The sequence below is a fragment of the Ictidomys tridecemlineatus genome, chromosome 5, assembly GCF_052094955.1.
Source record: "Ictidomys tridecemlineatus isolate mIctTri1 chromosome 5, mIctTri1.hap1, whole genome shotgun sequence".
NCBI classification, from domain to species: domain Eukaryota; kingdom Metazoa; phylum Chordata; class Mammalia; order Rodentia; family Sciuridae; genus Ictidomys; species Ictidomys tridecemlineatus.
In genome coordinates, this window is record NC_135481.1 from 144,802,559 (window position 1) to 144,945,374 (window position 142,816).

Here is a 142,816-nt window from a genome sequence, read left to right on the forward strand (position 1 = left end):
ATGATGCACATTGAGGGGAACTTTCAGACACAGGCTTATATTTTAAAGCAGTCTCCAGTCCTAAAACTGCCTTTAAGCCAGTTTGGTTACTGTCACTTTTTTCAAAACATCTTTGTGGGGGATGCCTATGGACCCTTTGAGTCTTCTTTAGAAAGAATTTTCTCCCGCATTATGCCAGCTAAATCCAAGAACATAAGGTTCTGTGTTGTTTTGTTTGCGAGACTAGGGATAGAACCCAGATTTTGCACAAGTTAGGCAAGGGCTCTATCACTGAGCTGCACTCTGGGCCCCAAGGACTTTTAAAAAACCTGAGCCCCATGCTGGACCAGGAAGGGTGTCTCTGCTTTGCTTCCAAAGAGCAGCTGCCCCTGAAGATTCAGCCCCAGGCACACCCAGCAACACTAGGTCAGTGCTAAGGCCAGACGTGAGAAGAGATTGTCACCAAACACCTGCAGCCATCTGAGCTGTTCCCAAGCTTGGCTTAGGGTGCCTTGTCTTGGAGTAAAACGAATGACCTATTTGGCTGCCCTCTGCTTTCCCTCTGTCTCTCAGAAACACGCAGAATGTTCTCCAAGACTCCTGGAGGTAAATGAAAAGGTCTTCTCATTTACATCTGCCACCCACCGGCACTCAGTCAATATCAGCACATACCTTTGGACATTGCCCAGGTAAGTTCCATTTGATCTAGTGACCGAAAGGTGAATTGTAGGTTACACTTAATTACACTTGCCAGCCAAGAGTAAGTCAGTAGCGAACGTTCCCACTTCACTCTGAAATACCATGAAACCCCTTAAGGGAGTCCACTGATTATACTATAGAGGTTTGTATGAACCAACTAGGGTAAATAATTAGACTGTATTTTTAATTAATATCGCAGTGCCTTCTAGCGCAACGATATTTAAGATTATGATGGGATTGGAGGTAAATCGAGAAACGTCTTACTCTTGATGAAGCCAGAAAGAACAAAGAAAGTTTTGTGAGATTAACAAAAATACCATGAGATTTTGGTAATCTATATCAAAAGTTTCAAGTGTTTTAAGGAAGTTTTCAATTTAGCAAATGCTCTGTTTGCCAAAGTGAATATTGGTCTTTAATACCAAAAATAAATCCAGAGAAAATGAAAGACAGGTACTATGCATTTTGAGTTGGCACAGCTGCAAAACTTTTTTTAATCATGTGAACTTTATGGGAATAATAACAATTAACACAGATTTCACATTGGGCACCAATTCAATTTTTGTTTCATGAAGCTTGATAAAAATATAGGTTTATGAAAAAAAGCCAGTTCAATTACACATGAACTTTTCATTATTTTTAACACATTTTACTTATTTTTAATTGATGGAAGTGTTACGTATTTTCTCAACAAAGAGTTTTTCACACTTCTTTAATTCAAACCAGCTTGCTTTTTGCAATTCAAATAGGCAGATTATTATTTGGCTTAACTGGAAATCAAATAAAATAATGGTAAAATATATTAAATAGATCACAATGCATTCATTATTTCCCAAAGAAATTTATTACTTTCAAAATACAGTATTTTTTTTTGTTTTAAACCTAGCTAATCCTCACAACTCCCTAGTAACAAAGATGCCAATGATCTATAAATAATATTCTACAAACAATATTTTCTCATGAGAAACCAAAGGTTTAAAAAGTTCTGTCATTTGCCTTAAGCCACATAAGCAAGGAAAAGATTGGAATTGGAATCATAACACAGGTATTCTGTCCATTTGCAATATCTTCTGTAAGCTTAAGACAATAAACAAATTGAACAAGGATTTTGCCTTTTTATTTTTTCATGTTTGTTTGTGTGTGTTTCTCTTTTCCTCATGTACCATTGCTATGGTAGGCACATATTAATAGCTCAATGAATAAAATTAATAAATCATTTGTATTCATTTTCTATTAAACACAGCTCTCTGCAATCTGTGCTTTTATACATTTATGGTCCAAGCAACACTTGATATGCATTATGATGATCCCTGAGACAGGGCAAGATAATAAAGTGTCACCTGAAGCATCGTAGAAAAATAAAATCGTGTTCATGTAAACCCTGAGCTGTAGCTTAGAATCTTCAATTGCTGAATGGGAATTGACCAGCTCTGACTGTATGTCTTACAGACAGCTCAATTATTACCACATCCCCAATTAAATTCAATTTCTCATCTATCCAACATTTCTCTTCACTGTCCAAGCTTCTCAACTAGAAACTTAAAGAGTCCCTTTTAAATCTTTTTTAGACATTCCACTTCCTTGGGGTGGCAGAGTATCCATTCTACTGCTCACAGCTCTCAGGTCCATCCTTTCTTCCCATCTTCACTGCTTTAATTCTAACTCTTGCTTTCTCTTCCCCAGAAGATTTTAACAGCCTTGTTATAGGTTGCCTTTGGCCTCATCTGTCACCATTGCAGTCTTCCTTCAGGTTGCTCAAAGTTACTTTTCTGAAACCAAAATCATTCATGTTCTTAATGCAGCTTCCTCCACCCTAACGAAGCACTTTCCACCATGAGATTCATGGAACCCTGTGTACACAGTGAAAACAGAAAGACAAAATAGGCTTAAGGTAACTTCTTGGAAATTTACAATGCAGAATAGCATACGAAAGGCTCTGAGAAGGCCTACAGGAAAGAGTCAATAGAACTGGCCTTTTCCAGTGTTCCCCACATTTTATTTGACTTCAAACCCTTTCCATTGAGCACTACCTTGCTAATCACATTAGACCAATCACATCATGTTTATTGCTGTTTCCAAGGTAATAATATGCTCTTGGTTTATTAAGTTAGATATTAAGTTCCTTCAAAATAATGTGTTTTTCCCAACTTATCAATTTGAGGAACTCCTATGAAAAACTTTAAGACTCAGCTCCAAAGCTTATACAAATCGCTCCTTGATGCTTGCTCGGCTGCAGATCTTATGATCATTTTTCTGATTTTGCAGCCTACCTTTCCTACAAGACTAATACCCAGCAGGTGCAGGGAGAAGCACTCAACAAATATTGATAGAATGTATATTTCACTGTATTCTAATTCAAAACCCCAAAAGCAGTCATTGTCAATGCACATGCTTATAATATTTCTCCAGAGAGATATAAATGATTAAAAAAACAAAACAAAACACGCACAACCTGTTTCTTCACTGTAGTTGAAAGAAAAAGATTTCCAAACACAGATTGAATGAGTCTGTTTTTCATTACTATACAAAAATACCAGTTGCAGGCTAGTTTATAAAGAAGATAAGTTTATTTTGGTTCATGCAGATACAAGGTACAGGGGCCACTTCTGGTGATGACTTTCTTGCTGGTAGAGTCCTGAGGTAGTGCAGGGCATCCCAAAGATTATGTTTGTTCTGTGTGTCTTTCTGGTGTCTTTCCCTCTTCCTATAAAGCCACCAGGATTGAAGCATAAGGGTTCCACCCTAGTGAATTTATCTAATCTTAATTGCTTTCCAAAGGGTCCACATGTAAACATCACCCTCATATGAAACCATATGCAAAACATAGCAGAGATATATATGTGTCCCCATTGTATTTCAAGAGACTGGCCTGGCTGTTTTGATATTCCTCCCCATCCACAGCTTCTTCTGTACCTCATGCATCTATATCTCACGAGGAGAAGAGAGCCTTCATTTCCAAAATCAGAGACTTTTTGGCCAGTTATCAGTGGAAAGCCATTGTATGTGCCAGGAAGGGTTCTGGACATCAGGCAATGACTGCCATCTTTATCAAGAGACATAATGATAGCCCCGAGAGGTGTAGGAACTTCCTTACTATGGAAGAGTATAACCAGATCCACTGAAAAACAGTCTTTAACTGCATAAACCTCCAAAGAAGTTAATTTTCCAAGAGTTGCATGAAATATTTTTAACAGTGAGGCAGATCTGTAAATGGTTCTGCCATTTTCCAGCTGGGCAAGATATTTCACCTCTTCACACCTCCTTTTCCTTGTCTGTAGGATGAGGATAGATGAGGCAGCATTTGAAAACATTTAACACCTTGCTTGGCACATGGCAGGCAATCAATAAAAGGATATTGCATGTGATTCTGCTTCCTCCTGAATTTCACAGTTTATAAAAATAAAAAGAGGCACCACTTACATAAAACTAATAACCAACTCAAAAATATGTTATTAAGTATATTTTGGACAGATCTATTTGTCTCTGCCATTCTCTGCACTAAATTAAAATTAAAACGCTCCCTTTTTTAAAAAAAACCTTCCTCATTCAGCAGAACAGCATTCAGAATTATGTAAATGAGCCATGCATTTTAATGCTGACTCGATTTACTGCCCAAAGTTTAGTAATTTGAGACCTCAATATCATTAAGGTAAGATCCAGATAGAATGCATGCACCCCGTGCACAGTTCCGTCATAGGAGAGTTAGAGATGCCATGGAGTTCAGCAGAATGCAGGCATTTCTTTCGCAAGATTGGGACCTTTCAAATTATCCTCCTGTTATTTTGTAAGGAAGGAAAATGCAGGAGGCAATTTAAACAGGTCAGGCAGGGAACTATCCACTGCTTCCTCTGGGAACTGGACCAAGTCCTACACAAAGAAGGCCTGGGCCACGACGGGGTAAGGGCACCGGCTGGTACGCACACGATTCCCTCCAGCATTGGAATTAATGAGGCCATTGGTTCACATCTTTGCCCTTCCAGAGATTGTCACGATCCATTTGCATGATGATTATGGAAAAAATTAAAACACTATTCCCAAAGATCAAGTTAATAAAGGCCTCTGAGATGTCCAACTTCCCAAAGGAGAGGGCTATATTTTTCTTCAGAAAGGGTGAAAACATTTGAGATGGCGTTTAGTTCAATAAAGCAGTGGTGAATTCCTCCCTCCCTCCATCCAGCATTTTTTATTTGCAGTGTATTACATCTCAATTAAACCCTTGAGAATCTCTCTCCTTTAAGAGTCAATAATGAATTTAATGCAAATTCAAGGGGGAAATAAAAGAACAAGGGGAGACCAAAAAATTTCAGGATGAAGCGGAGAAATAAGTTATCTGTAGAATACACTTGTGGCTGAAAGGCTCTGTGCTCCTCCCTCTCTGCCCAGTGACAGATTCTATATTTTCTAGATTCAAACTAAGCATCGTTTCTCCTTTGGTATTTCAAGCGAACCCAAGAGACAGATGCCACTGCAAGATCCCTCTCTTCTTTGAAGGAACAGAGCTAATCTAGGATCCCATTGAAGGCAGCTGCAATTTCTCCTCTAGTTCCCACTTTATTCCCCTTGCCCCTTTCTTTTGCACACAGATTCTGTGTTCTCCATCTTGTGACACCTGAACCCCCTGCTACCAGGAAAAGCACTTACCCACTCTGGCAGTTGGTTTGGAGGAATGGATCTTTGAACAGGTTACACCACCCGCCTTTCCCCATCCCCCGGGGCTATCATGGTCAAAAGCCCAGTCCATCAAGAGGGGGAAAGTCCTGCAGATGAGATCTGCATTCCACAGATTTCTCTTCATAATTCTGCCACAAAACAAAAGACCAACACAGGAGATTATAGGGCTCCTACATTTATTAAGGATTTTTACTTTTTTCTGGTAGCAAGTTTTTAAAGAATAAGCAGAAATAAGTTATATTCCATGTATGCATAAGATGTCAAAATACATTCTACTGTCATGTACAACTAAAAAATACAAATAAAAAAATTTTTTTAAAAAGAATAGGTATTAAGAATTGTAATGTAAAAATAAATAAATAAAATTGAATTTTAAAAAAAGAAGAGGCAGAAGAAAAATACTTAAATCAACCAATATTTTATACCACAACTAACTTTCCCTGTAACTTTTTTCAGTTTCACTGTTTCATCCCTTACCTAATTTTAAGGAATCCCACATGATGTAAAGAATAGTCCTTTAATTATTTGTGCTGCCTCAGTTTCTCCATGTTTTTCCCAATAATAGTCCAAAGGCCCTCTGGTCTCCCTTTATCTCTCTCTCACACACACAATAAAATAAAATAGAATAACCCAACCATTTAAAAATCCCTTATAAGCTTATGTTAACACACAAAGAAATTGCGAAATGCTATTTTCTTTTTTTTATGATTGGCTTAAAGAAGAAACTTCTTAAGAAGACCAAAAATATAGTTGTGGTGATATCTCATAGTTTGTCCATTATGTCTTTCCAATGAGTAAAGTAACTTTTTTTGAAATTACAATGCCCGCTGCACAATAATGACCATAATAAATTGAGTCTGCAAACACTACTGAGCATGGACATTGAGCCACATCCTATGCTGCATGCCAGCATAGCAAAGTCACCACAAACCACTGGCTCAGTCATGCCCTGTACCCAGGGCTCAGCTGAAGGAGAGCTGCACACCCTGATGCCGGCTATTCCCACCTGAGGGAAGGATAGCCTTTCTATAATCCATCTGCCCCAGGTAGCAGCTTCCTGCTAAGCATATTTGACACATGAGTCTGAGGACACAGGGACATACACAGATTATAATGCAATGGAATATCAATTTGGTGAAGAATGCCATAAACACCCTGAAGAGTGCTATTTTTGAGATAAAAGGCAAACAGGTGGTCATCACTTCCCCCTTTATAGCTTCTTTATCTAGTTGACTTTGAGGTGGCTTCTTTCTAAACAGGACAATTTGTTTCCTCTACCATCTCCATTTCTACCTCATTGATTTCAGCCAGAATCGTCATAGTTGTGCATTACTTAAACAACAGGGATTCCTTCTGAGAACTGCGTTGCTAGTGGTTTTGTTGTTGTGTGAACACCATAGCATGCACTCAAGCAAATCCAGATGAGCTATGTGGAGCACTCCAGGTGGCCTCTTGATGCAGTCAAGATATGAGATGAATAATTTGCCAAAATACATTCTACTGTCATGTATAACTAAAAAGAACAAATTAAAAAATATAATAAGAGATGAGGTGAACATGACAGGGCTGAGGCCGTTGCTGCCTCACACAGCAGACTGCTTAGGGTAAATTTCTTATTTTCACTAAGTAGGAGTATCCTCTAATAATAAAAAGTATAGCATAGTCAGTGCATAAACTAGGAACATAATCATTTCATATCAATATCAAGTATTATGTACTATACTTAATTGCATGTACTATCCTTTTATATGATTAGCAATATAAGAGGTTAGTCTACACCAGCAGCACCACCAATATGTGAGTTGTGTATTGAACTATGACATTATTATGGCTATCACACCATTAGGCCATAGGAATCTTTCAGGTCCTTCATAAATTCCTGAAACCCCTCTTGTATATATAGTCCACCATGGACCCAAATACTCTGCACTGCATTCCTGTGCTTGGCCCCCACAGTTATAGGAGGTAAACAATATGAAGGGACCATTGGAAATGCTGTGTGGGTGACACATTCAGCTGGTAGGTTCCTGTCCCCTCCCTTCTCATGCCTACTATGGGCCATGTGTAAAAACAATGCAGTGTACAGCACCCTCTACCCCATGAAGCAGGAGTCCTAAGCCCCTTTTTCCAGTAAAGGAAAATGAGCTCGGAGAAGTGACCACATCCAATTGTAGACCATCCAGTAGCAAAAAACTGACTCCAGAATCTTATGTCATTCAGTAAAGAGAAGTTAGCAGGAGGAAAGAAATTAGGAGCTAGAGCAGGAGCCCTGTGGTATTCTCCAGTGTCTAACACAGTGCTTGGCCCATGGGGGATCCTCAAGAAATATTTGTCAAACTGAACTCAGGAAGGAAGGCTGAAGAGCAAACACATCCTGAGGAAATCCAAGAGCTGCCCAGTGGGCCTCTGCAGGGAGGCCTTGCTGGCTCTGCCCTGGTACCCAGCCTGCTCCTATGCCCTGGTCCCCCTGCTCTCCCTGCCCTGTATTATCCTACTAGACTCTGAAGGTCGAAGGCTTCTCTTTCCAAATCTCATGAATAGATGTCTAAACACTCAGACTTCTCTCCAAAACGTCCACTCTCACCTGCCCTCCAGCCCCTTCTTCGGGTTCACTGGCAGACCTGCACGAAGAGACAAGAAATCCCTGGAGGAACGCTTCCCATCCATCTTCCCGGTGGTCTTTCATTTCTTTGCCAATAGGGTGATCTGCTTCACAACACACTTCGATGTATTTGACATCTGTCATAAAACCCAGGTCAGGCAGATCTGTCTTCTGTTAAAATAAGCCATTCTTCAGAGACACTTCCTATGCCCTTAGGGCCCCACCAGAAATGATCATTGACATATTGCCCACACATCTAGCCAACCCTCTTAATGGGGGCCATGAATTACCAGCCCTGGTGTCCCCCAGTCTTAAGAAACAGGGTAACACTCAGACAACAGGGAGGAGACACCACGATGTGAAAACCTGAAGGGGGGAGGGGACTCTAGCTGAACGGACTGGTTTCAAGCAAATACTTTCTGTAACATCTTTCCAAAGTTAATAACTGCAGCAGTACACAGCTGTTTCTTTGTGGTGAGACATGGATTTTTCTCAAAGTGCCTTACTGAGTCTTACATTCACACAGCAGAGAAGGAGAGGGAGTAGGTAGACATCTTCTGCAGAGCAGGGACTCCTCTCTCGACTCACAGTGGGCTCCACACAGGGGAGAATTCTGAGCACCTGTGCCCTCAGTCCAGGTACAGGTCTGGGAGAGAAGCACGGAGCGATTCTCATTCTCACTGCTATCTTGAGAAGCACCCATGGGAGAAGCAGATGTCAGTTCCCCAGAAAGTGCCAGTTGGAAGACTTGTCACAAGATTACTAAAAATCACTACTGTACTCAAAGGTGTTAAGGTCTCTTGGGTCTTTGTGATTCAAGTACATGTGACAAACTATATAATGTTTCATCCTTGCATAGAGAACAAAAGTTTATAAATCTAAAGAAATGCGCTTTTATAAAGGAAAGAGAGTTTGAGAAAAATGTGCTAGCTTAAGTCTATTTTTGTTGGGGTAAGTGACGAGGACTCCTTTCTGAAGAAGTTTGCAAATATCTCCATGGAAGTGACATATTAGTAGTTAAGTTATGCCATGCTGAGAAAAACACACTAGCTAAAACAAACTTTTTTTTTCTTTAATATATTTTTTTTAATTGTAGTTGGACATTTATTTATTTGTTTTTATGTGGTGCTGAGGATCGAACCCAGGGTCTCGCCCATGCTAGACTAGCGCTCTACCACTGAGCCACAACCCCAGCCCCTAAAACAAATGTTTTGAAACTAGTTTAGGGACAAGTTTAAAATGTTTAGAAACTATCTGGAACAGATGAAGCTGGGAATACTTTCTAGATTCAGGGTCAGTGTGTCCACAAGAGCTGTCCAAGGAGCTATTTGTGCGGTCTGATTCGAAAGAGACATGTGCATAACAAAAGGATACAAAGAGTAAGGAGTAGGGACGTCCTTTATTGGGACTATCAGAGTGAACCAAGAATACCCAGAGATCACTGGTAAGGAAGTGTGCTCTCTCAGCTGACCTGAGCCTGTAGCTTCCTAAGCTGGGCTTTTAAAAACATAGATTTGTGCAGACAGAGCAGAAGCCCCCCACCCCCAATGTCAAATGGTGGGCACTAGAAAATACTATTTCTAGCTATAAAATTCTTTCAAGATCCTTCTTTTCACGCCAAATGAGAATGGGTACTAGATATTTTTGTTTGCGTACACATAACATGCTGGCTTCATGATTAAGTGAGAAATGGACTGTCTTTGTTCAAACCAGGATAAATTGTTGAAAGAAATATCAGTGCTTAAGTGTGTTATTCAGGACTGGGAAATCATCTATCATTCAGACTTTGAGTTGGAGCATTCTAAAGGAGAAACTCGTTCTTTACAGTTATACTGTTGAACTGGGAATAAAGACGGCTGTTGAAAGAGATGCTTGAGCAGTATCTGGATGAGAGATTAACTTCATGAGAGGCAGAGGAAATCGCCTATTTCCCCTTGTCCAACCCACTCAACTCAAACCACCCCAAACTGTCAGTGGATTTGAAATCAGAGGAAGTGGCTAATTTCATGACCAATAACAACATCGCTGGTTAAGGATGTTAAGATAAGGGTAATTTAACTCATGTTTCTAACTATGAGCAGATCAGTGGCGGTAATCAAAAAAGCACCAGCAATGAGGATCGGCTTGAAATATTCAATCTTGGATGTTCCAGACCATGAACTTCCAAAGCAAAGAGTAGTAGCTCTTCTCTCAAGTGGGCATCCATGTCACCAGGAAGTTGGAGTTGTGCATCTTTACCAAAGTTTGAGCTAGACACAACACGGCTAGGCTAAGCAAGTCTTCCCAGCGTTCTAAGAGATGAAAGGCCCTCTATTTCAGAAGTCAGCAAAAGGACTGTCACCCATTAGTGGGTGATGTGTGGCAGCACAATGGTGTCTCCCCCTTAAAAGACTCTACACGTCAGGCCACCAGCAGGTGATCTGAGCTCCACAGGAGCTGCTTCTCATGGGCTCCCTTTCCCTTTCATGTGTAAAATACCTCAACAGGATGACCACAGTGAGTTCTGTAGCAGCCATAATGGAAGTCATGTTAGGAGGGTGGTTCGTTTTGCACTAGCGGCCACTGGGTGATTGACGTACTGTAGAATATTAAGCCCTTTTCACATCAAGGCTCTGGCATGTTGCTTACTTTGGAGGCCGGTCGGGGGGCACTTCTTCCACTGAACATCCACACATAACAGATGTGCTGTGGAAGAATTAGCCCACCTTCTTACCAGATTTTGACATGTTGCCTGATGCCCACATTTGGTGGGAATGGGTCATTCTTTTCATGTGACTGGATATAAGGTAACATATTGTTTCCCCTAGAGATATGACTCATTTCCATTGTACAAGCCAAGAACTGAGTTCCAATCTTAGGGACCACTCTGGTATTTGCTACCCTATGCAAAGAACAAAATAATCCCCTATCCACAAATGGTGACTTCTCTTGTTTCCTTGGTGTTGCTTCCCAAGGAAGGTCTGTAAAACTTTGGCATGCCTCTGGGGCATATTCGGTTTTGCTGTTGTCACTCTGTTTCACCCTATTCAGCACAAAGAGGGAATGACACGTGTTCAGGTTTAATGTGAACAAAGTCCTTCCCCTCCACTTGCTGATATTTAAACACTCTAAGTCCCCACACTTCTACAGGGTTTTCTTCATCCGCTTAAGCCTGCATCCTGTGCCTGTAGGTGGGGAATGACTGGATACTATTACTCCGATAGCTGATGATAATATTTCTACATCCATTGTTAAGCTTCTTAAGTTTCTTCTTCACTTTGGGAGCATTTAGCATATCGTTTTCTGAAAACCGTCTTCAATGTGCCTTAGGTAAAGTAAGATTCGATACCGTGTTCAGGGAGATTATCTAGGAACTAAGCCGCCAAGGGAATATCTCAGCCTCGCTCAGCCAGTCTCTCCATAAATGCACCTTTATAAACCTCTCAGGGGTAAACTGGGTCACTTGATGTTGTTTCAGAACATCTGGAAAAGAGTCATTGGGGTGGGGAGGGCTGTTAAAGCTCTTTGTGATAATGCTCAGGGGATGTAATGAAAACATGGCTGTGACACATACCAAATGACTCTAAAGCATCCACTTGTTTGTAAGTACCCAAACTACTCATTATCTGCTTTTACTTCAAATAAGAGGGGTTTGGCAAGGATGCTGAGTTCAGATATGTTATTGCTATCACACAGGCTTCCAATTTTTTTTTCTGGCAATTTTTGGCAATTGGGAAACTAACTGCCAACTGAACCAAATATCTATTTTACAATATTTCACCAAGGACTGTTCTGGCAGACCAAAAGCAGAGTATCAGGGAGTTGATGGAGGTTCCAGGGCTGGAGAGAAGGTGACACAGAGAGGTGTCAAAGGGTACAGATTTTCTGTTATGCATGATAAAATAATTTTGGGAGATCTAACATACAGCAGGCTCATAATACACCTCAATAAAACTGGGGCTGGCGGGGTACCCGGGAACCCAAGTAGAGGATTGGGCTACTATGAGGACCTCTAAAGGCCCAACAAAGACCACATAAGACATGACATCTTCTCTATCTGTGGCTATTTCCAGATCAACTAGCAAACAGAATGTGTATTAAAAGCATCAAGAATAAATGGATGGCAGGGTGCCGTGGCACACACCTGTAATCCCAGTGGCTTGGGAGGCTGAGGCAGGAGGATCACAAGTTCAAAGCCAGCCTCAGCAATGGCAAAGTTCTAAGCAACTCAGCAAAACCCTGTCTCTAAATAATAAATAAATAAATTATGGCTAGGGATGTGGCTCGGTGGTTGAATGCCTCTGAGTTTGATCCCCCTGGACCAAAAGAAACAAACACCCACAAAGCAGTGAACGGATGACCCTCAACGGATGACCCTTCCTAATATTTTTTATGGGTGGAGATTTAGACTTCGGGTGTGAAAAGTCCTTCCTTAAGTGGTTTGAATCCCACACCACAGAACTTCTGAAGTGATTGAGGAATGTGTTTGATGGTTCTCACTTTCCTTAAAATATTAATTAAGAAAACGAACAGGAGCTTTTCCTTAACAGGCGTTCAGCAAGTTAAACCCACTGATCGTCAATGCTAGCTGAGTTGCGCTCTCCCTCTTGATTAGCATGGGTGTTCCTTCAAATCAAGACAATATGCTTACAGTGATGAGCCCTATTGGCCATCTATCTTGCTTTTGTGATCTGGCTCTCGTCAGCTGAAATGAAGCCATTTCTTCTGCCTGGGGCTGATTAAACACAGAGTAAACCCGGTTCTCTAAAGAGACTCTAATGATTCTCCACAGAGCACGTGTCAGCCCGGCACCTGCAGGCTCCGGTTTCTCCGTTTCCATCATAAAATGAAGCATCTGTTTCAGAGAGGTGATATCTTGTTCTCATCCAGTGTGTCACTCTGGTCAGTGGATGAGGCTCAAGGGGTACACAAGGCTGCCGCATCCCAGGTGATGAATGGTCCCTGAGGAAGTTTTGTTCTCATCAGGGGGTGAAAGGGGCATGCCTTTGGACAGATTCCTGTGACTTTGGTCAGTGCCTTGGTGGATCACATCACATGGCCTTCTTTTAACAAACTAAGATAAGGAAACATAATGGGGACTCTTTGAAATAAGGCTAACCTTGGTCAACTTATTTATTAATTCAATGATTATTTAGAATACCAGCTAATGATGCCTCAAATCACAAACTATAGATGGTTCCCCTCTTGAGGTTACATGCTGGTGATGGAGACGGATGTTAAACAATTAATGTGAAGTAAGTACATAATTACCACTGGGAGGAGTTTCCCCAATGGGAAGGCACTCTGGGAAAATGTAAGATAGAGGTCTGACATTTGGGGATTTCAAGGATGATGCTCTGGGTCACTGATATTTATGCTGAGACCTCAAAGATGAGAAAGAGTAGAGGGTAAAACAGGATTTTTGAGCCAAAGAATCATGTTCAAAGATCCTGGGGCTGAAGGGTAACATTTGACCTGTGTGAAGAATGAGGAAAAAAAAAACAGTGAAAGGGAGAGTGGCTGAGATGGGGCTGATGATATGGGCAGATCAGTTCGGGCAGGGCCATTAGGTTGGTTTCATTCCATAAGCACGATAGGCTAAGGTGGATGGTTGCTAAGCAGGAAAGTAAAAGCACCTTTACTACCAAGGAGTTTTCCAACCACTTATTGAGTGGGAGGCAATTAGCAACTTTATTACACTACACAGACATTTGTGATTTATGACTTCCAGTTATCCTAACATCCCTTCAAGTTAGATATGTTCAGCCCCACTTTGTAGGTGGGGAAATTGGATCTGGGGAGGGAAAGAGACAGGTCATGCTCACTCAGCCGGCCGGCCGTGTGGGACCATGTCTCCAGCCCAGGCCAGATCAGCCTCACACCCATGCTCTTCCCTCTGCACCCTGCCACCAGCCCAAACACAGACCACATGGTCTACCTCTGAATATTTGTGATATTTATGCAACATTGTATGTACCTTTTGCAATTGTTTGACACTCCAGAATTCCCAGAGTACTAATGGATAATGTTAAAGTGATACCAGCTCTGTGTATATCATTATAGATCGAAGAGAGAATTGAGCACACTTACCTTGTCCCTTAGAAAGGAATACTGGCAAGAAGGTCTGAATCTAGTCCCATGTGGAAACCAACAGCCTGAGTATAGAATTAGATGGATCTGGGTTCAAACCCCCCAGTTTATCTAGTACTGACTCTGTGATGGAGAGCAAGTGGGCATGAATGCCAAGACTCAGTTTTGCCCCTGTAAAATGGGCACATCAGTATCTGCTTCAGTAGATGTTCAGTGGATTGAGTTATATAAACCAGGTCTCTGGTTTCCTGACACACTCAGTACCCACTAACCAGTGCTGTCATTGGCACTTCTCTTGCACAGTGGTCTTCTCCAGCTCACCACTGCAAACTAAGCTGCCAGGCTGGTGGGACGTGGAACACTCCATCTCTTTCTCCCAGCATGTGCTTTTGAGCCAACTGGGTGTTGCTCATTTTCCTGCTTTCACATTAGTGAAAGGAATGTGGACTAATCCCTGGAAGGTAGCTGAACACTAAGTCTGCCTAATAACGTTGCATAGCAATTAAGTTTGAGAGCATTTGAAAATGGCGCAAAGAAATTCCAAAAGAGTTAAATAGCTCTACAAAAGGAGATACTTGATGGAGACCACTGGGTATGGGGCATTTAAAATGTACCACCTCATCTTTAAATAAATGACTGTACCAAATAGGACTCCATTTTGCTTTAAAGCTGTGTTTTTGTTTTTTCCTCATAGATGGCTTTTAGACTTTGAAAAGTTATTTGAGACATAAAACAAAATCCTTTTTCCCACTTTTTCTTTTTTTGTAGTACTGGGAATTGAACCCAAGGGTGCTCTACCTCCCAAGTCCTTTGTAATTTTCATTTTTAGACAGGTTTTCACTGAGTTGCCCAGGTTGGCCTTGAACTTGCCATCCTCGGGCCCTGGCATCCCAAGAAGCTGGATCATTCTTTTAAATATATTTTTAGTTGTAGATGGACACAATGCCTTTATTTTATTTTTTATTTTTATGTGGTGCTGAGGATCAAACCCAGTGCCTTGCACATGTGAGGCAAGTGCTCTACCACTGAGCCATAACCCCAGCCTCTAGCTGGATCATTTTAAACATGATCAAATGTTCACATACTAGTATTATATTAATATAATGGAGATGATCATATATGTGATACAAGTTATATCCTCAAAATGGATACAAAATATCTGAATTAAGGAAGGTTCTAGTATAAGACCTTCCTTTGATTGGTATCTAGATTTCAGCACAGTACCTGCCACACCTTCTTCAAGGTTGCTTTCACAATATTTCAGAACTCCCAAGCCCAGAAACAACCTGTAAAAGCACAAAGAAGTTTGAGCAATCTAAGGTAACCAGAAAGTTCTAGAAGGCTTAACCCTCTAGAAAAGCTATTTTTGTCTCAGGGGACCATTCTTTCATTACATTAATGACAGGGTCATTCCCTTCTTGTCATCTGCCCTCATTACTCAGGGGCTGAGATTGAGCCTGTCTCAGGTTCCACTCTCTTCTCAGCATCTGCACCATCACTTGGCAAGTAGTATATGCACAATAAACTGCTTGTTGAATCAGATGAGATGGTATCAGCACATAGCACAATGCCAGGGACAAGCCAAACCATTAAAATGTCCATCCCAGAATATGTGTGGTACTTGAGGTAAATGTTAAGCTTCCCACTGTGACTCTTGGAGACAGGAAAGTTGTGTTATGAGTTGTCAGACAAAGATAGCATGTGTCCAGTGAGTCAAGTTGGTCCCTTTTCCATGCAACTTTCCACTATCTCCAATGCCCAGGATCAGGTGAAAGTGAGGCAAAGATGGGCCCAGCAACTTTAGGGCTGAACCAAATTAAAAAACTTAGAAATGCTGAAGGCACCATGGTGTCCACTTCGCTGTTCATTTGGAAACCTCATTGTCAATCCCACTGATGTTTGCTCTCTGTTGTGTCCAGTGAAGTTTGATACACCCTCTGGTCCCACAGGCCAGGTACCAGTGGTGATGGAGAAGTCCTGTGCTCCGTGGGAAGACTTCTATCCAGTGTTACTTACCTAACCCACGAATCCAAACATACCGTCTGTCAGCAGCACTTCGCTCTGCCAGACTTGCAGGGTGACGACACCGCTTCCTCTCAACATTAAGTGTCCAGCTGTGGGATGCAGGAAATGGATGGGGTGAAAGACGAAGAGGGAATCGTAAATCGCTCACTCTCTATGAGGATCAAATTCAGCATCTGTACAACAATGCCTGAGACCCACCCAATCCACCCAAACAGATAAGTATATAAACCACAGGTCAGTGGACAGACGTCTTCAGGAATCTAATGTTGATATGATTATAAGCTGATGCTTTCTTTCTTGAGAGCCTTCCTCTAGGTGTTACAGGGTTAACAAAAACAGCAGTGGAGCACAGCCCTGCCCTTCAGGGAGCTTACAATCTTTATGCATATCAAACCATGATGAGTCAAAAACATAAACAGATACACAAAAAGCACATACATTCGTGGTGGGTAGATAGATGGATGGATAGATGGATGGATAAAAAGAGAGATACACACACAGTTGTCCCATTGCCAAATATCTTTGTAAAGGAATCCTAGAAGGAACACAGTAAAACACCTAATAAATGATTTTTGTTTGATCCATCTTGAATACCCTCAGACCATTTCTTTCAAAACATTGTATAAAGTTCTACATCTTGAGAAGACAGGAATAAAGAATATATAAACAGGGTCCTTTTATGTGATACTCTATAAATTCAGAATCAGACATTATTAACATGAATCAGAAAGATGTCTTGAGTTTCATACCAACCACCTACTTCCTGTACAGGACTGTATTTAATAGGTCCACTGGATCAAAGGCTGCATGGACATCAGGCTTATATCTGTAACACAGGTAAAATGTGTGTTCACGAAAAGTTTTGTGCTTTCTCCCCTTATCAAAAAACAGGCATACTTGGTATTTTGCCAAAACCACTTAAAGTGGATTATATCTACATTTGACTTTGCAGTAAGTGCAAAGACAAAATCTCTGAAATTGTTAAACAAAAGTTTCTTTCTTGCTTCCAGAGTTCAAGGTAAAAACAACTTTCACTGACTCTTAGACACAGTGCAGCTTGAATGTTATAGGAACATAAAATATATTTATTGTTGCTGGAGTTCAAAATTTCCATCCCATTCCACTTGAACACTGATTTTGAGTTTGCAAAAAATAGCATCAGCAACATCGCCAACAGAGATCCTATAACCTTAACACAAAGTAAATATGAACATGGAAAAGAAACGTAACCTTTTTAAAGTTCTCTGCATGCAAATATCATGCAGAAGTCACTGACTACTGAATTCCCCCACGCTTCTCAATATCAGAACCATTCCCCAAAACCATCATGGCAAACTTATTTTGGTCTTTCAGAGATTTTCTTCAATTCCTCTTCATTTTGTGTGATGGTTTCTCTATCTGCACTACCACGTATAGGTAATAAATTTCTTAAAAATTCCATACAGTCAGAACCGCAAAAAAAAAAGCTTACATGAAAACTTCTGGATCTATTTAACCTATTGAGACCCAAACATCACTGTAAGTTTAAATCACCATCCAAAGTGATCCATTAAAATGAAATATAGGATCAATAATGAAACAATGTGCTCAGACTTAGGGGCTACAAACCCTGCCCTTCTACACTATGACCCTCAAAGCACTTATTTGCATGAGTTTATGTCCACATTTTGGGGGGTTTGGCCTGAAGGAGAAGGACCGGACCGTGGAGCAGCACAGGCTTCCATAAACATGTGACGCCAGGTGGATGGCAGAGGACACTGTGGTTTTCCCAAGCAATGCCAAAAAATTAATCTGATGCTCTATGAAGAACGTAACTGCAGGATGTCCCTCCTGGAGGCTGTTTGGATGAAAGCCATTGTAAGCCTTGGGTCCAAATTGAGCTGCCTGCAGGCAGAAGTGATGAAGTGTGACACACTGACAGAGGGATCTGCCCCACACACTCCACCACAGACCTCACAGTCACCCTGACTCCCCTTTGGGAACGACCGTGGAGAATTCCTTAGGCCAATGGAGCCCAGATAGAGTGAAGGCAGGGGCCAGGGCATGCATCAGGGAGCCTGTTGGTGTCCATGGGAGATTCTTCAGACTTGTTGATGCTAATTTGAATTCACATATCCCACAGGTAAGAGAGACCTAGGAATATCCAGATGCTTTCTCTGTACAGGGTATTGGGCTGTATGTGTATTACCCACCTGAACTCTGTGGATAATGTTTGGTGTCTAAATTTCATTTGGGCATCACTTCTGGAAGGCTGGAACTAAGGTACCTGAAATGCATTGATAATGTGAAGCTCACCTTCCCTGTACCTCCTTTCCCTGAACAGATTCACTACCAACACTAACACTCCTCTTCTGCATATTACCAATTCTGTAGTGTATTTTAATGCAGCTTCTAAGGGCATCTAATTCATGTGTTTAGATCAATTGTTTAAGTACTAGGAGAATTTGGTTTCACTTTTTTAAATGCATTCAATATTCATAAAACCTAAAAATTATAGTTCATCTTTGTATAATGATTGATGTCAATGTCCTTACTTAGAAGTCAATATGTAAGTCTAGAATTTGTCATTCACCTTGATGCCCATTGAAGAATGTAAAACTAAGCACTCTTCATGAATCAAAGCATCTAGGAGGGGAATAGATTAGTCGATCAATGATGCAAGATGAAAAACACTTCTTGATTTTTTTTTAAGTTGCAACCAGAAGTCACTTAGGAATAGAAACCTAAGGAAAAAAAAATTTCAGAAGTATTTTCCAACTTCTACCAGGTGCTCAGTCAAAGAAGAAATAATCTAAATACGCTTTTAGTTTGTTTTTGTTTTATTATGCAAAAGAAACTACTAAAACTTACACTTATAGAATTAAATTTATGTTTACTCTTTCATCATCCTTGTCCCAGGAACATTTCATTTAAAAAAAGGTATATTTTCATGTATTGGATAAAATAACATCCAGATCCAAAATTAAAGGATACATTGCCAGCAAACTTTGATAAATTACTAACTGCAGTGTTTGCCTTATTCCAGAAATTCACGTAAGATCAAGAGTATTGCTTCTCCTTAATATCACTGAGGATCTTAATTGTTGATTCAAAAGTATTTTCCCATGGGGGTGGGGACAAAGTGAAAAGAAAGAAAGAAAGAAAGAAAGAAAGAAAGAAAGAAAGAAAGAAAGGAATGAATGAAGGAAGGAAGGAAGAAAAGAAAGAAGAAAGAAACTAATTTTTAGTTTGAGTGCATATCTTAGCATTGTGAATGTATGCCTTTGTGAAAAAAGATCCATGAAGAAAGCTTTCAGATGTGTCAAGCTCAACAATCTGTTGATGTTAGTAACATGAAACACACAAAATCTTCCAGGAGGTCCAACTTTAAAAGTACTCTAAATGAGCAATGACGTAAAAAAATTAATTTGCTTCAGACTTTTCTTTTTGATATCAAATGATATGTTAAGGAAGAGAAAGAAATTCTTGTCAAAATAATATTTCATCTCCCATGATCAGGTCTTTTCACAAGTTCAACAGCCGTAACCAAAGTTTTAAGTATTTAAACCCCCAATCTTGATTAAAGACATTTAAGACCAGACCACACTTGGCTTAAAAAATATTTTGGCACATGCCTACAATCTCAGCAACTTGAGAGGCGACACAGGAGGACTGCAAGTTTGAGGCCACCATCAGCAATTTAGTGAGACCTTGACTTAAAATAAAATTTTTAAAAGGGTTAGGGAGTGGTTAAGTGCCCTTGAGTTAAATCTCTATTAATATATATATATATATATATATATATATATATTACCATATACATGGTAATATATTTTCTAAACATATATATTTTTAATTTATATATATATATATATTTTTTTTTAAACTCTTCTACAGAAACAAATGTTGGTGTTTCCCAGTCAAACATATGTGATACTGGATTCAGCAAATGCGGTCCAATATCATATAAATCTTTGGAAAAATAATTGCTCTTTTTAACTTTAATTTAGCCAAAATTTGATATGAATATTGTGTGGCATGGTAGAATCACTAATTGGATGATGCGAGTAAATGTGAAAGTACTATGTAAACAGTAAATAAAGCACCATGTGCATAAAAGTTACTCAAACTACTGGTGAAGTCTCCTTCCTGATAATAAAAATAATGGCATTAATAACAGCACAAATAATAGCATCAGCTCTTACTTACTGAGCAATTTTATTATCTGTCAGCCACTATTCTAGGCACCTTACATGTATTAGGATTCACTTGCACTGTTAGACACTGTTATCTCCACTTTACAAATAAAAACTGAAAACACAGAGAAGCTATGCAAATTTCTCCAAGTCACAAAGAACATAAGACTGTGTCATTATTATTATTATTTTTTTTTTGGCAGTACTGGGAATTGAACCCAGTGCCTTGTACATGCAAAGTAAGCACCATACCACTGAGCCACATCCCCAGTTCTGGTCTAAGCCATTAAACTTCTTTATTCCCTCATGCAAATGTAGTCACAAATAAAAGTGTTGGCATAGAATTTGTGAATTTCCATCTAGTTGCAGCATACGATCCAGATGCTTCAACATATGGTCAAGTTACTATTTAGTTATTGAAGTGAAAGCACATGTACACACACACGTGTACACACACACATACACTCATACAAACTTATTCACATATCCAATGATATGGCAGATAGCCTTGAACTAACACATAGACTTGTTCTCTTTATTTGAAATAGTTCAAATGAGTCATAGGATTTTGCTATGAAAAAGCTCTTTCTGCCAGAAAGTAAGCTGGTACTAAATGTTTGATAAATGAGAGCATGTTCCCCAGTGTGGCAATATTTGGCATCTTTGTTTTGCAAATCACTCAGAAATCTTTGGGTTTGTGAGGGACAAACAGGCAATTCATACTAGCTACACCAAAAAGAGAGACAGATCAGCTCCCATAAGAAAAGAGTCTAGAGAGTACAGGTTTCAGGCATGGCTGGATATAGGCATTTGGACAGTCATCTTGTCCATCTCACTATTGTTCCTGCTCCCTGCTCCTCTGGTTTTTCTCTTCAATGACTTCCTTCTTGGTCAGGCTCCCTTAACTAGCAGGCATTGGTTTTTATGTGGCTATTCTAGAAATGAGTGCACTTCTTTCTATATCCAACCAGTATCTGCTAGAAACACTGGATTGTCATAACCTGGATTATATACCCGTCTCTGAACCAATCACTGTCTTCAAATGGATTAGGCACTTGATTAGCCAACCAAGAAGTAGGAAAAGGTAGAAGGGAAGAAAATACATAGAAGATGGTAGTGATAAATGTAAATATGACATAGGTATAGCCTCCTTATGCCAGAGATGTCCAACTAATTTTTATCTTCAATGTGATCTCAAGAATTTAACTTCCAAAAAACAGAAGCGAATAATAGACAAACCTTCCTCTTCAGACTGATCTTTTCTTTTTGCCTGTCTAATTCATTGTCTTTAAAGGAAATTGACACCCAGATTTGAATAAGGCAAGACTCATATGAATGATGTCATTCAAGAGGGAAATTATTTCTTTTTCTGCTTCATTGTACTTGGTGGTAATTTATGATCAGTGGTGACAATCAGATCATTCCAATAAATCCATGTTCAGATTTAAAACCATAAATTAACTGAAAGTTACTGCAAAGTGTGCCCCATTACATGTTTTGTTCTCAGACTTTAGAAAACTGGCAGGAGTCCCCCTGTGGTCCTTTCTCACACAGGAATATCCTGCCCTGCTGTATACAAAGGTCTCATTGATTGCAAGAGTGGCTGCACTTCTATGCAGGGCCAAAGGGTTGGGAATCCAGGAAATTCTCAACTGGTTTAACAAGAATAAGTGCCACACCTTCTCCAAGTCCCACAGTGAACAAGCCACAAAAATTGGGTCTGCAGTGAGAAATGGGGAAAAGGAGGGCAGTGCCTTCAGGCAACTGGAGCCTGAGAGATGAGAGTTCAGATAGGATCAAATGCATATCTCAGGCCATTCTGTTTCATTCCAGTCTCACATTTTCCCTAAGATTTCTTCCTGCCTGAAGATAAAGAGAGAGAAAGCACATTCCACAACCCCACAGGCCCTCCCCGCCCTGATGCTGAAGCCCCTGCAGCACGACTATGAATTAGATTCTCCCCCTTTCCCTCCCTGCTTTCTTGAACTTTTTCTTTTAGGACATTGAGGAAGTCACACTCACCGAGTCAACTCGGCAGGCTGTCACCACCCGTTTATCCAAGGCCTTCATTTCATTGTTACCCTTCATGGCCTCCCCACTTCCATTGGTCTCCTTCAACCACAAGCAAGAGTGCTATTATTGTGTGGCTCTGTCACTAGGATCCCCAAGACCCCACTGACACTGGGGTACATACCGCCATCCAGCCCCTTGGGAGCTCTGTCTGAGAGTTTCTCTGGGCTCGACTCCCACCAACAGCAGAGTCGGCTGGTGGAATTCGGTTGGTCCTCCTCTGGCTTCCCTGTTTGGTGCACACACCATGGCGACAGGATCAGGTTCATATCATATGAATGGGAGAAACTGAGGCTGGAAGAGGGTAAATGGTACACTTCATTTCTCATAGCTAATCCCCATGGTTTGGATGTGTTTGGCACGTGTCGACCAAGGGTTGAATGAAATTCTACACTTCCAAGGACAATGAAGTATTGGGAGCTTGGTCCTCAGCGTGGCAATTGGGGGAGGTGGTGGACTGTTAAGACTGGGAGGTTGAGACTGGCCCTGTTCCTCACTCTGATTTCATGTCTGGCAATATGGTCTTTACCACATAGCATTCACACTACCATGATGCCAGCTGCCATCAGGTGACACAGCCAGAGGGCTTTCACTAGAGCTGGCACTATACTGTTTAAATTTTTGGCCTCCCAAACTGTGAGCTAAATAAACCTCTTTTCTTGATCAGTACCCAACCTTGGGTATTTTGTTACAGTAACATAAAAGTATTAAAACATTAGTTAAGAGCTTGAGTCAGGATTCAGGGCCAAGTTTCTCTGACTCTTTGGCTCACATTCTTGTGAGCTATACCATATTACCATCCATGGTGATCTTATGATTCAATGACATGGACTAGAGGGTGCAAGGACACACAGTGAGGAATCCTTTGCATAAGAAAGTCAGAAAACTTTTCCTTCCTTTCAACAGGCATTCATCCCCCAAACTCCATGCCTTCATGTTTGCTGGCAGAAGAAAGCAGATCATGCCACAAGACCCTTGTATAATCAGAGGGGACAGTGAGCCCCATTGGCTGGGAGCCAGGCAAGCTTAGTCCCCTCACACCCCTGAAGCCAGAAGATTAACATCTGCCATCTGGCAAACCAGAGGCTCCCATGCAAACTGCAAACACCCCCTCCCCTCCCCGGGTGATTCACTGCTATACCCAATACCAGTCAGGCCCAAGGAAACTTTGATGGCTCAATTAATGAAGATGAAAACTTGAGATATGCCAAACACAGATTAAATGGCATCTTGGTAACATGATTATCTCTGAATTACTAGCTACATAGTGAGTCAGACAAGTGACTAATCCTGAGGAAGGCTTGGTGCTGTGGACAGGGGATGAACTATTTCAGGTCTTTGGGACAGAATTTTAGTAAATAGAACGGGCCTGAATGTCTTCTTCTATCATAGATGTCACACTTCTTCAGAGAAGATTTAATTTCTTAAAGTTCTGAGGTTCCAAACTCAGAATGATCAATAATAAGATGAGCAGGGAATGTGTTGGGGAAAAAGAGAGAGAGAGAGAGAGAGAGAGAGAGAGAGAGAGAGAGACAGAGAGAGAGACAGAGAGAGAGACAGAGAGACAGAGAGAGAGACAGAGAGAGAGAGAGAGAGGAGAGAGAGAGAGAGAGACAGAGAGAGAGAGAGAGAGAGAGAGAGAGAGAGAGAGAGAGAGAGAGAGAGAGAGAGAGAGACACAGAGAGAGAGAGACAGGAGAGAGAGGAGAGAGGAGAGAGAGAAGAGAGAGAGAGAGAGAGAGAGAGAGAGAGAGGAGAGAGAGAGAGAGAGAGAGAGAGAGAGAGAGAGAGAGAGACAAGAGAGACGAGAGAGAGAGAGAGAGAGAAAAAAATCACAAGAATCTGGCAAACATTCATGTCCTGTGGATAAGATCAGCAGAAAGCAAAGGTTAAGAATGATACAGAGAGCAGTCAAAAAACTACAGGTAAAGTCTTGTCTCCAGCTTCTTTCCACCTGCTTTTAGCTCACTTCTATTTAGTAAGCTTTTCTACCCTGGTCCTTTAATGCATCTCTGTGAGCTAGACACTGCTCTTCTATTTTCCATGTCATAAAATTAAGTCTTAAAAGTGTTAGTAACCTCTCTGAGGTTGAATACCTGCTAATTACCTAAACTGAGGGTCATTCTATGCCCAAAGTTAGGAAATGCCATAGTTTGACTTCCCAATTTTAGGGATCTATGGAGACTTTTGAAAGCATTCCAAGGATTATCGTCAAGATGAATGAAAAGCCACCCCAAAAATGGAAGTTAAGAAAATTTTACCTTCTTTAAAACAGAAGATGAGGACTTGTCAAGTGGTGATGATGTTGGAGGAATGAGTTTGTCAGTGAATGTCTATGATTCAGTGAATAAAATGTCTCAATACCTAGTTGGAATTGTGTAAGAAAGTCCATACTTGTCTGCTCTGGGATGAACTATGAAATCTCTAAGAATCACGTTTAGCCTCTAAATGACTAGCAATTTTTTTAGAGTTTAGTCATAAGATGTCCAGGATAAGAATTGGTGGCATGATGCATGCTCTAAATTGTGTCTTACATAAAGCTATAGAAATACATCTTGCAAAATCCCATACTTCCTCCTTTCTGTCCCACATATTTCCATGCAGGAAAGAGTGAAGGAAACCCTGGTTTTTTAGACTTCTGATACATTGTACCTATTTCAATCAGATGCATAATTGTGGTAGGATTGTTATTGTTTACTTTTCACACTGTCACTAGCAACTTTAATTTTCAGTTAAGTTCTTAAAAATCCCTTTCTGGAAAAGTAAATGAGATCACATTCTCCATTCTCCTGGTTAACAGTGTCATTATCACACTGCGAATTCTCAAACAATCAACTAAATTCCATTGTCGTTCTGAATCCCTTCTCTTTCTTTTGTGATGCATTCACAAACTTATTCAGTCTTCTGCCTTCTCAATGGAGAAAATTTTATAGAAACTACTATAAACGGTGCATAATTGTAAATAGCTTTAAAAAGCCATATGGAAGGATGAATAATTTTCCTTTTTGTTCCCATCTTTCTTAAATATTCTCTCGCTTTATGTTTTGCAATACCTTTTACACCCAGCTTTGGTCAAAATTGTTGTTGGACATTTGCCAGTTTGAAATGTCCTACAAAATGAATTGCTTCTTTTGTAAATAAGAAAAAACTCGGTAACTTTGAGAACTATTGCTTCAAAATACTTTCTAAAGTTATAGCTAGCTGGGAGCACTTTCTTTGGGGGCAAAGGAGTGTGGTGAGTTTATTGTCTGTTCCGCATGTATAAATCATGATCCAGATAATATTATGTGCTTGCCTTCATGTCTTCTAGCAGCTATAGTTTGGAGCATCACAAATATTCTTTTAGGAAAGCATCATATATTTCCTGAGTCAGCAAGGTCTTGCATTTTGGGTTAAATTGTCAAATAACACCAGAACAAGATGAAAACTGAAACAATTTTTTAAAAGTATTTTTTAGCTGTTAATAGACTTTTGTTTTATTTAATTATATGTGGTCCTGAGAATCGAACCCAGTGCCTCACACATGCCAGGCAAATGCACTAACACTGAGCCATAGCCCCAACCTGAGATAATTTTTAACCACTAATTTCATGGTTGGGGCTAAATGAAGACACCATAATATTCAAGTCAATGAACTCACCCACTCATATTGGCTTCCTTTTCTTACTTTTTACTCTAAGAGGTTAATTTATTCCTCTTAAAATTTATACATCAACCTCTTCTAATGCTGTTCTGGTGAGGTAACTTCTGATTTGGTCACACTATGTTCTTTCCCATATCCTACCCTGTGCTTCTCAGAAAAAATATCTCCAAGATTGAGGACAAATATTACAGTTGTGAGCTCATTCTCAAAAACCAAGTAAATATCAAAATTAACTCAATAATGCACTGCACAATTTGCACAGAGGGCATGTTATCATACAAAAGATCTTTGTACTTTTTAGACTCACATTTTAAAAAAAAGAGTTCTCTGTTTTTACCCATTGAAATGAACTGGTAGATATGCATATATGTATTAAGTCTCCACACATGAATTAAGATAACTTTCCTCACAATACTTTTCTTTCTAACATACACTTCTTCTTGAATCATATAATTTAATATTATATTCAAATTTATGAGGATAAAATGAAAAAAATATTTTGAAAAGATTAACCACTTAAGGAAGGATTGGTCAATTAAAAAATATAGCTGTACTTCCCTCATGATGAGAATTATTATTTTACCTCAAGAAATTAGCTGAAATAAGGTGGGGTTTTTTTGTTTGTTTTTTTGTTTTTGTTTTTGTTTTTTTTTTTTTTGGTTTTTTTTTTGTTTTTTTTTTTTTTGGAGGTATCTGGGCAGGAAATTTTACACAAGCTGTGACCAAGAGGCATCTGATCCTTCACTCTAATGAAAATGCAGTCAGTCATAGCTACACCTAGAAGAAGAGACAAAACATGCAAAGGACTTGAATATTTCACAGATTCCCATCAAAAATCAGCTCATGCACAACCTATAATGAGAAGAACCAAACTCATCAATGAATGAGATGTAAAAAAGCATCAAGCCTTGTTGATTTTAAGTCTCTCTGCCACAGACTTTTAATATCATCTTAAGAAAAATCAGTTTAAATGTCTATCTAAATTCAGAAGAAAAACATCTTGGCTCTCCTTAGACATGTTGAAAAGAATAACAAGAGCTACTCAGAATCACTCCATGAAATAATGCAAGTGCTTTCTAACACACCTGACCAAATCATAGCCAAGTATGAAACAAAAACATAGTTATGAGAGCGTGTTGGATAAGGGACATGATTCTTCATGTTCAATGTCCTATCTCATATGATGCTTTCTCTGAAAGCCAAATTTCATCTTGGGAAAGACTTCATTTTAAAGACCAAGCCCCAATATTACAGAATCTCAGGTTCAACAAAGAATCCAGAACATTCAGTTTTGGCAGAAATATTAATTAAGCCAACATTTGCTGATATCACTGGATGCAAGTACGGTATCATGGAGAACATTACAATAATGGAGTCTCAGGCCTCAGTGCACCCCTGAGTGTGTGTGTGCCTGAGTGTGCTTCTGGATATGCTCCTGGGGATGCACATATGCAGATACACATGTTGTCTACAAATAAACCTGGCCACAAAAATTCCTTCTTCTTTAGAAGCCATTGTATTTTTGTTTTTATATGCAGCACTCTGTGCATTTCTGTAGTTGTGAACAACTACATTTGATTAAAATCTGTCAGATTTATCTTTTTAGCAGGAGAAAAGAAATATGTGTTTCTCCAGAAAGGAAATCAATGTGTCTTTATGATAGATGCAGAGTGGAAAGTTGGATACTGTCACTTTAAGGATGAAACAGAAAGGCAGGGTAACTGTCGCCATTGGCTGCTGACATCACTGTTGTGAGGTAAAGCCCCTGTTTAAATCTTATAATCCTTGTTTATAGGATAGACTTACAGTCACTGACCTTATAGCTATTACTCCAACTTGTTAAGTAACAAAGTCTTGCATCTGAGGTGTCCTAAGTTTGCTTTGTTTAAATTTCCTTAGCAACATCTTTTAGCCAGAGCTCTGCTCTGCTCCTTTTCTGCAGTGCAAGAAAGATTGCATCCCTCCCCATAGGAAGGCATCACGTTTTTAAAGCCCCATAACTGTACCAGAGAATCTCCTTTCTCCAGGCAAACAGAAGGAAGAAAACCTGAAAGCAACTCTAATGCTATGCCAAAGGCAAATGAACCAGAGAGTGTCCCTGGAGGAAGATGGAGGATGCTTTGTGACACAAAGATGTCCAAAGGTCTCCTCCTGCCTCTTGGAAACAGCTTGCCTCCCTCCCCAAGATCCCAAAGAACTCCAGATTGAGCTATGCTGGCTAGGAAAGGAAGTATCTGCTCTGATACTGAGAGCTTATAAGAGTCTCTGCTCAGAGATGGCATAACCAGAAAAGTTGTACCCTCTTCAGGCAGTCTCAGAAATTCAAGTGAGAGTGGATGTCTTTGCATTGTAGGTATTTGTACCTCTTGGGTTACAACCCACAAAAGCATTCTAGTGTGCTTATAAAGCAATGTCAAGATCACTGAACTCACGCATCAGTTCAAATTGCCTTATCTCTTGTCTCATGAATGAAATCTGTCAGTATTTGAAGTGTTCATTTGCAATCAATTTCAGTAATCATGTTCGATGCTTATGCCTACATAAGTTCCTTTAAAATGATGTGTTGGGTTTTGTGCCTTAATCAATGAATGCTGCTAGAAGGGATTCTATTGACATGAGCGTGCACGTGAGTGCTACACATATTAACCCAGATCTGATTAAACCATTAAATGGCACCTAGCCAAGAGTGTATAGCATAGTAGGCACTCATCACAGATTCTCTCTTTATTACTCTTTAAATATTTGTCTCATTTATTTAACTGTACCTCTTCAACAGGCATCCTTCAAAATAAATAAAAAAGAACAAATAGCTGATGCATTTTCCTAAGGCTAAAGGACTCTGTCTCTTTTGCCCCCAATGTTCACCCTCTACCTTTGCTTTGCCTGCAATTTTCTACCTACTGGAAAACAAAGTCAAAGAATCAGTTGACCACCATCACGCCATTCTAACCAATTGAAAGCCTTCCCAATTAGTTATACGTATTTGTTAATTTGTATGAGTTTCTAATGATTGAGATACATTCTTGTTTTCTGGTAACAAATCCTGTCTACTAGTTATGCCCTCTGCTTTTGATACACTGATGAGTTTAATTCATGAAGACAGTGTTTCACAGCTTAAGGACAGGGTATGTTCTGAGAAAGGCCTTGTTAGGTGGTTCTGTCCTGTGAACATCACAGAGTGTACTTACACAGATCTAGATGGTATAGGTCAATCAGGTGAAATGGCCTTTGATGCAATCAAGAGATGCAGTACATTTTTATAAACAGCAGTAGTACACTGTAAAATAATGACAAAAAGTATAGTCTAGTAAAAACATGAACCAATAACCTAGTCATTTAGTTTCAATATCAAGCATTATGTCCTGTGCATAATTGTATGCCCTATATTTTTAAACAATTAGCAGCAAAATTTTATTTACATTAGCATGACCACAAACATGTCAGTTGTGCATTGCCCTACAGAGTTTGTCCTCTCATTGGAACCCCATTGTACAAGTGGCCCGTCACTGACACTGTGTTGTTGAGCACTGCATAACTGCACTTTGTCTGTATTTGTTGGAACTGATATTCAAATTCTGTACTGTCCTTAGGAACTATATTCACCAAATAACTTTAATATCTTCCCTTTTTGTGTTCAAGTAAAATTTATATAATGCTGGAGTTAATTTTTTATATACTGTATCATCTATAAAACTACCTTGGCCTGGTGCTTTTTTCAATGAGAATTCTTTTGCTTCCCATCTCTTTGACAGCACTTGATCTATTCATGTTTCCCATCTCTTTTTTCTTGAGTTAATTTTAAGAGTTTGTATTTGTGGTAGGAAATCATCCATTGTTCTAGGATTTCACACTTCATTCTATACCGTTGCCTGTAGTATCCACTGGTAAGCTTTCCTATTTTCTCTATATCTGTGGTTATGTTTATTTTATAATGCTGTATTTATTTATCATCTCTGTCCTTAATCAGGCTTGACATGGTTGTATCTAGCTCATCAAAATTTTCAAAGAAACTAATTTTGATTTCATTGACTTCTTTTTATGTTTGTTTTCTAGTTTTAGCTTTTATCTTTATTAATTTCCTTCTTCTGCATTCCTATTTTATTTTGCTACTTTTGAGTTTGAGAATTTTAAAATTTATTTTAAAATCTTATTTTTTTAACTATAAGATAATTTAAGGTTGTTACTTTTCTGTGTAAGAAGTCTGCTTGGATTGCTTATATAATATAATTTCTTTTGTTGTCATTGTTCTTGTTTTAGTTGCTTTTAATTTTTAAGTACATAACAGTGGAATGTATCACAATTCTTATTACACATATAGAACACAATTTTTCATATCTCTTTTTGTATATAAAGTATGTTCACACCAATTCATGTCTTCTTACCTGTACTTTGGATAATGATGTCCATCACATTCTACCATCATTGCTAACCCCCTGCACCCCTCCCTTCCCCTCCCACCCCTCTGCCCTCTCTACAGTTTGTTTATTCCTCCCATGCTCCTTCTCCCTACCCCACTATGAGTCAGCCTCCTTATATCAGAGAAAACATTCACCATTTGTTTTGGGGGGATTGGCTAACTTCACTCAGCATTATCTTCTCCAACTACATCCATTTACCTGCAAATGCCATGATTTTATCCTCTTTTATTTCTGAGTAATATTCCATTGTGTATATATGCCACATTTTTTAATTCATTCATCTACTAAAGGGCATTTAGTTTGGCTCCACAGTTTAGTTATTGTGAATTGTGCTTCTATAAACATTGATGTGGCTGTGTCCCTGTAGTATGCTGTTTTTAAGTCCTTTGGGTGTAGTCTGAGGAGAGGGATAGCTGAGTCAAATGGTGGTTCCATTCCAAGTTTTCCAAGGAATCTCCATACTGCTTTCCATAATGGCTGCACCAATTTGCAGTCCCACCAGAAATGTATGAATGTGTCTTTTCGCCACATCCTCACCAACACTTATTGTTGTTTGTCTTCATAATAGCTGCCATTCTGACTGGAGTGAGATGGTATCTTAAAGTAGTTTTGATTTGCATTTCTCTAATTGCTAGAGATAGGAACATTTTTTCATATATTTGTTGATTGATTGAATATCCTCTTCTGAGAAGTGTCTGTTTATGTCATTGCCCATTTATTGATTTTTTTTTTTTTGGTGTTTAGCTTTTTTTTTTTTTTTAAGAGAGAGTAAGAGAGGAGAGAGAGAGAGATAGAGAGAGAGAATTTTTTTAATATTTATTTTTTAGTTCTCGGAGGATACAACATCTTTGTTGGTATGTGGTGCTAAGGATCGAACCCGGGCCGCACGCATGCCAGGGGAGTGCGCTACCGCTTGAGCCACATCTCCAGCCCCTGGTGTTTAGCTTTTTGAGTTCTTTGTACACCCTAAAGATTAGTGCTCTATCTGATGTGTAAGGGGTAAAAATTTGCTCCCAAGATGTAGGCTCTCTATTCACCTCACAGATTGTTCTTGAAACATTGGCGAGAGCAATTAGATAGACAAAAGAAATTAAAGGGATACGTATAAGGAAAAGAAGAACTTAAATTAGCACTATTTACTGACAATATGATTTTATACCTAGAAGACCCAAAAAGCTCCACCAGAAAACTTCTAGAAATAATAAATGAATTTGGCAAAGTATCAGGTTATAAAATCAACATCCATAAATCAAAGGCATTTCTGTATATCAGTGACAAATCCTCTGAGAAGGAAATGAGGAAAACTATCCCATTTACAATAGTCTCAAAAAAAATTAAATAAAATACCTGGGAATCAATTTACTGAAAGAGGTAAAAGATCTATACAATGAAAACTACAGAACCCTAAAGAAATCAAAGAAGACCTTAGAAGATGGAAAGATCTACCTTGCTCTTAGATAGGCAGAATTAATATTATCAAAATGACCATACTACCAAAAGCTCTATATAGATTTAATGCAATTCTGATCAAAAGCCCAATGGAATTCATCTGGAAAAATAAGAGACCCAGAATAGCTAAAGTAATCCTTTGCAGGAAGAGTGAAGCAGGTGACATCACTATACCAGACCTTAAACTGTACTACAGAGCAATAGTAACAAAAACAGCATGGTATTGGCACAAAACCAGTCTGGTAGATTAATGGTACAGAATAGAGGACACAGAGACTAACACACAAAATTACAATTATCTTATATTGGACAAAGGTGCCAAAAACATGCACTGGAGAAAAGACAGCCTCTTCAACAAATGGTGCTGGGAAAACTGGAAATCCATATGCAACAAAATGAAATTAAGCCCCTATCTCTCACCATGCACAAAACTCAACTCAAAGAACTTACGAATTAAACCAAAGACTATGCATCTAACAGAAGAAAAAGTAGGCCCTAATCTCCATCATGTGGGATTAGGCCCCAACTTCCTTAATAAGACTCCTATAGTTCAAGAATTTAAACCAAGAATCAACAAATGGGACGGACTCAAACTAAAACATTTCTTCTCAGCAAAAGAAACAATCTGTCAGGTGAATAGAAAGGCTACATCTTGGGATTGCTTATATAATATATTTCTTATATAACATAATATTATAAAATTATATAACATTTTAGTCTAGGTTGTTCATATCTTAGTTTTCCTCTTTGATCAGAGGATCATTTTAGGAAGTGCTTCTTAATTTTAAAAATACCTTCTCAATATTTTTTTATGCCAGGCTCTACTTTTACTGAGCTATGATCAAAAAAGAAAAATGTGGACTATAAAACTTAACCCCCCCAAAAAATAACTTAACTCCAACATATCACTATTTCTGCACCAATAATAATTCATACTCCTTGCAATATTACAAATTCCCACTTACATCATTATCATGACCTCTTGTTTCACTTCTTTAGGTCTTGAGAGCTCCACTTCATTTAACCATATTATCAGAATTAAGAGCTGTGAGAGTTGCAAGAAATGCAGGGAGTAGGGAAACCAGACATCACGGTAGGAGGAAATCATAATAATGCCACTGACAAGAGGAGTAAGATATCCATAACTTCAACAGTTACAGAGGGAGGGCAAACAAACAAACAAACAAAAACTTTTCAGATTATCAGAGAGAGTAAAAGAATGAAGTCAAGAAGAAAGAAAGAAAGAAAGAAGGGAAGGTAGGAAGGAAAAAATAGAAATTAAATATGAGATGGAAGAATTAAATAGATTGGTTATTACAAGACATGAATGCATAACTCCCTGTTAAATATCAGTATAGGTTTAAAAAAAAATCCATCTACAAAGTTTATCTAGCATTTCCAGCAGGAAAACAATATGAGGAGTATACAATGTGAATTTTCATGAAAATATTTTTGAAAAAAATAAATAATATCTTACTGATCAGATACTTCTTCAATCTCTTCTCACAGTAAATTTTATGTCACCATCTTTAGCTTTCAGTAGGCATTTATCTCTATACACTTAATTTCACTACGTTGTAACTTTCAATTGTAGACAAGTGTAATGCTGGTCCAATCTTCTATACACTTAACTAATCTAATGTCTCAATCAGAAATTATCATGAGCTTTAGAGGTTTAGGGAGCAAGTATTGTGCTTAGTATTTGGATTGTGAAAATTTTTTCATTTTGTTTTTTCTTTTCTGGGTATATAGTCATTGATCAGGTTCCCTGGGATGGGGATTTGTGAGCAGGCATTATACTGATGTGCACTCCTGGGAATAGTGCCCTTGAGGGATGAAGAAGCAGGACTGACTAAAGGAAGGAGCTGGGGTGTGAAGTAGCTTTAGCAGAGGTTGCCCCTGATCTTGTAGGAGCTGGATCTGAATTAACAAATTGAGAAAAGACGACTGATCTTTGGCATACCCACATCAATGAGTCATTGGATATGGAAGGCAGCGGGTGGGGTTTAGAGTGCTCCAGTCCAAAAGGGGCATCCAGGAAGGACTCCACAGAATCATCTATGCTAAATAGTCAGGAATTTAATGAGAATATGTCAAATTGTATATTTTTGTTTGAATTTGCTTATTTGTTTTCTTTTTTGTCTTTTATACTTGATTCTTGTAATCACAAAACTAACATCTTCAGTTCAGGGAAATGTTCTTTCCCTTTGAGTTTGGGGATCACATCTCCATCTTTTTATTCTTTACTCCTGGATGACTCAGTATTTGTAGATCAAATTTCCTAAATGTGTGCTTTTCATCTCATATCTTTGTACCTATGTGCTTTTGTCTTGTGGCATATTGTGCTTCGATGTATTTAATTTTCCAGATCTCTAATTCAATTGCCAGTATAAATTACACTTGTTGTTTTATTCATCTAATGAATATTTTAATTCAGAAATCATGACTTTAGGGTCCAAAGATCTTCATGGTATCTCAATGATACATCTTTGAGAATGCTTATTAGTTTCAGGTTCATCTTTCTGTCTCTCTTTTTTGTTCTACCTCAATCATGAGTCATTTGTCCAAGCCTTTTGGATTTTTCTCCCCTGGCACAATCACATTAGCAGAACTGTGATTTTGCTTAAAGACCAAGTTATTGGCTTGTGCAAGCCAGGTGTCTGGTTTGGGGCATGGGGAAATTCAACAGTGGCAACAGGTATGGAAGTTTATGTCCCATTATATTTTCCACTACCCCACACTGCCTACCTTTACCATTCTCATGTTCTGAGCTGTTAGTTCTTTCAGCTAATTGAATGGGTACCAAGTCTCCCCAGGCCCACAATATGCCAAAGCATAGCTCCAGGTGTCTCACCTACAGTCAAGAGCTTGGGTAATTATGACCATCCCCAGCAGAAGGTTGGGACTCAAATGTCTAGCAATTAATCTCGAAAGCACAGTGTCATTCTTTTATACCAAATAATTTCAAAATCTTCATCTCACTTTCCAAACTTGACTACCTATTTCTCTTATTAAACACTGAACTGACCTGCTTACAAGACACACATCCGTTTTTTTAAACAAAGAGTTGTGCTAACTTGATGCATTTATACATTATTGTCAGTTGTCTATATATATGAATTTATAAAAAGCAGTATATCAGCAAATTTGTAACATGCAACATGACTTCTTGACAAACAATAGCTTCTTATTCAAGCATGTAAACCTAAATAGGTCCGGTGATGTGGATATATTTAATGATATGTTCAGTGGAAAAGGCTAGTTACAAGGTTTGCATCAAAGGTGATATCATTTTTTTTTATATCCTTATAACTAGATAGCAGGATACGTGGAAAGAATTGGCATTGTAAAAAGTTAGGCTCAGGCCCTCTTATCAAAGGTCTTCCATGTACATACCATGTTAAGTTTGGGTTTTGTTTCCAAGGCAATTGTAGAATCCTTATAATAAAGACTTTTTACAGAGAAATGACATAATCCCCCTAGCATTTTAATGCTTAAAATATCACTCAGGCGGCAGTATGGGGAATAGATTCATAAGGCAGTGATACTGGATCTATTGCAGCGTAACAGGGGGAAAAATTACTAAGCATTAAGGCTGTGATGGGGATGGAGAGAAGGATGGAGAGTGAGGAAATAAAGAGCAGTTAGCTCTGACAGAACCTGTGCATTGCTTTGATGAAGGAGAAAGAAGAAGGGGTCAGAGTAGGGTAATCCTGGATTGCCTTGGGAAACCAGATAGAAGGATGGTGCCATATTTTCCCAAAACAAATAAAGCAGGAAGAGATGCAGGTCTAGAAGGGACGTGTCAGGGAACATAGTTCAATGAATTTCCCAGTTGTAGAGTTTATGCTATCTGTAAGATGTACAGGGAGGAAACTGCATTTGCTAGAACATGAGATCAAGGAAGACAAAGACCCTGTTGGTTCAGTTCATTACATGTTCAGTGCCTAGTACGGAGCCTTGCAGGTGATAAACACTCAGTAAATTCTAGATGAATATGTGTTCTTACATAGGTTTTGGGGTCTGGTGGTGAGACATTGTTTCAGGCAATCATTGAGAACTCTCTGGTTTTCTTACACAGAAAATTCTAAAACTTTCTTGGATGTCTACCACTACCATATTATATCCAGAAATAAGGAGATTATGGTCCACTCTCAATGAGGTAAGCTATGAAACTCTCACTAAAGTTTGCGTTGCTAATGTGCATTAACAGATACAAGCAGGGTGGGTTCATTGTTTACCAACAGAAAGCCAAAAAATAAAGACACTTTTGAAGCGATCCAATAAAGTAGAATAAATAAAATCATAGCATTACGTGAGCCCCTAATATTTTTTAGTCGGACATCTGGCTTTTAAGTTGCCATGGAAATGACAAAAAGAACCAGGTATTATTATTTGAGGATAACTAAGAGAAAAATGTATGCTGAAAAACTCTAAAAGGGATTATTGCATTAGAATGAGAAACAATAAGTGCAGAGCTCAAGAAAAGATCTGGAAAAGACTTTAAGAAAAACGAAGGGAAAAATCTAATAAACATCTCTGCTACTTGGAGAAGTTGGAACAAATCTTCCTTGCCCATGAAGCTTAAATTACCTGCCTATCCCTTTAAGCATTTTCATGTACAAATCAAACACAGATGGCCCATTACATTTATGACCTCACTATCAATTACTCTAGATGGAGCATGCATTAATTATTGAAATATTTTCATAGTATACAAGTTTTTAGTGGTTACATTGCCACAGATAATTTCAACTTTCTGATTAGAATCTGGTATAAACAATTTTATTTACGGGAATTAATCTCTTGAATGTAGTAAAAACTAAGAATACAGTAGTGAATTTTTTTTCCCTCCACTTAACAAAGCCAAACTAGAAATCCTGGCCCCTGTCCCTGGAAGTCAGCATTATGTTAGTATCGCATACAATATATAAACTCTGCCAAAATCTATTACAATTGTAGTAAATTTTGATTACTGGAGTTGTTTGTTATTTATGTGGAGAAGATAAAGATAATATTGGGAATAGTTCTCTTCTATTCAATGTATAAATTACATCCATAAAATATCTTGTTTTGCAAACAGTGAAAGGGGGAAAAAAAAAGACTAAATTTGGTGGAAGCTTTGAATTGTTGCGTCTACTTCAGTTCAAGCCAATAAACATTAGAGATGATGTGACAGTCCACAGAAGTATTTAGACTTTTAACAGTGCCATTAGTTATTTTTTTCCTTGCTTGGTAAACAAAATTCTGGGGCCATTTACTATTAAAGAACAATAAGAACATTCCTCTGAAATAGCACACTTCTTAGAAAGCAGGTAAAGAGACATTTAAGGGGTTAGAGAAAGACATATATTTTCAGTCATTCTGCTCATTCAACAGAGACCAACTGAGTACCTACTGTGTGCCAGGAACTGTTGTAGGCATTTGTAGTACATTGGTGAGAAGAACAAAGATCTGTGCTCCTGCCAAGTATAGATTCTGGCAGAACAAACTGACTCCTTTATCCCGTTTTGCACAGAAAAGTAAGCTGAGGCTTGGGAGGTAGCTAACTTACATAGAAGACAAGAGAGCCCAGGCCATTGGCCATAGGTCCATGTTTCTAACCTCCCTCATCTCAGTCGCCTTCACCGTTTCCAATTCACCTTTTTCTGGTTCAAGGGTCCATTAACCTGGGACTTTCAGGGTTTACATCTAAATGCTGTCAGCTGAACTTTTCCAGTAGATGTCTTCATCTAGATAGACTAAGTTTAAAAAAAAAAAAGTTATCTTTATTTCTTCTCTCTGTAGTTTACTATAGAAAAGAATATTCAAGCAAAGAATGCACAAATGGAAAAAAAATGACACTATAGGAAGGCTGATTTCACAGCCCTATGGGGATAAAGTGGCCCTAGAAGTAGCAGGCAATGTCAACATGCACTCTTTGGCTTCTTTCTCCAGCCAAAAGCAAACAAGTATGCAACGTTGAATTTCTAGCAAGGCACAAACAAAGAGAGCTAATGGAACTCTGCTTTCACAATGGCCTTGTACAAGATAGAAGCTAGACATTCCCACGTGCCTCAGGGGCAACTAAGACTGAAAAAATATGATCAATCTCCAACTAGAATCATGCAGGAGAATAAAAATTTAGCATATGGATTAGGTGAAAAATCACCGACGAGTGAGCAATGTTTACATATTAGAGCCCTCTAATGTAAGACACATTGCTAATGAGAGAAACCATGGAAAAAATTAATAACATGTTAATTAATGTTCAATTAATTTTGAATATTAATATAACTAAATGAAAAAGAATGCATTTTCCTACTGCTAATAATAAAACTCTCCTAAGTATTTTTTTGCACATCCTACTTTTTAAAACTCCTTTGCTATTAGTGAAAGAGAGAACCAGAGACTTCAGATGACTTGTCTAAGGTCATGTCAAATTTGACAAGGAATAGACTAGAACTTAGAGTAACTGATTAACAATGTCAGTCTCTGGACATTCTTTCAAATCATTTCCTATCTGAGGGTTGGGGTTGTGGCTCAGTGGTAGAGCATTTGTCTTACATGCATGGGTTTGATCCTCAGCACCACATACAAATAATTAATTAATTAATTAAAGATATTGTGTCCATCTACAGCTAAAAAAAATTTTTTTTAATCATTTCCTATTTTTTCTCCACCAAAGTAGGCAAAGTATTTTCATGTCTATTAACCAGAGGAGAACCTAAAGTCAGAAATACAGAACAAGTGAATGTTTACTCCCATTCAAAAAAGAAGTAACCAAGCACATAAAGTTCACTAAGGGTGTGTTGATGAGGGAGAGAGCCTGGTACAAGGAATTAAGGCCTGTAATAATAGAATATGAAATATGCAAGTGTACAAGAAGTTGTACAGAGGTGGAAGTAATTTATTTTATGTAGGATTGAGGAAAGAGCCAAGCAGTGACAAATATAACTCTACACATCAAGTATAAAAATGATATCATAATCAGTTGTGCAATTTTGAATACGAATTCTGGGATTTTTTATGGAATTGTGCAATAAAATTACCTTGGATGCTTTAAAAAGGGAGGGATCTTGCATTCATTCAGACAGAAACTTTGAGTATAGAGCACCAGAATCTGGTTTTTAACAAGTGTATTTGTGCCCAGGTGTAAAACCTTGCTGCTGAAAGTATAGTCCATGGGCCAGCAGCGTCTGCATCACCCAGGAGCCTTTCAGGAATGCAGTCTCAGACTCAGTTCAGACACTAAATTAGAAACTGCATTTCAATAAGATCAATCCCCATATGATTTCCTTTACATCTTACAGATAGAAAAAAAAAAAGGATTGGTTTACCATGTCCTTCTCCTACCATATATTCATCTTAGAAAGAAATAAGTTAGAGTGTCAAGAGCCACTCTTGGTGAACCAATGAGGAATGTAAGAGCCCTGTTTCTATCTCCAACTTCATTCCTCATCCAATGTTCTAGATTTCCACATCCTCTGATAAAGAATAACAAACTATTAATTTATAAATGCCTCCTCAATTCTTTTGAGGCTCAACATCTAATTTATGGGCCATCAGGTATTTCAAGTGTTTCCAAAATTCACCTTTAAAATATCTTTGTAAGTAAAACACCACATTTGTATCCCTAAATTCACCCTAAGGTGGGTGAAGAACTTTGGCGGTTCCATCTGCTAATTTTCTGGGCCCCATCACAAGATCATTAGTTTCTCAAGGTCAAGACACCTGGATAGGTTTCCAGTAGTGGGGGAAGCTGTGATGACCTCAGGTCCTCTTTCAAGTTTGTTTAAACCAGTCACTTCATGGGCAATTGGGGTTGTTATAAGTTTGCCCATCTTGGGGTCAATGCTTGCAAGAATAGTGTGAGCTCTTTACCAATTCAAGAGAATCCCTCCAGCCACCTTTCTGGGACTAGGAAAGAAGGAATTCTTCTAAATCTCATTGTGCATCCAGGAGCAATATAGCAAGAGCAATGCTTTGGATTTTAATATCTGCTCATTCTTATCATATTAAAATAAAAGTTAAAGAGATATAAAATTACTTCCAAACCAGCCACCCTGTCGAGTTCACGCTCACTATACATAGAATTTGCTTTTTCATATAAATTTGCCCTTTAACATTCCTTAAGATTACATCAAAAACATTCTTCAATATTGTTGCCGGCTTCATAGCATTTTGTGGGGGGTTCCCTTTTCTCTCACATCTTTATTTCCTCACTTTCATCATTCTCCATGCATCCCACCATAGTCTTCTGCTAAGCCAAATTACCATCCTAGTATTTTCCTTGAATACTTTTCAAATCTAATCTTATATAATAGAAAACAAATATGTGATTATTGGATGTTTAAGTATCATTTTTATATAATAATGGGATCCAATAAGCACAGGCTGATCTTCTGTGTCTTACTTTTCTGTCTTTTCTTCTTTGACAATGAGATTCAGAAATCTTTCCATGTGATTCATGGGAATAATTCATTCTTTGAAATAACTTCAGAGTGTTCCATGTTGTGAATATGCCCCCCTTTCTTTCCTACTATGTATCCTACTCATGGGAAGTCTCTTTAGTTGGAAAATTGTATTTTTAATTTTTCAATCATCAAGAACAATGCTGTGTGCTTTTATTTCTAAGAACTATGGCTGTGGCTGCTGGATGGAACGGTGTAGACAATTATTTTTAATCACCGTATAATATTTCAATATTTATAGGTTATGGTTGTAATCAACCTACAACTCTTGGATATGCAGTTGGCTTCCAATTTTTCATTATTAGAGATAAATTTTAAAATCTAATTTTTGAGATTCTAGAGACTCAATCCTCCATATTTGAGAGTTACCCTTAAACAAAGGTCCTAGCTATTACATTGCTAACTTCCATTAAGCTATTTGTAAGTGTGTACCATTAGTCAAGAGGGGAATAGATAAGAAAGAAAATGGTATAAAACCAATCCTTTTTATCTTAAAAATTAGCTGGAAGACAAGCCGGGTATGGTGGGGACTGCCTACAGGCAACTCAGGAGGCCAAGGTAGAAGGACCACAAATTTGAGGTCAGCCTGGTCAACTTAGTGAGACTCTGTCCCCAAAAAAAAGAAAATAAAGGGGGCCAGGAGTGTAGCCCAGTGGGAGAGACCTTTGGGTTCAAGGCCCACTACTAATTAAAACAAAACAAAACAAAACAAAACTGAAGGTACATATCCTACTAATATACTCAAAAAATGTTTTTATCTTTGAATTACTACACAGAACATAGTTTAAATATGTTATTAATCTGTATGTGGTGCCTCTACCACTCAAAGGTCCTAAGTTACTTGCTTGGCTTCCATGGCCATCACATGATTAGAACAGAAGTAAACAAGGCCCTAACTGTAGCACAATGTTTTAACATACCTTCAGTTTGACTACATTCTCCCATTTCTTTAGAGGGTAGAATCAAAATCACATCTTGTACTTAGAATCTGCTTAAACTTTATTTAATTATACTTGGTCCAATCATATCAATTATAGCTAGCCCAAGAAAAGAATATAATAAAAATACATAAATCGGGCAGAAAATATTATTTGAATATGGACAGTCATATTATGATTAAAGTGGATGTGTGTCATTAATTTATTGATGCATGCTCAAAGGATGGATAAGTTTTGTTTTGTTCTATTTTTTTTTTGACCTTATGCTCCCCAACCTCTGAATGAGGCTACCTTGATGGCTCTGAGCAGACCCAATTTCTAAACATCTGGCTAGGCCCCCAGTGGTTAGGTTGCCTGACCCAGCTTACCCTAGAGGAAGGGATACCCAAGGATGGCCTTCATCTTCTTGGAGAATCAGAGGCAGTTATTAACAGAGAATGAGAGTAGATAGACTGAAATGTAGATTTAAGAAGAGTTAAAAACTTGCGTCAGAAATGATGGTGTGATTCCCATTTGAAACTAAAACTTCTAGGTAATTTGGAAGTAATTAATAAGACATAAAATATGTATATATTTATGATCTACAATTCCACTTTAAGTACTTATGCTAGAGAACTACTTATGATACTATTTCTGTTATGAGAATCACTGAAGAAAATATGTAAAAAAGTATTCACTACAATGCTATTTACGAATAGCTACAAGATGCAAAAACCCTAGGTGTACATTATATTGTAATAACTCAGGGAGTACTGATCTAGCCATTCCATAGGAAATTCTTATTGCACTTAGAAAGAATGAATTATACCTGTTTCTTCCAAGTAGGTAAAATTTCCAAGACACTGTTGAATGAAAATAGCAAGTGCACTATGATATGTGCATTATGATACGTGCATTATGATATGTGCATTATGATATTTGTTTTAGAGATTCCTTTGGATGGGAAACTGACTGGTGAGCGCGCACTTTTGACATCAGGGAGGTGGAGAAAACAACTGGAACTGGAGGTGGAGGCAAGGAGGACTCTACCTTTATCCTCTAATTCTATTATATTACAAGAATATATATGGCAATTGTGTGTTTCAAATTTTATTTGAGAATTTTTAATTCCTAAGTATTAAAAAGTGGATTTTCTGACTTACTAGATCTTATAAAAAAAAATGTCTGTCCTCCAAAATGATTGCTGGTTGAATGGAGAAGTTAATGGTTGAGTAACAGCTATGTAGGTAGATAGACAGACAGACCAAACACCCTACTTCCTTCTGCCAATCTCCTTGAAAGCTGCCAATTCTATGCAGGATTACCAAGGCAACTCTGTTCAGTATAATCATGGGGCTCCACAACTTAAGTAGTGTGGCAAAATAAATATCAAATGGCATGCCCTGAATTGCCAACACAGGAAAACCCTTGCATGTGTCATTTCTAAAAGAGAGTGTGAAACATCAGCAGGCTGAGATGAGATCCATGAATGGAACTGATTTAAAATCAGAACTAACTAATCTGGATAGAAATTTATTCAACTGAAATATTTTTTCTGGGCTCAGAAATCAGTGGAAGCAAATTATTTTCTAAATTAGAAGCTATGTCTACAGTACCTTTATAATCGTTCCAATTTTAGAGGACAAGGTAGAGTTAATGCAATTTTAATACAGTCTAGCAGATAATGATTATCAGCAAGATCGGCTTTTGCTCCCTCAGGACTTTTTCACTTAAGAACTTGATGGTGTTTGGGGTAAAGTGTCATAGGAGGAATTTTAGCACACAACAGCAAAGAAAATATTAACCCACTCTGTTGTCACAGGCTGGATTAATCCTTCAAGCCATTCAAAAAAGAATCAAAACATGATCCCTAAAAGATCAAATATTCTGAAAAAGGCTCTACTTGTATCATGACACTTTGGAGTAATTCAGTTATTTCAGTCATAGCTTCAACTCCTTAAATCATGAGTTGCATTTTAATGGAAGTCGTGTTATTTTTTTTTTTTTTCGTGTGTTTCCAAGTAATAACCACCGAAATGGATTTTTAAAAAAATACTTCTTGGAGCCTAAAGTTGAACACAATCTGCATGGCTGAGCACGTGAGAGTCACTCTGGGAAACGGGTGTTTAATGAATAACTTTAAAATAAAAGGCCTTGAAAACTTCCTCTAAACATTAGACCATGTTCTCTTTCTGAAATACATTAACAGCCTCCAGAAGGCTCATAGACATTGGTAACAGTGTCAGGCAGACTTCAGAAGTCCCTGACATTTCCATGTGCACGTAGGAGAAGGCGCCTGCCCATTCCCTGCCCCCCTCCCCCTCCCCCACCCAGGCTGTGTTTGGTGATCGCATTGACTCCAGTTCCGCTGGAGAGAAAGATTGATAAAGCCAAGCAATCGGAGTTATTTCCTATGCATGAAATTGATTAAATGCTTCACTAAATGGCTTATAAATTTGCTTCTTATATTTCTGTCACCCACTGAAAAGATTACAGAAACTCTGCATATAACCATGTTGTATACAATACCAAATTACAAAAGGTTGTAAAAACTAATGTTTTGTTTAAAGTTTTGAGCAGGACCATATGCCTTCAGTGACCTTGAGTAAGCTATTTTAATTCAAAACATTTCAAAGAATATAAAGGGGAGAAATATTCAACTACATAACAAACCAGACAAGCAGTTGGGTAGATCTCGGTTCACTTGCTGAACTTCTGCTCCTTTCTGCCAGGGTGCAAAGCGAATCCCTTCATGCAAGCGCCTTGTGCCTGGAAAGCTGGGAAGCACATGTGGTGTCAACAGGGATATATTTACAAAGGAGATGGAAAAAAAAAACCATTAAGACCTCCCAAAGTCGAGTCTGCTCTATTATTTTTAGTTCAGGACACATCCTAATGAGTTCTGCGTCTTGTATAGGCTCCTAGGACTGTGTAGAAAGATGACAAATATTAGCAGGGATGGGTGGGATTTTCTCATTTTAGGTTTTGTTTTGTTTTGTTTTTAATGTTTACACATCTTTCAAATGTCAGTGGCATTCCATTCTGTCTCCCATGCGAGAATTCCTCCTAACTATTGTGTAACGATGGGGGGAGGGGTGCACTGAGCCCTAGAAGCAATTTATAGGCAAGCAGGTGACCTGCAGATGTAACTTGGGAAACCTGCCCCTTTCTTAACATGGCCTTAAAAGTACCTTCACTTCTACAGGGAAAATGATATTCTTTCATAACATTTATAAGACACCACGTCCTCAGCAAGAATTAACATTTGGCATTAATGCACAGTTCTGGCAGTAACTTCAAGAGAAAAAAAATTTTACAACCAGTGATGTGCTTAAAATCCCCACTGGCCTGATCTCCCTAGAATACACCCTCAAACTCCCATCACCTTCAGAAATAGCCAGCTTCGGGACAAAGAGGACTGCCACAGTCATGGCCACCTGGAACCTAGTGAGGTGGAAAGGACAAGGACAATATTGTCCATGAAAGGGGGTAAAAATACTTTTCAACATCAGGCTCAGTCAGAGACACATCTCGTTTTGCATGTAGTTTCTGGGTACTTATAAGGAATCAGGATGAAATTATCCTTCATATATAAAAACACAGTGTAATCTCATTAGTAAAACCCAAGTTTTTTTTTTTCTTCCTTTTTCTTTTCTTTTATATAATGAGTACCTATTCTGGGAGATATGCCAACAACTCAGGGATAATTTAGCCAGACCATCAACAACAAGACCACTTATTTAACTCTTTGGTGATGGTCACATGAACCTTCTTATTGGCTTAAAACCACCACATAAGTAATCCTGATGCCAGATACAGAGGATTTAATGAATTATAATAAAAAGTTTCTTTGCTATAAAACACAAAGAACTCACTTCTTTATACAGATATTTGCTATCTTAAATATTTGAACTCATGAGTCCTCAAAGTTGATCTTAAGACAGAAATTCTATTAGATTGCTCTTTATAAAAAGGTTTTGATGATCAAATCCTTTGAGTGACCTCTTCTGGAGATGCACAGTGCATGGGTAGCCCCACTGGACACAGTCCTATCTTATTCACTTTAGCCTACTGTTTCTCACTTGACACCAGACATTCATTTATTTATGTTTTTTGTATTAATGCTTAGAATCATATTCTTTGAAACATATTCTGTGGAATATTGATTTAAGTTAGGGCTTATCTAGCAAACTAGTCCATCTCTTGTGAAAGATTATCAAACTCCCCTTCAGGAAGACTCTTAACCAAAATAAAAGAAGTTTCTACCCCTGCTACAAGAAGATGGTTGCCATGTACCTTCTCATCATATGTCAACCTTGGGCCAGCCATATCACTCTTCTCTCCTGATGAAAGCAGGTAAATATTAAAAAATAAAAACAATAGATCTCATTCATCTATACAAAGAGCCCGTGGGCTTCCCAAATGGCATAGAATGCCCAGACAAATATTAGTTATACATCAAACCAAAGCTTCATTTTCCTTATGGATTCCTGTTTCCTTTTCTTTTCTTTAAAAAAATGTTTACAAATCCACCCTCCTTTTCTGTTTTAAAGAATAGACTAGGTCTATGTTTATCCTTCCCTTTTTGTAATCAAGATCATTCAAGAAAATCCAGCAGTGTACAAATGAATGAACATGACATGATTATAAAGATAATCTTGGATCAACCCTAATTTAATTTTTTAAGTAAATCATTTGCAAACATTACCCTGCCAACTAGTTGGGAGAGACAAATTGTCCATGAAGGGCCCCAAAGTGAGAATCTTAATTTTAAAACCCAAGTGTCAAACTGCAAAGTGCATCAGAACCACCTGCAGACTGCTTCAAGCAGATTTGGGGGAAGAGCCTGAGCATTTGCATTTCTCACAAGCTCCTAGCTGATACTGAGGCTGCTGGGCTGGCAATCACAACTGTATAGCAGTTCTCTCACCTGCCTGGTCGGCATTACCTGGAGCCTTTGTGAAAATCACCAAGCCCTAGCAGCCCTACTCCCAGACTCCTGAGATGAAATGGCTAGGAAGGAGAGTCAGGAATCTGTGTTTTTAATAAATTCCTTAAGTGATTCAGATCATTCAGGTCTGAGGTCCTTCAGACAGAGAAGCTGGGCTTAGCTTTTAGATCAGGGCCTCAGGTCTTAGACCCCTGTCTGCCTCTGTGCACGGGGACTCTCCCCACTACATGTTTGAAGACACGTGAATGCCTCATGCAATAACTTGTCCAGTAATTGGTATATTGATTGCTAATGTCATCATGTTTTAGTATATATAAACCCCTCACTCTATTACACAGCCCCCAACAATCCAGAAAGCCATTGTTTATTCATTGTGACTCCCAAACTGGCTCTTGTGGGCTCCTGCTGGAGGGCTTGCTGATAAAAATCAGCAGATGATTGGACGCACACATTCTTAACATGACTGACCCATGACATCTCAGAGGGCAGCGGAGAGCCTGTCATTACAGCACAATACTTTTCTTTCTTCCTCCTTATCTAGCCCAGATGATTTTGAGATTTTTATTAACTCATTAATGACTGAAGATGTCATTAGAGCCAATGCAAAGGGCTTTTTAAAAATTTTCTTTCTTTTTTTTAAGTGGGAATAAATGCACAATTTGTGGGGGTGGGGGGAGACGGGGGATGGGCTCATAGATGAAACAGTAAGACAAACCAAGTGGAGAGACTTACTTTATTAGAATTTGAAATCAGATTGACGGGGACTGGGATTGAAAATCTGCAGACAGAAATATCAACTTGCTTCAGAAACACATTGGAGAAGAATGGGGCATTCAATAAAGGAAATAGTGGCCCATAAAATCCAGCAATTTCTATTGTGTTGTGGACCAAATCATTTCAAGCTAACAGCTAAATAAAATAAAATTTCTTTTTTGGTGTAAGGCTACTAAAACCTTTAAATGTTTCTTAACCTACACAGTCATTAAACCATATCTTGTTTCTGCGTGCCTTTAATTTTCACATCTGCAGAATTGCTTTTAAAAATCAAATTAGATCTTTTGAAGGCACTTAAATTGCAACAACCTTATGTTTTTTCATATACTCTTGGGCTTCAGCCTTTTCATCTGGGTTGTGTGTCCAATTAATGGGATATCTCAAGGAAGCACTAATCATTTTGAAAACTTGAGACTATAAAAAGCAAGCAGACTATTTTCATTATAACTGATTGGATTGAGAATAGGCTACAGAGGAAATGTTCAATAATTATGATAACTTTTTAGATGAGATCACACACACACACACACACACACACACACACACACACAATGTCAATCACATAAGGTGCTTTTCACTGCCACAAAGTCTTTGAAGTTCAGTTTCACGTGATTTCTCTTTGGGGTTCATTCCTGGGCATGTCAGAAGGCTGCTGAGAGTGGGTTTACACTGATTTTATCAGCTTGGATAATTCATTTGGCAAAGGAAACGTCTATTACTAGATGTAACTCACATGTTACTAAGTGTTTACTAAATTTTACTATTGTCAAAACACAGAGCCTCAAAAAACATGGGGAAACTATTCTCTAAGAGAGAAAACGGTTGTCTCAGGACCTAAAAAGATTTTTGCTCAAATAAATGTCTAAACTATAATCAAGATTTACATATGCTTTAAGCCAAGTTTTTTTCTTAAATCACCTAATTGCATCTTTTTTTATCTACTTGCATGATGTGGAATTTTATTCATTATATATTATGTTAAATAAAATAATTAGTGTTTTCAGATTAGTTGAATGCAATAATTTTATTTAATTTCATAATAATGGTACTGAGTTTCTTTTTTCACCTTTCTGTACACCCAGATGAAACCCAAGAGGGGGGGATGAGTTAAAAATCCCAGATGTTTTTAAATTTCCAGATGTGTAAGTGTCAAGTAAACAAAACATGGGGGATTTTTAGTACTATTTTTCCTTTTTTTATCCAGATGTTTGGTGTCATATAGACACAGCCTTTATCTTTTTAGTCACAACCACAGTGTTTTAAAACATCCTTTGCCAATATCTGAAGTCTTTCTTCACAGAATCATTTCTAAAAATCCCATTTAATTCTCTCACAGGGAAAGCAAGGGTATATTTTTCAGGAACTTAAGTCTAACGTCCAATAGTCTTATAATACAAGAATACTATTCAGAATTGTACCCAAGTTTTTGTCAAAACATTTCATATCTGCATTTTTAAAATGATGAAGTATAATTCAGCTTAAATGAAGGGAATTGGCAACTTACTTTTAATTGACATGCATGTTCTAATTTCAATTCTATTAAGCCATGTCAAAGTCACAGACTCTCGGGGGTAAATCACAACCATTTTTTCAGTAGGCTTCCTTCCCAATCTATTCACTCACTACTAAATCCTAAAATAGACTACAGTTGTCCCTTCATATCCGTGGGCTAGGCATCTGCAGATTCAATCAACCATGGATCAAAAAGTGTTCAGGAACAAATGTGTATGTACTAAATATGTATAGACTTTTTCTTGTTATCATTCCCTAAACAATGCAGTATAACAACTATTTACCTAATATTTTATTTTGTATTAGGTATTATAAGTCACAGAGATTTCCAGGTCTCTTCAGTGTGAGGAAAGATACCTGGGATTGAACCCAGGGTTATTATCTGCATTTTTATGTGCATTTTAACCACTGAGCAACGTTCCTAGCCTTTTTTATTTATTTTTTTGTTGTTGTTTTGAGATAGGGTCTTACTAAGTTGCTGGTCTCTAACTGGTGAGCCTCCTCCCTCAGCCTCCCAAGTGGCTTGGATTACAGACGTGCACCATCACTCCTGATGAGATTATTTAAAATATATAGGAGGATATATGTATATTATATGCAAATACTACACTCTTTTATACAAACAACTTGAGCATCCACAGATTTTGATATCCTTGAAGGTCCTGATGACTGAATTTGAAATTTTAAGAACAATTTCTGCTCTGTGAGTTTGGGTACATTAAAGTACAGACCTAAGGATCTAGAGGGTTGATGGTGAACCTCAGCATTTTCATTTTCTCTGTTACCTTAAGGCAGTCAATCACTTTACCTCTGAGCCTCCATTTTCTCTTCTCTAAAATGGAAATAGGGCTGGGGGTGTAGCTCAGTGGTGGAGCTCTTGGATAGCATTCATGTGGCCCTGGGTTTGACCCTTAGCTGTGGATAAAGAAAAAAAAAAAGGAAATAATAACCTGAGAATCTGATGAAATAACTCTGCAGAGTCAAAATGTTTTATAAAAATAAAATTATTATTAATATACAAAATATTTTAACATTAATTTTATAAAGCACTGTTATAAAAATAGTATCACTATGTAAAAGTGTCCTTGTTATGAATATAGAATCACAGGAGAGATATCCATGTTGAAGAGAGCTGGAAAACTATTGAGTCTTTATAAATTATATACTAGAATGACTAAACCAGACTCTAACTCACTTTGCTTTGGTGCTTTGCCTGTTTGAATCCAAGAACCAGTTTTGGCACTGCTCTTTGTATTATAAGATAGACAAATTATCAAGCCCCAGATTTTTCTCTGACCGCAGAAGAGTGCTTCTGCCAATCTAGGACCCTGTTCTTGGCTGACTCATGGACTTGACTTTTCTGCACGCATACTCGATCTTCCTTCCTGGGTAATGGCAAAGACTCCTGCCTTTGCAAATGGCAATTCTGTGGCAGCTGAATGTCCCTACAGGCCTCATGGTGTCTGTCATGGGAGATTGCCTTCAGGTATTTTGGTTATTGGTAAGCTGTCATCAAAGATCAAGCTTTTGGGCAATCTTCCTCGCCACAATATAACAAGGTTTCTAAGTGAGAAATCAACTCATGTGCTGAGATGCCAACCACTAAAAACTTTCAGGTATTATAATTTTATACTTTTTTGTAATAGTTCCAAGATTTTGGGGAAAGACATCAAAACTTTTTGAGTTGTACATTGAAGTTATTGAAAGAATGGTGAAGTACAGAAAAGGGGAATAAAATAAACCAAGGGAAAATACTTTAGTTCATTATCATTTTTAAAAAATAATAATAATCATTGTCATGTCAAAATGCTACAATTCAAAGCTCACCATAGGGGAACTCCTCTCAAAGTTTAGCCCAACTCCACCCTCCATGATATGCCTATAGTGAAGATGGAATGAAAAATCCAGTTTCAGTTCTTCAACTTTGAAAGTTGCAAATCACTCATTAGCATGTTGCTCCTGTTTGAACACTTGCTTCAAAGAGCCAGAAATCAATACAAAAGGAAACAATAATAATAAAAGGAAAGATTTCTTCCACCATAATAGGGAAAGGTGTGTGAGCTGGAAGAAAGCACAGTACAGAAACCCATGACAAGTCATGATAAATGGGTCGTTATAAAATTCATGTTTAGGCAGCACCAGGCCGGGGATAATGCCATTCGTCATGGCAACACTAGGCCGCTAATGAGCCCTCATTGCATATTCATGTACACGGTGGTTCTTCTCTCCCTCCCACCCTGAGCTAGTGCCTGGAAATATCTCTACCTCAAGCAGAAGCTCAGCCTAGGCCTTCTTCTTCTCCTTCTTTTCTTTTCTTTTTTTTTTTTTTTTATTTGTTATGTTGCAGCAATTACACTGTAAAAGTGCTGCCCAAGATTGATTGCTCTGATCTGTAGTTCAATTGTAAATTAGAATACACATCCCCCCAGGGACACACGGCCCCTATTTGTGATTAAGAAAAAAGCCCCATAATAGACTAATAGCTAAAGTTCTCTCTCTTTTACTTTCAGGCAATTAGCTTGATGAAATGGCCTCTTTTTGTGTACCCTGGAAGTGTAAACCGATATCATAATGAAGTATATGATGTTTATTCTATTATTCTCACCTTGCCGGGTATGCAGGAATGCATAAGTAATAGCTGCTTTGTCTAGTACATTTACTGATTCACGAGTAAACTATTTCTTAAAGATGCAGTGTGTGCTTTCTGAGCTTGAGTTAAGCAACCCCAACTGTGGGTTAACCTTCACGCAAAGGACTCTACTCAAGAGGAGGGAAATGGATTTCCCAGGTAGTGGTGAGAGCAGTACCCTGATATTCAAGAGGCATCTGGCCAAGAGGGTTGCTCTGAATGGATGAGGTGCAAAGTACAAATGCCAGCACGCAGGCACTGGGCACTTTGGAAAAATGTCCAGCGGTTACTTTGTGCCCAGCAAGCAATGTTGTGTATTTCATCTTCCCAATTAGTTTTGGATCACCTACTCAGCCCCTCCTTGGGTGGATGAATCTTCTCCTACACAATGGTTATTTGGTCATCTTTTAATAGATCATTCCTCCCACCTCAAAATAAAATTTATCTTTTCAACTGGATCTTGTAAGTTTCTCATGGCAAGAGAACATTCTTTAGCATCCTACATGTACCTACTGACTGAAGTTTTGACCAGAGAACCAACGAACCCAATCACTTAAAGTTGGTGCATTACCAAAGCCATCTGTGTAATACTTTAGTATTTGTTTCCTTTTTGTTCCTGAGGATCTTGAGATTAGATAGAGAAAAAAAATGATGCCCCAAATGATAAGATAGAAAAAACAGAAATAGAAGAAAAAAAAAACAAATTGTTTTATGGCAGGTTACTTATGAAGATGTTAATTACTTTTCTGATTCTACATTTCAGTTCCCTGCCAGTCATAAATAGCCCAGTTTGTTTTATCCACCAAATGCTTCATAAATTTATGTTATCTAAAGAAATCAATCCCTGTCTTCTTTTTTTATTATTTGTTTTAATTAGTTACACATGACAATACAATGATCTTGACATATCATACATTTGAATCAGATGGGTTATAATTTCTCATTTTTTGAGCGAATCCCTGTCTTCTTTGATATGATATAATTTTCTAAAAACTCAAATCCTATTTGAGTTTTTAGAAAATTATTTTATATCAAAAAGATCTTAATGGTTTTTAATACTGACTTTGATGTACTTTTTTCTAGTACTGGGTATTAAACCCAGGGGCACTCCATCACTGAATCACATTCCAAGGTCTTTTTTATGTTTTATTTTGAGATAGGATCTCTCTAAGTTGCAAAGGCTTACCTCTAATTTGAGATCTGCTGCCCTAGCCTTTGGAGTCACTAAGATTACAGGTATATACCACTGCACCCAGATGATGTACATTTTTAGGTTTGTCATATTTTCATATTAATTTTTAAGAGTCTTTGGTTATATGTAAATGAGCTTTCATTTCCCCTAGTTTCTCTAGGTACTGCCAGGTTAAATAAAACATTTGAAGGCAAGTTTGTTACTATATTCTGGGAAGAAATTCTAATTCTAACTAATTCACAAATATAGCACAAAAAGACCTACCAGAAAATAGTTCATAAACATTCACTTTATACCTTCCTTATTCAAAATCAAAACTTTCTATCAATCTTCATCTTGGAAGCTTACTTTTAAGCTTTATAACTTTCAACTACCTTCTAAATTGTAAACCTGCAACATAATAAGTAAATTTTCATTGTTCTTAGAAATGTTCAATGTCTCACTATACTGTCATATTAGAAATATGTCATTGTGAACTTCCAAATGACATTGAGCTAAGGTCTCCTCCACTCAACTTATATCACCTGTCACATTTTTTCAAGGTATACTTTTTCTATGTGGTACCTAAAAATGTTCATGTCGTGGAAGTAGAGAGCAACTGGCTGCAGGGGCACATGCCTGTAGTCCTGGCTCCTCAGGAGGCTGCGGAAGGAAGTTGGAATGTTCGAGCCCATTCTGAGCAACTTAGTAAGAACCTACTTCAAAATAAAATTTAAAGAAAGGGCTGAGGTTGTTTCTCCTTTCTAGAGCACTTGCCTATTATACATGAGGTTCTAGGTTCAATCCCCAGGGAAGAGCAGTGCCTAGAGGAAAAAAAAATAGTAGAGAATGAAATAGTGGTTACCAGAGGCTGGGGAAGGAGGTATGGGAAGAGATTAGCCAATAGGCAAAAAGGTACAGTTAACTGGAAGGAATAAGCTCTAGTGTTCTATAGGATGACAACAGATCAACAGATCACAATCATATATTGCATATTTCAAAATGGCTACAGGAAAGGATTTTGGAGGTTCTCACATTGAAGAAATGATAGTGCTTAAGGCGATGGATAAATTAATAACCCTGATTTAATCCTAATATAATGTATTCATGTTTCAAACTGTCACATTGCACACTGTGAATGTATACATTTATTAGGTGACAATTGAAAAAAAATAAAATCTTTCAAGAGTATACTGATTCTAAAACATCTAATGCTTCTTTTTCATGATGTTTGGAGTTCTTCCATATAATTCACCTTAGGTAAATAATCCTATCAGATCAATGAGCTAATCAATTTTATCATTACCCCAAAGTGAGTGGAGAGAAACTGAGGGTCAGAGAAGTTATATGACTTGCATGAAGTCACACATTTGTAAATGCAAAATTGGGTCTTGTGCCCAGGGCTTTGCCTCTAAAGGCTGACCCCCATGTGGAATGTAGTACTGCCTGTTCCTTGGCCGCCCACCCACCACCCGCAGAAGCTCTTTAGAATGTCACAGCTCTCCACATAAACAAGTCTTGTGATCTAGATATATATCTGGGAAAGATTAACAAACTGATTTAAATACACACACACAAACACACACACACGCATATCTTGATTAAAAACCTAGAAAGAAAGTCATGAAATTCACACTGTATCATGACTTACTACCTAAATAAGGTAGAAAATCTAGGATAGGTTACAACATATACTGGGTACCTCTCAGCCATGAATTGAAGTCATTATCTAGAATATTCAAATTTGAGGGTCCAGGGGTTGACCACTCTTCTCATAGTTCACAAATTGAATATTCTAAGAGATATGAGTTTTTATATCCAGATATTTAGTTGAGTTTTTTCAGCAAACAACCCACAGGTCTTTGTTGACATCAATTCCTCGACCGCAGCCTTAGCTCATGCTACATAGCCCTGTCTCCCCAACCCTCAGCACCAATGTAGATGCAGAATGCAGCTTAAAAATCAATTCTCTTCAGACATGTCCCCTGACTTCTATCCCTTTCTTCCTGTTCCAGATACAGGGATGTTTATCTCCACAATAAGCCTCCTTCACCCAGTAATGACCTTTCTCTTCTTGAAGCCAGTGAAGACCAGATTTGGATCTCAAATGCAGCAGATATATACTCTCACCAGGAGGCATGGGCCTGTTTCCCATGGTACCTCCCAAGTTCAATACTGCTGTGGGGGGGGGGCGGGGAAACCCATGCTCAGAACTCTTTAGTAAAGCAGCTTTAGGCCACTCTTTGCAAAGAAATAGCCACCATCTCAGAAAGAGTTGAGCATTCAATGCATGGTTTTGTCCTTGCTGGAGTCGTCTTGAGATGAAAACTACAACAAATAGAATATCCAAAGCAGAAGACACTGGAATAAACAAAATCATGTCAACCATAGCTTCTCACAAGAAACTACAGCTGCCTGAATTTGAGAATGATAAAACCCCAGAAGTGAGTCCAAAATGAATGATCCCAGAATAGCATATAAATACTTCTAAATTTAAATGTAGCATTACCTACAGTTACAGGGGGAAAAAAGGGTATATGTCATTTTTTTACCTATTCATTTAATAACTTATTTAACCAATACCTATTGAGCCTTAAGAAGATAATCATAAAGTAGACACCATCCTTTTCCTCATGGAACTTACAGTTTAATAGAGGAAATTAATATTCTGTATTCACACCACTGAATATAAAACAGCGTACTCTACTATGTGCACAAAGTGTAAGTAAGGATAAAGTGGGACATATAGTGGAGACAATGTATATATAAGTGCTTTATTGCAGAAAATCTTGAAATAGAAGCCTAAAGAATGGGGCTATAGATGAAGGTATTGAGAAGGAGCTAAATATTTCTAGAAACAGTGTGGCAAGCTAAAGGAACCTTGAACAGGCCAGCATGACCGAGCCACCAGGAACTGATGATAGAATGGAAAGTGGAGAGGCTCAGGTATGGACATAAGTGTTCAAGGATAGGTGGGGCCTTATAGACTTTACTGTTAAGTAGGAATTTTGGAAGCCATTCAAGTCCAGTGCAAAGCAACTGAAAGTTTTAAGCAGGAAAGACACGGAATCAGATCTCAAAAGCCTATTTAATGATGGTGTTATCCTGTTTTGAATAAAGATCCTTAATTTGTTGGGCTAGAAATATACAGCAGTTTCTCCATCACCAGCTACCAACCACACTCAGGGGAATATCACACCCTGCATGTAGCCTACATGTGCATACCACACTCAAGGAAACCACATCTCCTTTGCTGATGGTAAGAAGACTCTCTCTTTCCATCTCATGACCTCTGTGAGCCTAATATCAGGTCTTCCAGCATCTAGTGGGAAAGATCTGCTATCAGGTATGATATCAAAGAGTCTTTGAATCAGCTCTCATAAACAATGACTGCCCTTATGATAGGAAGCCATCTGCTTTAAAATGCAAGTGCTAGAAGATCCCATATAAGATCTTATGAAGTGGAGTGAGACCTTGTTGGTCCAAAGATTGCATTAAGATCTCAACATCTTGAGATGCTGACCTTGACCATGTGAGTCACTTTCCTAAACCCCTTGATCTGATTAGGACCCACCAGCTCAGAACCACAACCCCCTGTCAGTGTACGCTGTTATCATTGCTTTTCTCCTCCACTTTACAGTAAGCTCCATAAGATTAAGAGAAAAAAAAAAGGCATGCTTCTCATTCACCACTTTTTTCCTAATGCCTGGCACAGTGCTGAGCATCTTTAGGTGCTTACAGTGTTGGTTTATTTCATTTGTGTTATGGTATGCAACATTATATTGTACTTGTGGACTTTTTTTTCAATCTCCTCCTGTGAGTTCTTTGAGAGCACAGTCCATGTTTCCACCTTTTTATCTCCAGTTTATCAAAGGGGCTGGCTCACAGTTGGCACTTGATATAGGGTTGATTATTTTATTAGTTCATTAATGGAAAGAGAAAGCAATTAAGTATAAAGAAACTTCATTAATGCAACCAGCTCTACCTCCTCATTAGTCAACCACAAGATGCATAAAACCACATCATCTAAGAATCTTGCATACCATCAATATTCATCGTTGAGAGATGCTCCCTAAAGACTGCTCTATCAGGGATGGGGATGTGGCTCAGTGGGAAAGTTCTTACCTAACATGTGCAAAGCCATTTCTAGCACCTCAAAACTAAAGCATTTCTGAAATTTTATGCATTTCCTACCTGTGTCTACACACCTAGAAAAGAGGGCCTATAAAAACTGAAATTTGAATCAGATCTCTCACTGAATATAGTATTGAATCAGTTTCCCACCTTGACATTGTACTATGGTTAAGTGAGTTGTTATCTTCAAGGGAAACTAGATAGTGAGAACAAAGAGATCTTTCCAAATCATTTTCACAACTTTTTGTGAGTCTTAAACTATTTTAAAACTAAACATTGTAATTGTTAAGCAAGTGCATTTTATTTTTACATTTTTTTATATTTTTATTTTTATATGTTCCTTGAATATCTAAGAAAGATAAGAATGATCACATGATATAATCACACATTACACTGCATACAGGAACAGTATGTACCCTAATTCTAAGCACTTACTGTTTTTGTATGGCTCAGTTGGCATCTAAAATATGGTGGGAATCTAGGAATGATGGTGCACACTTATAATCCCAGTAGCCTTGGAGGCTGAAGCAGGAGGATTGCAAATTCAAAGCTAGCCTCAACAATATAACAAGGCTCTAAGCAACTTAATGAGACCCTGTTTCAAAATAAAATATAGAAAGGTGCTGGGGGATGTTGCTCAGCAGTTAAACATCTATGGGCTCAATCCCTGGTACCAAAAATAAATAAATAAATAAATAGGTGAAAATAAGTTTGATGGGAGCGGTCTGAAGATATAGTTCATTGGTAGAGTGCTTGCCCAGTATGCATTAGGCCCTTGGTTTGATCTTCAACATTGAATAAAATTAGATAGATAAATAAATGGATTATCTTTGTCTGATTCAAACATATCTGCAAAATGATATTTCCATAAACACAGTACCAAGAGTAATAATCTTCTCTTCCTCTCTTTTTCTACCTGGTAAATAACAAGCATTTTTGCTCTCTTCTGCATCTTAGAGGGTTTGGAAGACAGAAAGCAATTACAAGCTATAGGGATTAGTTAGCAAAATTTATAAGAAGTCAGAATGCCTTAAACTTCTTTCTACCTAAAGTTGTCCTTTTGAGAATAATGCCAATTTTAGGGGGAAAAAGTGTTTTAAATAAATATTCATTTAAATAAATAAATTGATTGGGACTGTAGCTCAGTGGTAGAGAGCTTGCCTAGCACACATAAGGCCCTGGGTTTGATCCCCAACCCCACAAAAAGTAAACAATTAAAATAAAATATTGTTGATGTTCACACTCCACCAGTGTTACTGGAGATTTTAAATCACATGTCTAAGATTTCACTGTTGGTTACAAGAATAACAATGTGGGTTATCTCATCAAAAATCTAAAACATAGTCATTGATTTTTTTCTACTATCTGGGAGATCTGAAAACCACCAGCAATATATCCATGTATGTATAGCACATGGTAAAAACTGCTTAAACATGTAAGTTTAGAAAGGACTCTCTTACATAAAGAACTACAATTTTCAATACCATCTAGTTAATAAACTTCCTATAGTCAATAGGATGAAAATTATTTAAAACACTATAAATATCATAAATATAAAGTCAAGTTCAAAGATGAATGGCATGCCTCCATTTTCTTCCTTCTTTTTCTGGAACATGAAAACTCTTTAGTAGATCCATCTGAGAAGCATGTGTGCTCAAGATTCCCATAGTAGTGTGACAATTTAAGAACTTTAGTTTCTGTAAAACTAGTTGAGCTTAAACTATGGCATGGTAGCTTCATCTTAGAGACCCACCAGTATGTCCAGAAGATGATCTGAAGGATACAGTGTGGTAACAGGTGCAGGAGAAGGGTGCCTCTGTTTGCTGAAAATGCTCTTCAGGGAAGGGCATCCAGCCTTACTTCTTCAGGGCAACACCCATGAGCTGTAAGGACAAAATATCACTTAATAAAGAGACAGGATGGACTGGTATGTAGCTGAGTGATAGAGTGATTGCCTAGCATGTGTGAAGACTGGGGTTCAATCCCTGGAAAAGATGGAGAAGAAGGGGAAATACACACAGGCATGCTTTAGTAAGACAGTTTGGCTGTTGGACAAACAGTTTGAAATCAAAGAGGAAAATCTATAATTACCTCTGGTTCTATCTGAGACATTTCATCCACACAATCTTTCGTGCAGCAGAAATAAAGCTTGATTCCAAAGAAAACCCACTTTAAAATATCCCAAAAGAGATAAAATGCCTTCAAGATCTTGCAGCTCTTTAATGCTTGCTGTGGGCCAAATCTTGCAATTAGAATCAGTCACTTCAAGTGCTGAAGTCGTATAACGCTAATAGATCACTTTATAATGTGAGCAGTTTTTAAAAGTCGTATTTAATTTTCCATTATTACTGTACTGAATGCTGCTTGTGTCTGTCTATTCCATTATGGATTCTGAGGTCCGTGGAGGGGACAGATTGCTGTTTGCTGGGCCATTGCTCAATTCTGGCTCTAATTCTCAGAGACCTGAATGAGGACTTTAAACCAGACCATATTTCGGCTGTCTTCACGAGTGTTTATTTTTATTTCCAAACCAAACGATGAGGGCTCTTTTTTTTGTTTCATAATTATTTTATTTTTTAAAAAAAATACAGATTGAAGCAAAAGCCACAGTGGCCTGTTGTATGCACAGTGTCTGAGTGTGTGTGTGCGGGTTCACACAAGTGTGTGGTTTTCTTTAAGAAAAAGAAATGAACCAGAAAATAAGCCCTTAACAGTAACCTAAGAAATAAAACAAAATCATTTACAACACATGGGATTGTAGCAGGATATGTCAAGATTAGATGGTTTAAGGGAGCTATCCTGAATGTGGAAGCAATTATAATGAAATTCATGACTCATTAGCAAACATTCCATATTGTGTTTCTCATTTCTGGGTCAATGTAACTAGGAAATATAGACTTTAGATTGAGATGTTTCATTGACTTCAGTGCTAGATTATAGATAGTTGGGACCATACAATGACAGAAAGCAAAGGCTTCAGGGTTTTGTAGTTCTTAATTTCTCAGATGTAGGCAATTTGGTCCTGAAGGTAAATATGAAAACATAACTTCAAAAATGTATGGGTAAGCATTAAGTTGGTTACAGAAGGGTTGTCTGTAAATGGAAAGTAAGAATTACATGGTGCAAATGTGTACTGGCGGATGTCGGTGGGGATTTTGTGTGCGTGCTGCTTGGTATGCAAAATGGCTGGTGAACTCAAGTACCCAATACTGTATGTAATGGGAACCAGATGTCGAACACAGAGAGAAAAATATTTTATAGCAATAAATGTGACATTGACTCTTAAAGGGTTTGCTGTTTATAACAACTTCTTGGTCTTACTTTTCCTTGTATTTGAAAATAATTTCAAGTAGATGGTGTAAGGAAATTATTCTATCTTAAAAGAAAGAGTATTTAACTTGCCACTAACTTCTAAAAAATGTGTACATGAGGAGAAATGATCTGAAAAAGATAATCTTGGAATTCATTCATTTACCAAGGCATTGTGCTCAGCAATGCAAATATATATATATATGAAGGCAAATAAAGAATAATTCCTCCTGCCCTTAAGGAACTCAAAATATACTAGATGTGATAAGAGGCAAACAGCTGTTAGGGTACATGACACAAGCAGGACCTGGGGAAAAGACACAGAGTACTCTGAGAATTTAAAGGAGGAGGAAAAAATTCCAGAGCTGGCAGGCTCCATAAAGGAAGATCCCACGGTCAATGTTCCTCACATTCACCCCTCCTCAGTGCTAGTACTAAAGGCCTCCTTGGTGGAGGACCTTTGGCTCTCTTGCATGGCCATGGCAGTGGCCTCCAATGCCCGGTTCTCTGAGTCTCCTGCACTCACTTCTAATGCCAGAGTACCTATTCTACAACATTGATCCATCTGAGAAGCAGAGGACACTAACAGTAAGGTTGCAAATCCTATAATGAGGCTGTGGGCCCACTTCCTGCTTTATCATTTACTGGTTGTGACCTTGGGAAAGTCATTTAACCCATCTCTCCCTACTTGAACTTTCTCAGCAGTGACAGTACATGACTCATGTTCTTGGAGTCAGGATTTAGTGAGGTCCTGCACACAACATGGTTGGCATGGCACCAGCATGGATGCAGGGCATTGTTAGAAACTATGTTAGCTGTCATCCTATCCACCATTCCATCTAATTCTTGTTGGCCAAATTCCAAAGTCTTCATCTTGGTATGCCATGTTGTGCGTGACCTGGGACTTGTGTATACTTCACTAGTTCTCCCTCTTTATGAACCCTTTTCCTCAAATACCAAACTCTTTTGCCATCCTGTGTGGGTGTCACTATCCAAGTGGACCTTCTGTGCTCAAGCCCCACACCTCTGGACAAGCTATTCCATTTGCCTTCAGTGCTTCACTGTCTATCTACAAACACAGAAAATCCCTGCTCAGCCTGCAGGCCTCCCTTCTACCAGATTTTTCTGAGCTTTCTCTGATACCCTGTGAAAGAACAAGGGCCTCCTTCTGCTAAGTCACAACCATAAATCACATGGCATACACAGATAGCACAAATGAGGGAAGTAGTACATTACAAGATAGTAGGGAGTGGTAGGGACTATGGCAAAAAAGGAAATCTTATTCCTTGACCTAAAGGTCAGCCTTTCTTCACTATTGCTATGGTGAAATAGGGGCTCATTATTGCCTATTCTTCCATTTTTCAAAGACAGAAATCTGAATTTTTACCTAAAAATTGTCAGCTGTTCATTGTTGGCAACTTTAAAAAATTAAATCTATAATTTAGGACCCAATAAAACAAAATCATCAAGGACTAAATGGCTAAATGCACAGCCTCAGCTCTTGAAGTAGTTAATTCTGAAATTTTCTTACAGGTGTCTACATACATTCTAGCAAAATTTCCTTTGCTCAATAATTATGTACATATCTATTTTCCCAGTACATTCCTTGAGGTCAAGGATTTCTGTTGAGTTATCCTTTTCTTCCTAAAGTTCCCAACACTGTAAGTGACTCGAAGGCAATTCTCACAAAACTTCATGTTGATATATTTTTCCAAGCCTTGAAGCCGGCTAGGGTCCACAGGTGGAAGGTTATTACTGGAAGGTCAAGCAATAATGATGCCTACATTCCAGATGTCTCAATTTTCTAGAGAGGAAACAATGTCATATCTATTGTAATATCTGACTTCCTACTGTTTGGTACTCTTTCTACAATGGCTCCAAAGCTCTCAATGCAAGAATCAGTTCTCAAAATATAAAGCTAATCTATAAGACTTACCTATACATAACCTAAATCTGCACCTGGCATGTAAGTGAATTGCTAACTGATCTAATTAAATTAACCTGAAAGAGCCCCCACTCAAAGGTCAGATGTGACAGTGTTTTAATTTTGTTGGAAGATGAGCACAGGCTCCATCCTGGATACAAAAGGAACATAATGTCTTCAAATCCGCAGCCAAGAAGAAGACGGTAAAGGGTGAAATGGTGGACAATTTAGAAGAGATCAGAGATAGCATGACAAAACAATTTTTTAAACTTTTTTTAATGTTCATAATCTTTGATCCATTATTTCAACTTCTAGGCATTTAGCTCAAGGAATAATCATGCACAAATATTCAACTTGTTCACTGAAGTTCTGTTTAAATTGTGCAGAAAATACTGGGGTCAGGGCTGGGGCTGTGGCTCAGTGGTAGAGCGCTTGCCTAGCACGTGTGAGGCCCTGGGTTTGATTCTCAGCACCACATACAAACAAATAAATAAATAAAGGTCCATCAATAACTAATTAAAATATTTTTAAAAAAAGAAAGAAAATAGTGGGGTGTTATATGAGCAATAATAAAGAACAGGTTTATGATTATTAGTAATGCCAGGTGGCATTACTGAACCTTTACCTTTGTGACAGATAATGTGCTGGGAACTTTAAGATTCATGATACACTTCAACCTTCTTTTTTACTATTTTATGAACAAAGAAACTAAGACATAAAGTATCTAAATAACTGTCCAAATCATATAGCAAGCAAGGGCCATAGAGGGTATTTAAATCCAGTATTATTCAACACAGAATTCAAGCTTCACCCCTGAATTGCACTTCTCTCATAAATATCAAGACATCAACAATAATCATGGGGCACTTATCAAAATTATAATCTGGGAGAATATTTGACATATAGAAAAAGTTATGATACATTATTCAGTGCGGAAAGCAGATTTAGACAAAAAGTTCATCTTGCATAGTCATTGGTAAAGTCCCATAAGCACTGCTCCATTGAAGACAGATATGAGGACAGGAAGGAAGCATCCTGTCCCAGTTCCACTCCTGTAGTCCAAGGTGCCATCTGATTTAATCTCATGGTCAGAGCAGTTATCAGTCCACTGGGATTCAGATGTCCAGCCCCACTCCAGTTAGCTGGGGCCAGGAAACAGAGAACTGTAAAACTGGTTCTACAAAGCAGCAAGTGGCTTGGAGGAAAATAACTGACCATCTGAGTGGGTGATATTTCTGTCTCTAAAAGACCATAAATACAGCCAGGTGTGGTGGTGCCTGCCTTAATCCCAGCAAGTCAGGTGTCTGAATCAGGAGGATCACAAATTAGAGGCCAGCCTCAGCAATTTAGCAAGACACTCTGCAATTAATGAGACCCTATCTCAAAATAAATGATGAAAAGGGCTGAGAATGTAGCTCAGTGATAAAGCATCGCTGGGTTCAGGTCTCAATACCAAAAACATAAAAAGCATAAATGTAGTTGGGGAAGGGAAGAAAGAAAGCCCCACATCAAGGTATTAACAATCTTTCTATCTATAATGTTTGTTTAATTTTTACTTCTCTATGTAAGAGAAGTAGTGGATACCTATCGTTTTTGTACTAGGATAAGAAAAGAAACCCAGCCTACATGAGGATTAAAAAGTGAATTCCACAGTGGGTGGTATGGGGATATTCAAAGCCCAGATGAAGAGAAAAGTAATTTTAGTGTTGATGGAATGTAGGAAATGCTTACCAAAGCAAGGTGAGAAATGGGACAGCAAATCTCACCTGAAAATCCTTGGCCGGGTGCAAGCCACAACTGCCCCCCCTCCACAACCCCAGGAAGAGGGCTGTGTGTCTCTGGCGGAGGTGCCGGGTATTCTGTGCACCTGGATCCGACGTCCTGTGATTCTGTGCTGGGCAACAGGCTCCTATAATAAGATAGATCAGAGCAGGGAAGAGGCATGAGTTGTCAAATACAGGATAGGATTTAAAAGGCAGGAGACCGTGGCCAAAAAGGAGGAAAACAAAATAAAAAGGCCTGTTTCAAGTAATCATCTGAGGAATGGACAAGAAAAGTAGAGAGAAGTTCAGTGATCTGAAAGATGGTAATGGAGCAGCAAAAAAGTAGGGAAGGGGATGGGACTTTATGGCCCAAAGGATAAAGTCATGACCCAGGGGTATGAAGGATGCAGAAGAGTTTTTACACCGTAACAGAATATTTCAGTGAAAAGAAAGAACAGTTGGTAGGAGCCAGGTGAGGCAGAAGGAACGAGGTAATGAGCAGGTAAGTTATGGAGATCAAACACATAGGATTGAATAGAACTGGCAACACCCCACTTCAGAGTTAGAGGATGTTGGCCACTGTGTCACTGTATCCTGCTGGCCTTCAGTGCTCTCCAGTGATAAGTGACCACCCGTCTTCCTACCCACTCTGCCTATGATCTGTGAGCATGCAGTGTTCATCTTGAGCCCTGCTTTGTATTCGCTCTTCTATCACCTCCCTCCCCTGGCAAATGGATACTTCAATACTTTCCACTGGATCTTTGGTGGGATTTTACAGCTCCAACTAGACAGAAATGGCTGGAAGTTAGATGCTGGAAGCATCTGACTCTGTGATTGGACATTTTAGCAGTCTTAATTCAGATCCACAGGTTCTTTAACACTCCTTAAATCTATAGAAGGCATCCTGGTGCCCTACCTAGGAGTCTGAGCGTACTTCAGTAACTGGAGGACCACAGAACATATGACTGGAAAGGAAGATTCAGCTCGTACCTTGTTTTCTTGGAACACTCATCATTGGACCCCTGAGCAGCCATGTCAGAAGGGCTAGTATGAGATGCTGTGAGGAGGCTCAGACCACGTGCAATGACTTCATGCAGCTGTCCATCTGAGGTCACAGGAAGGACCAACATCAACCACAGGACACACAAGGGAGGAAGCCTTAGAGATGGCTCCAGCCTCAGCCGCCATCAGACCCCATAGAGTGCCTGAGAGCCACCCAGCTGATCCCAGTCAACACTCTGAATCAGTACAAATTGATTGCTGTGGTTTTCATTTTTTCTTTTTTTTGTGTGTGTGGTTTTCAGTTAATAAATTTTAGGGTGATCTTCGCTGCAGAAAGATAAGAGAACCGGACATGGTGGGTTCCAAATAAATTTCTACTAAATTTATTTCTGTAGCAGATAAGGAAAGACAACATTTTCTTGATCGTTTTCTTCCTTTTTGTTACATCCTCCCTTATTTTCTGTTCCTTGGTCAAACTCTCCTTACATTCTCATTCCCTCTCCCCCACCCTTTCTTGCTTTCATCCTTCACCCCCTTTTCTCCCCATATCTAGAATTCTCTCCTTTGTAGCTTGGGGAAATGGAGAAGAGAACTACCATTCAGAGATCCAGTGCTCTCCCCATACCAAAAAAAAAAAAAAAGTCTCTGTTTTCTGTCTTTGGGCATAAAGAAATTCAATTCTTTTTTTTTTTTTCAAACTGGTCCCATTTTCCTGTTGTCATTTTTTTTTTTTTTTTGGTTTTTTCCCCTGATTTTATTCCTCCTTCCCAAATGATCTTTGAATCTTCTGTGTACTTTTTTGGGTTGTAAAACTAAGAACAAGATACCCTGCCCCAGTGATGATCTTGGCTCTAATATCACCCTCATCTGGAAGCACTGTTAGTTTTGGCCCCCTTCAAATCTTCTTGCAGCTATTCCGCCCATCTGCTACAGGAGGGTCCGACTCCTTTCCCCAGGCAGTACAGGGGGTCTGCAGTCAGCAGCTGCATCAGGAACTTGAGTGGGAAGAGAACAAGCAGGGTGGTCAGAAGAGCTGCTGTGAGCACACAACTTTCAGTAAGGCAGACTAGGTGGGAAGGCTCGGACACTGTGGCCTGGAGACCTGCCTGGCTCAGAGAAGCAGTGACTCACTCAACCATCCCTGAGCAGCTGATAAAGCATGGAGGCTGAGGGACACACAGAAACTGGACCAGAAATTTTTCTCCACCTCCTGTGTAGAAGGGAGTCAGTTCCCTCTGACTTTGCATCCAGAGATGTTGGACCACCACCTTATTGGGTCAGCCTGTGACAAGCCGACATGGGTACACGTCAATAGATGCATGCCCTTGCACAAAACACAGAATTCCAAATGAGCGGAGAAATGCTCAATGAGGAAAGAAAGAAGCCACTCCCAGGAACGGCAGACATGTCACTAAAAGGACCACAAGCAGGGTTGGCTGGCCACGCTGCAGCAGGCAAAGCGGTATCATCTCAGGTCAAGGAGAAAGCCCAACAGCCAAAAATAGCTGCCCTTCCCAGTTGCCACAGCATCTAAAATTATACCATTGAAGATTTATTCCTTTGCACACCTCACCTTTGTTGGGGGCAGGTCTGGGGAGGACCCACAAAGTGTCTTCACATTAAGGTGCAAAAAGCCTGACAGCTCCACAGAGTTATTTGGGGGTGGAAGAGGAGGGAGGTGTTGAAAGGGCAGGAACAAGGCAGAGGAAGTGCCGGTGAGGGACAGCAAAGGGCGACTTCTCCTATTTCAGAGTCTTATTCAGAAGGAGCCTAACTGGCAGCTACATCATAAAACCGAGGCCTAAGCAATTTGCCAGTAAATTTGAACCATGCATGTAAACAATCCTAATAATTTATTCCTTGAAATGCCTTTATAACACATTATTATGCAGAGCTGCACATGCCTCTATTTTAAATTGCCTAAATAGGAAAAAAAAAAAAAAGAAAGAAAGAAAGGGGCAATTAAAAAGAATAACTTCAAGAGGCAATGTGAGAAATGGTGTGTATCCACCGTTCTGGAGCAGAGAGGGAAGTTGAACACAGGGAATGCGATCATGTCAACCAGCGTTGGTTTGGGGAAGAGTCTCTTCAAACTTCAGGCAGGGACTCTGTCTTTGTACAGAGAAGTTTTGTTGACTGGGCCCCAGAAGACAGAGCAATAAACAAGAACACACGGAAGCAAAAACAAAAAGCAATCATTATTTTAAATCCATATCCATCCCACAGTATCAACAAGTGACTTCTCCATCTGATTCCATTTGTAAAGCCCTTAGGAAAATCTGCCCTGTTTAACCCACCTCTGGGAGAGAAAGCTAAGTACCATGGATGCCACTGGTGGACTTTGAGCGGAGGCAAGGGATGTGTCAGGGTACTTGGAAAACAAGGATGGAAGGAAAAAAAAAAAGAATGAGAGACCCAAGTACAGAGTGTTGGCGAAACCCGAATCCTGCAAAAAGAACCAACATCTTCACACCCTTCGGCAGCTTATGAAGAGCTTCCACATAATCTTACCTCCACTCCTCCAATCCCCATGAGGAAAAGAAGTTGTATGCCCATTTCTGTAAAGAATGCTTTGCATGAGAGCAATTAGGTGATTGACCCAAGGTCAAAGAGCTGGTTTCCCGGGAACATGATTGGATCTTGAAACAAGAGGCTTACTAACTATATCCCTTGCTTTTTCTACTCTGATAATCTTTGGAGTTAAAACAGCAGTACAAGATGCACTCCTCCTGGATTTGTTGAGCACTGACTGGATAGTTTCTGAAACTAAGATTTTCCTTCTCAAGCTTGACTCATCCAGGCCCTCAACAAATGATTGAACCTCAACTACTGGGCCTTGCTCTGGAACCTGGAGCTCACCTTCATGGATATTTCAAATAGATGACTCATTGGTGGCCAGTCTCAACTGTCCCTTTTTCAGAAAGTCACCCTCTGACGGTGTAAACTAATGTGGCCCCTGACATCCTTTCCCAGGAACTTTTAAATTTTTCCCACAATATAGTTCTCCTTTAGTGTCCATGTGGGGTTGGTTCCAGAAACCCCATGGAAATCAAAATTTGAGCATGCTCAAGTCCCTTATGTAAAATGGTCTATAATTTGCATCTAAGCTATAAACCTCTATAGAAAAACCAATACGATGTAAATGCTACGTAAATAGTTATTATATTGTATTATTTAGATAATAATGACAAGAAATAAATTCTGGCTGAGGCTGAGAATGCAGAATCCATGGATATGGAGGGCTGATTGTACTTAATATCATCCAAAACCAGGCATTTCAAATACTTATTCAGTATTTTACTGCGTGTCTCCTTCTCTAGAAAATTAGGTCCTTCTGAATAAGTCTTACTCAAGGCCATCTCTCCAAAGTTAAAACAGTTCCTTCAAAAGTAGGTGCACAGTAAATATTTGTCCAATAAATGACATTGAATATTAATAAGGGTTCTTTTCTGGCACCCATGATGTGTCCAAAGTAGTGGAAAACCACTAACTTAAATCATCTCGTTTAATCAAGATTACAATTGCTAAAATAGAAAGTATATATAGAAGATAAGGTTTTAATAATAGCAAAGAGAGTGCTCGGGAGAATTAAAGCTTAATTTGACATGCCTTTATCCCCTGCCACTTAATGCAAGAGCAAGGGCCATTTTGTGACGTTAAAAGGCAAGAAATTTAAAATGAATAAAAGGAAATACTTTTTAAAGCAGCGTATAATCTACCTGTGGAATTCACTGCCGCGGGATATTATTGAGGCAAATAGTCTAGCAAGATTCAAAAAAGGATTAGACATTTATATGAATAGGAATAATATTGGCAGTTACACTAACCAGGTTAAAAAGTTACAAGGCATGTCCGTCCTGAGCTCCAGGGCATAACTGTTCACCAGCTGAAGTGAGGAAGGAATTTCCCCCTTGATACAGCATTGCATAATTGGTCAGATGTATGGTGACTTATATTTTTGCTGTCTTCTGTAACATAGAGAGAGACCACTGCCAAGGGGAAGTTCCTAGGGTAGATAGCCCAGTGACCTCTAAACATGATATTTCTGACTCTTTCTTGAACAATCCTGAACAGAACCTGAGAAATTTTTTATTTTAGAAAGATTAAAAATAATTTCCCTCTTCTAGATGATGAAAATATTTCATGGAATGAAAGCATGCCCTGGCTATAATCTTATTAGTAGCACAGCCAACAGTACTTGAAGGCTCTCTGAACACTGCATATAATGCAAAAGCAAAAACCCACCCATTTTCTGAGTCCATCTAACTCTTTGCCTTATGCATATCCACTTAATACATATGTGTTTATCAAAACATATATCTCTACAGGTATGCTAAGAAAACTGTGATTCATAATTCTGTCTACTCACCTTGCTCAGCTTCTCTCTGTCAATTATGCTGCCAGGCACAATCTTTGATTCTTGGTAAAGTATGCCATACATTTTTTTAACCCTAAAGAGGATAACAAAAAAAAAAAGAGGCAGTTTTTAGCCAAGTATCTGGATACAAGTTCTATAATAACATGATATCATATTAATGAAAATGTTGAAACTAAATTATTCATTATAGTCACTTAATTTTTTAGTCATCCAGGTATTGACAATATTCTGAAGAAAGTATGCATGCTTGACTTATTAGAAAAAGAACATCCACCAAACTGTGTTATGAAAAACAGTCTGCAAGCCAAGACAGAAAGGGAAATTTTAATTTAATCCTTCAAGCCAGCCACCAATGTAAAAAAAAAAAAATTCTAAGATCCTTGCATAAAAGTCAACTTATATCCATCAAGATGTGTTAATATAGAGGTTTTTCTGAACAGGAAAAAAACCCCACAGATTCCATTAATATTTTCAGATACATTCTCATACAAAATAAGCTAAGAAATCTTGGTCTAGGTCCCATTCCAAAAGGAAATTCCAAATGAATCTGGATGAAATCCTTTCAAAGTCATTTGGACCTACATGTAAGATTTGTTCTTTGGACCTTTTTTAAATTGGCAGAATAACAATTAGATTCTCTTAGCTAACGATCATTCCTATAGTATATGATTCTCATCCAGAGGAAAGACCTGAAACATTTAATTTGCTTCAGATAGCAACAAATCATTTTATTAACTGGTTACAGACGAGCTTTTACAAATTAGGCTATTTCCTTGTGGTCTAAGATTTCCTGTTTACTTTTTCATGTGGTTTTTATAGAGTATAGCTTACATTTTTGTTATTAATGTTTTTTCCCTTAAAATTAACCACATAGTAAAAGGAATTCCAAGTTATTTTAAAAGTGAAAACCCTATAGTTGGGATGAGGTTGAAGTTTCACACTAGCAAGGTGACTTCAGGTAAACCAATTAACCCCCCTACATCTCTCTTTTGTCATCTGTAAAATGGAAGTATAATAATATCTACAATACAAAACCCATGTACAGATTAAACCTAAAGACAATGCCTAAAAGCATTTGGCTCAGAGCCTGTCACATGTTAAGAACACAAATGTTATCTATTATGATGATGATGCACATTTTGACTATATATGTTTAAGCATTCGCCATGCATTTCCTGTTTCCTTATTATTACATAATTCTTGTTTTAGTCAGCTTTTTGTCACTGTGACCAAAACACCTAACAAGAACAATTTGAGAAGAAAAAGTTTATTTGGTGCCCATGGTTTCAGAGGTTTCTGTCCATAGATAGCTGACTTCATAGCTCTGGGCGCAGTATTATGCAGAACATCATGGCAGAAAAGTACAGTGGAGGAAAAAAAGATAGGCATATGGCACCAGGAAGCAGAGAGCTCCGCTTACCAGCGACAAAATGTAAACCCAAAGCCACATGTTCACTGACCTACTTCCTCCAGCTACTCCCCACCTGCCTACAGTTGCTGCCCAGTTAATCCTTATCAGTGGATTCATGCACCAATTAGGTTAAAGCTGTTATAACTCATTCATTTCATTTCTAAACTTTCTTGCATTGTCTTATACATAAGCTTCATGGGGACACCTCACATCTGAGCCATAATTGTTCTCATGAATGTTTCATGACTCTCCTGATAAACACTATGAATGAGTTTCCAAAAGAATTTTCCCAATATACCCTGTCACAGAAGTATGAGTGTCCATTTCACCACTCCTTGTGAAAAATGAGAATTATTATTCATTTTAATTATAATTTTATGAAATAGAAAACACAAAGAAAAAAGGAAGGGAAAATATGTTTAAAAGGCATACTTAAGCTTTTCTGTTTCTATAATGGAGGTAGGGAGGTGGGGGGGTTGTGAATAGTGCAAATTTCCATTCCCTATTCAGTTTCCTTCCAAGAGCCTTCTCAGAGTATTTGCACTCCACATCTCAGAAACATGTTATCCTACAGTTGTAAACTTGTTTTCCAGCTGAGTGAGGGGAAGATTGACTTTCTGGTTTTCTGCCAGATGCCCATTGGTCCCCATGAAGGCAGGTGATTCAACTTCAACCACCAGTGTGAAGATGGCGCATGCAAAACCATTCCCGGGGAAAATGGGACCTGGTGGAGCCAACATGTAAATATTTTCCTGCAAGATAGAATAATGCAGAATGACACAGCCGCATCTGACCACAAGTCACAGGAGGTGTAACTCAATGAGGCATATCACCTGAGCTCTGAAAGGGATAATCTGTAGAGGAACAGTTGGTTTGTGCAGCTTTTCAAGAGACTAAATGCTACCTGGTTTTGTGGGAAGAGAAAAAATAAAAGAATGCAAGAGAACACTTTGACCTTTGGTAGTGAATTTGCTGCACCAGAAAGGGGAGAGGCCAAAGATGTTGAAATGGAAATTTTCTAACTTCAGGCAACCAAACAAATGGTTTTCCTCATTGTTTCCACACCAATTTCCAACTGATCTCCTCTATGTCTTAAAACAAGTCATGAGGAGGGGCCAGAAAATTTGTTTGAAGTCCGTATAGGCATTGCTCCAAAGGTAAGAGGACTAACCTCCTTGAGTCATCCAGACAAAACTACAATGAGAAATCTCTTTTAAGTCAATATTATAGATATAAAGTGGTTCCAGGGCTTCTCCTAGCTCCATTAAATAGAGGACTCACATTAAAACTCAAATCATAGTTGCCCATCAACATTTGTAGATGGGATTACATTATAAGATAAATCCCATTATAAGCTGAAAGAAATTAGCTGCCTGAAGATAGATAGGAACCACTGAGATGGCATTCTGTCATGGCTCCATAAACATCTCTATGCCAGGGTGTGAAGTACACCCAGAAGCCAGCAAAGTGGTAATGGAATAAAGACTCTCGTGCCTGAATTTCTCTGTAGCCTCTCTAGACCTCTGTCACCATAGCTATCAAACAGCAGTCATAACACCTTGCCTTGCAGAGTTGTTGGGAGGGAAGAACCAGCTCCTGCTACTTTGGAGATATTATTTACATACACACACATGTATATGCATACCCACATAAATGCACTTGAGTTTTTGAAATCAATTACACTTTTCCATCTTTATAGCTCAGAAGGTGATTTTTGGAAAGTCAATCGAGAAAGGAAGGAAAGAAACATATTTTTTTTTCCTCCAACAAGAAAAAGCAATTAAATGTCAAATATTAACTGTTCCTGGGAGTAAATTTTTTTAATGGGTTAAAGTCTTGGCCATTATAGACCTCCAATATGTAATTTCTAAGAAAGGACCAGGTAATATATTTTTTTAAATTAAGTGGAAGATAAAATGCTAGAGCCAGCGTATCAATTCAGAAAGCACTTTTTTTTTCATTTTCAGTGGCTTTCCAATTGCATCATGCCTTTTAAGAGGCCCAATTTGTTTAACAGCACTTTATTTTAAACCTTCACTAGTGCAAAGCATTGATTTATGATAGAGCTGATTAAAGCAACGGTGTCTTAAGCAATAATGATTTCAATTACAGGACTTACACCAATGCACATTATTCTGATTTTCTTTTCCTTCTGTCCACATTTTTATTCACTAAAGAGGAGGGTATGAGTAGATGATGTAATTTTGAAAAGTCCCTGGATAAAGTTAATATCAAAAAGGAATGTATAGACAGATGGACTGATGTACCTTTTTTGATTATGTGAATGTATTGTATTTTAATATGCTCTGACAAACTCTTGAACAGCTCCCTGATGAGCTCCTACCCGATATCATTAGGGTTATTTAGTGCTTGGATCCTGCTCAATTCCCACTGGAGCCACATTGAAGTACTAGGAATATGCACACTAGCTTCGCTCCAAGTCCAGTACTTACAGTCTTGCCTTCTTTTTTTGTGGGGCTTGGAAAAAAACAATTAAGCTCACCCTTAGATCTTTAACTCATTCAAGTCCAACAGCAATGGAAATGCATACCAAATGCTGTAACCCAATCTTCAGGGCCTATGTTACTCAGTTTTCCACTGGTATCACAAAATAGCTAAGAAAATCAGCTTTTAAGGAGGAAAGATTTATTTTGGCTCGTAGTTTCAAAGGTTTTGGAACATAGTCACTTGGCCCTGTTGCTTTGGGCCACATGGCAGCATCATACATTATGGTTTCAACAAGTGAAGGGGGATTGTTCACTTCATGGTGCCTGGAAAGCAAAAGAAAGATAAAGAAAGGACTGGAGTCCCAATATCACCTTTGAGGCATGCCACCAGTGACCTAACTTCCTTCTACGAGGCCCCACCCCTTAAAGGTTCCAGCACCTTTTAATAGCACCACAGGTTGACAATAAAGCCTTTAACAAGTGAACCTTTGTGGGATGCTCCAGGTGCAAACTAAAGCAGGGCCTATCCCACAGGCCAGTTTAGAAAATAAAAAAGCAAAGTCAGCCTAGAATCTTATGCAAGGGATTCAGTCCATTTATCTGCTTCCACATGCAACCCAACATGGAACCAATCACATTTTATTAATGGTGACTAGCAGAAAAGGAACCCTGTTTAATGGGAATAGCAACTCCTGGGCCCTAGCCAGTTGCTACTGTGGGTACCTATGAACCAAACTGTGCCACAACTTCTGAAATTTCAAAGGAATCCAGAAATTTATACTGAAGATGAAGTTTCTCAATTTTTACTGGATAGACAAGCATGACCAAATTCAGTTTATAACCTGCCTTTGCAGTGCTTCTTAGTTGGTACACAAGCAAACCCACCTGTCTACTTATTGGAGAGAAAATGTGCCATGACAGAGCACCATGCTCAGCAATAGCTCTTAAAAACTAACAAAATATTTATATTCTGCTATTTCATAAACATTTAATGGGAACCTAGGCACTGCACATGCAAAAGAAGGAATAATGCCCATCATCTACCTTCAAGGAGCAAGGCTCATACATATGAACCACAAAGAATTTCAGGTTTAAAAGATTAAGGAGAAATGTAATCTAAAATTAAGGCACTCTATGACATTTATTTTTAGATAAGAACTTCCTTTATTACCTTTCAGATAAATTAGTTTGTCCCCATGCTCAGATTTGAAACTCCATTTTAATTTGAGAACTAGTCCTGTGACTATCAAAGTCCATGTAGGATACATTCCCATTAAAATCCCCAATAGCAACTGAAAGGAAAAATTCCAATCACACCTTGATAGAGTTTTTCTCTACCAATGTTACAGATTTCTTAATTAGGCACTGATATTAACTGGGCCCTTGCATGATTTAAATCTAGCCCTTAATCTCAGCTATTCTATGCTGCTGTAATTTTTATGGGAGCTGACCAACTAATGCTATATGCATTAATTTCTGTGGAAAAATCATCTTAAATTTTTAAACGTTTGTTTTTGGAGGAGTAGAAGCCCCAAGACACAAATGAAAGCAGTCAGGTCCAGACATTGAATTTGTGGCTTAGCACTTCAAAAATTATGTTCCAAATTGCTTTACATTAAAAAAAAATCAGATCAAAGTTTAAAGGCTTTCTTTTCAAACTTTGTAATTATTTCTCAGATTCCTCCTTGAAATGCCTTTAAAGTATTTCCATTGAATAGTATGTGAACTCTTTCTCTTTCCATCTCAAATATGCTGTTGCCATCCATTACCTCCTCTGATGGCATTGCCTAAAGGGAAAGATGTCAAACGTCACCACTATGGGCAGGATATAGAAAGAGCCAGAGCAAGTTGTGCACCTTAGAGCTCAGTATTGAACTGATTTAAACACAGCATTTGATCCCTTTTGTACCTTAATAGCCAACAATTCAGGAGACCTCATTTCCTTCTTTGCATAAAATTCCCAGCAAAACTTTAGCATACAGCTGCTCTGTCCTTCTTCTCTTTTCAGCACATCCCCATACAACCTTGTGAAATTCTTCCCAGTGAGCATTAAATCATACATAACTTGCTCTCCCTGCCCTGGGCACTAGAGGTGGTAGAACATCTGAACCTTCTTATCTGCTTTACGTGGCTGGAAATCCTTATAGGATCATTGACTTTTCTTAGTAAGGAGTCTCTTGGGTAGTCTTCCCCAGACCATTCAGTCATGAAGGAAGAAAAAGAAATTGAGAGAAGTACAGTGATTCTCCCAGGGTCCCAAAGGTGGCCCCTACAGTTTGTGATCTAGTGCTCTACTTTTTCTCATTGCTGTTATAATAGTTCTCAAACTGGAATTTTACTTGTGCTTCTTCATCAATACCAATTTATTGCAGGTTAGGATGCCTGATCTGAAAATCTCAAATCTGAATTGCTCCCAAATCCTCAAATTTTTTGACCAATGACATGATGCAATAAAGGGAAAATTCTACACCTGACCACATGTGATAAGTTACAGTTAAATGCAGATGCACTAAAAATATTGCCTAAGATTACCTACAGGCTATGTATGTAAGGCATATATGAAACAAATGAATTTCTTGTTTAGATTTGGGTCTCACTCCCAAGACATTTCATTATGTATATGCAAATATTACAAAATCTGAAATCTAAAACAATTTCATCTTAAATATTTCAGATAAGGTATGCTCAACCTGTATAAAGTGTTGACAGGCCCCTACTTGGCATCAAGTGCCATGCTCATCTCCAGAGACTCAATGAATGAGACCCATTCTAATCCTCATCCAATGCCTACTAATGCTCCTCCCTCCATTAGTCACTGCACAAAGCAAGCACAGAATGAACATCTCAGAGAAAACAAAGGCTTAGAAGAACTTTACAACATTCATCCCAATTCCTCATTTTACAGAAGAGGAAACAGAGGCCCAGAGAGTCAGTTCATGTTAGAGGAAGGTCTAAAACCCATGATGTAGACCTCAGAGTCAAGTTCTTTTCAGTCCAGTACATTTATGTAATTCAGAATGCATCCTAACTTTTTGCTCCAATCTATCACATTTATCACAAATATTCCCTTTGTTATCCTTTAGGTAAGTTACTTTGTCACTATGGTCTGTTTGGAAATTACATTTTAATTTGAGAACTAGTCTTTTGAATACCAATGTCCACATAGGATACATTCCCATTAAACTCCTCAACATGATGGACCAATGGTCCCCAGGTCTCAGAATTTAGACATATAGAAGAACTGAAATAATTAGGATAGAATACATAGTAATAGCACACACTAACATCTCTGACATACTCAGGGCAAATCCAAAGAACTTGTGGGATAAACTGAAGTCACCAGAGACACTAGGATTTGCATTTGTACATCATGATGCTAATGAAATGTTTAGACTCACCACAGATATTTAAAATACTAGCTATAGTTCCTATATATTTTCAATGACTTTATAGATCAATTGCATTCAAAAATCTTAGCTTAAGTATAAATGGTAACGGGATCCATTAAAGAAGTAAGTTAGGTCTTTTTTTTTTTTTTAATGTGGTCTTTCAGGAAGCTGCCTCTGGACATAACTACAGAAAATTAACACAATAAGTAAAGCATTATAGAACAGCTATTAACTGATTATGCTAATAAAAACCAAATGGGGGCCTTAATTCTGTCCCTCTGGGAAAGCAGGACAGATAAAATAAACAACAGGGAAAAATATGAAGTAAAGGATAATTGATTTTAAACAATAATAATACAGATACCTCCCACCGTATTAAAAAAATACAAATGTCTATTTTTGGGAATGATACAAGAAAATTCTTATTCTGACACCTTAACACTGAAGTTTGGTGATAACAGGAGTGCTTCCTAGGCAAACAAGTTGGAAAAGCTAAGAAGTGCTGAGATTTTCTTAAATGCAGGCACATGGCTACAACAATTCAATTTATTACATTATCAAATATCTCCCTCAGAGAAAGACAGAATCTCAACTTTCACATGGCATGTTCCATTATCATGGGAAAGGAAGTAGGGTACAAGGAATCTGAGCAGTCAAGAACAAGGCCACACAAGAGGATAGAAAAGAAGACAGAGTTCCCACTCCTGGGCAGAAGTTAGGGAGCCCTTTGACCACACCCCCAGTACAGCCCATGCTGTTGACTAAATCTGCAAAATTTTGAGCATGCTTGGGATTAGCTCTATGGAGAAAGTCATGATAGAAATCCTCTTTGCTTTTTATTTGTTATCTAAAACATGGCACATACCACTATCTTCAAACCAAACAGACCCAATAGTGTCCCATAGGAAGAACCTATCAGGTGCCTTCTTTAAAGTGATAAGTCTAATTAAAATGTTTTTGGAAGTTGTCACTAATTTTTGCATTATCTCACAATTTACAGAAGACTTGGAGGGTCAGGGTGATACGGTGACATCTCCAAGGATCCACCCTTATTAGGTCTGGCCTACCCCAAAAGCGCTCACCAATCTACATCCTTTACACAACCTCAGCACTATTGCTAACTCTTGCTGTTTGTTCCCCTAGGTCTCTTTTCACATATTGTTTTAACCCAAGGAACCAATCCTTTTTGCATGGCATATGCAAAATCCCAAGATATTTTTACTTCTCATTGGCAAAAAGTCAGCAAATTCAAATGAAATGATAATTTCTATGTGAGAAAATACTTTAGCATTTTCTTAAAATGGGAAAATAAAAAATCTCAGGCAAGACATTAACTTTTTAAGTTGGCAGAAAATATCCTGTTAAGTTTCACATGTTTTACTAAAATAAAACAAGAGCAGTTCAGGTTTTTATCATGTTAGTTTGAGAATTAAAGGAGAGTTGTACTATCAGTAAGTAAACAATGGGTGTTTAGAGTTCCAAAGAAGAATCAACAGATACAAGCAGGAGATGTCTGTGCACAGAGTGAACACTCTTGAGTATAGGAACAGTAAGACTTATTTAGGACTTAGCAGAAGAGTGAGGTAGACAAACAAAAATAATAATAATAATAATTCAGGAAAAGAGGCTGAAAGCTGAATCTAGAAACATGTATGAAAGTCAGAGCTCAGCAAAATTACACATATTCAGATATTCACACTTAATGTCAAAATATAGGAAGCATTCCTAATGATGAATACCTTTAAGTGACTTGGAGGTTCTCATCTCTTGCAATAAGACAAGAAAAAAACTTTAAAAATTATATAATTTTGGCATGGGGATAGAGAGATCATTATTTGCAGATGATAATCTCATCTGCCTAGATAATTCAAAAAGAATCAAATTACTCAATGGCAGAGCAGTTGCCTAGCATGAGCAAAGCCCTGGGTTTAATCCCTACCACTGGAAAAATAGACATATAAGTTTATAAATGAAAATAATAACCAAATTGGCCAAATTATTTGAATAGAAAATCAGTCAAATGGCAAATAGAAAACAAAAATGTATAAATAAATTGACTTCCCAGCAAAGTGTCATAAAATATACCAGAAAAAATTCATGCACAAAAGCACTGAATAAAATTGAGACTATAGTGAGAAACTACCTAAAGAAACTCTACCTTTTCAGAAGATCATATGAAAAGTTAAATAAGAAGCCATCATTTATTTCTACATGAGAAAACCCAATACTAAAAGAACTCAAATCCTTACCCATTAAGAAATAGTTTGGAATTTGATGACTTCTTAAAGCATAACAAGCAGGAACACATAACCCAGAAAACTAATTTGAATGAGGAAAAACTTGCATTACTGATTAAGAAAACATTTTCTTAAATTATAGTTAAAAAGAAAAACTTGGAGAAAAGAGATGAAGACAAAAAAATAATGAAATAAAACATAAAAATTTGAAAAGGGTCCAATAACATATAATATATAATAAAAAGGAATTTCATTAAATATATTCTTACCACATGGACTAAAAAGAATTCCCAGAGAAATGAGAGATTTAAATGTTTTTAAAAATAAAAGGATCCACAAAAACACGAGTAGAAAATATAGATTAATAATATTGATCTCATGCAGGAATGTACGAAGCCTTTTCAAACAGAAAAGCAAAGGTAGAAAGAAAAAAAAAACATTTTGCAATTAAATTCACAAACATATGTTAATGAATTAACAACTAAAAACCAAATGATAAAACAGAAAATATTTGCAGTACATCATGGTGAAAGGGTTAATAAACTTAAGATAAAGAAAACTTATAATTTAATGGAAAATCAGCTAATACCCCCAATAGAACTAGGAGGTAAACTTAAGCAAATAAAAGTAAAAGCAAGGGCTGGAGTTGTGGCTCAGTGGCAGAGCACTTGCCTGGCACATCTGAGGCATTGGGTTTGATCCTCAGCACCACATTAAAAAAATAAACAAAATAAAGATATTATGTCCATATATAACTAAAAAAATATTTAAAACCAAAAAGTAATAGCAAGGACACAAACCACATACACACAAAACAAGACCGATAGTCAGGAAACGGGAAGAAAGGGAGCATCACAAACAACCAAAAGTAAATAAAAATCACAGTCCATAGGCCACTAAGGTTTTTTTTTTTTTTCTTATTTGGGGAAGAATTAATATTTTCTGAAATCAGCATTCTCATTCAGTGCAAATGGCATAAATACTTCAGAGGGCAACCTACAAAAGATAGCCAAAAATAAATAAATAATAAATAGGTAAATAAATAACAAATAGATAAATGAATAAATAAGGCAGGATTTTCAATTATAGTAATTAAGACAGAGGAAATGAAAATATACACAAAGATTTTATAAAAGCTACAAAAAGACCTAACTATCTAACAAGAGGTCAAATGAGTTACTGGTGACATAAAAATCATGATTTCGATTAGTTTTGAGAATCCAAGAAAATCATCCATTCTGTCTTGACAAATGGAAAAAGCAGTTTACTACACAGCGGCCCACCCATCAGGGCCCCTCTCCTGTTTTCCAAACAAACAAATATATGCATGTTAAAAAATAAATAAATAAATAAAAGTCCAGGAGGGCTGGGGTTGTGGCTGAGTGCTAGAGCACCTGCCTAACATGCATGACGCACTAGGTTCCATCCCAAGCACCACATCAAGAGATAAATAAATAAAATAACGGTCTTAAAAGAAAAGTAGAGATTTTAAAATGTACTTAAAAGTATTAGCAGTGATGACACCCTGCTGGTAAGGCTCAGAGGCCATTTCTATTCACTTCATGGTTGTTTTTTCCATAATTTCCAAATGTTCTGCCACGGACATATATCCTTTTCACAACAATAAAATATATATTTTTTTATTGTGCTCTTTAAATCCTAGTTTGATAAAAGTGTGTCAATGGAAGATAAACTGCTGAGAGAGGATGATGCAGGGGACGCAAGGAGAGCCCAGGCCAACCGACCTCTTAAGCTTGTAAGTCTAAACCTTCACCTTATTCTGGCTACCCCCCCCCTCTTTTTTTTTTTTTTTTAATCTGTTCTCAGAAAGTTTGCAGCTTCCAACTGCATTTTATTTGCTCCCCGTATGAGTGACAGATCAGAATGTCCCAAGAATCCTTAATGTATTTTGTGTCAGGGGCCTGTGGGTCAGTAAGGTTATTAATAAACATAGCCTCTTGTTCTAATTTCGGTCCCTCCTCTCCTTCATGCCTCTCCTCCTGCCCTGCTTTTCCTTTCACTTCTCTGTCTGACCCTTTTCCCCTCCTCCCTGATATAAAGGAATCAGCCTTCATTTTAGCTCAACTTCTGGCACTTTTCCCATAACTCTTTTTTGATGCCATTATTGGTCCTGCTAAGTTTTCATGGGGAATTTAATTTTTGAGAAAATGTTTAGTGTCCTAAATCAATTCGATGCAGCTGAGGCGATGCTATGATTTGACAGGCATGGGAGGCTGGAGGGATAAGTAAAATTGAGGCAAAATATGGCTGGGCAAGGGGGTACCTTGTTTTTAAAAAAGAATTTCTGTTAGATCAGACAAGATTCACTGACCACAAATTTAGCAGAACATGAGAGGCTAGGCCTACACAGAAAGACATGAGATTGGAAGGCAGAAGGCAGAATTGAGTTTTTCTATTTTTATATTATCTTTGATGAAACAAAAAGAACTTAGAGAGCTCGTCATGTGCAAACTCTTATACCTGGATACATGTATGAGAGTTACATGGATGTGCATATAATTTGATGTATGTACAGCAATTTTATTTTCCATTCAGAGCTTGATTTACTACCTAAAGTTGTGTTTAGAGTAAGCCTTAGTCTTTTTTTAAAATTATTTCATTACACATATAGAAGTGGTTACACTGCCATCATCAAATGCTCAGACACAACCTTCAAAGCCCCTGCATTTTGTACAAATTCGGTTCGATTTTTTGTTGTCATTTTTACTTCCAACATTTTGTAACTGCAACTGCAAACCATGGAAGATTACTTTGTGACCTGAAAATAGTCCACACACAAAAACTGCATGTGCTCTTTCAATTTTATTAAACTTTAGTTCTTTCTCAAAAAAAAAAAATGGATCTCCAAACCTTGCTCCAAATATGTAACTGATATATGTACCAATGGGCATTTACTTAACAATGATAAAGCAACATTTTCATGTGGGAAAATACGTATAAAGAAACACATGATTATGTGTTGAATTATTCATACCTTTCAAATTAACCTATTACACTTTCATATGCAAGAACACATTAGTTTTTGAGTGTGACCTAGACTACCTTTCTTAAAATGAGTGGAAGTCTTTTGGAGCAATGCAATTTTTTTTAATACGTGATTAATCCAACTCCAAACTGGGGTCCTTACCTTGTGAACTGATGAAAAAAAAATGAAATTGCAAGTCTAAATTTATTAATTAAGATAATTATATATATATAAATTCATTATAATGAAACCTACTAGTTTTATAGCATTAAAAGAATTGCACCTAACTTTTGGTCTTTTCCAAACTGAGAGAAAAAAATCTATGGAAATTTTGAATTAATTATGCATTCAACCTTATTTTTTCTTTTGTTTTGGGTGATGGAACCCAAGGCCTCACATATGCTAGGGGAAGTGCTGCACCATTGGGCTACATCCCCAGTCCTGCATTCGGTTTCTTCATGGACACCAAAACTACTTCCCACAACAGTTAGAAAGGCAGGAATTTAAGCTCAGCTAAAATTGCCACTGGAAGTAGCCATTAATCAGACCTGATTGAATATCTAATGTGGTTCCTTGCTTACTCTTTCCTTTTCCTTTTCCTTTAGAATTGTATCATTCCTATTTGTTCTGTACCAAAAATCAAAGGATGAGTGTAGCTTTAAATACATTCTGTTAAATGTATGGTGATCTCTTATTCATGAGATAATATTTAATTGAGTTACTTTTAAGAGCAGTGTTTTTCTTCACATACATAGGTTTGAATGAGCATGAGCTTATTAGTTAATGGTGGAGAAGAAAAAAACAAGGAAGCTTTTATTGAGTGTGTACTAAGTACCATGTGTCATTTGTTGGAGAGGGTATGTTATGCTAAGTGCTTCCACTCTTCGTTTCTCATGTTGTCCTCACAACATCACTATGAAGAAGTGTTTGTCAACTTCAAGATACAGATGGGGAAAATGGGGTTTACAGATGTTACACAACACTCCCAAGACACACAGTAATTGTAGCACAAAGCAGGGATTCAAACCCAGGCTCTGCCTGCCAAAATACTACTGCCACTGATTATGAATAAATAGAATTCACTGTTTACAACAGCGAGGGCTGGGACTTGGAGCACTGAGGATTAACTCCTGAGGTTTATTGCAATCAGGGATTGAGGTTAGTGACACCTGGTCACTTAGAAGATATGATTTGGGGATGTTCAAGTGGCCAAAAAAAGGACTTGCATTAGAAAACATGCTGAAAAACACTAAAATAGGTCTCCAATAGCAGTGATCATGTTAGCATGACAATCTATGTGTTATATATTATAACACCCATAACACTGTGGGATTCAAACTGGATAGATGAGTGACTTTGAAAAGCTGAGCACTTTTGTGCCCTTGTTTTATGTGTTTTAAATTTTCTACATTTGAAGAAGGGTTTGGTTCCAAGGTGTTCCTTTAAATTTTGATAAATAAATGTTCTAAAGATCCTCTATGGGGAATTTTTCCCTCACATAATAAGGTTGCATGCAAAGCACGGTTTGATGCCCTGTAGCAGACCTTTCTTTTTAATGCCCACTCTGTTCGTTGCTTCCAAGTCCCAGCCTGGGATCCGCAGGTTGTGGGACAAGGATAAAGAGTGTGGTGAGTATCAGGCTACAGTTCTCAATGCTCAGGGGATAAGATTTCTTATGAAAACTGGCAGCTTTTTTGTTCTTACTCAGCCTTTTTAACACACAGCCAGGTCTCTGTTTAGCTGCGCCCGCTGTGGTTGCGACTGTACAGGGCTAAATTTATGCTACTGACAACTCCCATTGAAGTGTCACGGTGGCACAGTCAGTGGGAGTTGTGTGCATACCCGCACGGCAGCCCGTGGCCCGCCGAGTGTAACAGCATCTCTGCCCTGGGAGATTATTGGTATGATATGGGCGATGCGTAATGGATAGGGCAGTCTGTGTACAAATTTCAAATGACTTGCTACACCCCTTTCGGATGGTTGCTGTCAAAAGTATTAGCACATTACACACACAACAACCACATATCATGTTACCAGTGGCCCCTGCTCCTACAGAATGGCTCCTCCCACATCTCACAGTAGGTAATTGCTTGGGGGTACCTATTGAACACACACAAAGGAAAAAACAGCGGTGAATTTTATTCTTTGAGCTCAACTGTACTAATTCAGAAGGAAGAAAATACCCAAAGTGTTTAAATTAGCATGGACTGAGGTTCAAAGAGATTTGCCTGTAAAAAGGTATCTCTGAAAGTTTTAAATTTTCAACCTGATGAGAACTGGATATGACACACTGAAGTGGAACCTAGGGGAGCCTTAGGTTGCTATGCACATAAATCAAGACCCACCTGACGTCAGTAGCTTCATGGCTGGTGTTAATGAAAAGGTAGGACCATGCAGAGACTTCCACACAGTGGGTGAAGTTTTAAAACATCTATTTCTTAGCATGTGTTATTCAATGAGTCTGCCTCTGGCCTGGGGATCTACCAAAGTTTTAAATGAAATAAATATCTAAGAAGCATTAGCATTCCTGTTCAGCTCTTTTTCATGATAAAAATACATGTCATCTCCTCTCAGCCTGGAATAAATACAAACTAAGCAGTGTGATTCTCCCCTTCTGAGTTTAGATTGGACCCGAGTGTGTGATTTTTCTGGTCTTCTATGCTAAATGAAGGCATGATAGATTTGCCTCAATAAAGATGCTATTGATGTTATTCTTCGTAGAAAGGTTAGCAGGAAAATAACCACCAGAGAGATGTTGTATCTACACAACTTCTCTTTTCAGGGTCGATTTCTCTCTCTTTAGTACTTTTACTACAAGGGATTGAACCAAGGGGTACTCTATCACTGAGCTATGACCCCAGCCTTTTTTAAATTTTTTTTTTAAACAGGGTTTCACTAAATTGCCTAGGATGGCCTCTACTTGTGATCCTCCTGCCTCAGCCTCCTGAGAAGCTGAGATTATAGGCATGAGCCTGGATTCAAGATTTCTTTGTTATAATAATATTGAAAATCTGTGAGCATTAGAAACTAGAGTATTGATTATATTGTCTGCTTACATCCAGTGATTACAACACTATGGAAACTCATTCACCTGTATTCTCAACATCTTAGCACCAAATGCCCCCGTAACTCTTTATTTTTCTGTTTTTGGAGGTAGTGGATATTGAACTCACAGGCACTTGCCCACTGAGCCACTTCCCCATCCCGATTTTGTATTTTATTTACAGACAGAGTCTCACTGAGTTGCTTAGTACCTCACTTTTGCTGAGGCTGGCTTTGAACTCCAGATCCTCCTGTCTTAGCCACTAGAGCCACTGGGATTACAGGCGTGCACCACTGTGCCCAACCCCTGTATCTCTTTAGAGAAATAGATATGAACAACATTGTCCCCTTTCTTAAGTATCTTTTCTCAATTTATTTTATCTCTTTAATAAATAATGCATGCCATATGCTAGACACTAGTTTAAGTGCTTTAAAAATATTAAATCATCAGGGCACAGTGGTACATGCCTGTAATCCCAGGGACTCAGGAGGCTGAGTCAGGAGGATCGCAAGTTCAAAATCAACCTCAGCAATGTACTGAAACCCTGTCTCAAAATAAAAATAAAAAGTAAAAGGGGCTAGGAGTGTGGCTCTAATGGTTAAGTGCCTCTGGGTTCAATCCCTCATACCCATGCCCTCCAAAAATACCAAATCATCTAGCCATTAAAACAATTACATATAGTAATTACATTATTATCTCCATTTTACAGATGCAGAAACTGAGTGCCAGGTAAATAAACAAGCCCTAAGCCATCTAACTTGTATATAGTCAAATGCAGCATTTAAACCCAAGCAAATTTCATTCCAGAGACCCCTCTTCTAACCATTACTTATGAGCTGATTGAAGAAATAAATATGTAACTATTTTCAACATAACACTAGTGTCATAGAAGACCCCAGAAACCCTAGAAACCCAACATCTGCAAAATTTAGTTCAATGATTGGGAAAAACTACTTCTAAAAAGGCTGGGCAATTTGTAAGACAACAAAAGATGAGAGAGACACAGAGATTCTAAAAGCTAACAAAAAGCCAAAGCAAAATGAAATTTAATGGGGATAAACATGAGACATTCTTAAATGCATTAAATCCACTGCATAAGCCCCAGATGATTGAAGTCTGACTCAGGGGTGCAGAGCTCTTCCCTGGTAGAGGGTTCTCTTTAAGACCAGTAACAAGATACAGTGGACAGACACTGTCTCTGCTGGTAAACAGAACTTCTGTGTATTTTATTTATTTCAAGAGACTTTAAAAAAAAAATTATCGTTATTTATTTTTATGTGGTGCTGAGGATTGAACCCAGCACTTCATATGTGCTAGGTGCATGCTCTATGTCTGAGCCACAACCCCAGCCCTCAAGAGAGTTCTTAAGGGCTGGGGATATAGCTCAGTTGGTAGAGTGGTTGCTTCACATGCACAAGGCCCTGAGTTCAATCCCCAGCACCACAAAAAATAAATAAATAAATAAAGACAGAGACTTCTTAAAAGATTCTGAAAAGCCAAGACTAACACAGGAAAGCAAGAGTTCCTGAGTTATGGGAAACTGGAGAATCTCTCCAGTTAAACACCAGCAGTGGATTGGGGAGTAAGACCGTTATCTTCAAGTATCAGGAGGTCTGTCACAAGGTAAAGGGACAAGATTCAATTGTATGTCCTCTAAGGATAGAATTTGATCTGATGGATTGATGTTCCAGAGATGTGGATTTTGGCTTCCATTTGAGGAACAAAGCTTTCCATAAACAAAGCTTTCTCCTACACAAGCAGCTTAGGGAGACTGAGCCCTTCCCCTCCATTTCTTTAGATGGGCCCTGGGCCAACTGGAGGCTTTTGCCCAGACCTTCCCACACATGTTACCTGCCTTAAATCTGCAACTCCTGAAATTTCTCAGTCTTCATCTGCACTCATCTGTCCATCTCCAAAACCCTGGGTTCAGCAGGAATTTGGACCAATGTTCAATTTTCCTTCCAGTCGTAGAAGTCCATGTCTTCTTGATTTTGTAATAGAGTCTTGAATTAAAAAAAAAAAAGTAAACAGATTATCTCTGTTTTATTAGGTTAAGAAATGTCAGAGTGCCAAGTACCCAGCCAACTTCAGAGACGAACAATGTCTGTCCTTTCACACCTAGATTACTGCTCACATTTGAACGACTGCTTCTATACAACCAACCTTAGCATTGTTACAGAGCAACTCAGTCCTAACCTTATTCTAGAAAATTGGTCTGGTCCCCAGTGGCCACTATATCATTTAGCTGAGAGCTTACTATCATTTCTAAGTTAATTTGTGAGTTAATTGTAAATGTCAGGAAGCTCTGACATTGCAGAAAATGGTAAAAAAAAAAAAAAATTTAGATGAACCAGAGTCAGAAAAATCCAAAGTTGAATACAGTTGGCTTTCCAACCAGTTTTTTTTTTAATCAGTAAAATATGTTGATGTATGAAGGATCTGGAATGGCATCATCTAGGAGTTGCCTTAGAAGACTAAGTACATACAGGATGATTTGCTCAAAACTGAAATGCTTTCCTGCTCTGAGATTCCCACAGCACTACACTATCACAGCCTGGATTCTGTTTTCATCTAAATGACTGTCCAAGTGACAGAACTTGAAAAACAAGAATTCAGTCCTTGACTGTTGTTGTTTCCAATTTGATGGTCTAACAGTTGTATTTGGTGTGGCTGAATTTTTAGACTCTGAACACATGCCATTATGAGCACAGGTAAAATGATAATCTGTCTTTTCCACACTGCTGCATTTGGCAGCTTACTCTTCAGGAATGACTACTTTTCCCATTTCTTCTTGTTTCCTGATCTCTGTGGATATTCACCCCTTCCCCCCACCCACAAGGTCAAAGCCTTAACATCAGGATTATGTTAAAGGAAAGAGAGTACTTTCAAAAAGTTCTAGAATTACCAGAGTTATGAAAAATGAAGATTGTTCCTCCTAAGAAGAGGGAGAAATCTACACCTCAGTTTTAAACAATTCAAATTTGTGAGTTTTGTCCAAATGTTCTAAATGCATTTTTTTTTCCCTCAACATCTGTATTTGCTGCCACCTCGGCTAATCATTGCCACCAATCCAGTTTTCATGGTAGTAATGTCACTATCTACCATTTGTTACTAATATACAATGTGTTGGAAAAGGGAGTTAAATTGAAGGGGCATGGTAGGTAAGCAAAAGATGACAGACAGCCTTTATTTCCTAACTTCTCTTGCAAAAAATCATTTTTGAGAAACTTTGCAAACTGAAAAACTATATCCTGACACATTTTGTAGTCAGCCAGACTCCTCTCTGCTTGATAAAACCCAGGCCTCCTTTACAGAGGGTCTATGTGTTAAGTGTTTTACCTGGAAGACAATGTTCAGTTCCCTATTCATTGACATTTTTCAGGCAAGTCACAACAGGACTTTTTCACCTGCTTTTCTCTGTACTCAGACACATAGGTCAAAAGAGAAGTCAATGTTGGGCTGAAATTCCTGTAATTTACAATCCCCTGCCTGTGGACCAGAGCCAAAGGGCTCTGGGCTACAAAGTGTAAACAGACCATTGTTGCCGCCTAATCTGGGTAATTGGTCCCAAATGCTGTTGCCACTTTACAGATCGATGCTTTACATACTTTTTAAAGAATCTGGAACTTTTCTTTATTGGCAGGGAACAGTTTGCAGTGTTAATTCAGTCTTTTCATCAGCACTAAGATTCCTATAAACAGCCAGGTGATTTCATTTGGGGGTCTGTAGACACAGGATGCTCAAGGCCTCCTTTGAGAGTTCCTCTTCATTTTCTTATGTGTATCTGGCTCTCATTTGGTCCCACATCCAAACCCACTGCTGTGTGTTTAATCAACATGCACAGTTTCTGAACAAACTGAGCAGACTGGGCCACCTCCTAGAGGATGTCAGCCAGATTTCAGAAACAGGGCTATGTCTCCTTCCAGCATAATGTGTTCCTATCAGTACGATCCTTCCAGGTAATGCAGCATTATGAATTTGGAATAAAACCAGACGATGTTTTACAATATCACCTTCTAAGCACAATTGTGGGGGTGTTGTGTGGGAGTACACAGAGTATGCTTCTGGGAGGAGATCAGGTTTGGGGAGGACTTAGAGGGATTTTGGCTTTCTGATCCTGGGCAGGTAACGTAATCTCTGATTCCTGTTTCCATATCTGTAAGGTTGAAATAATGATACATATGCCTTACAAATATATAATGCAGATTAAATGAGATAATAAACATAAAGGATATGTGGGCATTCCATGTGTTATTATGCAAAGCTTTTTTTAAAAAGGGGAAAGAGAGAGAGAGAGAGAGAGAATTTTTTTTTTTTTTGTAGATTGACACAATACAATGCCTTTATTTTTATGTGGTACTGAGAATTGAACCTGGGTCCCCCCTGTGCTAGGTGAGCACTATACTGCTGAGCCACAATCCCAGCCCCAGCAAAGCTTTTTATTTATTTATTTATTTATTTATTTATTTATTTATTTATTTATTTATTTTTTGGACTGGGGATTAAACCCAGGGGGACTCACCACTGAGCAATATTCCTAGATTTTTTTCTTTTTTATTTTGAGACAGGGTCTCACCAAGTTGCTTAGGGCCTTGCTAGGTTGCTGAGGCTGGCCATAAACTTGCTGTTTTCCTATCTCAGCCTCCTGCGTTACTGAAATTACAGGTGCACACAAACCATGCCAATTTATGCAAAGCATTTTTTCAATCTTTTTTTTTTTTTTAATGGTACTGGGAATGGAACCCAGAGCCTTATGCACTCTAGTTGAGTGCTCTACCTCTGAGCTACACCCATAGCCCTAAACCATCGTTTTTAGCCTATTTCTCTGCTTCAAAGTACAACACAGGGAATGAAATTTTCTTTTCCTATGAAATCTCTGGCTATGGCTTCACTATTCTAAGAAAATATGGCTTTCTTTGTGGGTCTCTCAAGACAATGTCAGACTCTTAGAGTTTAATTTGATTTGCTCTTATACCTTTCCTTTTTTGCTTCTTTCCAACCTCCCTACTGACATTTGTAGGCCCTCATTTTTCTTCTAAATATTTCTAGAACACAGTCTAGTTCTCTAGTAACTACTGCTTAGCCAATTCTACTTATTTAGTTCTTTCCATCTTTCCTTCTAAGGCAATCTCTCACCCTGTCATTCCAAACTTTCTTTAAATTTCACTTTGTTCCCCTCTGCCTTGCACACTGAGGCATCCTACATATAATGTAGTTTTCTAAGTGGAGGTTTGGGAAACCAATTCCCCACCTACTTCTGGGATAAGAAAATTGGCTTTTCCCCATAAATTTCCTACTACCCTCAAAAGTCAAAAAGAAGGGAAGACTTCCCTTCCATTCATAGTCTGCTGCAGTTCATTTTCCAAAGAACACTGTAACTGTATGTTCCCTTGAGAAGCAATATAGCACCAGACCTAAGGGTGGAGACTCCAAAACAAGTGGTTGTGGGAGTGAGATCACTTTGACAAGCAGTGTGACTTTGGGGCAAGTTATGTGACTTTCCCTCTGCCTGGTGTTTTTCATCTGGAGAATAGAAATAATAGTGTTTGCCAGGGACTGTGATAGAAAACTAAATTAATATAGGTGAAACACTTAGAACAGTGCTCAAGAATACTAAGCACCTTACAAATGTTAGTTCTTCATCCATGTTCTCCTTTAAAAAGAAATTGTGCATATTTGGCAATTCAAAGACTGCCAGTTTCCCTGCTCTGATCTCCTGTTTGTTGTCATCTTTCCAGACATCACTAAAAATTTGTCTCATTATACTGCTCTTCTCTGATACAGAACATGACAGGAAATATGAAATAAAATAAAACAACAATTCCAAAAATATCTTCTAGTTCCCTCTCCTCTAACCCATCATCCATTCATCATTAGCTAAAATAGGATGAATGTTTTGTTATGAACCTAAAATGGAACCATAGTTTACCCCAAAGTTATCGAGTCTAGTTTAGGGTTTAGGAAAACCTGGTTTAAATTTTAGTGAACCTCCTTTCTACCTTCAAATGCCAACAAAGGATTTATAGCTTCAGGTGGATACCAAATGAAATTGAGTAAGTTCATCTGAGTTTTACTTTAAGTTTTTTATTTGAATGAACTCAAATTTCATACAACCGAATCCTTATATTTACAGTTTTTCTACCATTTTTACCTCAATTGACAAGACATATTAAGTAAAAATTGAGACAGGCTGTTCAGTCTCTGAACAAATTGCAATATTATAGAATGCATGTATTCCTTTGTCTCAATAATAAATAAAATTTCACCTTTATTATTAGAAGACTATCATATTTTTGGTAACACATGCTTTGATGAGAAAGCAATTTTTACAGAATATTCCTCTTTATTTACTACTGTGTTTATTTGCCACAAAATTTCAAATTATTTAGATGATGATTAGCAAAATGATCTATTTCTGTCAATATATAAAAATCTGTATCACATCATCCTCTTATCCCTGGCTCAGTTAAACTGTGACTTTAAAATCAAATGTGTATAATGTAAGCGTTCCCCAATTTTTCATTTTATTCCCCAGAAGTCAGAAGCCCAGACTTTAAGCAAGTCAATTTCCTCAAATTATATGCTAGAGGTTTGGGCAGACTTAAGGATAGATCTTTTATATCAAAATGATAGGTTCACAGTTAGTGATTGATGATCTTGTACATATAAATGATAACTGCCCATTAGATAAAAGGGCCTTCTGGGATGAGAAGATTAGGCAAAAGTAAGCTTGGATAAATTTCTAAATCTTAATTTTTGCAGAGATATGAGAAACATACTTGGCAGTTTCTGTGTTATTATAAGACCAAATAATCTTAAATAACATATATGAAACTCCTGTCAATGAACTCTGAAAAGATTATTTGCCTAAAATGCATTTTTCCCTTCAAGAATTAAATGAAAGCTTTTCAGTAATATTACTCAGAACAACCACTTTTAATTTAATGAAACAAAATTATTCTGAGATCATTTTTTTTTCTTAAGAAAAGTAACCATAAGCCAGGTGTGGTGGCCCACTCCTATAATCCCGGCTACTTAAGAGACTAAGAGAATTGCAAGTTCAAGGCCAGCCGGTGCAAAATTGGTGAGATCCTCTCTCAAATAAAATTGCATAAACAAAAAGGGATCCTAAGCCCTTTTTAGTAACCAGAGGTAGAGTGCCCCTGAGTTCAATCCCAGTACTGGAAAAAAAAATAGAAAACAAAGAAATGTATGCTATATAAAATTCCCCCCAAATATGAATAATACCTTTTCATTCATTGGCTACTTTTCATACTAATGAAAAAAATTAGAAGCTGAAAACACACAGAAAAAAAGTCATGCTTTTTCTTTTTTTCTTCTTCCATTTGTAGTCCCCAAACTCTGCTCATAAAAATAAACTTTACAACATCTTTGAGAATCCCAAAGAACCCTGGTCAAGATTTTGTTGGCTTGAAAATAAAGCAGTTTTGATATTCAAAATTTTGACCTCCCTTACTCAATCCCCAAAAGAGAAAAACCAGCTAATCTTAGCAAGATGATAAATTTAAGGGATTCTGTAATCTAACTTACGATCAAACAGTAGGGAATGGGAAAAAACATAAAAAGTTTCAAAAATAACTCAAAATAGAAAGTTGAGCATTTCTTTAAGAAGCTTTTCTGTTTCTAAATTAGAGAATGAATTGCATCTTACTGAAAAACAGCAAAGTTTGTGCTGGCATGTTCCACTTAACAGCAAAAAAACAAAAAAGTCCACTTAATATTTTCCACTACTGAATCATTTATTTTTTATTTTTATTTTTTTTTACTACTGAATCATTTAAAACAATATTAAACAACAGACTTTTGTTGATCAAATATTCCAGGTGTCATCCTGGAGAACCAGCCAGCTAAATAATGGACATATCTATACATGGCCACTGGTACTCATGCAACATACAACTCTGCCCGCATACGAATGCATACATACACACATGCATGAAGCCTGACTGGGCTCTGCTTTGGGTCCTTGATAACTCAGGCATATTGTAAACCCTGGAAAGAATTTTAATCTACATGGTTTGAAAATAGGGGCCTTTTAAATATGCTGCATACAATTTGTGATGGTCATCTCTAAAATGCTGCTCCATTATCCTTTTCCATTTGGAATGAATGAGGCTAATTAATTTCAGGCCATACTTGATGAGGTCAGCACCATACGAGGGGTGCGTGCTAGACATTGCTAATCTCTTTCAGCTGAGAGTGATGAATTAAAGATGAAGCATGCCTTTGCAGGCCTAATTTAGAATGTATATCAAAAAACCTACAGCAAATAATACTATACCCTACAACAAAGGAAAACTTGTTCTCTCAGGCTCCCTGAGTTGTGTTGATTTTAAAGACATTTTGAGTCCTCTTTGGAATTCCAGCTGTGGATGGGTGAACCATATCAAGAAAATCAAGCCATCTCTCACACATGGCCATGCGGACAAAAAGTGGGATTAAAGGAAAGAAAGAAAGAAAACAAAAACAAGATACAATAATCAGGGTTTAATCCTTTGTGTATTAAAATTCCACCTATACATTAGACTTTTTTTTTTTCCAGAGCTACCAGACTAACAAAGATCCCAAATTAGCAATACCTGTATTCAAGCAGTGACCACCCAGCTCTTCTGGGATGTTTCAAAGCAACATGCTAAATGAGGCAGCCTGTTGTTTTTAAAGCAGATATACTAATGAGGCTTATTAGGTTTTTCCATGTCTCTATTTTGAAAGCCAATAGAGATTGACCAGGTAGATAATGTGATACCTTTTATTAAGCCAAGAAAGAAATTGTAATACAGATGCCTTCAGGCCAAAATGTTCTTATGAAAGTTAACACTAAGCCAACTTCCGAGTTTTGAAAAGGGAGGTACTTGCTGATGTAAACTCCATGGAGAAGGAATTAGTCATAATTTCTCAAAGCTGACTACCACAAGTCCCTAAGCATGGCAAGGAGGGTGGTTTAGGACACAGACTGGAAACTGTACCTTGCAAAAAGTTTCAGCATATCTAGTAAGAGGAATCTTGACAGGTTATTCCAAAGCATTGGAAATTCCAACTGGTGGCCATGACAGCTCCTAACTTTCTGTCCCAGTAGCTCTCATTAGAACAAAGCTGCTTCAAATTAGGTCCAATCTACATGCTGAATCAATCTTTCATCCCTTTGATTGCTTCTGAAAATATTTATATTTCTTAATAATGCACATTTTGTCTTGCAACTTCTGATTAAACCCAGACAGGGGTTCCCAAAGCAAGCAATGTATCTGGAAGGATGATTTGGGACAGGAAAAGGAAGATAAAAAACATAGGTTTTTCCCACTGGGAACCATTAGAGAATATAAATCTAGCAATTTTGGTTTGGAAGTTATCAGAGGAAGATTGTAATAAATACTGATTCGAGTATTATTGTGACCTAATGGAGATTAGAGAATATTCTTATTATACTGTGATTCTTCTTTGCAGCTTCCACTGTTTGGCTGGTTAGCTTAATAGGTTTTATGAAAAATGATTGTGAGAGAGAGTTAGGAAAATTTCATATTACAACTAATAATAACCCATACAAAGAATCACATCATAAAATAGAGAAATAGTTATAACAGGAACATGACCAGCTGATGGAAAGTATGTATTTTGTTGAATAAGAAGCATAACGTAGAGGAGAGGTTTTTGGTTTTTTGGGCTTTTGGAAGGGTGAGGTGGAGGTGATGGCAATTCCTGGTTTGAGGAACAGGATTCAGTTTCAACTGTGTCACCAATTAGTTGGATGACCCTGAGTAAGTCCCCTAACTTCTACAAACCTCCAGTTTATCTTCTTGCTTTTACTTGGAAAATCAAATTTAAACTAGATGGTTTTCTAGAGAACCTCCATTGTTTCAGGTAGAGTAAGATCTCTGCATCAATGAGGGCCTTTTTTTTGAAAAAACAATTTTGTTTTTTCAAAATTGTGCTCATACTGAACACACACCAACTTTTTTCCTTGTAATTATTCTCTAAACAAGAAAGTATAACTATTATTTACATTGCATTAAGTAATGAGAAGTCTAGAGACTATTTAAACAGGAGAATGTTCATAGGTTACACATAAATATTACAGTATTGTATATAACGGACTTGAGCATCCTCTGATAGATATTCGATGGGAGTCCTGGAACTGATCCCCATCTGATAGGAAGGGACGATTGTGTTTAGTGCTCTCTGGAGGCAAGAAAAAGAAAATAGAGACCTCAATTAATGCTGAGTGTACTCAATACCCATCTCCTAGAAATGGGAGCCATGTTTTCTCCAACCTCTGAATGTTACTGTCTCCAAACACCCTTAGAGATAGTTATTTCTTTTCTGTTCCCCTTTTCTTTCCTCTTAGTAATCATGAATGAGAGAAGCACCGAAAAGCAATATACAAAGGCTCACTAGATCTAGTCACCCCAATTTAGAGATGATGGAAAAAAAAAGATCAATGAGGTTGAGGTCACCTACTTAGTAAATAATTAAGCCAAGTCACAGGACTGGAGTATAACTCAGTGGGGTATAACTGGGGTATAACTCATTGACTAGCATGCCCAAGGACTTGGGTTTCACCCCCAGGACTACAACAACAACTAATAGATAAGTTAAATAAATTTAAAAGGAATATATCCAGCTCTCTTTATTTCCAAACCAGGGCCTATTCATCATAACACTGTCTCAGAATCTGAGAAATTTTTACATTCTGGAAAATAAGTGAGACTTCCGTGATCATTCAGAATAATTCAATGTTCCTTAAAATTGAAAACAGGAACATAGGATAGAGCAGTGGCTTTGCATTCAGACTTCCTGGATTTAAGTAACACATTCCAACTTCCTAGCAATAAGAATTTTAAGCAAGTCCTCAATCTCTGTAAGCATCTTTTTGTTTTGTTTTCATTTTTTTTGATAATAGAAATAATAGCAGTATCTATCTAAAATAACTGTATAGAAATGAAATAAAACAACATGTAAATGCTGACCATAGTTTTGGCAGATAGTGTTAACTGCAGCAACCATCATCATCATAGTTTTATTCTTTACTTACATAATTTTATATACATAATGACTTGGAGTGAAAAAAATACTAAAAGGAACGCAGAAAACAGTTTCAAATGGAGCTTCTGTTAGTTTTCTGACATCACTAGAGTTTAAAAAACTTTGAGCCTCAGTTTACTCAGGTGTAAAATAGGAATTCAGAATACCTGCCTGAACAGGATTTCAATAGAAATCAAATGAGTCAGGGGTTGGGGATGTAGCTCAGTTGGTAGAGTGCTTGTCTCACATGCACAAGACCCTGCGTTCAATCCCCAGCATCAAAAAATTCAAATGAGTCAGGCCTCAGACACTTTTTAAATAGGAAGAGCCCTGTAAAAATGCAAGAGTTGATGATTTTATCAAAATATGATTATCCCTGAGTTGGAAAACTTCTGGATGCTTAGAGTTGTTTAGCAGAAAATAAAAAGAAATGACTGTGTTTTGCTTCTCAAATTAACCAACTTAAAAATGAGGTATGAAGAAGGTTGGGGACAGTTCTGTCATAGACTACATGCCTACTATTCTGGAGGTGCTGTATTCAATCCCCAATACTCCCTGAACTAAATTACATGAAACACCCTTATATCATTTTTTAAAAGTGCTTGTCCTCCATTATCATTTAATCCTATTCTACTGTTCTCTACATAAAACTTGCAATTCTCACAATTTTAACAGAGCATGAAACACCCCTTATATTGAAGGGTTTGAAATAGTAAACCCACTTTTTTTTGTCTTCTCAGTAAAGAAAAATCTAAAAGTAAAAAGAACATGTTTTATAAAGTATTAAATGATGACCCCCAAGAAGTCTTCACACACTGGTTAAAATACTGCCAAACTTTGGTGTTTGATTAGCTTTTCATTATGTGGGAACTTAATAATATATTCATTATTGAGAATAATTCCAATTAAGCTAAAGAAGTATTGTGGTATAGAGAATTGTTTTGTGCGTGGGATTATTAAACAGTTGGGGCCTAAAGGTGTATGTCTATTTTAAAAAGAAATTTTCTGATTGCAGATAACTTCTCAATTTGATTTAGTGTCGAACGATAGTGATGGGGTTGATAAGTGAGCATTCATCGGTAATTCATCTTGTGCTGGTAGAAATTTACAGCAAAGCAGTGCTTTCCCAACAGTGACAAGCCCTATTAATCTTCTTCAGACACATTTCAATAGGTGTTCCCATCTGTGGCCAACATCTAAACACTCTGGCATCACTGGCGACTTGAAGACACCTTCATTTCAAGTTACACTAGTGAAAATGTGATACTAGATTGTACTCTATTTTTTAACCTAATTCTCTCTCTTCATTCAATTAGCCTTTCTTGCCTGGATTTTCTGCTCATGTGTAACATCATTTCCCAGGGAGAGCTCTCAAAGATTTGGTTTCTTAGAGATGCACAATCTCCCCAAGGTTAGCAACCAACAACTTTTGCACAAATTAAAATTGCATAGATTCAGGTTCTGACAGTCATTGATTGGCCTCTGATTGTGGATGTCCTTAGAAAGTAGAATTACACAAATAAAGCCTGCCTATGCATTGAGAGAACTGACAGAAAGAGGAAAGCTAAAAAAATCTATTTGTATTCATAATCCAAATGCAATTTATTATTCTGAACTATAATGCTAAATTTTACTGTAGGGGAATGTTGGAGCAGAGAGAGGCAATTAGAAAAGTGTGGTAAAAATGAAGCCCAGTGTTCAAATATCACTTTTTCCCATCATATTAAAATCCCTTTCCTATATTTCTGTATTCACTGGATGACCTCCCTTTAAAGAGGAAAATAAAACAATCACTGTAGAGATAGAATAAAGGCATTTTACATGAAATAATCTATCAGCAACATGCACTGGCTGGCTGCAACTTTAGGTGAAAAAGATGGAGGGGTGTTTGATTTAGATGCACCTTTGTGCATTTTGGCACCATTTTCAACTTCATAATGCGGTTGGTTTTGCAAAAAAAGTAGATCTGGACAGCATGTTTCCTGTGCATGTCAGAAATAATTCAAAAGAGAAAAATCCTTTCTGACACAGTCTTGGTTTTGGAAGGTTAGCTACATCTGCATAATGGAAGGAACTTTTCAACTTCACTGAATTTTTTTTGTCATGTATGTGATCTGGAGATAGGGGGCACACACATGCATGTATGCCTATGTGTTGATAGTGTGTGTGTGGACATATATATATATATATATATATAAGATAAAGCTAGACAGTCTAAAAAATTCTTCCTCTCTCACCCAAACTATTTTTCACAATGATCATTTGGGTTATTATAGATCTCAATAACCTTATTGTAGGTGGCAAGTTTAAATGTGCCATATTAATAACTTGTTATCCAAGACAAATTAAGTCCTTATGTGTCAAAAGCACTCTGCACTGGATTATCTACAACACAAGTATTTATTGAATAAATGTTGAGTCCAATTTCATTTTAATGTGACTGGCTGTATGTTTCAGCTTCTTAGGCAGAGATAAAAACACTCAAACCTATAACTCTGTTGCAACGTTACACCTAACTTGTCTATTTCTATTACTGTCTCTCTCCCAACATAGAATATGGAAAGAAGTCAGTCTCTCTCTCTCTCTCTCTCTCTCTCTCTCTCTCTCTCTCTCAGTTGTTGTGTTCTGAAGAGCAAGAGGAGAGATAGAAAAACGGCTGGCATTCAGCCTAAAGAGAAATCATTGAAACAAATTAATCCTATGCCGTTTAAATTGACATGGTAATCCATCATCAGAGAAGGCAAACTCTGAAAGCAATCTAGAATCTGCCCTGCTCTTTCACTGGCCCTGGAGGCACAAAGAGAGATAGTAAAAGAAGGAGGTGGGGTGGCGGGGAATCATAAAAGTTAGAAATGCCTTAGAAAGAAAAAAAAATTGTCTATATCAGCTCTCAGTGTCCTGCTTCTGCAAATCCCCTTCAGAAAGGAGAGGTTAACATTCAACAGTTGCTGTCCCAAATTTATCTCTAAGGGTAGGTCTTTGGAGTTGAGCTCCCAATGTCAGGCCTTTTTCTCTAGGCTGCTAACTACAGTCTATCCATTGCCCACTGAGTTAAAAAAAAAAAAGAAAGAAAGAAAGAAAAGAAAAGAAAACATTTGACCAATTGGGAGCCTTGGCAGGACCCCCACTTATACAAAAACTTTTCCAAAGTTGTAAGGGGCTTCTTCTGGGGAATTTAGGAGATGGGTTTTATTTTGTTTTGTTTGTGGTTGTTTGGGGGTTTGTGTAGGAAAAAGTTGGAGGGGAGCTTCTTCTTTTTTCTCCCATTATCATCTCATTTTGTACTTGAAGAAAAAGCATGATATTGTTGTTTTAAAAAGATTACTTTTGTAACATCTCTAAAAACTAAGGTAAGCTATAATGCCCTGCTGATTATCTCTTTATTTTGGAGGCTTATTTTTCAAATCTCCCTTTACTTCAAAGAACGTACAATCATGTGTTGATAGGACTTGATTTAAAATTTTTTAAATTATATATATGTGTGTGTGTGTGTGTGTGTGTGTGTGTGTGTTTCATCTTGGTAGATAGTAGATATGTAATAAAATCTTGTCCAGAGTTCAATTATAAAAACAACACATTTATATTTGAATTCTGAGAACTTTTTTTTTCTCTTTAGCTGATAGATGCAAAGGTTTTGTTTTGTTTGTTGGGGGTGATGCACTTTGCACAAATTCACCTCATTATTGCCTGGACATACAACTTTGAAAACAAAAGTGAATATTATTTTTTAATTTAATAATGTATTCAGCTATAGAAGCAATACAATTTGGATTTTTTTTTGTATATTTCAAAAATTCACTGTTAACAATAGACAGTGGATGAAGACAAAAATTCAAACACCACAGTACCAGTGGCAACAGGGCAGGAAGATATGAATAAAAAACCATACCTAACAGCTGCCCTATTATATTTTGTCAGGGATGGTTTCTTCTAGTTTACTAAGAAAACTTTGTATGTTACCAAAACTTCAGAATAAATATCACACCTCTTTTCTATGATTAGAATTTTTTTCCACTGGCTTTTAAAAGAGGGTGGATAATTATTGTACACTAACTAATGCTTTTAAAATTACATAAGCTTAGAAGACAAATTGAAGACATTTCCAGGGTAAATAGGAAAAGAGAGTTAAAGGCTCTTATATTAAATATTCATCCACAGTCATGCCAGTTACAATTTTAAGATTTGTTAGGAAAGAAGAACAGGTTTAGATGTTTGTTTTCAATATAACTTGGGATTTAAATAGTAGCTCTTCAGTAACTGAACATTCAATTGCACTTCCTGAAAAAGAGCTGATGCCTTCAAAGTTATTTTCAATTTATACACAGTGCAGACTTTTGCAACATAATACATGACTTCAAGAGCCATTGAATTAACCAAAATCACAAGAAAGAAAATCAATGAGTATATAAGTTTTTATCATTCAAGAGGTCATGAAGAAAAAATACTTTTAAACCCCTTACTGCTTATATTTCACAATACTTTTAATTAATTTGTCATGTGGCAACAAAGTGTATGTAAAATGGAAAACCACAACATATCACTGGGAATAAGTAAATAAGTTATTAACATACATTCTGCAATGAAATAGGGTCCCCTAATATTTTAACTTTTCTTTGACATGTGATATCCTGTGATCTTGTCAAGAAATACCCTATGTGACATTTGTCACTGAAGTCAATATTTCCCTCCTGTAATGATTTCAGTTTTGCTTTAATCAGTTAAAGTGACATCATCTCAATCAATTTGCCATAGTCAGGTACACAGAAATCTCTTGAAAAAGATTTATTAATTTATAGTAAATTATAATAGATAATACTCTGTGTTCAAAATAAAAAGTCCAAGGTAAAATTTTCTTCAAACAATACACTTTGTAAATTCTCAAGTTAATATTTCCTATGGCCAAGAAGAGAAATGAGGTTGGTAATGTAATTAATTAAATGTTTTCTAAATTCATGCACAATGTTTCTCTATTGTGTGTCTGTCCATATCATGTATATGTCTGTCTCTGGTCATCTTATTTTCAAATTATATGCTTTATACTGAAACTGTCTCTTTTATTTTAAAATAAATCCAAACACTAACCGAGTAGGAATTACTTCTTAAATCATATTTCTTCTTTTGAAATTCACTTTGAAATTGTGGTTAAAAGAAAGTCAATGAAATAAATCCCTATTTGTTATTCTGCTTGTATTTTCTTGAAGTACACTGATGCAGCTAATTAACAAAATTAATTTATCTGGATACATGTCTAGCACCTTCACCTTTAAGTGAATGGCCTTTGATACCATTTGACTAATACTTTTTTTTTTTGGGGGGGTGGGACATGCCAAAAATCAACTGTCATTTTAAATATTTCATTAGCAGGCTCTTGAAAAAGTGAAAAATATAGACTCAGACCATCATTTCTTACTCTGCCCCTTTAAATACACATTGATATCCACATGGCTTTAAATGTTTTTAGAACTTTATCAGAAGGAGTTGTCTTAGAGTATAATATTAATATTAAAAACGCACACACACACACACACACACACACACACACACACACATATATATATATATATATATATCCCATATCAGACATGGTCACATAGGCAAAGCCCCCCCCCATGTGCCATCATCTCTAATCTCTTCTCCTTTAATTGTTCTCCTTTAATTGTGTAATCCATTGAAAAGTTTTTAAAAAAGAGTAGCATACACCTGATTTTTAAAATCAATATATTAGGCAAAAGATGCTTAACTTTTGTTTAAATGTCCTGCCAAAGCTACCAAACTGTAAATCTGGTGTTTTTACTTTGAAGTGCCTTTCTATGATTTTGCAAGCCACAATAGTTTTACTAAGTTGTTTCAGCTTCTATTTCAACAATAGTGATTCCAAGAAGCTCATTCAAAACTCTGTTGCACTGCCTTCTGCTAGACTCCCAGAATGTACAGGAGTGACAGCCTCTATCTAGTGTTTGAGTATATGAACCTTTAATCCATCAAGGAACTTCTAATACTTCAAGAATACATATGCACCTAAGTGTATACACCTCATGCACATGACTATCATATTACAACCCATTAAAGTGCCACCAGGTTTGAAGCCAGCAGAATATATTTTTCTAATCTCATCTAGATTTTATGGCTGTAATTTGGCTACTGACAAGATTCTAAATTAGCTTTTACTTTGATGAAAGAAAGTAAACTATATGTTGGGTTTTTGTTTTGTTTGTTTTTAAAATTCCTTCACACAATAATCAGTTACATACATATTAGTCATATATTTAAAGTGAACTGGGTACTCAGTTAAACAGAGGAAATATTTCACTACATTCTATTTTCTTATTCCCTAAAGTTCAGTTTTCGTGGAGTGTACTGTGTTGATGGATGAGACTGTTGTCTCTTTTGAGTGGGAACACGGTTGACTTAGAAGGGTGGAGGTGGGGGGAGGAGCAGTGAAGTACTAGAGCTCTAAAATTATTGCAACTAGAGTGTATTTATCCTTCCTTCTTTCCTATTTTCCATCGCTCCTTATTTTTCACCCTTCTTTCTTCCCTTACTCCCTTGCTTGCTTCCTTTTTCTACAACGCCTTTTGGTTGCTTAGTGTAGTTAACCTTCACTCTGGCCAAGACCAAAAAGGGTTAATGGAGACCGAGCTCCTGACACCACTCCAGGTCAGCGGTGATTGCCAGCTTCCAAAGCAGAAATCAGAGGATTACTGAGAAAGGAATTCGAGGCACTGAGCGCCTCACACCTGAACACAACACTCCAATCCATTGGGATTCATATATATATATATATATATATATATATATATATATATATATATATATATATATTCATTCCTTTCTGGAAAACGGTTAATTGGATCTGCAGCTCTATTTCCTGTTGCACTGAAGAGCCAAGCAGGGCAATCTGAACTGAATCCTTCAAGCTGCCAAGAAAATAAAGCAATGGGGTGGGTGATGAACGTTTCTCAATACATTCACACGTACATACATACAGGTAGCTATCAGTTTCTTCAGGGAAAATGTATTTTGGGGAAAACATTAGGAGCGCGAAAAGAAGAAACGAAAATTATTCTCCTCTTTCCCCGCCTTCCGCCCGAGAAATTAGTGCTTTCTTGATTATTTGCAGCTGTTTCTCGAACCTCAAGATTTGTTCACAGTAGCGCGAAAGACTAGCGCTTCAAAAAGTGAAAAGCCATTTTCGCGCCAGGACTCTGCTGCTTGAGTTTTGGAGGAAAGGGTTTTCTCTCCCTTCCAGGAAATCTGGCCCCCACCACCAAAGCTTACTGCGAGTTCTGTAAGCCTTTACATCTCCACCACTTTGGCTAGTTGCACTCAGCCTTGGGGCCCAAGACGGCTTCCCATCCCTTGGGGTGTGGCCTTGAACCCGCAAAAGCTAGTTTCCTGCCCTGGAGAGAAGGAGCCATCCTGGGGCTTCATTGATGTGTGTCATCCTGCCTTCTGATTTCTTTCCGGGCCTCAGACTTCGTCCATCCCACCTGCCCACGGCCGATGAACCTGAAATCCACTCGCCCTGCAGTCCCCAGCGGGTTCTGCCATCCGGCGGGTATTCTCCGGGTGGGTGGGTGGAAAAGCAGTTATTGGGGACTGAGCCACTGAATCCTCTTTAGAAATACTAAAGGAGATGAGAGGCAGAGATTTATCAAAGAGAAAGTTCGGAAAGTCTCGGGTCAAGCTGGGAGGAACCCCCCAAAATGCCAGGGGTAGAAAGCAACTCTTTGGGGCTACACCTTTGCAACCCCAGGCTGCCTGGAGACAGCGCGTGTGGCGAAGTGTGCCCGCGTCCCTGCGTCACGCCCGCCTAGGCTTCCACCTGGCTACCGCCACTGGAGGCGTGGAGTCCAAGGCTCCCAAGCACTCGGCCCTGCGGCGGCCCAGCAGCCCTCCCACGGTGCCTGCCCTGCGAAGCCGGGTGGCTGCGGGTTCCTGCCGCTTGCTGCGCCCTCGCATCTCCCGTCGATGAGAGGACCGAGGCCTGCGCCCAGGAGCTCCCTGGCGGTGGTCGGGCCGCCCCCCTTGAGACTTACAACCCCCCTTCCAGCCCCGCCAAATCCCTGAAAGCCTCGTCCCCCTTCGTCACCCCGGGGGCTTCTAATCACTTCGTATCGATTTCCCTAACTCTTTTCATCCCGTTGAAGACACATCTTAAAACACTCCAGCCCGGAGTGTGCTCTGGGCTTTATCCACACTAATAAAATGATTTACCCTTCTCTCCGCGCTCTCCTCACAGAGGAAAATCGTTCGAGCCCCGGCTATTTGTGTGTGATCAGTAAATATTTAGTGCGGTGACATCCTCAGCTAGGCTTTGGATCGATTCCGGGCCCACCGGGAGGTGTGCACGGTCCGGGCGGGGCAGCGCCAAGCCCGCGGATGGGGCTCCTCCCGCCCCTGCTACCGGCCGCTGATTTACAGCCTGTGCAACCCACACAGGGGGGGCCAAAGCGCGCCTGGAAAATTGGCTTTTCAACCTTTTTACTTTTGACATTCAGCCACTTCCCCAGACTCTAATTCTCGCCCCCTCCCCTCTCTTCCCGCTATCAAGGGCGCTGAGCGCCCGGCGAACCTTTCTTAAAGCAGTGCGCCGTGTTCGCGCCCTTGCGGCTTGGGGACCACCTATCACAGCCCTGCCCCGCCAAGCAGAGAGGCCCCAGCCTCTGCTACCGGGGTCGGCTTCTTCGCAGAAAGACGCTCTCGACCCGCCCACCCCTCAGAGAGCCGAGAGCAAGTGGAGAAACCCACAGCAACATTTGCTGAACAGGAGTCCCTTTTTTCGCTACCCTTTCGCGCGACCTTTCCCCAACTCCATCGTCTGATCCTCGACGCCCCTCGGGCCGCGTGGCGTCGGGTGGAAACTTTACTTTCCTGTCCGAAATACTTCACTTTCCTTAGAAGGAAAGAAACCCTCAGCTTGGAGGTATTGAGAGGGGACCTCCTTCCCGATCTTGGCTGCCAAAGGTTTGCTGCACGGCTATGGCAGTGTCATATGGCAGTGTTTCCTTGGCCCTAGTCATTATTCCTGAGCCACACCCTGGACCTGGGACACCAGGAAATGGCCCAGACCTGGAGTGGGGTACCGCAAGGTCTCACCGTGCAAGGAGACCCAGCACCTTTACTCTAGAAGTGCTGATACCTTACCAAAGTAGTATGTGAAGAAGACAAACCCCTCGTGCTCCACAGTTCCTGGAGTAGAGGCACTGGTGCCCACCTGTTAGCCGGCCTGCCCCCCTCACCTGGAACCTGGACCTTTGCAATTCCCCTGGGGCCCAAAAGGAAGGGGCTCGACCTTGCTGTGTCCACACACCCCTCCCAAGCACTAGCGCCCTCGTCTTTGTCCTACACATGGTTTTCAAAACCGCCTTATCTGTAGACTATATCTTCATACTAATGCATACTTAATTGGTCGGTCTTGACTGTCCATATAAAACAATTTAATTAGGGTGCTTTCCTGCTTTGGAGAGCAAAGAAAAAAAATCTGCCCAATGCTTATTGTATTTAGCACCAATACAGGCAGAAAATGTAGCACAAGTTTTTGGTTGAAAGAGCACCTCTGTGTCCATTGAAGGGCGTTGATCCGAAAAGACAGAAAGGACAAGTAAAATCGATTTGAAGCGACCCTCTCTGTCCCTTTCACACCATTCAGAAACTCCATTCCTTCTAAGACAAAGACCAGTGCCTTGGGAATTCTCAGGGGAAAAGAAGACTCCAGTCCCACAAGCCTAGGGCTCTATTTAAAAATTCTTCAATATTCCACTTTAAACCTGGACTCGGTGCTGTGCTCCCTGCATGCTAGTTTCACAGACACCCCCTCTGAAGAGCTAGTCAGGCTAACAATCTTGATTCCCCAACCGGCTTGGCCTTCTGACCAGCCCTGCCAGCCTTTTAGGGTTAGTGCAGTCTTCACCTTTGACCCCCCCCACCAAGACTAGAGTGGCCACCAGTGCTACAACTCTGGCCAAAGTTAAAGCAAAATGACAACAAAAAATATCACTCCTAAATCCAGGGAAACCAGTTCTGCTTCCGCAGCCTGACCTACCGTACCCAATAGCCACCTCTATACCCATTTTTTTTTCTTCCTTCTTCATTTGCAGTGACCTGACCTAACCACCTCTGAAGGGGAGAACTTTAAGTTGTCAGGGATGCATCTCTAGGTTGCGGTGAGTTGCCTGGTCTAATTGTTCTTCCATTAGGAAACCGGAATGCCAGATTATCCCACAGGCACCCAGGCTGGGGAAGGCAGTCATCGATCAGACCTGGCAAAAAAAAAAAAAAAAAAGGGAGGGGGGAGAGGGGGGAGAAGAAAGAAGAGTGCAGAAGAGGAAAGAGGCCCCGACTGTGATCACCTTCACCTGCCCTGGGCCGGGCCTCAGGTTCGAAGATCCTGCGACCTTCAACTAGGGTTGAAGGGGGCAGGACGAAAGGGAGGGGGCACCCCTGAGTTACACAAGTGGCCTCCTTCTAGTAAGAGAACGAGTTCACCACCTCCCCAGAGGGACCTCACCATCCATCCACTCAGTATAACTGATGAGACAAACCGCAAGGAAAAAACTTCTGTAGCCCATATTTATGGTATTAATGAATAGTTTTAAAAAGATTTACACTTCTTATGATCAATATTCTGAGTTATTTCCCTCAAAGTATATAATTACAGTGTCTTCAGAGTTTTCATCATTGTTTGAGGTGGCAAAACCATTTGTAATTTTCATTAGCCAGTAAACATGTAATTAACATTCAGCACTGTGTTTAACTTAATTCCTGTTTAAGACAAGGACAAGAAGCAGCCCAAGAGCGTTAGTTCCATTTGTCAAGTCTGACATACATCTTACCATAACAGTTTCCTAAAATAAAAGATCCGTGTTTCCCCATTATTCTTCTCTTAAAACAAAACAAAACAAAAAAAATCCATTAGTTAAAACTGTATTAAACAGCATGAGGCAGCATAGTTTATTCTAAATTTTTGCTAGTTATTGTATTCCTGCTTCCTTTATTCATCTTAGGGAGTGATGAAGGGAGGGGTGAATTAAGCATTCATTATATGAAGGCATGAAATGGGGAACCCCTCCCCCCAAAAAGAAATCATTTCCTCTTCAGGAAAGTTCTAGAATGGGCACCAGAAAGGGGAGGGAGGCACTGATCCACAGGGGAGAGGGAAAAATCACTTGGGGGGACTTGAGTTAGAAGTAGAAAATGAGGATTCCAGCAGATTCCTAGGAAAATATTGCCCTCCTGTTTCAAGTTCTATCTTTGATCCAGGGTGAGAGGAGCCTGTCTGCCAGTCTCCGAGGCTGCTGCTTTTTCCCCCTCCTCTCCCACCTCTATTTTTTTCCCAACTTGCTTTAGGATTAGCCTCCATCCCTCTCGACCCCAAACAGTGGAATTTGGCTGTGCCTCCGGTCATCTTGCTTTGCAATATCGCCTAGAGTTGTTGGCAGTTTTCTGTTAAGACTGAGCCATTTGCTCCAGCCTCCGACTAAACTCATTAAGTTGGGAGATTTTTTTCAATTGGACGGGTGTTTTTAAAGTCTCGTCTTTCCAGCCCCAAACAAGGTGTAACAACGCACTCTTCCTTCTAAGGAATGAGATGAGAGACAAGGATCACTCCAGACATCTCCTACCTACGGTTTGGGGTTTTTTTTCTTAAAGGCGAGGCTTGCATTCCTCAGCAGTTATGTACAAAGCTCCCTGAAACCTTGTCTCTCTAAAGTTAGTGTGCAGGGTTTTCCAAGGCTGAGAGCGCCTAATACATGGGGAAGCACTTCCTTGAGGTGGAAGATCTCTCCCTTCACCTTTCCTCTTTTTCCCTGCAGGCTAGTGCCTACTTTTTATCAGTTTGCACAATCGCTTAGATAAACACCGAGGAGGAGATTCTCTTTAATTATCAAAGACACATCTTTTCAGGGGGCCAACAAAGCGTTTATTTCACCCGCCAAACTAAAGGAGAGTTATTCCAGTTTAGAAGGAAGATGCAAGCGGTTTGGGACCTTGAACAAGGCAAATATGGTTTTGGTATGTTTACTTACAGTATTTTTTTTCCTCTTTCTCTCCTTTCTCACTTTTCTCCTTGTGCTGTGTGGGGTTGGGGATGACTTGGGGCTTTTCAGAAAATCGGTTTGCTAATGTGTGTGAAATGCCTAGGACTGTGGTTTAAGGGGTTTGGGGAAGGGGGAACAGAGTCAATTCAGTGCATTGCCATATTTTATTACATGTGTGTGGTAGAAGTGATGGAAGGAGGAGAGGGGGAAAATACAATTGCAAAGCTGCCAAAATATGATTAAACCAAAGCATAAAGACTGCGGTGCCTTCCATCTCCTTGTCCTGTCTTCTCAAACTCATTTCCTTCTATAGAGCAAACTGAAAACCAGTCCTATGAGCCTGGTTTTCCAAGCAGCAGACAACTCGGTTTTCTATCAAAGGAGCTGCTAGGCTCGCACTAAGTATCAGAATTTACTGTTCGATTTGCTTCTGCGCTTCATTTTGCAACCTTGTGCTACTGACAGCCAGGCAGGCAGGGAAGGAGGGAGGAAAACCCTGCCGGTCGCCCTCGGCCGCGGTTCGGGAAGGCGAGCGCTCGGTTAAGCTAGGAGGAGAATCGCAAGGAGAAGGGTACTCACCATCGGGCGGGGTGGTGGAGCTGGCGTGCGGATTTCAGGCAAACGTTTACCTTTTTGCTGTCTATTGCAACCGCGCTGGGCTGACTTAAGAAGCAATTCTGTGCTCTTGTCCAAAACGTTCAGAGAATGGTTCCTCATTTTTAAAAAGGCAGCGAGAGAGACGACAGAGACAGAGAAAGAAAAAGAGAGAGAGAGAGGAGGGGGTGAGGGGGACGCACATAAACCCAGTTCAAAAAAAAAAAAATCATCACCTCTTCACCAGTGACTCGGGAAATGCAGAGGCGGCGAGATCCGAGTACAGCCCAACCAAGCCAGAGCCAATTAATTTTAAATCCTGAAGAATTATTCAGATTAAAATGTACAGAAGTTTCATTCTCCTATGCCTACGTGAGCCCAAAGTCGTTTCCCTTTAAGAGCTCCTTTTCTTTTAAAGTTGAATTTTAGGCAGAGAGGACTCTTACACTAGGGGGCAGACAGATACTGTACTTGCTCCAATCTTAAGCAATTTTTTCCCTCCCAGCATATGCTCTGATTTAGCACTGTAAATTTTTCAGAGGACCCAACTCTGACAGCCCCTGGTGATTTTCAAAGTACCACAAGCCAGTGGTTAAAAATTGCATTGACTTGGAAGTTCAGAGGGACACAATGGAAGCCCCTTTCCCTATTCATGGAGCTCCAGTGTGGTGGAAGAGAAAAACACACACGGACTAGATTGGGGGAAAGGAGGAATTCAATGAATCCTGGTGGACGGAACTGGTTTCTACTGAGTTCAGAGTTAAACTCCGAATGTGCTGGGGTCTGTATTCATATTATGATTTAATCTGTGAAGAATTACAGACCATTCGGTCACTTTTTGCAAGAAAATCATATGCCTGGATGTTTGGGTCCCCCCCCCATATTAAGACAAATGTTTTTTCCAACTTTCACCAGCCAAATTAAAGCTTGCCATTCCTCTCATTAAAATAAATTTACATTTGCAATAAAAGACTAGGCTGGGTTTTTAAAAGATAATAATAATATATTGATATTTATCTTTTAATCTGAGAACTTTATGATCTTAGAGTTAAGGCAAATAAGCATCTCTGAAGAAGACATTTTAAAATTTCCACATCCTTTTTCTTCTTAGCCGGCTATCTCTTCTTCCATGCAATAAAATTAACTACAATTCATATGATTATCCCCGCTTCTAACCAGCATTGCTATAACTAAAGGACTCCTAAAATGCAGAGTGAAACTCCTTTGACTTCATGGTAGCCCTGTGTTCGTACATGTAACTGGCTCCAATCCTTTAGGAGAGATAGTTGGGAAATTCTTCATTTTCAATACAAGGCCATCAGAGTCTTCAAATCCCACCCCCCCCCAAAAAAATCTCCAAATGAAGATTTTTCTTCCTCAAAATCATCATCTCATATGTGTATAAAAAGTGATCTTGCTATGGAAGTGTCCACACTCAAGAGACAAGATTAAAATTTCCCTATAATCAATTATTCTCATCTTCTATTAAATTGAGATGGGAATACACATTAGATTTCATATCTCAACCCCAGCCCCACTATATGACTGAGCTTGCCCCTAAACTTCTGATATTATAGCATTAGGCAATTCCTCAAATCATAGAGTTAAAAGGGAAAAAAAAAACCCAAACCTTTCCCTCTGAAATAATTTCTTTTCCATATTTCTTATGCTCTTTAGGAGAAAGTTATATTGTGTCTCTAATCAGCCTGAAATTTTCAGCCTAGTTTCACTCTGTGGCAGTCTTATTACATACCATGTTTATGATAGTTCAGTGTCCATTATAAATTGGTATTTCTTAAATATTTAATTAATGTCAGCACCTGAAACCTTAGTGAAATATGTTATTTCAGAGAAGAAAGACAAGGCTAAGAGGTTTTCAAGGTTGTAGTTTAAAGGGAATTTTTGATTCTCTGAAAACCAGCTCCTTTCTGTTCACATCTGCACTTAATCCTTACCTCGATATGTAAAATACACTGAAACAAAGTGTAATTTAAACATGTCAATTACATGTATGGTTTATTTTTTAAAATATTTTCAGAATTTTTTGAGCTATCAAGGATGCTTTTCCGAAGTCATCAATTTACTCTTTATGGCATTCATTATTCCCTGGAGCTTAGCATCTTTTGTGCAAAATATTGTAATTGTTCATAAACCTGTTTGGCTTACAAGTTTACAGTTTTTCTTTGTGCAAAGTGTCTGATGGAAACATAATTTTCTTGTATAAATGTGGACTAATCACAATTCATTGACTGGGTCATAATCAAACAGCAAGATTACTGCAATAGAGTATGTGGTCTGAGGTAGTGATTCTACATGTTTGATGTTTAAAACCAAACACCCTGGAATTCAAAAACACAACACTCTCAATGATTTTAGCACATTGAGTAAAAAGGCATAGGCTATGAAGTTGTTCTTTTTCGTAGTGATTCTCTTGAAGTAGAATATGGCTTGTATGTGGTTCTTGTGAGTTGTACTGCTATTTCCAATTTGGGGAAGAATTTCTGGGTGTGTTTTAATGACTATAAGAATGCTTAAAAGGAACTTGAAGAACAATGACGTTCGTACTCAACTGTTCTATAACCTAGAAGCATAGTCTCGGAAGTCTTTGTCTGTATACGTTGACAAATGTGTATCTGATACATGTGCGCTTACATGTGTGTAGAGAGGGTGTGCACAGGGAAGGTTGAGCGGATGCCTCCGCCTGTCCATCAGCGGGCAGAATGGTCTTTTCCCTCTTACCACGACTGGGTGTGTGGCAGGATGTTGGCTTGAGAGCTAGCTAAAATCAACAAGAGAAAATAAAGTTGAGTGAAATTTATTTTAATTGCGTCATGACAATAAGATGAACTCTACTTCTGCTTCTTAGCATCGGAGATGTTTTATTTGAGCAATTAAAATGTCAGGCCATAAACCTGTGAAATGTTAACTCTACAAGGAGGAGACGGACATTGAATGCCCCCCCAAAGAAATAAACAAACAAAACTGAGCTATCAACCGAGCAAATGATCAGAGTTGATTAAGAGAAGGGGTTACCATCACCCGGATTTGACCAAATATTTCGTTTGGAAAATGACTGCAAGCTCAATTTGTGGCACCTTCCCATCTCCCCTCCCTGCCCCTCTACAATGAATCCAGGGAACTTTCCCCTTTTCTTTGGCATCGTGGGCACCAAGATGCGCGGAGAGTTCCGGGCCATGCGCAAGCGGCAGATTTTGTGGCATTGCCAAGTTGAGCGAGGCAAGTCCTCTATTCCATCCAAAGCTTCTCGCGGAGCCTTTAAGAGGCGTTGTGTGTGCGCGCCGCGCTTCTCTCCCCGCCCGGGTGGAAACCTGGGGTTCGAGGTGCGGGGAGAGCGGGGGCCGCGCTCCCAAGGCCGGCGCGGGCCCATCCCCCGCTCGGCTGCAGGGGCGGCGCGGCCACCCGGTCCCCGCCCCCCTTCATCCCCCGCGCTCCTCGCGCAGCGATCCGGACACCGCTCGCGCTAGGACCGGGCTGCGCTCACGGCCGCCATGGCGGGGCCGCTGCGCTCCGGCCAATGACGGCGAGGGGGCGGCGCGCGCGCGCCTGGCCAGGCCAACCCCGGCTGCTGCCTTATAAGGCGCGCCGTCGCCATGGCAACGTGCGCTAAGTTGCAGCAGTCGTGTCAAAGTTCACTATATAGAGAGCTCAGTGAGCTGATCGCGGAGAAGCCACTTCTGCCAGCCCCGGCGCCTATAAATCGCATTCCCTCCCGCGCCCCCCTTTTTAGCATATTTGATCACTTTGATTCTCTGTTCTTTTCTCTCCGCGGTGTGTGTGTGCGTGCGCGCGTGTGTGTTTTCTTCTCCTCCTCCTCCTCTCCCCGAGTTGCCTCCTTTCTCCGGTTGCCGTACTGCCTTTTTTCCCCCTCTTTCATTCTTTCTCTCGGTCTTTTTCTCCCCCCTCTGCGCACGAAGGATGTGCTTCTAGGTGGTGATCTGCCCTCCTTTCTCTCTTTTATCATTTCTCCCCTGCCGCCGGCGAGTTGACTCTTTCCCTATGTGTGTGAGGCGGCGGCGGCAGCAGCAGCAGCAGCGGCTCCGGCGGCGGCAGCAGCGGCAGCAGCGACTTCACCGGCGGCGGCGGCGCTAGACGCGGCGGCTCCGGGCCCGACCCGGCGGCTTCGGCGGCGGCTCCGGCGGCGGCGGCGGCCCGGGCGGCCCGCAGGGAGCAGAGAGCGGCCTCCACCAAGCAACTGAGAGCAGCGGCCACCGGAGCAAGCGAGGCGCGCGCCGGGCGCCCGGGGCAGGCGGCGGCGGCGGCCCAGCGCCAGGACGACGCCGCGCAGCGCCCGACGCGGACCACTTTCATGCTGATTCCCCCGGACCCGGGCAGTGCTCTGGCCACTCAGCGGGCCGCCGGCCTCCGCCCCGGCCTGCCTGGCTCCCTGGGCGCGCCCGCGCCCGGCGCCTCCGCTCTCCTAGTCCTCCAGATTTCGATGGCTTTCCTGAATGGCTGACTGTGGGCTGCCCTGGACTTGGCCCCCGGACAGTCGCCTCTCCTCCTCCTCCTCCTCCTCCTCCTTCTCTTCCTCCTCCTCCTCCTTCTCCTCCTCCTCCTCCTCCTCCTCCTCCTCCTCCTCCTCCTCCTCCTCCTCCTCCTCCTCCTCCAACTCCTCGGCTGCACACCAGATCTGAGAGGGAGTGAGTGAACGAGAGAGGGAGGGAGAGAGTGAGAGCGAGCGAGATCTTTGGAGAGATTTTTTTTTTTTGCCTTCTACTTCTGTCTTGAAGCCAGACAATCGACTTGCAGCTCTCCCTCCCCTCCCTCTCTCTCCACGTTCTGCTCCCACTTGCTCTCTCCTGTACCCTTCCCCTCCCCTCCCGACGGAAACCCCCCGAAATCAACAAAGCTGAGCCGAGGGAAACAAACAAAACAAACACACCGGGCCAGACAAGCAATCGACAAAACTTTGCAAAAGCAAAAACAAAAAAGGAAAAACTAACCAACCTCAATCAACTAGCCCTGAGCCACCCGGGGCGCCCTCCCGCGCCCTCTCGCACCCTCGCACACACAAAAGGCGGCGCGCCGGAGCCCGAGACCCGGGAGCCGCCGCCACCCCGCCGCCGCCCGCAGCCAGGGGAGCAGGAAGTCCGGACTCGGCCCCCATAGATATGGCAATGGTAGTCAGCACGTGGCGCGACCCCCAGGACGAGGTGCCCGGCTCCCAGGGCAGCCAGGCCTCGCAGGCGCCGCCCGTGCCCGGCCCGCCGCCTGGCGCCCCGCACACGCCACAGACGCCTGGCCAAGGGGGCCCGGCCAGCACACCGGCTCAGACAGCGGCTGGCGGCCAGGGCGGCCCTGGCGGCCCGGGCGGCGACAAACAGCAACAGCAGCAGCACATTGAGTGCGTGGTGTGCGGGGACAAGTCGAGCGGCAAGCACTACGGCCAGTTCACGTGCGAGGGCTGCAAGAGCTTCTTCAAGCGCAGCGTGCGGAGGAACCTGAGCTACACGTGCCGCGCCAACCGGAACTGTCCCATCGACCAGCACCACCGCAACCAGTGCCAGTACTGCCGCCTCAAAAAGTGCCTCAAAGTGGGCATGAGACGGGAAGGTATCGGCCTCTCATTTCTTCCCCCTTCACTCGGGGTCCCGGGGCCCTGGGTGCGTTTGACTAGCCTGCTCTGGGTAAGGACACAGAAGCCCCAAGCTCTTCTCTTCATATTGCAGTCGAAAGGGGTTTTATAACTAGAAGCGAGTTCTGCACTGGAACCCATACCCCTAAATCCGCATGCTTTGGCAGACTGATTTCCTTCTTTCTCTTCGCGCTGTTTTCATTTCCTTTGCATTGATTGCGAGTTCATTCGAGTTCACCCTTCTACAAGGGATGGGTTGTTGTTTGTTGTTTTAAAAGCCTGGTCTCTCCCTCTTTTCCTCTTTCTGTGTCCCCTTGTTTTTCCTGCACGTTCAACATATGTCCCTCCTCCCCACTCCTCTCCCTAGCCCCCACCCTCTCTAAAAAAATCTGAGATTGTACTTTTGTACAGGAGGTTCAAATTACAAATGGCAATTTTATGCACTTCGCCGTATTAACGCTGCTGCCTGGGCAGAGCTCATGTGACCCTCCGTGGATTAACGTTCTGCTAAAAAAAAAAAAATAGCTGTTTTCCTTTTTCCTTTCACTTTTGAAATGAGGAGAGCTCTATAGGGAGTAGGAAAGGGTGGTCGAGGGACCTTAGGCGGCTGCTTTCGCTCTGCGCGAGTTGGGTCTTTGTGATATAAAATTCGCCAAGCGCCGCGAGCAGTGCTCTACCAATGGCGCGCTCCGTGCGGGGCGCGGGCTCCGGGTTGGGGCGAGCCAACGCCGGGGTTTCTTTGTGTTTCTGCGAGAGCGACTCTCCCGGTCCGGAGTCGGATAACAGCCGGAGCCCGAGCCTCGCCGCCTTTCCCAGGCCCTCACGGGCCCTGCCAGGGCTCCTCCGGCGCCCGCAGCCAGCTCCCTGCCTCTCTCCGGCTTCCTCTTGCCGTAGTCGGCCTCTCTTCCCGACCTCTCTCTCCGTCTCTTTCTCCGTGTACACTGATTAGGCAAACGCCAGACCTCGACAATCTGCTCGTCTGTTACCGGGCTTCCCCGCCGGGCTGGGGCTGGGGCTGGGGCTGGGGCTGCAAGGTTTGTGGAGAGTGGATCCGGGGTGGCCACAGGCCGTCTGGGGGTAAAAACCCTTGTGTCTTTTGCAAAAGCGTCTCACCCTCCCCCTAGACTCGCCCCTCCCGCTCCCTCTCCTCCAATCAATAAGAAATATCAGCTGTTTAGCAGTAAAGAAGAAAGATGCCCCCGGAATGCTACATCCCGCCCACAGCGCCAGGGACCCCAGGCAAAGTGGCCAATTCTGGGTACTAGGCAGATCCGCCAGAGCGGGCCTGGGATGCAAGTGTGCAACTCTGACCTTTAGGGCTTCCCTGGGTGATGATTTGAGAGGAGTGTTGCCAGGGCCCAACGACTCCCAGGATTGTGGCAGGCCTGCCTGGTTCTTTCATTGCTAGGGATCTGGGGCACTTGGGGGTCGGGCTGGGGCAGATCCTGCCGGGTTACCCAGGCTGATAATTAACTGTGGAGTATCTCCTTTCCTCCCTGCAGCGGTGCAGAGGGGCAGGATGCCGCCCACCCAGCCGACCCACGGGCAGTTCGCACTGACCAACGGGGACCCCCTCAACTGCCACTCGTACCTGTCCGGATATATTTCTCTGCTGCTGCGCGCTGAGCCCTATCCCACGTCGCGCTTCGGCAGCCAGTGCATGCAGCCTAACAACATCATGGGCATCGAGAACATTTGCGAACTGGCCGCGCGGATGCTCTTCAGCGCCGTCGAGTGGGCCCGGAACATCCCCTTCTTCCCTGACCTGCAGATCACGGACCAGGTGGCCCTGCTTCGCCTCACCTGGAGCGAGCTGTTCGTGTTGAATGCAGCGCAGTGCTCCATGCCCCTCCACGTAGCCCCACTTCTGGCCGCTGCTGGCCTGCACGCTTCACCCATGTCTGCTGACCGGGTGGTCGCCTTTATGGACCACATACGGATCTTCCAAGAGCAAGTGGAGAAGCTCAAGGCACTGCACGTCGATTCTGCCGAGTACAGCTGCCTCAAGGCCATAGTCCTGTTCACCTCAGGTAGGAAGAAGCCCTGTCCTCTCATGCCCAGAAAGTTCTAGTGCAGAATTCGGGCCTAGAGAACTTGGGAGTTACCAGGGCAAGCCCACCCTCCCCCCTCAAAAGGTCAAACTGTGGAATGTAACTCAAAGTGGGAACTTTGTATAGCTTTTGAGCACCACCAGACCTGGCCTGGCTAGAGAAGAAGGGTTGCACACAGGATGCTTCAGATACAGTGTCCCCAAATGGGCTATAGGGTATCCTCTCAGGCCTATTCCCCTCCTGCAGTGACCAGACTAGAATGCACTCCCTCCTTTTCCTCCCTGAGCTAAGGCCTTCTGGGCTAGTTGACCCTCAGGGAATCTCCTCAAGTCCCTGGCTTTCTCTAGCACCCTAGCTGGGCCTCTAGGAGATGCCCCTGGGCACTGGATCAGAGATGGCATCATCCTGTAGGAGAAAGTTTGCCCCTGCAGGGGAGAAGTTTGCCTGCTAACTCAGTAGGAGTTTGAGCTTCAGGCAAATTCAACCTAAGGGCAGCAATTTTCAAAAATCATTTTCATTAAAATAATGCAGACTGCCAGGAGAAGAGAAGAGCTGTCATTAGGGGCAAGAAGAGGAAAGGGACCATCACAACTCCAGAATGTCTGCAGGGGGTTGAAGTATCTGGCCTCTTGTTTCCCCCTACCTAGGCAAACACTTAAGGCAATTTCAAACAATCCCAAGTATATGCCAACTTAAGCTGGATATGAATGTTACTGGTGATATAAAACCATCATTGACTGCATTATGAAATATAATTAGTTTGCATGTAGTTTAACCTGTGTGAGTAATAGATCTGATATTAATTAACTCTTGAGGCCAAATGATTTTTGAAAGTGCCTGACTTTCCATTTCTGGCCACACCTGAGCCTTTTGGCTGCCTCCAGGCTGAGTTCAGCATAGCCCAGGTGGGTGGAAATTACCCCCTCCCTTCACATTCTTGTACTAAGTTGTCAGCTGATCCCTTTGTCATGGCTGAGAGGGGAAAAGGGTTCCGGACTAAGAATAACAACATTTGGACATTTGCAGGACTTGGAACCTTATCACCAACTACAGTTTTTTAAGCTTGTAATTTGGGAACTAGAAAAGATGTATAGTTAGTGTGGCAAAAAGAGAGAGAGAGAAATCCTTATTGTTTCAAAGTCTGGGAGAACCAAGTCATTAGCAGAATCTATTGCAAGTTCTCCAGCCTCAACCCTCTTTTATACATTACTGCCTTTCACTAAAGTCTCCCCTGACAGCCACCCCAAATCCTGCCTTTGGAAGTCCTTAGGTAATCAATTAGAGGGCAGCATCTGGGCAGGGAACTGCTGAATTCAGAAGCTAAGATCTGGTTTATTTTTTCTCAGAAGCCTGTCAGATTAAGAACATTTACCTAATGCAAATGTCCAGGCAGGATAGTCCCCTGACCCAGGGCCACCTTCACCCCCTTTCTACAACCTGACACCCATCCCATAGTCTCAGAAGGTGGGAATAGTTATTAATTTCTTGGTATCATTGTTAGTTCTTTGCCTTACCCTTGGTCTTTCAAGGGAAGAAACGCCTGATACTGTCGTAACAGTTTAATTTATTACTATTTGCAAAATGTGGAGGCCTGTGTGGAGAATGCAAATTGCCTCACAAAGAGATAAAGGTTCCTGTTATCTGATTCAGAGGGAGACACACAGTGCGGAGAGAAGGAGTCCTAGACAAACAGCTTTTAATTTCTGACCACAGACACCTAGGCATTCTGTGGACATGCAGAGTAGTAGACACATTTGAGGAGGTTGCATGTGTTATGGTTCTAGTGGTAGAGATGGTGGCTGCTGTTTTCCAATATCTATTTTAATGATTCACAATATGCATGTGTTAACCCCAGTCTTGTCTGGGGAGCCCCAAAAGGTCAGGTCACAACCTGAACTGCCTTCACCAAGAAGCCTCTCATTTCAAAGGCACTTATTGTATTTTCACGTATCAGAAAAAGAAAAGTGTTTTCCTGAAGATAACAGGGAGGGGGTGCTTCTTGGAAGGACCTGGATTTAAAAAAAAAAATAAAATAAAGGGGGTGGGGGAAAAGGGAGAGAGAAGAAAAGGGGGAAAAGAAACAGCTCAAATGAACAGAGAGATCACAGTTTGCATGGCTGCCCTTCAATAGACTAAACTGACAAGATCAGTTTTAAAGGGCCACTTAAATCAGTTTCAAAGACTGGAGAAAAATGAGTCGCCCTCTTTGGGGAGAATCTGAGGCTGGGTTGTGGACGCCATTACTTGAGGCTGGGCCAGGTTGTTGCCCCACTACCACTACTATATAATTATAAGCCAAACTATTATTTACAGAGGAAGAGGGGGAGGAGCGCTTGTAGTTTGGGTTTTGTCTGTTTTTCTGTCTGTGAATTGACTGGGTCCCGATATACCCAATGTATTTTGCTTGGGCCTTCCAGTAACCCAGCCTGAGGTCTTAGTCAGTGAAAGGCATATAGTACACTAAGGTATGTTTTATTTTAAAGCAAACACTCTAAGACCATCTCATGCTTTCTCCTCACTCCCTTCACACATATATACTCACCTACCCTCCAAATTTTCATAGTATAGACATTTGCTCCAACTCCTATAGGGGTAGCTTGACATAGCACTGTACACACATCTCATGTGACCCATTTCAAACCTCTTAATCTGATGACTGAATTCCTCTTCTTCTTCTTCTTCTTCTTCTTCTTTTTTTTTTTTAACTTTCTTCCAGATGCCTGTGGTCTCTCTGATGTAGCCCATGTGGAAAGTTTGCAGGAAAAGTCCCAGTGTGCTTTGGAAGAATATGTTAGGAGCCAGTACCCCAACCAGCCAACGCGATTTGGAAAGCTTTTGCTTCGCCTCCCTTCCCTCCGCACGGTCTCCTCCTCAGTCATAGAGCAATTGTTTTTCGTCCGTTTGGTAGGTAAAACCCCCATCGAAACCCTCATCCGGGATATGTTACTGTCCGGCAGCAGTTTTAACTGGCCGTATATGGCAATTCAATAAATAAATAAATCAAAATAAGAAGGGGGAGTGAAACAGTGAAAGAAAAGGCAAAAGACTGGTTTGTTTGCTTAATTTCCTTCTGTTAAGAAAGGATATAAAAGGATGTTACAAGTTTGCTAAAAGAAGAGAGGGGAAGAATTTAATGGACTGTGAATTTCAAAAAAAAAAAAAAGACTGTCAAATGAACTTTTACAGAATGCATTAAAAAAACTCCTGTGTTGGTCAGAACAACTTGCTACTTATCATTTTTGTATAAAAAGGAAATTAGTCTTTTTCTTTTTTGGTAAAATTTTGAAAAAATATTGCTAAAAGTGCATTTAAGGAGATTGGGAGAAAATTAGCAGAATGGAGAAAGTCTTTTTTTTTTTCCAAATTATTAATTGTCCTGTGTCTATGTACCTCTAGCTGTTCTTTTTTGTACTTTTCTGGTTCCAAACCAGTTTATTCTGTGGTTCTATAATAAGTTTTGATATAATCTTGGCTTCTTAAAAACTGTGTATCATTAAAATATATGTTCTGCAAGAATTAAAACTGAGTCCATGAAAATATCATAGGAAGACATAAAACTTTAAAGGCAACTTAAAGATGGAAACGCACTTACAAGTGGTGACCAAAAATTTTAGATGAAGTTGAGCACTCTAATTAGAGAACTGGAGGAACCACATACAACATTTAACTTCCCCTACCTTCCCCCCTCCCAAAAAAAAAGACACCAAGACAAACCTAGGTTTTTAAAAATATTTTAAGAAAGAGAATGAACTGTGGAATTTATTGGCAGCCAAGGAATGTGTCCAAGACACATGCTGAGGTTTTGAATAAAAAGTGAACTTTTGTAATTTGAATTGGGTCCCCCGCTTAGTTCTTGAATTGTTATGAAAATCCTATATCTGTTTGTATATTTGCAAGCCCTTTGTATTATAATTGTTGATATTTTCCCTTTTTAAAAAATACCATTGAAATCAGCATGACAAAATAACACTGTTGGCACTTATAGGTAACGTGATTGATTCAGTATCTTAGAGTTTACAGTTTGTGTTTTAAAAAAACTGAAGGTTTTTTTTTAAGTGCAACATTTCTGTATACTGTAAAAGTTATAATAACTGAACTGTTTGGTCGAGTCTTTGTGTGTTATATTCCAAGGAAAATTGAAAGTATTCAGAAATTAAAATATTATTTGATATCTGAAACCTGTTTGGCTGTCCCCACTCACTGTCTTTCCATCGAGCAGAGCCCCTGTGAGCTTTTGCTGAGCGGGCTGGGGTCCTCATTTGTTTACTCCCCTCAGTTAGTTTACTCAAAGGTGGACTAGTGTATTTGCCTGTTTAATTTGGGTGTGGGGGGGAGCTAAAGTTAATGGTTTATCTATGGTTTAGGAAGTGCTACACTGATATAGTAAGCCACCTCCATTCACCTAATCCTCCTTTTAATTAAAAATGGATTTTCCAGGAAAAAAAAAAGGCCCTTATATTTGTCACACTTAAGTGCCTGCTTAGGGAAGGTATTGTGAAAAGTATTAGAAATCTTGAGATCAGTATCTATTTTATGATCAGAAAAAATACTCTTTTGTACATTTCTGACAGTTACGCAAAAGATCGTTCAAGCAAGCTAATCACAGCATTGTAAATAGAGGGCAGTTGTTTGCAATGGGTTTTTGCTTAAGTAAGTGTGATTTTTTAAATATTCTGTGGTTCTCATCTAGCGTGGTTGTTGAGAGGATTTCAAAATCAGTGGTATAGTTTATAGTGCTGAAGCGTCTGTTTTTAATGTATATATGATAACTTGCAATTGGGCTGCCTCTCCCCTCCCCCTTTACCTTCAGTCTGTGAGAGCATGACCAGAGGTCAAGGGAATCTTTTCCAGTGGGTTATGTACATAAAAACACATCGACATTTGGACATTTCAGATTGTGTAGATACAATCTGTACTGCTCTTGGAATCCTTTGTCTTTAGAAGCCAAATTAAGAAAAAGAAGAGAAAGAAAGAAGGAAGAAAACTTTACAGGATGTGCTGATTTGGAAGTAGTAACTATTTGTTTCAGCCCCCGCCCCCTTCTCTTTTCCTGGTTTGGAAAAAGCTTAGTGTTGGGAGTTTGCGATTTGTTCTTATTTAGACTTTCCAAATTGCCCTTCTTCAATATATTTTACCATGCTGTGGTTTAATCTTAAAATTGGGGGTGGGGGCTGGTGAAGGAGGTTAAAGAAAAGAGATCATTTTGTAAAGTCTATTAAACTTTGATACTCAGTTCTAGTCAATACATGCAGACCAGAAAAATCTGTCTTGATTTGTGCATTTGAGCAGAGTTCTCCATCAGACCCTCATGTCCTTTCTATATGTATGTGTGTGTGTATACATACATATATATATATATATATATACATATATATGTATGTATTCTTATTGCACAGTATCTCTGACCTTTAGATGGAGGTTATGTTGGTTGTTTATTTTCTCCACTTGCAAGTGCTATCCATGTGAGTGTGTGAAGTTTTTCTAATAAGTAAAACACAGGCCCTTTTCCTTGTTTGTTTTGTGTTAGTTTATTGTAAACAGTCATTTGTTGTAAATTGTTATTGGTATTAAATTATAATTTATGATTTTCAAAGCAAAAGACAGTCCCTGTTTTATTATGCTTTAAGCATGTGTTCTAGACGTGGAAAAATCTCTTTAAGTTTCAGCAGTAAGCTCGAGGTCTTTAAGGTAGAAAAACAGGACTCAAAAATTTTCAACCGGTTAAAACAAAACCCCTTGTATACGTTTAGAGTGGCCAGAGGAGGATCTGTTTAGAGTCTTGAGTTCGGTTTAAGTTTATTGCATTTAAAGAAAGTTTTTCTTTTCACGCTGAGTTAGAACAAAAGATCTTTGCTGCGACTGAATTGGACAAAAGACGAGGGCTGGAACCCAGCGAATGCGTTCTGTGTGAAATTGACGAGATCTTTAAAAAAGCTGCTAAACATGGCGACTCTTTCCCTTTAAGTGTCTCTTTTTCCTTGCTGGTTTTTTTTTTTTTTTTTTTCCTTCCTCCATCTGATCTGAGCTCGCTTTATTTCTTTTCCCAACCCCGCTCCCCCTCCTCCTCTTGGCGCTCGGGGGTGTGAGAGAACCCAGTTAGACGCGAAATGCAACAATAGTCCAAGGAGAGAGAGAGGGGCGATCGCTCCTTCTTGCCACTTTCAAACAAACCTGGGGAAAAACTGAGCAGGGGGGGCATTCTAGCCTGTTCGCTCGGCTCGCGGTGGCCCTGCCTTGGTCTTTCACGATTCGCGTTCTGTGGGTCGCCAGAGGCTGGGGCTGAAAGTTAGCGGGCGACGTCCGGGGCTGGTTCCGCAGAGACGGCTGGGTTAGCATCCGGCCGGCTGCAGGGCTGGGGGCCCGGAGTTGGCAGCAGCTGCGGGAAAGTGCCGGCCCCCCAGCCCCCGCCCCCACTTAACGTGCGGCAGAATTTCGCCAGCGCCCGGGGAAAGTCCGGGGTGCCGGGCGCGCGGAGCTGCACTCCTGGGATGTGCATTAAGCGGCGACAGGCAGGGGGCGGGGGCGGGGGGCGGTCAGGGAGAGCTCGAGCGTGTGAAACTCTGCCTTGAAGCTCGCTTTTGACTTGGTCCTATGAGCTGAGCCAACATGGCGTCTCCCATTGCACCGCGAGCGCCGGGCTGCCAGGCACGGCAGGGCCGGGTAATAGAAAACACATTGGTTACTAAAAAGAAAAGAAAAAAAAGGGGGGGGGGTTGGGGGCGGTAAAGACCATTCCTTCTGCAGGCAGAAAATCTTCTTTTAAACTCTTGCTGGCAAGTGAGTGAGGTCCTCGATTATTCTGTAATTAAAGCAACAGAATTCCTAGGGAAAATATTGGTAAAGCAGAACCCTCCCTCTCTCTTTTTTTTGCCTCTTTCACCCTTTATATTCGGGAGAGTTGATTTCATGTCTCCTCTTTCTCCAGGAACCAAACTAGAAAAATAAACTCTGTATCTACAAATGATCTTAAATATTTGAATGGTATAGGGGGAGGGGGAGAGGCCAGTATTTACAGATCTCCGTCCGTTCTCGCGCTCATTAATGCAAGGGCTGCGCCCGGGTTTGCGCGGGCCGGAGCCCAGCTAGGGGGCGGGGTGGGCTGCGAACCCCGCCGGACGTGGGCAGAACTTGCTGCTTGCATGTCAAAGTTATAGGAAAGGTGGGTTTCCAGGCAGAGGTTTAACTAAAGAGTGATAGCAAACAGAAGTCGGGGGCTGATTCCGGGAGGGTGGTCTCAGGCCCAGGACAGGCGTGAGCCCGCGTGGACTGCGCCTTTGGCAGGGGAGCGTCTGTACCGGAGAATCTTCTTTGTCAAATAGGTCTGTAAACGGTCAAGGGCGGCAGTGGGACAGACCTGACCTTCCTGAGATCAGTCTTCAGAGGTAGTAGATTGAGGCCGGCCGAGCCCCGCTCTCGGCCAAAGAGGGAATTGCCCCTTACTACCAATTCCAGCCCTACCCGGGCCTGAAAGGACCCAATCTCTCAGCCGCCTGGGAGGGGAGCAAGGTACTCTCTGAATTCCAGGCCTCGTCAAGATTTATTGAAGTTGGGTTTAAAAAACGTGCTTCAGATGATTTTTTCCCATTTTCTCAGATTTCAAAGGCTCCCTGCAGTGCGGCTGCCTAATTAATGGTGAAATTCAACTAAATCTAATTATGCAGTAATTTTAAAGCAGTTAGTGCTGGGCGTTGGTTCGTAATAGGACCCCAGTTTTTTAAAGTTTGCTTACTGCGTTGATTTAGGGGAAAGCTATCTTTTGTATGGTAAAGCAAGATGGGGAAATAGTTTTTCTGCGTGAACTGGAGGATTGAGAACCCGTTCATTACCCCACCTCCTATTCTATCTCCTTTGCCTCCTCTCTCTCTTTTCTGTCCCATGCTCACATTAGAAACTGGGAGAGGTGCTCACCCAACAAGGAGACCTGATCAAAGAGGAAAGGGAGAATCCTTCATATGGTGACACAAAGGGCTTGGTAATATGTCCTCCTGGATACATCTGTAAATGCCCCCCAAAACGAGGAAGATACTCTCATCTCTAATAGAGAAGCGATTTCCTCTCCTTCACATCCATTGTCATTAAGGTGTAAAGCTGATTCTCTGAGTTATAAATCTTATCGTCCTTCTGATAACACACTTGTAATAAGTTAGCGTCCCATTCCAAGTGAATTGTAAAACTGCCTCATTTCATATGGCATTTGTATCATTAAAACTTTTTTTTTTTCTCCCCTTGGCGTCTTGCAGGTCTGGCCTTTAGGCTAGCGCTGAGGTTCCTGCCTGTTGGGCCTGTAGGGTAGGGCTGATGGGAAGAAAGGTGTGAGAGATGAGCTGCCTAGTTTAGCCTCTGGATCTTAGACTTGGGCCAGAGACCCCCAGGCAGATAGGGCCTAGGGGGGCGGTATCCCCCTTCTTCAATTCCCCCCAGTGGCCCCCTTGAAATGACGTTCCTTGAAAGAAACATGCTTGTGATTAGCTAAGCAAACACATCTGCTTTCCGAGTTGGGCCTTCGTTAATTAGCCGAACAAAGGGCCGTTTTGCTTTTTACCTTTTGCTGGGGGAGAGTGTGTTATTTCAGGAGTGTCGCGGGCCCTCCTCTTTTCAATTGCAGCCACGACGTTAATTTTATTGGGATTACTGATGGGAAATGAGGTGGCGCAGGCTTCCGAGAGGAAAAGCTTGATCATTACCCCCTTTGGAACTATATTTTTCCACCCAACCTCCTGCTCGCGAGGAGGGGGTGGGGGCGAACTGCGCAGCAAGTTCGGAGCAATTGGAATCAGGCTCGCGGTACGCTGATCTCGGGTGACAGAGCGTGTGTTGAAGCTGAACTCTATAATTTGCGCTTCTGTTCCTTTATTAGGCCTGGACAACGAACTAATGAGCTTTGGCCCAGTACAATGTCACTTGTATTTATTTTCTTATGGCAACTTTGAGATAGCGGAAGTGTTCCTTACCAAGAGCCAGGGAGGGCCCGGAGTCCAGCCGGCTACTGTCCGAGCCTGGGTGGGTGGCTGCATCCCAGGGGAGATAGGGCTAGTATAGAGCCCGCACAGAGCTGGCAAAGCCAGGGGATTGGGGCTCTCAGGGAGGCCCAGTCAGCCCTCAGGCCCAGCTTCCAAAGCATGAGGTCGAGGGGCATGGGACAAGTCCAGAAAAAGTTCCCAGGCCAAATAGTTGCAAAGATGGCCTGGTTCTGTCCTTGCGTCAGGCAGAGAACGGATCTTCTAGCAGAGTTTGCCAGGCCAATGACCCTTCAGAGTTAGCGAGAGTTCCCTGCCCCATGGCCTGAGTGTTTGCCTAATGCTGCAGGAGGTCTGGCCTAGCTCCGTGGCGAGGGGGGTACAGTGAGGTAGAGAGAATGCTTTAAATGGGACCTCGAAAGAAGTGCGGGGTCTCCCTTCCATCATCTTTCTAGTTTGCTCCAAAAAGTCGCAGTTGGAAAGACCTGATGTAAAGAGGAGTGGGGGTTGGGGACAGAAAGGGTCAGCGGAGGCTGTGCAGTCTGCCTTTTGCTTTGGCAGAAAGAATACAAGCCCCCCCCCCCCCGCCCCCGCCAGATTTGAGGGAGGCAAAGGAAGGGAAACCCTGGAACTGAGAGTGGAATGGGTACTTTTCTCCACAGCCAGAGACTTCCCGGCTCTCGCCTTGCTCCCCACCAGGCAGCTCTTGCTAATAACGCCCAGGCTCTGCCCCAGCCCACCCCATCTCTCCTCCTTTCATCCCTCTGCCTTACCACCTCCTCCCCATCTCTTCCTTCCTTCCTGCAAATGGGTGTTAACGTGGGTCTTTATGTTCTGTCTATAACTAGGATGTAATCACGCGCCCCATGCCTCTCTCTAAAAGCATTTAATAAATGTCTATTAAAGCGCTACAAATGTAAGATGAATTTAGTGGCGCGGCTGCCTCCCTGAATCCGAACGGTAATGATGGATTTATCAACGGGGATTCGCCTTCAGCACAGCGAGGGAGGTTTACTCAGCAAATATGTCGGCGAGCACCCACCCAAATACAATCATTTGACCTCTTGCAGGCGCTAGCCTCCGCGCCCTTTCCGGACACTGGGCCAGGAGGACCAAAGGGGAGGTCTCTTGGCCTGTCGCCCAACCTTTGCCTCCTCTCGGCCAGTGATTTTCATCTCTCCAAGGGTGTGAGGGACCTAACCTTTGGTTTGGAGTTGGGGAGTGGGTGGTTGCGTCCCAGAGATGTGGTTAAGTGTAGATTGCCTTGGCTTTACCCGGAGACACAACTGGGCGCCCTCATGCCCTTCTTGTTTTTGAAGAGTTATTGATTGTTACTGAATCTTCAAGAAGGCGCTTGAGTCATGGCTTTAACCAAATCTTAAGGCCTGAATTCCTCAATAGGCTGTGGCCAGCCTTCAGCACTCTTCTAAGGAAGACACCTCTAGGTCAGAGGTGTCTTGTCTCCTGCCTTCAGAGAGGCTGGGTGTGCCCAGAGCTGGTGCCTTTCATGCCAGACCTTCTTGGGCTCCCTGCACTTCACCACGCCAAAGCAGAGGCGGCTTTTATCAGAGATTGGGGAGCAACCTCCAAGATGGGAGCATACCTTTCAAATCTTTTCCGCTCAGCTGAGTTGGCTTCTCCCCCAACTACCCCTGCCGAGCCCACCCGGTCATTTTAAAGTTCTTCTGGCTGTGGATTTTTCAGAATTTATTTTTGGACTGTGATCGTTAACTCACACAGCCCATTGACCACCATCGCTTTCTTTTTGTCTTTTATCTTTCTCTTTTTTCGAGGGGGAGTAAAGTGCTGGCCTGTTCCATCAAGCCCAGTTCGCATTTGCTTTGGCCTCTGATTTCTCTTTCTTCTTTGGAAATTTCATTGAGATGTCTCTGTACTTCGCTTGTCAGTTATCTTTGTTCCTCTTAAATAAAGGGCTTTTAAATGGACTTATTGCTCCCAGCGTGGGTTCCTCTCTCTAAATGTTAGAAAATTGTGCCATCTACCCGCTATGTTGAGTACTGTCACACTCAGAGACCTCGGGGACCTCCGGGCCGGCTTCAATGCTGCAATGTCAGGGGCCGCGGGCAGAAGGAGGAGGGGGCAGCTCACGTGGATTTTTACAGATCTCCGCCTGCAGCCGGCCCGCGTGGCCACGACAGGGCACGGCCCGCGACGCGCACAGCCGCCAGCTTGATGGCAGGCGCGAACTTGGCTGTAGTGGTTGATCCCAGACCAAATCACAGGCGTATCGGGGACTCTCTTTCCTTCTCCAAGATGCCTTTGGCAGAGGGGGCGCCACGGCTAGTTTGGGAAGCATACGGCCGCTGGTGGTCAGGGATAACCGAGGAGAGTGTGTGTGTGTGTGTGTGTGTGTGTGTGTGTGAGAGAGAGAGAGAGAGAGAGAGAGAGAGAGAGAGAGAGAGAGAGAGAGAATGAATGTGTGTGTGTGTGTGCTTTACGGGGAGGGGGCGGGGGGGGGCGGCTCTCTGCGAGCGGCCGAGGACAATTTCGATGTGCTTCTTAGTAGTGCTCTCTCCGAGTCTCCAGCCCCCTGTCACTCCCTAGGGGAAGCTGGGTTGAGGCTGGCCAAGAGTGACCGCCGCAGAGTTGCTTCACCGGCTCTTGGCCGGAGAGAGCTTGGCTAGGCAATTCGGCTGCAACTTGCAGATCCGTTCTCTCTGGTGGAGGTATCTGGTGTCGTTTTGAAGGACAGAATTTCTTTCCTTAAGGGAAATGTGGTTTAGATGGACTGCATTTGAACAAGTCAGGTGTCTGATGTGGGGTCTTCTCACTACGACCCCTCCTTTGCAATACACCTACGAGAAACCACAGGTTCTTTTGAATGAGTTAAAATGGATTAACAGTTTAGATTTTATTATGTGGCTACCCCTCTCAGATGCTTTTTTTTTTTAACCCATTAGGAGTATTAGCTAAGATTTCCAAGTGTCAGTTGAGTATTTATGCTTGTGGGGGGAAAAAATCTTCGATACGGTTTATGACTTTTATTACATGCTTCACACTGTTCGAGAAATGGAGTTTTAAGCAACATACAATTAAATCTATATTGCTCTTTGGAGAAGGGCCAAGGAACTCAGCAATCAATTAGTTTAGATATTTTGATACTTGTTGCTAAAATCAAAGAATAAAACTACAACCCATAGGTGTAACTGTTTCCCCCATTTTTTTTCTTAAGGTTATGTAGCTGCCACATAATTAATGGAAGTTGTTCCTCCTCCCAATTTTACCTCCCTGATTGTTCGCTACAAATCTGTTTCTAAATATCAGACTTTTCTTTCCCTTTTCTTTTTCACTGCAGTTTCTCATCTGCTTTTATATACCTGACTTAGAATTATAAATTATTAAAAACTATTAAATTCATCAAAATGAATTTTCATTTACCACTCTCTTCCCTCTCCCCATGCCTGACACCATGAAGAGAAACCATATTGTTTAATAACCACAATAATAGTGGTTTCCAGAAAAAGACAAAATTATATTCTTTATAACTACAACAGAAAGGGAATTCTTCCCTTCCCCCACACTCCTGTTTGTAAATAAGCAGTTTAGGGAATAATCTCCTGGATTGAACAAAAATTGCTTCTTCCATCATAGGAAATTGAAAATTCCACTATTCCCACTTCCCTGAACCTCTCTGGGTCAGTCCCCTTGGCTGACCAGTCTGCATGCCTTTGGCCCAGGTCCAGGACCTTGGTGAGCATATCAAGACCTGAGTGCCTCCCGGGGAAGACTGGGGGGCAGGGTACTGCCCACCTGTGTGGCTGAGGAGGCAGGGCTGATAGCAAGTTCCAAAGAGGGGCAGCTAATTTATTCTTATTTTCCCTCACCATCTTCTGCCTACAGCTCCCGAGGCTCCTGAAAGGAGGGGGGAGGGGTCTGGGTCTGCTCATTCAAACACCCCACCCCCATTTTCTTCTCTGTCAGCCAGCCTCGGTCAGCCTCATCACTAATTAAAAAGCCCTGTGGCTTTGGGACTAAGCAGGTCGGTGGTTGAACTGTCATCTCCACTAGGATGAGAAGTGTGGAACAACCCTTCTCCCAAAAAGGATCCTAACCAAGTGAAGTGATTGGTTGGAGTGCCATTAATTTTCCTCCCAAAGCTTTCCTGTACCTCCCAGAGAGAGAGGGCTCCTAGAGACGAAGGGGCCTTTGCCTCACCCAGTGTGGTGGCCAGGGTCAGTCATAGCCTCCCTACCATGGATACCCGCAGTTGTGCCTATCCATATGCTGCTGCCCTAATTGTGAGGAAGGTCTGGGAAACATTTTCTCTGCGCTAATTTTATATTTCCCCTTTCCCTCTTCCAACATTAAACATAATTTTGTGCTGTCATTGTCACTAAGATTGCGGTTTGCTGATGTCTCTACTTGGAAACACGACCCCTTAGCCTTTTACCCAGAGTACTCTCCTGCTTCACAGATTCCCTTTCTCCATCCGGGACTTCAAGGTTTCCAGTCAAAATGCTGACACACAGAGACGGGTCCCTACCAGAACCCTACAATCACCCAAACCCCCTTTCCCTATGACAGAAATGGCAAATATGTTTTTGATGTGTGTTTGGTTGTTGGCTTGTTTGTTTATTAAAGTTGTATGTCTAAGTGTACACATACAGGGAATCACTTTAAAGAATTTCCCTTTGAATGTATTTTTTTTTTTTTTTTGCTTGTTGTTTTTGTGTCTTCTTCTGGTCTCTGCCCCACCCTACCCCACATACCCACTGCAATAGTCCTCTGGCCCAGTGGCCATGTTCCTGAAGATAAAATCCATTTATACTTTGTGTGGCCTCACTAAATCCCAGTTTTCCAAGCCCTTGGTGACAGATTAGAGGAGGAAAGATGAAGATATTTCTTATTTCCCAGGCCCTGCACTTCCCTTCCATTAATGTGCCAGTTGGAGTCTGTCTCTGGGTGAGAACAAATGTCCCCACATTTACAGGTTTTCTCTCCATACCTGTTTGTGGTTCTGGTTGCTTTTTGTTTCTCTTTTCTTTGGAAGAAGCTGCTGTCTATGTATCACAACCGTGGCATGGAGCTTGTTTGCATCAAGGCTAGTGGGTTTCAAGGCGATTATCTCATTTCTCTGGTGCAGAGAGAAGCTGCTGGCAGCCCCTGGGTCAGACATTCAGTGGAGAGCCCATGTCACAGACCCAACCCGAAGGTTAATTTTCCCTCATTAGCATCTCCATAGTCTGCTCCTTGCACTGGATCTCTGGTCCTGGCTGTTGTTTTCTCCCAACACTCCTCGCCCCTCTTTCGCTGTCCCAGGCATATTCTCCCCCCCACTCCCCACATACTCCCAACCCCTCATCAAAACCTTCCATTCTGTCAGGTATCTATTGGACCCATAGGCTCTCATCACTGCAAACCATTTCATCAATTTCTTACCAATTTGCCTATTTTTATTTAGAGACCCTTGCCCCTGTCCATTTTTCTTTCTCTTCTTCCATGTGCCTCATTTACAAATGTATTCTGCTTTATCTGAATTAGTTCACTTCTCCCTTTTTGCTCGCTCCCTCTTCTCACTCTTCTTTCAAAGGCTGCCGTAAAAGCCAAAGATACAAAATGAAAAAGTCCAAGGGATGGGGGACAGACAATCTCAGCCACCTAGAAAGACACTGGACGTTTGTAGTGACAGAAGAAATGATAAAGAAAGAATTTCATTTGTGGCTTAAGTGAGCAAGTGTGTTTGTGTGTCTATATCTGCACATTTTAAGGATTTCTTTGAAACTGCTTTTATGCTGACTCCACAGAGGCATTTACCGAAGCTAGTCACGGTGTAGGAACTTTGAGTTAACCTCTTATATCAAACGAATCTTTTCATTTAGAGACCAATAAATCTCAATCTCTAGCTACCTTTTGTCGACCTAGTCTGGGCTCAATGAGACAAAACTAGGGCTTATAATAATGACCACATAAAGTTTACCAAAGTTAGGTTTTTCCCCTCCTTCATCTTACTTTTTTTTTAAACAACCTGAAAAATTTTGTCATCTGACAAATAAAAGTTCCGTGAAATAGTAGTCCTTCCTCATCGAGCAGAATATTGGAAGTTTCTTTGAATTTTCACAGCAAGCCAATGAATTAAATGGCTTTCCAAACTCAGAAGCTGAAATGATTTATAGTTTTTCAACAAGTCATTATTTTGGTATGCAGTTTAGGTGAGGCTGAAACAATCTAATAATCAATGTAAGACGGGTGTGTGTGGTGAGGGGATTGTCTATAACCAAGGGAGTTGACACCAGAAACATGAAAGCCAGTCTGGTCTCCAGGGATGGAATTTGGGAAAGAGCCTGCACACGTCTGCTCCGGGACTCTAAAGAAATACATTGTTAACAACAACAAAACAGACAATGCCCTGAGCTCTGCCTGGATTCAGAGCTGAGCTACTCTTGAGATATTTTAGCAGCACTGTTCATTTTGATGGGGTTTCTGGGCCATTTGAAATTCAACCTTTAGCCAGCTTGCTCATGGCGTATGGTTACAGAATTCATTTTCTGATTTACTACCCCTCCTCCTGCATTTTCTTTATTTCCTGGTGGCCTCCCATGAGGTTAATCTTTTTTCCCCTTTCTTTTATATTTTCCAGTTTTGTTCTCCCTACAAACGACTCAATGTTTTTCCTGTTTCTACTGATCACTCATTTGCTTCCTTTCTCTTTTTCCTTCCTTAAGAGACAGAGGAAAATGAAAAGAATAGAAGGGGGATTTCCAAATGGTTCCTCTCTAAGCATTATTAATTAATGTTACAAGGCAGACAATTCTTAACTAATAACAAAGTTGTAAATTACCACTGACTTTCAGATATTTCTCATTTGTCAGCTCTGATTAATTTGATTAATATTCCAGTCTTTGTAATAATTTCAGCTGCACTTACAATCAGCTCTACTCCAGATACCAAGAGCAGACTCTCACCCCTGCATGGAATTCTGTTCCCAGGTTTTCCTCTTTAAGTGAAGTTTTGCTTTCTATTCTGAGGTGCATGACTTTGACAGGGAAACTGGGAGACTGCCACAGTTTCAGGTTTACAGTGGACTGGCACAGCTTCCTATGTTTAGTGATTTATATATAATTTTGAAAACTTCATTGAGCGGCCTAAGTCCTTTCAGTAAAGAACAAACATTTGTTAGAATCTTATCAACATTTTTAAAAGTCCATATTCAAGGCTGAAGGAATAAGACTTTAAAGGATCCCCAAGTCCAGGAAATTCATCAGACTCAAGCCCAGTTTCTCCTTATCCTCTAAGGAGGTGAGGCAGAAAGCTGACCTGCTCTCTGCTCAGACCCATCCTAAGTCAGTACTACTTGGGAGGGAAAAAAAAAAAAGTGTCTGTGGGGGGCAGGGCCAAAAGGGGCTAGAGAGAGATATCAGAAAGACCCCATCTTTTGGGAAGGGGAGTATTTCTACTGCATTTCACCATCATATCCAGAATGCAATTTTTGAAGCTATCAATACCCGCTGCCTCCAATACCCCTAGAGTTTTAATCTTAATTATATTATTAAGTGAAGTACTGTGCTGTCAGGACGTTGAACATGATTTATGACGTCTGCCTATTAAAGGATCGATTGTGAATATCGCTACTATCATCTATCAATATTCTCAAGTCGGGGGTATTTCTCCCACCACTGTTGTTATTTGTGATACGTAAATCTCAGGTTGCAGGAAAAAAAAAACAAACTATTTTTTCTTTGCAGAACTGGCTTTCCAGGTGCAGCAGCAATGAGTTTAGGAAGCTGGAAGCCTCAGCGAGTTTCTACCGCATCTCACACCCTAGAGAGAGTTTAAAGATTTTTTTTTTTTTTAAATGTTAAAACCAGTGAGTTCTCCCTGAGGTCTAGCAGAGGAAGGAAAGACAGAGACTTTTTCAGGGAAAGGAGGAATGTCTGTAGGTCGATATCAGGGGCCAGCGTCTCCTAGCTGCCAGGTGATTTGCAATGAGATGAGAAAGAATAAACCCAGAAACAATGTGGCCCTTTACAGGAGAATGATGGCTGGCTGGGTTCTGGCGAAAAGTGCTGGGGGCCCGAGTGTGTATTTCTTGATCAGATACCCGGTCGTGTCTATGCCCAATTTCCGCGTCCAATTTCGGCGATCAATAAAAACTCTCTGCTTTGAGCCATCCCTACATCTACGCTTCCACCTGCTGGTGCCTCCTCTGCATAGGTGGAGGCGGGTGCGAAAGGCGCAGCGGGTAGGCCTGGAGGAACCCCAGCGCGGAGGCCTTTTGTCTCCAGAGAGCAGCAACTGTTTTTGCCACTCTCGCCGGGCACAGCACCCTGTTACCAGCGAGTCTCAGGCTCCTGATTTAGGGGAATGGAAAAGACAGGCAGAGAATAGAGCAAAACTCCCATTCTGTTGGCCTGGGAACGGAGGCTACAATACCCAGCAGGATGGAGCTTCGAGTGCGGCGAGAGGGGACCTGAGCTGCGCTTTGCCGGTGCCCTAGACTCGCACCAGGCGGCGAACGCCTGAGTTTCCCTCCATGGCTGGTGAGGCGCCAGAGTCAGTCAAGCGCCCCCTGGCACCCGAGGGAGGCCAACCTCGTTTGAAACCGTGTAGCCGCGACCTGGGCGGGAGTAGGCGTAGGACGCCGAGCCCAGGACTTGCCTGTGGATCTAACCTCCGGGAGTAGAGCGGGAGGCTCCCCACCTGCCCAGGTCTGACCTCCGCGGCCCTCACAGCCCAATCCATTTTCCTCTCAGGATTCCAGCGCGAAGAAGAACGAATACGAATAGAACTCTTTGACTTTCCTTTCTCAGACCAGAAGCTTGGGGCCACACAGGACAGACCAGCTATGGAGACACACCGAGGTCAGGTGGGGAGGTCCCTTCTGCAAGGCTGATGGATGATTACAGCACCCTGCCGCCCCAGGTCCTGGAGTGCACTGAGGAGCAGAAACTTTGACCTCCAGCCATGCAATTCCACTTACCTGGCTGCTTGCCTGCCTTGGTCGGGTCACACAAGCTTTGAAAACTACCCTTGCCTACGATGGTTTATCCTTAGGTTTGGATACTCTGAGGAATATGAACACAGTGACTAGCATATAGTAAGCACTCAATAAACATTAGCTGTCATTTTTTTTTACAATTATTAGGTACATCTTTTCCCTCTAAGAGCACCCTCCCAACCCCAGAATCTTCTATCCCAGACCAAACACTGCCTAACTATGATCATGAAATAGCCCTCAAACTAGTACCAGGGGCCCATCAGCTTCCTCTGCCCGCTCTGAGCGATGCCCTCCTCCACCCCCAGCACTGTGGAGTGGTCCATCCTTGACATGCTGGGAAAAACCCCAGCCCCTACAGTTCCTCCCTGAAGGTGTTTGTCCAGACCTGGGTCACGGGAGAAGAAGACACAGAGGTCTTTTATGTGCCCTGTACAAGTCAGCATCAGATGAGAGGAATTTTAATTAAATAAGAAGCCCCTGGGAAGAGGGATGATGGTTCATCAGTTTTGTTGTTTTTTAAGGGAGGAATCCTTCAGTGAGATATATTTATGGTTGGGAAAGATGGGGGTACTCAAGAGCAGGCTGAGGCAGGAGAAGCCATAGAGACTAAAGCATGGAATGACCCATTTTCCTTCCAGGAGCATTTCTTTAGGTAAGCCTTTAATCAGCCTCTGGTGCGGGTTGGGGGGGAGGAGTTGAGGGAGATAACAAATTCATCAACAATATAACCGGATGTTTTGGGCCGTAATAAATAAATAAATCTAACTCTACTTTCTGATTATTTTATTACCAACAATACTAGTCGTGATGTTATTATTTTGCAAACGATATTTCAGCCCATGGAGCAGCTACAGGAGCCATTCCCAGGACGACGGTCACCTGCTGTCACCCTACTCTCCATTTCCCTCTCTACGACTCTCCTGCAACCTGACGGATGTTCTTGGGCCTGAGCCCGTTTAAAAACGACAAATGTCTAGTTAATACTGACTATCCATTCGCTCCTTATTTCTAACCATTTTTGGGTGCGAAGGACCCTGACGCAGGTCTAACAGCACAGCGTGCCTTGTACGGTAATCGCCAAAACGTTGGCCTAATTTGCAGTTAGAAGATCTGGAGGGAGGGAGTCAGGAAGAAACCGGTGGCCTAAGGAGCTAGATTTAAGCTTTGGAAGGATCGGAAATTAGGGGACTGGAAGAAGGATATGATTCATATTATTCTCCCCCTCCCACACAGGATCATATGTCTCCTCACTGGGCCTTTGGGGACACGGCCCTTAGCTCTCCGCAGCCTGCGTCCCTGTGTTTTGCTTCTTGGATCCACACCATTGAGCGCCTGGGGCGCCCTTCTCAATACGCTCAGACCCCGCGCCCTCCGCCTGGCTTCTCCCAGGCCCCGGGAGGAGGCGCTGGTGCCCGGGTCGGGTCGGCCTCAGGTCCCTCCCAGGCGGCGCCTGGTGCTCGAATTCACAATGCCCCGCTTTGGGAGGAGGACGGACACACACACACACACACACACACACACACACACACACACACACACGTTAGGAGGGGAGTTTGATCTTGTCTCATTGGCGTCTCGGACCTGAAAGGAAAATCGTTTGGGTAAACAGCCAGGCTTCCAGGCTTAACGCCCGGCTCCCGCCCCCGCCCCTCTCCCCCTCCCCCTCCCCCTCCCCCAGTCCCCTTCAACCCCACCCGCCACCCGCACTTGGTTCTGCGGCCGGGCCGGGAGCGAGCTCCGCGCGGCCGGGAGGGAGCCAAGGGTTCCCCAGGTTCAAAGGGCCGCAGCCCCGAGGGAATGCCCTCTTCGTTGTGTCCCGGGGTACAGAAGCGGACTGCAGGGCGGTGGGACCGGCCTAGGTCACGGTAGGAACCGCGAAACCTCACTCTTCCCTGAGTAGCTGGTCCCTGGGGAGGGTACTGGGGAGTTCCGAGCCCGGAGGAACATTTTCGCCCAAATCGGGCAGAGGCCGAGCCTGGCGACTGGCTTGCTTTGGGGCTCGACCGCGGTCCCTACGGGTCCCCCTGGGTCTCCACCAGGTAGCCATAGGCATTGGTACATTTGTATGCACTACTACCGGCGCTAGCTTTGAGCTTCTGCTTATCTTTGGGGATTACCAGTCCCCCACCTGCCTCCAAAAGGCCTTAGCTCCTAGTAAAGTCTTTAACCTAATATTAAGCGTTTTCTAAAGTTTGCTTCTTTCTAAAAGAGAGTTCTTCACTTAACCGGTTGTAAACATAATTACTAGTTATTAACATGCAAAAACCATTTTTAGTATTTAAAAGGATAATGGTTTCTCCCTAGCTCACTCTTACGCACGGGGAGAACCTTGAAATCTGGAAATATCTTGATATAGAATATTAGACCCAATTATGTGGTGATTTCCCTGTTCTGTAAAGCAATTCTCTCTCCTCCCTTCCTCTGTCTCTTATTCTTTCTTTTTCCTTCTCCCGGTCTCAGTCTCACTCTAATCCAGGAGTCATTAGCAACACCCTCTGGCTACATGTTTTGCATCAGTGAAACATTGTGACATAGTTGTAATACAAACTCTGCCGTCTTGCACTGCATCTTGTGGTAGGAAGTGTAATAGCAATAAAAATCATTTTTCATCTCCAGGCATTATTCAGTGTGTGTGTGTGTGGTGGGGGGTACAGAAGAACTGAATGTGAGGAAAAAATAAAAAGGAAGGGGTAAAGGAAGAAGGAGAGTGGGGGAGGGGAGAGTTAAACATCTTTCAATTTAGAATCCTTCTTCTCCAAACTGTGAGCATGTAGATTCAAACATATCATTTTTCTATGATCTCCTCTCCAATGCTTTTATCCCTTCTCTTCACTGCCATCCCTCAGAGGGCCTCAGGACCCTTCTCTGGAATTGTCTCTAAGCCCCCTGGGTCTCTCCACAGCTATGTTCCCCCCAGGTTAGCACCCTCTCCCAGAAAGCCCCAGAACTTCCAGGACTCTGGCCACCCCTTTCTCAGTGGGCTGGCATGAGGGATGTGCCTTCAAGTTCTGCTAGAAAATTGGGGCCTCTCTTGTGTGGTCTCTCAGGAATCTTTCCTAGCTTGATGGAAAAGGGACAAGCCAGCCAGAAAGCTAACCTGGCTATTTTCCTGGTTGCAGCACTGTAATTTCTGAGTGGGAACTCTGAGAGCCCTCTAATCTGCAATGAGGGAGCGCTGGCTGGTTATAGGAAGAAAGGGCACTCACTCCATGCCCTGCCTGACCTTTGGGGGCATATCCTGCCAACACAGGGGTATAAAGTCTCAAGAAATTGTCCCCACCTTAAGTTTGCTCAGGCAGAAAAATAAAGGGACTTATGCAACAGTGCTACACAGTACTTCCATACCAGAGTCCCTAGGGCAGCTAGCATTTTATATGTAGAATCCATTAAACATCTTTTAAAAAGATTAAGTTGTAATCAAAATTATAACAGATAAAGTTCTGTACCTTTCCAAAATAAACAAACAAACAAACAAAACCCCCATCAGTTCTCACTGGATTTTAAGAGAGATGTTCTGCTTTCAAAACTGTTTGGTATATGAAGTGTTGTTTTTTTTTTTTTTTTTATCATATTACTCCTGTCTCTGGGATAGTGCACTTTTGAAAGTAAATTGAAACAAAGACTCGTGAAACCGTTTAAGTGAATAAATTTTCTGTGTTTTTTAGTCCTGTGGAGGTTCTTAAGAGTGGGGCAAACATCTTTAGTTACCAAGGGGGAAAATAGAGCCAAATGTCGTTTCATCTTGAAGAGAAACGCTGTGTAATTTGTAATTCTTGCCATTGCTACTTTCACTGGCTGATAGGTGAATATGTCAAGGACCGCATTTTATAGTTATTTTGTTAGTAAAGTCAAAAGTTGAGAAAAATAAGATACCAACGGGCTGGCCACTGGTATGGCAAAGCCTCTCTAATGCCCGACTGACGGGAATGAATGAATGGATTTCCGTGGAAATCATAATTGGTAGGGGATGACTTCATAGGCACTTGTCTCATGGGAGATATTTGCATTGGCCACCACTAACTGACCCGATACATGGCAGCTCGAGCTGGTGGCCTCCTAGAGAACACTTCTCGCTTATTCTTTCTAGGAAAGCAGCCTCACAGTTTGGGTGACTACCTTGAGTTTGATGAAAGTATACTTGTATATTTTTTCTTCTTCGGTTATTTTTCTTTCATTCCAATGTAGCCACTGTATATGTATCGCTCACAGATAATGGTTTTTAAGCAGTGGATAGAAAGCCTGTAGGTTTCGGCTTCACTTAGGGTTTTTATTGCGGCGGGGGTGGGGGGGGAAGTCCTAGTGACGTTCAAGTTTGGCTGCGGGAGCGGAGGAAGGGTTGGCCGCGTAATTCCAGTTTCCGAAGCGAGGTGGCGCTCCAGGGTACTGCAGCGCTCCCGGTTTTCCTCCACCGTGCGATTCTGCAGCTTTCCCGCAGTACGGCGGCCGCCACCGAGCAACTTGAACGCAGGGTTTCTAAAGCCTCGTTGTAGAGACCAGGAGTGCTCAGACCCGTTTAGGCCGAGAGGCCCTCAGGGCAAGAGAAGACCCGATGCTACTACCCAGAAAGGCTGATGGCGGCGGGGAACAAGGCAGGGTAGAGAACGCGGTATCTTCTGGGAGCCGCTGCTCTGGGGAAATTGCAAAGCAGATCACCCGTTGGTACCCAACCCCCGCTGACAGCACTGTTGCGGCTGCGGCTGAGGGCCCTCAGGGCCCGAATCAGCCTCCGCCTTTCCCCGGGAGGTCGACCTGAAACACGCGGAGAGTGTCGCGCATCACCCAACCACTCTGACTCAGGGAACTTCACAATTTTTTCCTTTTTGTTTTTAATGGAAAATAAATAAAGGAAACAAAATCTGATGCGCACGGCCTTTGTCTCCCAAAATACGAAGCTCTCCTGATTTTCCCCTTTCCCTTCCCTTTCTTTTCTTCTATTTCTTTTTTCTTCTTTTTCCTTTCCTTTTCTGTAATTTTCCTTCCCTTTTCTTTCGTTCTTTTTCTGTTTTCCCTTTCATTTATGGAAGCCGGTTGTGTGTGTGTGTGTGTGTGTGTGTGTGTGTGTGTGTGTTAGAGAGAGAGAGAGAGAGAGAGAGAGAGAGAGAGAGAGAGAGAGAGAGAGAGAGAGAGAGAGAATTCTCAGTCTTAGAAAGCCAGCACTGAGTAAATGACAGCAAAATTGAGGAAGAAACTATTTTGATTTATTGAACGGATTTCACTCCATAGGATTTCGTTTCTACATAACTTCTGCCCCCTTCCTGGTGTCTGCCTCACAGACCCTAATCAAAGATGGCCTGGAGGAAAAGTCTCTCACTTTGCACTACTAATATGTGGTTGTGGGGACCCTTTAAACCCATTTTTGAAACAATGATAGAAATAATAATAGTAATGATAATAGTAGTTGTTGTAATGAACAGTGTTTCCATCTTGACTGAATTTCCTCATGGTTTTGCAGCAAGATTTGTCAGAACAGCAGCAATGCAAGTGGCTGGGTTGCTACTTTGGGATCCTCAGCAGTAGTTCCATAAAAATCCCTGGATCCCTGAGCTGTCCCTCTTCCAGTGGGCTTGAGTATCAAGCATGGGTCCTCCCAGCTGTAGGGAAGTTTTTCTTGACCTGTGCAGGTCTTGGGTCTCAGACTTGTAGACAGCTTCAGGCGTTTTAGCCAGCATTTCTGGCCACCTAACCTTCCTAGAACTTTTGTAGCCTAACTGGAGGAATTTACAGCACAATATAGGAGTCTACAGAAACTCAGAGGGTCAGGTCATTAGGAATATTAATGTGTGATTAAGAATTATAAACATGATCTAAAAGTCTCTTTCTATTCATTTCTTCAAGTATTTATTTGAGCTAAGTGATGAAAAGTGACAGTTATGAAATAGACAGCTTTTAAAAGTAATGAAGGCAGATGAGGCTTTAACCTGTCGATTGCTATAAATCAACTTTGAAAAAGATGAATGAAGAATGTTATTCTGGCACCTAACTGCCAACATTTTTTGCTGTACTGGCTGCTGGCCTTTGAATTGGCCTGCCAATGTCATAGGGGTAGTTTGAGTCTCTAGAACATGGCCCTCTGGTGACTGGGAGGCCTGGGACTCTGCTACCAAAAGGGAGACATTTTCTGTTTAGATGTCAGCCAATGGTTGGGGCCACTGCAGTGTGTTGGTTGAGAATTCAGAAGAGTGGTCACCCAGGAGACTGGATGTACGCTTAGCCCAGCTCTACAGTCCTTGCTGAAGGGTCAGTTCCAGCATGATTCCCCAAATTATCTTACTAACTCCCTGGACTTGGTGGCAGCAGTGTTGGTAGGAATGGGGGTGGGGAGAAGACCAAATTTCTCCAGGTTCTGGGAGGGGGTATGAGGTTTTAGGTGACACTGAATGGCTTCCATCTTCCAGGGGAAAAATGTGAAAAGGGGAGATGGGGGCTGCAGAGAAATTGGGCAGGTGTCTTCAGGTCTTGGGGAAAAGGAAGGGAAGGGTCTGGATTCTGCATTTGTCCCAGTCAGAGGACCAAAAAATTACTTTTGAGAAAGGTGATCTGATGCGATATTTTATAGTAAAATTTACACATATTCTTGGAGATCTCAGCTCTCCTTAACTGTCATTTCAGTCATAAAGCTTGTGGTGAGGAAGGTAGGCTTTCCAATGACTTCTATCTTTCTCACCCAAGCATTCTACCCCTAAACATGTCATTCAGGATCTGCTTGTCCGAACGCTTCCTCCAGATGATCACCCATGCCCCTCCCTTGCATCTTGGAGAAATGCTGGCCACCAGCATTCTCTCCAAGAGGCGCGAGCCTGCTTGAGAGCCAGCAACAGGTTTTGCTGAGTGGCTTCTGCAGAGTTCTCTCCTCCTTCCCTCTCCATCCTCATTTCTGGGGTTAACTGGGGAAAAGGCATACTTCTCTTCCGCTCTCCCTTGGCCATCCATAGCAGTCCTTGGGTAAATGCCAGGTGGCTGCAGAGATGGGCCACACTCCCCTAGCTTCCAAATTCTCGGCTGAAAGCTCTGACTCAGAGGACCCCTTGGGGATGAGACCCAGAGGAAGGTACCAGTGAGAAAAGTGGAGAGGACCACGCCCTTTCTGGAGACGTTAGCCACCTCTCGGTGTGCTGAGCTTTTGACTCCTTTCAGCTCACCCAATCCTGTGATGCCTCCCAGCAGCCGGATAACAGACCTCTGGCAGCCCACCACTTCTGGTCGGAGTTCCCTTCTTTGGGGACCCGGAAGCGGGAAGGGCGGAGCCCAACCCTGGAAATTTGAGGCTCCAACCCTGTCCGAGCCCAGCCCGCCTCAGGGTCAACAGGAGCTACAACCTGTGGGTTGCTGTCGACAACGGGCTACCGCTTGGCCACTGACCCCTACCCGCCTCACAGCAGCTGGGGTACCCCGCACCCTAGGCTGGAGCACAGAGGGTCCGGGAGCCTTCTGAATCGGGCAGTGTGGTGGTCGTGCTGGCAGGAAACCGGAGATTTCCATTTTCCTGCCGGGAGGAGGGAAACTCTTCGGAGGTGGCCGGTTGAAACTCCTCCTCCACTCCGCCCCGAGGCAGCCCGATCTCGGTTAGCGGCGCGTCTCCGCCCGCCCGAGCGTTTTCATAAATCAGGCCGCTGGCAGGCTGCTAATTAGCTTGGGCCGAAAAGAATGAGAACTCCGTAGTGCACGGTGGGGTGGGGGTGGGGGCTCAGTAGGTGGGAGATCAGAATTTCCCTAGGACCATCCGGAGACTCCTTGGGGCACTTCAGCAACCACCGCCCAAGCCACAGCACATCACCTCCTCCCAGCCCTGGCCTTCTAGCAGGGTCGTCTAGATCACACGCCTCCCGCACTGCGCGTATCCCCACGTTCGACCCGGCCCGCCCACCCACGCGGAGGCCAGCTCTCCCACTAGTTGAGCAAGCCCAGCATTAATTAACTCCCCCTCTACCCCTTGCAATATCAGAAGACTTTCAAAACTCATCCCCAAGTGTTTTCCTCCTTAAGCCTGAACTCTGCGCTTGAAAATAACCGCTAGAAAAAGAGGGTAGTTGGGTCTGGAAGAAGGGTCCGCCACCGCAGGGCTTTGGGACAACAGAAATTCCCCAATGATAGTGTGGGGTATGATGTGGGATGCTAAAACCCTATCCCTCCTCCCCCCATGGAAAAGCAAGGCGGTCAATAAACATTAGAAATAACATTAAAGTTGGATCATTGATTTTCATAAAAATTGCTAGCAAAGGATACTGCGAGAGAGAACAACTTCTGTTTATTTTTTCGCTTTTCCTCCCTCACCCTTAGCCCTCTGGGCTCTGTACCCCTCCCAGCCCTTCCCACCCTCGAGACTCTGAGATGACATCACCGCGGAGACCCGCGGCCTCCCCGCCCCTGGCCCCTGGCCCCAGGACCTCAGAGCCAAGATTGACAGGTGTCGCTCGCAAGGACAATGCCTTCCAGGTGTCACCGTCACAGTCCCATCCCTACTAACTCGCCCTTTTTGCCCCCTTCCGTTCCAACTCTCCTACCCACCCCCTTTTCTCCTCTGGGAGAAGCTCTCTCACTCCCACCCCCACCCCCTTGTAGCTTCTCGCAGCTGGGCACTGGGCCTCAGGTCTAGAGAAACTGGCAGGGGGCTGGCACCAAGGGGCAGGGGTGGCTGGGACTCCGCCTACTGCCTGCCGCGAAGCCGCTCGGCGATGCCAAAGGCTCCGGTGAGGGTCCAGGCGGCGACAGCCCGGGAGTGGGCAAACAGTGAACATGCGTGCATTTTAAAGGAACTAGCGATCTCTGGGCTTCCTTGTCTTTGCTCTTTATTCCCCCCACCCCACCCATCACAAACACATAATATAACAGACGCGAAGATAATCCTGCCATCTGGCAAATCCCAAATTTGGCGACCAAGCTCGGAAAGCAACAGCGACGTCTCATCCCGGGAGTAGGTGGCCGGTCCTGCCCTATTCCCCGGAGCTAGGGCAAAGGCGATGGATTCTGCCTGCACCGCCCCCATATCTGCCAGATCCCTCTCTCTGACCCCGCAGATTGTGGGTGTTTTCTCTTGTTCTGGGTAGCTACTCAGGGGTCCAGAATGGGGAAGCTGCAATTGTGGGGTTTCCACCCTATTTTCCGCCAGTATTGCCTCAATGAACTAAAACCCAAATTCGGCTTCATTATGTACAACTGAGTGTAATTTATAGCTGGGCGGCCTGTCTGCAGCAATTTAGATCATTTGGTGATAAGGATCACACTTATTAGATTTCTTCAAAGCTGATGGGGTTTTCTATCTTTTTTTTTTTTTTTAAGGAGGGTATTTGTGCTAAATTGCCCGGTGCTGGTGTGATAACTGTCAAAAGTTTGACATCAAAGGAGCTAATATTATTCAGTT

General features: G+C 40.8%; 2 protein-coding genes across 33 annotated transcripts; one reads left to right on the top strand and one right to left on the bottom strand.

Annotated features, from left to right (window-relative positions):
* Positions 1-1,496: 1,496 nt before the first annotated feature.
* Positions 1,497-110,567, bottom strand: LOC144378022 (uncharacterized). Of its 30 annotated transcripts, none has more exons than XR_013439458.1 (14): positions 107,884-110,567; positions 86,082-86,229; positions 68,705-68,786; positions 63,337-63,479; positions 58,091-58,220; positions 43,840-49,318; positions 29,118-29,206; positions 22,412-22,581; positions 16,803-16,868; positions 16,481-16,577; positions 16,057-16,131; positions 15,242-15,303; positions 7,931-8,119; positions 1,497-5,474 (listed from the first exon to the last, which is right to left on the bottom strand). XR_013439458.1 is itself a non-coding variant. In XM_078051235.1 (14 exons), the coding sequence occupies exons 10-14, from the start codon at positions 18,270-18,272 to the stop codon at positions 2,461-2,463; spliced, it is 306 nt and encodes a 101-aa protein (XP_077907361.1). In that variant the 5' UTR covers positions 18,273-18,308; positions 22,240-22,329; positions 22,412-22,516; positions 29,118-29,206; positions 43,840-49,318; positions 58,091-58,220; positions 63,337-63,479; positions 68,705-68,786; positions 86,082-86,229; positions 107,884-109,263; the 3' UTR covers positions 1,497-2,460. The 30 variants fall into 30 exon arrangements, 12 of the variants coding, with proteins under 12 accessions (XP_077907361.1, XP_077907360.1, XP_077907354.1 ...); XR_013439459.1 differs by having other exon boundaries at positions 16,034-16,131; XM_078051235.1 differs by lacking the exons at positions 7,931-8,119; positions 16,481-16,577 and adding exons at positions 18,235-18,308; positions 22,240-22,329 and having other exon boundaries at positions 1,497-2,525; positions 22,412-22,516; positions 107,884-109,263.
* Positions 106,504-119,723, top strand: Nr2f2 (nuclear receptor subfamily 2 group F member 2). 3 transcript variants are annotated; one of them, XM_005320100.5, is made up of 3 exons: positions 106,504-107,278; positions 114,997-115,524; positions 118,262-119,723. In XM_005320100.5, the coding sequence occupies exons 1-3, from the start codon at positions 107,236-107,238 to the stop codon at positions 118,534-118,536; spliced, it is 846 nt and encodes a 281-aa protein (XP_005320157.1). In that variant the 5' UTR covers positions 106,504-107,235; the 3' UTR covers positions 118,537-119,723. The 3 variants fall into 3 exon arrangements, with proteins under 3 accessions (XP_005320157.1, XP_005320154.1, XP_040131848.1); XM_005320097.4 differs by lacking the exon at positions 106,504-107,278 and adding an exon at positions 112,568-113,472; XM_040275914.2 differs by lacking the exon at positions 106,504-107,278 and adding an exon at positions 113,435-113,546.
* Positions 119,724-142,816: the final 23,093 nt, after the last annotated feature.

Coding starts and splice junctions, on each gene's coding strand:
- LOC144378022 (XM_078051228.1), bottom strand. CDS start 22,536: ATGGTGTGTGCACCAAACAGGGAAGCCAGAGGAGGACCAACCGAATTC. Junction 16,132..16,802: donor AATACAGTCCTGTACAGGAA/GTAGGTGGTTGG, acceptor TGCATCCCACAG/CTGGACACTTAATGTTGAGA. Junction 2,526..15,241: donor CCTTGAAGAAGGTGTGGCAG/GTACTGTGCTGA, acceptor CTGTGTACACAG/GGTTCCATGAATCTCATGGT.
- Nr2f2 (XM_005320097.4), top strand. CDS start 113,031: ATGGCAATGGTAGTCAGCACGTGGCGCGACCCCCAGGACGAGGTGCCC. Junction 113,473..114,996: donor AGTGGGCATGAGACGGGAAG/GTATCGGCCTCT, acceptor TCCTCCCTGCAG/CGGTGCAGAGGGGCAGGATG. Junction 115,525..118,261: donor CATAGTCCTGTTCACCTCAG/GTAGGAAGAAGC, acceptor ACTTTCTTCCAG/ATGCCTGTGGTCTCTCTGAT.